This window comes from Anopheles coustani, chromosome 3 (assembly GCF_943734705.1).
Source record: "Anopheles coustani chromosome 3, idAnoCousDA_361_x.2, whole genome shotgun sequence".
In the NCBI taxonomy this organism is placed as follows: Eukaryota; Metazoa; Arthropoda; class Insecta; order Diptera; family Culicidae; genus Anopheles; species Anopheles coustani.
The window spans coordinates 65,435,020-65,576,805 of record NC_071288.1 but is presented as its reverse complement, the minus strand read 5'-3'; the positions used below and the strand labels follow the sequence as shown (position 1 = coordinate 65,576,805).

Genomic DNA, 141,786 nt, shown 5'->3' with positions numbered 1-141,786 from the left:
TACGGATATAGGTTTGTGACGCAAAACCCTTTTTAGAAAACGTGTTGGCCAGTGTTTCCCACATCGCCCTGGCAGTCTGTTTGTCCCTAACGTACTCCAGGTGGGTATCCGCGATGTACGCTACAATCAACGCCTTTGCTCTGTCGTCTTTTTCCACGAAATCACGTTTTACTTCAGCACTTGCCTTCTCCTCGGGTGGATCAGAGGTTAGAACCTCCTTCACACCATGGGCGGCGAGTTGGGTTTCCACTCGAAACTTCCATGTATCGAACCCTTCTCCTGAGAACTGCACAATACCAGCTTTTCTTGCACTGCTGGCCATTTCCGTGCTTTTTCTCTAACTTGCCGATTCTCACAATGCTTCTTGTTCTAATTTCGTGTTTCCCTGGGCTTACGCAGCACTGGGCCCATAACCTGTCGCAGAAAATGGTAGGTTCTTTCCAGGGGTTTGACTTTACAAAGAGTACACGTTGTTTCACCGTAGCGTTTATTCACACACAGAGCAAGAATTCCTGGCGCGCTCGCCATTTTATATAATCCGACATATGTCACAATGACAGCTAATGTCCCATGTAGCAAACTGCTAACATAGAGGTGGTAACATTGTTGTTACCGTAACATAATTATATATAGCTATGTTGTATTTTTGTGGAGAGCGACTTTCATTTGGTTTCATTTGTTTAATATTTTAAACCCACATAAACAAATTTCTAGTTTACGTTCGCTACAAAACCTATCACCATAGGGTAATATTTTTTTTAGATGAATTATGCAATTTAATACTATGATCATTTATTTTACCAAGTACAACTCTACCGCAATCAGTCAAAATGACGGGTATTTAATAATTATTTCTAAGAGCTGGTTTATGTTTCACAAGTTTTCTGGAGTTTGCATTACACGAGGTATCAGAAACTCATAATGGGCATTTTATTCAAATCAGTTGGTATGGTCTGGCTCGTGCTCCATTTTTGACAGTTTGACAGCATTCTATATTTCTCAAAGGGTGATTTTTGCTTCATGTAATATTAACTTTAAGCACTTGTATCGTTCTCTCTATTTGTTCATATATCCAGTCTAGATATTGATTAACCGAAACGTATGCACCGGGACGATTATATCCACCACAGCCAATGCCCCAAGATACAATTCCTGCCAGCACAAAACTCCCATTTGCGTGTTTGCAAGCTAACGGGGAACCGCCGTCTCCTTTGCACGTATCTACGTTGGATTCTCCACCGGCACACATGTATTCTTGCCGAAGGCGATAGAATGGCCCAAGGCCGGCATCCTGTAGCATCCTTTCGCATCTGGCTCGCGGAACCACGGGAAGGTTGATCTTCTTCATAATCGCCGCGTAGGTCCCTTGTACAGTTCCCCATCCGTTAGAGATGCACCGTTGGCCATCAAATGTGTCAGTTTCCTGGGGCAGGCAGATCGGCTGAATGTGTGGCTGGTACAACACTTCGTTTTCAAGAACTAGCAAAGCGATGTCGTTCTGGATAGGTATACGCTTGTATTTTGGATGCATTATAATTTCCACATCAACATCCTTTGGGGAAGACAGGAAAACATAAATGATACCTATGAATTGTAAAATTGGTGTTGCTAAAAATCACCTGGTGAGGATATGGCTCCTTATCAGTTCCGATGTCCCACTCTCCGAATCGCACAATCAAGTTGGTTTTTCCTTCTACATTATGCGCCGTTGTAAGGACATGCCAAGGGTGTATAAGTGTTCCACCGCATACAAATGCATACGTAGACGATGTTGTTCTGTTGACCGTCGCAACATATGCCACCCAAGGAAACTCTCCATATTGTGCCACCGTTTCGTTGGTGTGCAGGTTGTAGAATAGTCCATTTTCGTTCGTTTGACCACATACTTCACCATACGTTGTTGAAGGGGGAGGTTCCTAATTAAAAATATTTATTGTATATCATCCAAGGATTCAGTGTGTATGTATGTTACGTACCATAATATCATCGACTTCATGCTTACAACATATTTGTAGGTAGTTTTCACACTCATCGGTATCATCTATACGTAATGTTATTAGAGAGTTTTCTTTCGAAAGGTTGAAGTTATACGTTTCATTTGGGCACAACGCTTTGCTCACACAAATTCCGCCAGAACATTCCTGGAATTTGAGATGCTTTCATCATGCGCTCCGAAAATAGATTTCAATGCATTCTTACCAGTTTCTTACTACCATCTTCCCCATGAATAACTGCAGCTAAAAGTAAGATTGTAAAAATTGCAAATGTCCTCATCGCTCTGTAGATGAAGTGTAGCTTTCCGGGATCGAAAGCAAACTGAAACAGTGATTATGAATCCAGCTGGGTGAAGAGGTCCAATTGATAAGAGATGCTCTAAACATGCATAGCCAACATTACCAGTACATTTCAGGGGAATTCTGCCCACGAGAAGACAGTACTCTTATCAATGTGGTGATTGCGAATTTTATTTTTTTAGTGTCAAAAACCAAATCAAAACTATCAATTTAATTCAACTCAATTTGAATACTGTTTTACATTACGTTTGACACGGGACCGGCAACCTTATTACTTTTTAAATTCCTTGTTTTTTTCTAAGCTCCTATTACTAACATTCTGGATATTGGAAGCAATATTTTCACTATTGCTGTTGATTGCTATTGACAGGTAGTTGTCACACTCATCAACAACAATACGTTGTTCTAATTGTTAAACGGACGAAGTGAACATCCTGCGATCTAAGGCAATCTGAGAGTGTGATTATGTATCCATTATGTGTGATTGTGTATGGGTGAAGAGGTTCAACTGATAAGATATGCTGTAAACATGTATAGCAAATAATACCAATAAAATATCCAGATATATTGTTGAAATTTATGGATCGGATGAACGTAATACTCTCATAAAAATGTCTTTAATATTGAATTCTTTTGAATTTATTTTACAGACGTATTCTCCTCTATAACTTCATCTAAAGATAATATAAAAGTTAATGGTTTAAGTTTGAAAAAGCCCGACGATAAACATATCTTTTCATACTGTTGCCATCCATTAGCCTTCGATCATCTATTTTAACACCAAATTCCTTGTACATCTTTTCCAATACAATTGTTTCGATCATTGTACATGTTTTGTATATTTTTTAATTACATTTTAGTTTTAGATTCAATTCTATACGAAATGTGAAGCAAGCAGGGGGTCCGCGACAGTCGAGCGGTAGCGCCGGTAAGATAATCGGCCCATGAGCGCCGGGGCTCACCACCTCGACGGCGTGAGTTCGAATCCCAACCGAGACCGGACCCTCCCCTGTACGAGAGGACTGACTATCCACGTACAACAGGGAAACAAGTCCCATAAGCCCTTAAGGGGCAGGCATGACCAAGAGGCCGTTACGCCAAGAAGAAGAAGAAGAATAAGTAAGCATTTGAAAAATGTAATCCAACAGTGAAGTGGAGGTATTCCGTAAGATTAAATTGTCAGGATTTGGAATACATCCATTTCCTAAGAGCCTTACGATTAGTGTAACAAAAATGAATAGTATTTTTGTTGATTTTGCACCACATAAACAACATATTGGCATGGGCAGCGTGTCGGTTAAATATGCAAAAAAAAAAATTCATCAACTGAATTGTCGCTAATGAACGAAAGGCGGATAGGTGTTAATTTCGATACTAATAAATCACTGCCATATGAAATAGTTCTCTGGAACCATGAAACGATTGGATGTAAATGCAGTTTCCTTTAGATTCGTCAATGAATCGTGAATCACGAAGATGAGGTTTCTACTCTTTGCATTTCAATTATTCTACACGCAGTATGATTCAGCAAATCTTGAAGATTTACATCAGCTTTTGGTTCACTAACAGAAATAAAATCTTCACTGGATGCCCCGGTTTTTTAAGTTTGTCGATTTTATTATATGACGGAAATCCTTTTTTTGATCTTTATGCACATCTATTTACTGGGATCTTGTCATTGTCTATAATGGCCTTATCACACTGGTCACCAATGGTGGCATGGAAAAAGCACTGGACTGTCAAACGTGGGGGCCGCTGGTGCAATGAGCTTGCTCAATACACCAGTTTGACAGTCCAGTGCCTTCGCCAAGCCACCATTGGTGACCAGTGTGATAAGGCCATAACACATGCCAACGCTTCTTCGTGAGATATTGAAACATCACTTTTGGTTGTTATGCGCATTACACTTGAAGGATATTTCAAAAACTTCGAACTCCATTTAGGATATAAAAAGAGCAAGGTGCACATTATTTCAAGAAGCTTTGAGCATAAAAAGAGCGATTTGTGGGCTGTAGAACAAGAAATAGCAATATAATACATTCAAATCAAACCAAGCAGAATTTCATTCTTTGCCATTGAAGGAAATACATTCCCCTTTTACCGGATGTTCAACTACTATCCTGCTTCACATTTTTACGATACAATCATCGATGTATATTTCACTGAATGAGAATTTCCAATATTTCTTACCACACATGATGTTAATGCATATTGCATGATGGAGACGCCTAGTATTTGATAAATTGTAAGCTTCACATATAAAGTACGAAAAAGGGTAAAGGGCTCGCTTAGGCGCAAAAAAAATTGTTTATTGTTAAAAAACATTTTAGACTGTAAGTGGGTATGCATCATATTACAATCTTTTACGGAACGGAAAATTGATAAATTTAGATTTGCGAAGATTGCGTAATATTTTATAACATTCATCTTCAATTTACTTAAACTGTGAATGATTTAAAAGCATGCTAATATACATTTCCACGCTAATGTACAGCCAACCGGTCATATTACAGTCTGAGAAATCTCTTCCACTCACGATACCTGTCCAGACAGTCGAAGCTGGGACCATACCGAACATACCCACCGAGTATACTGGTACATAGTACCAGTGCTCACATACGCCTCCGAGACATGGACTCTGTCAAAATCTGACGAAACCCTCTTAGCCGTGTTCGAGAGGAAGATGCTCAGGAGGATTTTTGGCCCCGTATGTGATGAGGGACAATGGAGGAGCCGCTATAACGACGAGCTCTACGAGCTGTACGGTGACCTTACTGTCGTACAGCGAATTAGACTCGCCAGGCTCCGGTGGGCTGGTCATGTCATGAGAATGGCACCAGACGAAACAGCCCGTAAAGTCCTTTTAGGCTGTCCCCAAGGACAGAGGAGGCGTGGTAGGCCTAAATTGAGGTGGAAGGATGGCGTAGACGAAGCCGCCAATAAAGCCGGGATATGGAATTGGACCAGCGTGGCGAGCGACCGTGAGCGGTTTCGGATGGAGCTTCGTCAGGCCAAGACCGCTCAGCGGTTGTAGCGCCACATAAGTAAGTAAGTAATATACATTTCCAAAACGATACATGAAGTGAAATTTTGGTCAATAATATAGGACTTACAAGCTTTCAAAGTTAATGCTAATTTTTCTATTTTTCACCCAATATTTTAACAAATCTTGACTTTGACGGGCTATTCCTCTGAAACTGGAAAAACAGAGGCTCTAATTTTTGGGTCATTTCTTAGTTTCATCTTGTAGTTTGAGAAAACATTTGTCATTTTTTGTAAATCCAAAGATAAATTTTGATTTTTATCCCGGCTTCGCCCCATCGTGGAACGTCACCAATAACTACTCTTTCGCCAAGGCACTCCGGAAACAAGCCCCTCAAGGGGTTTAAATATCTATAGTCTGGACATCCAGCACAAGAGTAGACGGCGTGTACTGACTACAACACAACACCTCATTACCCTATTTTGCATTCTTTGCAACCTTTTGAGCTGTGTCCGATTGCTCTGACCAATTTTTAATGCAGTATAAAAATAATGCTTTTGTGTTGCTTGCTGCTTTATTATTCTTATGTTTCTTCTTAAGAACCATGTAAGCTCGAAAATATCTTATTTACATTTGCATTATTTAAAACATATTTTCGTGAATAATTATTAATTGAACAAGGTATCGTATCCTGATAATTAAAAAAATCTGGATTGTGTCTGTATTAACTTGTGAACTAAAAACCGCTCTTGGTGATATGGAAGATGAATTACGCCTTCGTGCTTTGAACTTCATTGAAGCATTCTTCGATTCTTAGTAGCATCGTCATTCTATCCATTTGTTCATTTATCCAACTTACATAATTGCTAACCGAGACGTAAACACCGGGACGATCTTGTCCTCCACAGCCAATGCCCCAAGATACAATTCCTGCTAGCACAAAACTTCCATTTGCGTGCTTGCAAGCTAATGGGGAACCACCATCTCCTTTGCACGTATCTACGTTGGCTTCTCCACCGGCACACATGAATCCTTGCGGAAGACGATAGAATGGTCCAAGGCCGGCAAATTGAAGCATCCTTTCGCATCTGGCTCGTGGGACCACGGGAAGACTGATCTTCTTCATAATGGTCGCGTAGGTCCCTTGTACAGTTCCCCATCCGTTTGCGATGCACCGCTGGCCATCAAAGCTATCCGTTGCTTGAGGTAGGCAGATCGGCTGAATGTGTGGTTGGTACTCCACCTTTTCTTCAAGATAGAGTATGGCAATGTCGTTTTGGATAGGTACAAGCTTGTATGCTGGATGTTTTACAATAAATGAGACCATAATATCCTTGTCAAAAAAAAAAACAGAAAAAATAGATTTTAAATTTTAAAAACCATATCATAATTTGTTAAAATCACCTGGTGAGGAATCAGCTCCTTATTGTTGGAAATGGGTGAATACCTCTGCGTATAAACCTTGGGCAGAAAAGAACTAAAGTTGGCAGCACTGCATTTGGCTGTCAACGTAACTTGAACAGTATGAAATAAATTATTGTTACTGGACTTTCAAAGAGACAACACGTGTTTTCTTGCTGCTTTCCTCTATTGGCGTTTGATCCAAGGGTGGAGTATTTCCACAGAAACCAAAAGACATTACTCAGTATTTTCAACAGGTTATGGGCCCAGCCCCAGTGCTTCGGAGCGTGTGTTAAAGTTTTTGGTTGAGGACAAGGTTTTCCAGGAAGTGCAATTGTGGTATTCCTGAAGAGAAACGGTGTGCAGAAAAAGTAACAATGGCGGACGGTTGGAAGGCAACATTTGCGAAGCTCGGGAACGGTAATTATCAAACATGGAGGTTCCGCATGCAGTCCTTGCTGGAACGCGAGGAATTGTGGGACATGATAGAATTACCGAAGCCGGAAGAAAACGATGATGATTACGCAGACTGGAAAAAGAAAGACGTCAAAGCGCGAGCGACGATTTCCCTTCTTGTTGAAGATAGTCAACTTCGCTTTATCAAGAAAAGCAAGACGGCTCGTGACATGTGGCGCAACCTGCAGGCTTACCACGAAAAAGCCACCATTGGTAATCAGGTAATGTTGCTTCAAAAGATATGTTCCAAAAACCTGTGTGAAGGCGGTAGCGTGGAGAAGCACCTCGAGGAATTTGAGGACTTGTTTGAGCGCCTCGACAACGCCGGGGTAGAGCTCAGCGAACTGCTGCGCATAATCATGATGCTACGCAGTCTCCCACCGTCTTACAGCAGTTTTGTTACGGCATTAGAGAATCGGCCGCAGGAGGATCTAACCTTAGATCTGGTAACTGCGCGGTTGCGGGACGAGTTCCAGAAACGTTCCAGTTCTAATGACCTCTCAGAAAAAGAAATGGTGTTGAAAGTGACAGAACGGAGCGAGCAAAGGAAGTGCTTCTTTTGCCAGAAACCTGGACACTTAAAGAAAAACTGCCGCAAATTTCTGGCGCAATCCGGCAGTGAAAAGAGTTTTAAGCCGAAAGCGAAACAGGTTCAAATGGAAGGCGAACGCTCGTCGGAGGAGAAGCAGGCAGCTGTTGTTGGAGCTGTGTGCTTCATAGCGGGTGACGTCATACCGGGTGCATGGACGATTGACAGTGGTTGCACATGTCACATGACTAATGACCCTGAGTTTTTCGCCGAATTTAAAAGAGGACCTTTAGGCGATGTGACTCTAGCAGATGGAACGAAAACAAAATCGACCGGAATTGGGAACGGTGTGATTGTAGGCATGAACGCCAATGGTCAACGTGTGGCCATCACACTAGAAAACGTGTTGTTAGTTCCAGCTCTAGAAGGTGGGCTTATATCTGTAAGAAAGCTCGCAGCAAAAGGTTTCTCGGTAGCATTCGGAAGAAAAGGTTGCGAAATAAAAGCACAAAATACTACCGTAGCTGTTGGTATATTAGTCGGCAACCAGTATAAGCTAAAGGTGGTAGAATCGTGTATGACAGCAACGCGTTATCATGGTGTAGACTGCCAACACACGTGGCACCGGCGAATGGGACACCGTGACATGCAGGCTGTGAACACGATGGTGAATAAAGGGCTAGTTGACGGAGTAAGAATGACAAACTGTCGAGAGCGGATGGTGTGTGAGTGTTGCATGCTGGGAAAGCTGGTGCGGAAGCCTTTTCCGCAGGTTCTAGAGCGGAAATCTAAGCGACCAATGGACATCATACACACGGATCTCTGTAGTCCTATGGAGCGTCCGACGCCAGGCGAATACGGAGACCCCTGCGGGGAACAGGCGGCAACAAAGAACCTAATGAAACAGGAGGAGCGACATGTTTTGAATGATCCTGTATTAGAGAGTGACGAAGATCTTCCGTTTGAATGTGACAACAAGAATGAAGGGACCCTGTCACAACCGAGAGCATCAGAGAAAGAAGAGGCAGACAAAAAATATGAAGAGGTGGCCAGAAAACTAGTGCTCATGGAACAGGACCTCAAGCGTTCGGAGGAGAAGGTCGAGATGAACGAAAGCAAGATCGTCGAGCTTGAGGAGGAACTCCGCGTTGTCGGTAACAACCTGAAGTTGCTGGAAATCTTGGAAGAAAAGGCAACGCAACGGGAGGAATCGTACGGTGGTCAAGTGAGAGTGTTGGATCAGCGTCTCAAGGAGGCTGAAGCTCGCGCTGAATTCGCTGAACGTTCCGTTCAGAAGTTGCAGAAGGAAGTCGACAGACTCGAAGATGAGGTGACTGTCGAACGTGCCAAGAACTCCAATAGATCCGGGGTACACAGCGGAAAATGAAGGAAGCAAACCGTTCGAAGACATAACACTGTACAGGAATTTGATAGGAGCTTTGTTGTATTTGGCCATCAATGCGAGGCCCGATTTGTCACTTAGCGTAGGTTTGTTGGGATGCAAAGCCAGTCAGCCTAACAACAGTGACTGTAGTGCGGCAAAGCGCGTGTTACAATACTTGCAAAGTAGTAAGGTTGGTACTCACCCAGGAGGAGTGTTGGAAATGGGTGAATACCTCTGCGTATAAACCTTGGGCAGAAAAGAACTAAAGTTGGCAGCACTGCATTTGGCTGTCAACGTAACTTGAACAGTATGAAATAAATTATTGTTACTGGACTTTCAAAGAGACAACACGTGTTTTCTTGCTGCTTTCCTCTATTGGCGTTTGATCCAAGGGTGGAGTATTTCCACAGAAACCAAAAGACATTACTCAGTATTTTCAACACTTATCAGTCCCAATGTCCCACTCTCCGAACCGCACAGTGTAGTTGGAGTTTTCATCAACATTGTGCGCCGCTGTTAGCACGAGAAGCGGGTGTATAAGTGTTCCACCGCATACAAATTTCGATAATGACGTAGTCTCGTTGATTATTGAAATATATGCAACCCAAGGAAACTCTCCGTATTGTGCCATCGTTTCGTTACTGTGTAGTTTGTAAATCAATCCATTCTCGTTGCTTATACCACATACATCGCCGAATGTTTTTGAAGCAGGGGGTTCTTCAAAAGCTTTCTGTAATAATTATCGCGTAAAGAATCAACATATTCACCGTATGCAGTTTTACATATTGGTTGCCATACCTCAGGGTCCTCAGCGATTTCTGGCGCTGGTGTCTTACAACAGGTCAGTAAGTAGTCTGCGCATTCATCGTAGTCATCAATATGTACTGTAATAATACTCTGGTTCTGGGCAAATTCCGGGCTACCGATGTATGTTCCATTTGGACACAAAGCCTTCGCCACGCAAATACCGCCAGCACATTTCTGTGGATAACATTTTTATCAGCATATAATGAACTATAATCACATCATATGATACGCTTACCAGTTCATTACTACCTCGTTCACCACGAATGACTAGCACTAGACCTAAGATTAAAAAATTTACGCATGCTCTCATCGCTAAGTAGCCAAAGTGTATCTTCCCGAGAACGAACGCAAACTGAACCCAGCATCCAGCTGGGTGAAGAGGCTCAATTGATAAGAAACGCTCCAAAAATTTAAATCAAAACATTTCGGGGAATTTCCGGTGGGAAAGTTAGTGCTCTTATCAATGTGACGTTTTACCGGCGGGAAAGTTCAATGTGACGTTGTACAATTTTATATTTTACATTTTTAAGTTTATGATCTGCAGATGTTGTTGAAGACTTGTTTGGTTCGTATTTTAAATAATAAAATCATCAATAGGTTATGGGCCCCGAAGAGTAAAACAACGGTCAAACATAAGTACTGGAAGTTCCGTTGATCAAAACGCTACGTAGGGAAGAGGAGCAGGATTGCTGACGGCTGGCGTAGGACGGCTTAACGGAATCGCTCTTCCCATGGTAGAAAGGTTAAGAGAACGCGGAAATTACTCAACATGTTTTTATTGTTGTTTAGGGTTTTATGACATAAAATATGAACAACTTAATCAGTTCAACTGTGATTATATTGCATTATAACACATTCAATTCTTTTTTAGCCCAAAATGGTCAGAAAAGAAACTCCTTTGCAGAAGAGGTCCGATATCATCCGGTTGTTCGAAAATGGAGTAACAAGCTAGTATGAAGTGAAATCGATCAAACAAGATTGCAAGTACGACGGCAAAAGCGATATGGCGGTTTTGGCATTGAAAGGGATGAGATAAGCAAGTATGAGGGGAGCCAATACTTTATTTGCATACCGCAGTTTATATTTTTATTTCTTCTTCTTCTTCTTGGCGTAACGACCTCTTGGTCATGCCTGCCCGTTAAGGGCTTACGAGACTTGTTTCCCTGTTGTACGTTGATAGTCAGTCCTCTCGTACAGGGGAGGGTCCGGTCTCGGTTGGGATTCGAACTCACGGCGTCGAGGTGGTGAGCCCCGGCGCTCATGGGCCGATTTTCTAACCGGCGCTACCGCTCGGCTGTCGCGGATCTTATTTTTTTCTGTTTCCAGTTTATTTGGAGAATGGTCACAAAATGTACCGAGAACTCCTGAGTCAGGAGTACAGCAAGTAAAAGAAACCACAAGTAACAAGATTTACCATTTTTCAACGAAGTCAAAACCAAAAGTTCCTTCGAAATCCTTATTTAATAAGAAATTGATACACCTTTTACCACTGTTTAGCGCGATGGCCAAGGTCTTTAGTGACACCGTCCAAAACATTAATACGATCGCCGGAGATATTAAGACAGCGCGAGCGCCGTTTAGCAACTCCATCCAAAGCATTAAGAAGATGACAGACCCTTCTAAGATAATGGGAGCACCCTTTGCGCGTTGAGCGCACCTATTTGACCGTTCGCCGCACCTTTTAGCGGCAGTCTTTTTTCCGAGCCTTTTGTGAGCGCTTTTGTTCAAAGAGTCTAAAGGCCTTGGCCATCGCGCTAAACAGTGGTAAAAGGTGTAAGTTTGAAGTGGATTTTCTTATTTTTCGTACATAAAAAAGATGTTTATGCTGTTCCACTTTACCTTAAATGGTGTTTTGCCTTCTATCATTACGATAAATTTGCACAACCCGCCCAAAACGACTACTTTCAGTTTGTTTGAGCCGTTGCGAACTGTGACGAGTATGGTGTATGCAACTTTTCGTAAAGCATGTTCAGTTACAACCCGAAAATAGAAAGAAATATTTCACACCCCGATAATAGAAAGGGAAATTTCTAATCGAGAAATAAATTATCTACAATAAAAATACCAGTATGCATATGGGATTTAATCTATTGACGTAAATTCATAACCCAGTACCGAATTGTCAACTTAGAGACGTTAATCTATCGTGAATTGTAACGTGAGCTTTTCAAATATTAAAAAATAGACTATATGCGGGTGTTCCTGCAAATCTGTCGACAGCTGTAAATTTCCATGAAATTTCCATGAAATCCACGACTTAAAGATTTTATTCATATGTACCGACATCTTCATGCACCAAATCTATGAGTTTTAATGCTTAGATATCTGGTCCGCTTTATATATCTCTTCATTGATCCAGGGAACAAAATCACTAACCGAGACGTAAGCACCGGGAAGATTTTCCCCACCACAGCCAATGCCCCAAGATACAATTCCTGCTAGCACAAAACTTCCATTTGTTTGCTTGCAAGCTAATGGGGAACCACCATCTCCTTTGCACGTATCTACGTTGGCTTCTCCACCGGCACACATGAATCCTTGCGGAAGACGATAGAATGGTCCAAGGCCGGCAAATTGAAGCATCCTTTCGCATCTGGCTCGTGGGACCACGGGAAGACTGATCTTCTTCATAATGGTCGCGTAGGTCCCTTTTACAGTTCCCCATCCGTTTGCGATGCACCGCTGGCCATCAAAGCTATCCGTTGCTTGAGGTAGGCAGATCGGCTGAATGTGTGGTTGGTACTCCACCTTTTCTTCAAGATAGAGTATGGCAATGTCGTTCTGGATAGGTATGCGCTTGTATTTTGGATGTTGTACAATAAATGAGACCATAATATCCTTGTCAAAAAAAACAGAAAAAATAGATGAAGATACAATTTTAAAAACCATATCATAATTTGTTAAAATCACCTGGTGAGGAATCAGCTCCTTATCAGTCCCAATGTCCCACTCTCCGAACCGCACAGTGTAGCTGGAGTTTTCATCAACATTGTGAGCCGCTGTTAGTACGAGAAGCGGGTGTATAAGTGTTCCACCGCATACAAATTTCGATAATGACGTAGTCTCGTTGATTATTGAAATATAGGCAACCCAAGGAAACTCTCCGTATTGTGCCACCGTTTCGTTACTGTTTAGATTGTAAATCAATCCATTCTCGTTGCTTATACCACATACATCGCCGAATGTTTTTGAGGCAGGGGGTTCTTCAAAAGCTTTCTGTAATAATTATCGCGTAAAGAATCAACATATTCACCGTATGCAGTTTTACATATTGGTTGCCATACCTCAGGGTCCTCAGCGATTTCTGGCGCTGGTGTCTTACAACAGGTCAGTAAGTAGTCTGTGCAGTCATCGTAGTCATCAATACGTACTGTAATAATATTCTGGTTCTGCGCAAATTCCGCACCACCGATGTATGTTCCATTTGGACACAAAGCCTTCGCAACGCAAATACCGCCAGCACATTTCTGTGGTCAAAATTTCTATTAGCGTATAATGGACTACAATCACACCACAGCACAGTCTTACCAGCACATTATCATCTTGCCCGCGAATAACTGCCACTAGAACTATGATTGTAAAAATTGCGAACGTTCTCATTGCTCAGTAATTGAAGTCTAGCTTTCTGAGTCCAAACTTAAACTGACTCAGTGATGCTGCATCAATCATGCAGAAGAGGTTGAATTGATAAGAGCTGTAATAAACAAATAATAATAATATAGACCGCCAGTTATTCTCCTGCACACAAATCAACTTCTCTATTAAGATGGACGTTCATTTGGTGTTTGTGCTCTGTTGTGATTCGATTGGTCTGGATTTCGAATACATGTTCGATTGCTGTACTTTAAATGTTTCTTTTTCAACAACATGATTAAGGTTAAGAATGGTTGTTACTGTATTTCTAACAAAATGTTAACCTTCTTTACGAATTACTATTTCTTATAACTAACTATGTACAGAAGCGGATCAATCCGTTCGGGGGCCCCAAGCGGTTGGATAAACGGGGCCCTCCAAACATTTCCATTGCTATAAATGTTTCTATACCTGTGGCCAAAATTGAACTTATTTTTTACAACAGCTTGCAATCCTTTATACAGATTTTCAGCATGTAATCTCCACGATTTTTGATAGGTATAAATTCTACACATCTTTTCGTTATTATCCATAACTTCGTCACATATCTTATAGTAAATATTAATTCAAAGCATCTAAAATAAATAAACAAATTCAACAATATAATGTGATAGGTAACTTACAATTCCTTTCACACAATTTGCTTGTTTCATGAAATCAGATGTTAGATCTTCATTATCTGAAAATAATTACTCTGAATTAAGCAATCTGAACAAGTTAATAAAATTCCTTTTGTTCTGTTAATTATGGCCTCCACATCCTAAATCAGACAGACCTATTGAAAACTAATCATTTTATTATTTTTCTGCGATAAATGTCATGTTTTTCTTTTTTTAAGTAAATGCAAATGTAGATTACTGTTCATAGATGTTTTTTTATGTGTGCTAAATCACAACAGGGTTTTTTAAATCCCTCTCAAATTATCAAATCATGTTATCAATTTTAAAACCGATGACGAAAACAATTTAAAAGGGTAACAATGCAGACTTTTGCTGATGGACCGTGAATTGAGAGCATTTTAAGTCAAACGGTCATTATTAGATGATTTTTTTTAGATGATAAAATCGGTTACTCTAGCGATCTGGGGGTTTCATCACGGGGCCCCCCGCGGCCGCTCAGTCCGCTTATAGGTAGATCCGCCTCTGACTATGTATAAAGCATTTGTTTGTGTCCATCGATTGAATAAAATCGTCTATTTTAGTTTTTGATTCTACCAAATTTGTGTGGATTTTTTTTTGTTAAAAATCAAATGAAAAAATTGATTGCACGGAAAGAAGTAACTGACCACGCACATTCGCGTTTGTAAGTGGCTTTAATCATTCAACTTAAACACTGCGTCCCTTATCAATACAGTCGGGAAATACCCGGACCACTGTGTTCCATTCCATTTGACCTTCTATTTTACACTGTCCAGGAAAAGCTGAAAGACAAGAGGTTATCTTAATTCAACAAATATCAGTTTTTGGTTTAGTCTTTTTGACGATAGATTTTATTTTTTATAATTATCATTTAAAGTAATAGTTCTTCCAAATATTCATCAAATTCTTCTTCGCGAGTTTTTTCTTCGAGTTCGGGTCCTGTGAAAAGAATAATGTTGTAAGGGTAGGTCGTTTTTTGCAAAATTATTGTTTAATACAGTGTTACCTTTTGCCCAATCTCCTTCTATACTTCCGGGTTGCGTTATTAATGACCCGCTACTTGTTGACAACTCTTGAACTTCATGCTGCATCAATGCAGTACTTGTTTCGGCCAAATAGGTTTCTTCAAAAGACGGGGTCGTTGGTAAACCCGTCGTCAAACTACCACAGGTTGGTTCTGAGTTAAAGGTTTTACCTTTACGATCCCGTTTCTTCAATCGCTTAACTTCTCTTTTTTTCGAGTGGTAGTTAAGCTTATCTGAGCATTTCGAGCACAAACCTTGAAGAGATTAAAAGTTTGTCAAGTACATTGATTCGGGAAAAGTGAAAAGCAGGTATAATTCATCACTTACGTAGTTTGACCAAAGCATTCTTTTTCTCGCCATGTTCAAGATAGCCAAAGTTTACTTCCCAGCTGCGAAGATTAGTCCGCTCTTCGCATATTCTATCGCCGCAAATGAATTGTCCTTTACCAGTAACCACTTCCTTCTCCACCCTCCAGCGCATGGCAACCTCAAAGGAAGAGAATGTTGTCCTTGGCAGTGTTCACACTAGCTCGGGTGGTCCATCTTACCTTATTTTCTTTGTAACGGCTGAGGTCAGCAATACAGTATTCCTTGAAAAGCTTATCATAATACTTCTTCGAAAGTTGTTTTTCCCAACTATCGACGGCTTCGTTATCCCAAAGAAACCGATGATTCTCACGAATCACATCATGATCCGTTTTATCGCGCGAACTGTCTCGTTGGAGCGATTTTGTTGCACCGGGTTGAGTTAAAATATATTCATTGATCAGGTGCTTGTGCAGCTCGTACGGATTCAAATGTGCTAAATTTCTGTGGTACATCCTTTCTTGCACTAGGAAAATACATCAATGTAAACAAAGCGTTTTGCCAGAAGCGTATACAAACCCTTCGGAAACGAATTTTAAAGTGACAATTGGTGTTTGTATACCAACAAAGATATTCGGTACAGTTAGTTCACCTCAAAATACGGGAAAACAAATAGCATAGCTGATTCTCGCACCTGAAAAGAAGAAACTTGTTTCCCGAACAAATGCATCAGGAACATTCGGAAGATGAAATCAGCGATATTTCGGCGGATAGCGTACATATAGAAGAGGAGTTGGCGTTATTGGAATCCCAACTGGACAGAGAAGTACAAATGTTCTTATTCCCGGGGCAATAGGTTCAAAATTCACTCAACTTTCTGTTTGCAGGCGGTTGAAGCAATTGAAAATGGATTGTATGAATGTTCAGATAAAGTTCTTGAGAGGTTCAGCGGATCCTCTACACTATGCGGTGATACACATGACGCTTACACGTGTAACACATGTATGAAAACATGTTTCAACATGCAGGACCTCGCCCGCCACATAGAAACACACAATCGATGGCGCTTCAAATGTAATCATTGCGGAAAATACTTTAAATCGAAAGCGGTCTTGAACACTCATCAACAAAGACACCTTCCACACAAGTCGTTTCGATGTTATATCTGCGACAAACCATTCATCACTAACAACGACTTGCAAAACCATGTTAAAGTACACAAAGAACAACATATACGACACAGATGTGAAATTTGTGGGAAAGATTTCGGGCGTATCTACACTCTTCGAAGTCATATGAAATTACACGATCCAGAACCAGAATTTAACTGTGGGCGGTGTGGGAAAATATTTCCCAAACGTAGAAACTTACTATTGCACGAAAGAACACACTTAATAGAAGATTCACTCTCGAAAGGAAAATGATGGAAGAACAATGTTTTTTCTCGAAAACAATTTCAAAAAAATAAATGTATTTTACTGCGAATAGCTCGTTTGTTTTTTATGAATAAATTTAACTTGCATGCGCTTGAATGTTAGGAATGAAACTGTAGTGGTGCACAGAGTGACATAACGGATGCCGGTTCGGACTCATTGAATTTATATCATTTCCTATGTTTTCACGGACTGGTCGTCAATTTATCTAATAAACTAAATACTAAATCCGAATGGTTTAAAAATGTTGCTCCATTGGAATCTCACAGTTCTTCATCAGTTGAATCCAAAGAATTCAAGATTTATTCACACGTGCTTCACATGTAAACCTCCGTTTAAACACGCCTGGAATTCCAGGTGGCGGGAACGGGAAAAAGTAGCCCAGATTCGACAGAATATCCAGCGGGAACGAGCTTATTCGCCCGATCTGTCAAAGTGAAGCTTTGTTTACGTTTTAGTTTGTTTACGTGATCTAAATTGGCGGCAGGTAAAAGTGGAATTGTGAGTCATTATCAAATATAAAGTTTATGAATGGTGTTGTTGAGTTCCTCCTCCAAAATTTTGCGTCGAAGACTACTCGCATTTTGGTTTCTCTCCAACAACATCGGCCGCATCCATATAGTTGCCCATACCGACCTTGTTGTAGCAAGCGAATGAAACTTTTCATGAAACGTTTCAATTAAGCAAATGCGTCCGTTCCCGCCGGGTCGTAGTTTCGCGTTTTTTAAACATAGCGGGAACGAAATCCGTTTTTTTCATATGGAGTTTCCCGTCGTCCAGCGGGATTCCCGCGGGACGGCGGGAATATTCGTGCGAATACCGCTGTGTCTAGCCGTCGCTTAAAGGAACTTGCAGTTCCTTTGCTCGTTGTGAAGGATTCATGAATCCATGGTTCGGATCAGCATCATGGTTCTTATTCCACATGCCCCCACTAAATCATATTTGTTCACTGAAGCCAAAGATTAATCGGCCATTTTCCATAGCGTCAAATTGTTTTGTAGTTTCGGTTCTGAAACGCTAGAACGCTGTTAGAAAGGATTTCTACTTATATGTGTTACAGAACCATTATTAGTGGTGTGACGCTAAGCTCAGTATTATAACAGTAAAAGGCTAGTCTAGTAAAAGGCTTAGTCCAGATCGCAGTGCTTTGAGAAATTGGTTCATATACGGAAGAAAAATGAGCGCTGTCGACGAAAGAACTATTTACGCGAAGCTGGAAGCTATGAAAGACATAAGGCATGTACAATTGTGGCATCAAATTAAATACACAACATTTGTTTACAATAAATCCACCCTCTTTTCAGATCCAAAACACTACAACTAGAAAAGCTAAAACTTAAAATAGTTCGTGAAGTAGAAAATGGGGATGCAGAGGAAAAATGTTTGTCTGAATATCGTCGCGAGCTTGAACTTCTTATGCAAGAAAAGATGAGCCATGTAGAGGAGCTTCGACAAATTCATGCTGATATTAATGCGGTATGTCAAAGAATATAGCTAGTTGAAGTTAAATTTGATAACAAAATTTGAAACACATTGCAGATGGAAACAGTTATCAAGCAAGCAGAAGAAAATAGGATACGTTCTATAAATATGGCTAATCGTATCCATGAAGAGTATGTACCCCTGAAAACTGAGGTTGATTCTATGCGTCGCGACTACTTAGGTCTTGAAAGGCTGCCGGAACTACATGAAGAGGAAGGCACAATCATTTCTTCAGAGTATGTTATACAAAACCGTACCTATAAAACTTTCTTATGATGTGTTTTTTTAAATAGCCGTTTTCAGAACTATTACGCTGCGAACAAATCATTATCCACGCCGACCGCTACATTCTCTCGTCCACCACTGTCTGCACATCATCCTTTACCACCGGATGCACCGGCCACATCGTTACCTCCATCGGCTCCCCCAGGATTTCTTCCGCCTCCTCCGGTAGCAATGCGTATAAATAAGCCTCCAGAATTGCCGACAAATCGGCTTCAACAGGCACCATCAACGATTGGGATCGGTCATCCGACATTCAGGTCTGATTTCAATGTGAATTTAAGGTGATTTTTCGTTTCGTTTTATTTTTCATTACCTTGTTTTTGAATGTATGTTGATACTGACTTTTTTTAAATTCATTTAAACTTAAATGAATTTATGTTCACTATAGCACAATATAGTAGGTCATGTTTAAATTATATTAAGAGCTACAACGTTCTCATTTTTTGCAATTTCAGCAGACAGCAGCCGCCTCCGATGAAATCGTGCCTGTCGTGCCATCAACAAATCCATCGAAACGCTCCGATCTGTCCGCTATGCAAGGCTAAGAGTCGCTCTCGCAATCCGAAAAAACCTAAAAAGAAGGATCACTAAATTGACCACGCGCTGGTAGCGTCAGGGACACATCGTTTATTAAATTATGCAGCTTTCTATATATTCTTCCGTATCAATTCATGGACGTACAATCGAGTGGTTCAGCTTGCTGATGTCGACTTAATATTAGTCATTCATAACTAGGTAATAAGAATATTTTGCATTTTCTTGCAGCAACATCATTACGATTTGAGTCGTATGTATTATTTTAAATTTAACAAAAGTATAATATATCGTGTATTGTACAATTTTAATTATTGTGCTATTTTTGAATCGTAGGTATAATAAATTACTTTCTTCTAATGGATAATATGTGTTTTAGTCAAACAAGATATTAAATGCTTAGGGGCTCCTGGGATAATATGCTCCCTTTTAAGAAAGCTTCTAACTTTTCAATGACCTACGACGACCTACGAGTATTTGAACCGTTGTGTGGACCGTTAATATTCGGTTACGCAATCAAGGGGGATCTTATTTCCCAAATATATAACAAACTTCCTTTAGCGGCACCAAGACCAAGCGCAGTCCGCTAACAGCGGGCGCGCCGCCGTTTCAAATTAATTTCTTCGGCTAAACTCATTTTCAGCATGTGTGCCTGTGTAATATAATTTTCAAGGTTAGTTACAATGTTGTTAGTTACAAAGTTTAATAACGTGCATTCAACCTCCACTTCATGCTTGTTTCCCGCTAGGCAATTTCGAGCAAATCGTCCTCAAAAACGTCCTCCATGACACAAACATCGAGCAGTTTTGTATGGTGAGGAGGACAAGGAGGACGATTGCTCGAAAAACGTCCTCCTTTTGTTTCATCCCCATACAAAAATGGAGGACGTTTGTTCGCGCGGAGGACGTTTTGAGAACGATATTTCGAGCTGCCTAGCGGGTTAAAGCGAACCGTTGGCGTTAAAATATTCAAAAAGAATGCATGTGTGTTGGGGTCCGCGACAGCCGAGCGGTAGCGCCGGTTAGAAAATCGGCCCATGAGCGCCGGGGCTCACCACCTCGACGGCGTGGATTCGAATCTCAACCGAGACCGGATCCTTCCCTGTACGAGAGGACTGATTATCCACGTACACATAGGGTAAAAAGTCTCGTAAGCCCTCAACGGGGCAGGCATGACCAACAAACAAGGTCGTTACGCCAAGAAGAAGAAGAAGCATGTGTCACGATTTGCATAGCTTCAGACGGAAATGTGAACCAGCAGGAAGACGAGGATTTGGGCTTGGGTCTCATTAACCCTTTTACCGTAATGGTACCGTTTTAACTACTTAGTCGTCGTTCTTGGGTGCTTTTATTGGCAAACAAAAATTAAGAACGATTTCTAAAAAACAATTTCGATCTGCTATACATTTCTAACGTTTTCCCTGAAAAATTCCTCAGTGTGAACAAAAAACTCAGTTTTGTATGAGCAGAGGCGGGCTGACACAAAATAAGAAATGTCTAGTGGAAATATGGCTGCCACGACGAGGCTTTTGAACTCACCTCTCCCTAGGATTCACCTTGGCCTGGTTCCACAGTTCCTTTGCCCGTTCAGAGGTAGGTCGCGATATACGTGCACATCTCTTGAACGACGAAATAAGAACTGACAGACGTCATACATCAACCGCATCGACTAAAAAAACGTCTAGTTCAATACGGAACGGTGTGCTGGTTAGTCAGGTAGATTGTGTGATCGTGCTACGCATTTGTGGTGCTGTATTATTAAAAGATTCTAGCCAGGCAAGTCGCCTAGTCACTAAGAAGCTAGATTATCGGAATATTTCAATGGTAGCGTGATTGAATCTATAAATTTAGCACTCTCGCCTACGATGCCAGCGGCCTCCGCCATTGGTAGTTAGATGCGTCGTGCAATTTTTTTTTGCTTTAATTGGTGGTATTACGATATTACGTGTTGGAGTGTAACACTTACTCGTCTTGGGGTCATTTCGGGAAAAGTAAATAACTTCTACGTATACTTTCTCTAGGATTGCGCTGTATCGGATAAGTTGAATACTAATCTGCCAAAGAAGTCCAGATAGCTCGAGACGATGGTTTCCTCGAAATACATCAAAAGCGCACTGCTGGTCGCATTGTTCGCACTGTATGCCGTGCATGCAGTACCCGCAGAGGAGAATTCTGGAAAGCCAGGTAAGCGAAATTCCACCATCGGGACGTTCCGATCAACTAAGGTTGAGCGCGTATAGGGCCTTATCGCATCAAAAGCATTCATGTTCGATTATCATGGAGCAATTTCTCAATCGAAAAGAAGGTTAATATAATTTGCCTCACAGTTTGGCTTATGATTCATATTCAGCGCGTATGAAGTCGGCCTGTGGATGCAGATTAACGCGAATACATGCTTCATACAGAGAGTATTCACGTACACAAACGCATAATCCACAGATAGATGTGCGGATTGAAGCGCGGTTTCCCACCAATATCGGGCTGCACCGGAATTGTCGCGGTGGAGGAGTATTTTTGCGATAAGCATGCAAGAGAGTGTTTACGGGGAATCTCCTTGTGGATGCGGGGAGAGTTTGCATTCATCAGCATTTAACTTTTTACTGTTACCAAGCCCATCGGAGATAGGTTACAAAGTCTTTGGTTGCACATTTGTTTGGTTCACCGATATAGTTAGCGTTTATGCTGCTGGCCATGATGTTTTTCTTTGCTTAAATAAACAATCCATTCGCTTCCTTTCTCCGCTATAATGTAACATGATGAGTGTGTTAACGGGTAGCCGATTGGATACTTCTTCAATTTTTGCTGACACGGTCACAGCACACTTGGTGCATACGAAGATCGGGAGGTATTTGCGTATTAATCTTCCATTTATGTTTATGTTTTTTTCAGTTGACGTTACCCCGACAGAGACGACTGTTCCTCCCCCCACTCCCACCACGGTGACACCACCAAGTAAGCATTAAAAAATCGATAGGCGCACGGAAATCGAACGTTTCATTTTTGCCTTCTTTTCCTTAGTCCACTGTTATCATAGCCCCTTACTATGATGGTCGTGAAATGTTGACCTTGAACAGACCACATTGCTACAGAAACTAGTGACATCATTCTTTTGTAATCTAGATGCAGATTTGCGCTATGTAGATTGTTTTCCTTTTTTAAGCAGTCATTTTAATTAAATCTGGTAATAGTTGCAAACCCATTTTCTGAATGTTTAAATTGCTATTACCTTTCATACTTTACATCGAGCTCGACTTATCATTGATTCTATTCAACAAATTCATTTCAATCTGATCAAGGTTTCAACAGTTTATACCTCTTATGGACGCTAAAAGGCTTGATTGAATCACTTTTTTGGCTTTTTAGTTTTTTGTGAAGCTTTATAACTATGTGATGTTAAATCGAAAACAAATGTTTTACCAATATTTATGCGTAATGCGGATGCTTTATGTTGTACGTTTCATCGAATTAGCATTTTTGTGTTTTATGAAATTGGATTTATCATTTAAAAGTGTTTAAAATTCTATGTGGGGTCGTAGAGAATCTTTTGTTATTTCTAACTTGAAATTAGATTGAGTGGAATATAAAATGTAAAATAGAATTTTAATAATAATAATACAAGCGTACAATTTAAAATGTTTTTATCACGCTGCCAAAATTAGTCATGAGACTGAATCCAATTTCAGCCCTTCCATAAAAAACCTATTAAAATAATTACAAATTTCAAATAAGCTGCTTCTAGATATACGTTTCTATTGTTATTCAGCTCCTTGTTCTTCCTTTGAGAAACAGTATGATTCGCTCATGTTGAGTGGCTTACTAGCCCTTTTCCTTTCCATACATCATAATTTAGTCTTATCGTACAGCGGAAGTTCCGGTAGAGCTCAGTTTGAACTGCTATCGTGGACCCCCATTCTATTGTTATCGAAGTCATGAAGAGAAAAAGAAAATGCAGCCTTAGGAAACTGACCGTAGCACTTTAATTCTGATAATTATTGTAAAAATTATTTTCAGCGGATCAAAATACTACGACGCCGGCCACCACCACCACGACGCCCGCATCTACAACACCGGATGCTAATACTACCACCTCAACGACTACCACAACGACGGAAAAACCCACAACCACCTCATCCACCACCATCGCCCCCAACACCACCACCACCTCCACCACCACGACTTCAACTACTCCAGCACCTCCGACTCCCGCCCCGAATACCACCACGACCGAGTCGCCTTCAACGACCACCCCAGCTCCGACCCCGGTACCACACTGCAAACGATTCGATGCGTTCTCCTTTATTGGTGGCATGGTTCTTGCGTATGGCTCGCTGGCCATCTCGCTGGTCCTGTACAAGTTCTACAAAACGCACTGGAATTCCCCTGCCTCCAACAATGGCAACTACCGTACGCTCTAAGGTGATAGGATAGACAGGCAGTCCCGTGCTACGAGTGGGTAGCCTTAAATAGTTCGGTTTCCGTGTATCTACTCCGCCCAGATGAACTTCTTGCCAGCCTCTGCCACGTGTCGTTCAGTTTACTGCACTGATACGTCCACTCACGTGGTGTCCTGGTTGGGAATGCATTTTTCTTTTTACCTTCGAATAACTTCATTTCATCGTAATGATCACCATTATTCAATCATTAGTATTATTGGCAGTACTGGTGCGTGAGCCATTCCTTTTTTCCCCTTTCGTTGCCATTACAACTAAGTCCAGTGGGTGATGCTATCCCCCCAAGGTTAGGCAAGAATTAGTGACAATGCTACACCTGAAGGGACACTTTTTTCAAGCGTCATAATGTCGTTCTGTCTCCAGTTAAAAAAGGATCAAACCAGCTTTTCCCCGTCATAGTACCAAAGTGCCAGCAGCTGCAATCAGAATTTCAGACATGTCGATCTGTGAAATATGTGTAGGTTGGATGAATTCAACAATGTGTGTGCGATCGGGAAAATATTATTGGTATTCTCCAACATTTTGTGAACCGGAAGAAAAGAAAGTGTTCGACCCGAGTTAGGGCGACGAGAATTTAGCTAAACTCTTAAACTGAATTTACAGTTGGTGGATTGACACAGACCGTGGACACCACGTTTAGCCTGCGTTCCAATCCAAATTTTATACCAAAACAATCTTCTATTATATTATCATAAAAATGCACTACTTTGAACTCACTTTTACAAACCATCTTGCACACAATTTCCCCCCAGCCTGTTTGCTTACTACGAACATTAAAAAAAAACCAACGAACAGGGAACTCAAACATGAAATTCAACGATAGCAAGCAAGCAAAAAAAAAAGAAGTAATTGTTCATGTCTATTACTGTTTGACCGGGCTAGGATATGATGGACAATGAATGTAAGAGCTAAATTGTTACTGTAAAAATCTTTCAATGAAAAAGTGTGAAATAAAAGGCTGAGAAATCGATATCACTCCCGAGTGGTGTCGCATAAAGGATATATATATATCGCAGTATGGTGCATTTATTATTGCGCAGAACATACGGAGATGTCTGTTGCAGGATCCTATCGAATCTGCCACTAATCGTTTTGATAGATAGGCAATTATTTTATTATTTCATTTGTTTGTTTATTAGGTGCATCTTACATTATTTGTCTATATGAACACGAACTTATGAACTATATGACAAAACTAAACAATACGCGCACACAGAGTCACGAAAAGTTTGGAACATATTAAAAGTATCAAGTAACGAGCGTACAATTGAGCAATGTAAGGATTGAATGGTAAGTGGGTCGTGAAATCCTTGATCAGGCAAAACATTGAACCTACCAGTTGGTTGCCTTTACTTAATACATTTTCCATATGCGACCTTCTGGTCGGAGAGCAACAACGCAGCATTATTGATGAATAGCAGGAGCAGAAGTGGGCCAAGGTTACTACCCTGTGGGACTTCCAAGGTACATGAGATGGTTCGGGCCAATCTTAACGACCGGCCAGTGAGAAAGGATTGAACCCTACGCACCAATTTGGCGGCCAAGCCGATTTTGGCTTATTTCGTTAGCAGGATGCTGTGGCATACAGTGTCAAAGGCAGGCTTGATGTCCAAGTTGATGGCGGTGCCGGAGCCCAGGCTACGCTTACAAAAGCTGACGATTTCAGTGAGGTTCGTTGTTGTCGATCGCCTTGGAACAGCCTTGAGCCTTGTCGATCGCCTTGAGCTGATGTAGCTAGAAGATGCTGCAGAAATTCTATCGGAAGACATGCAAATGCAAATGCAAAACAATTCTAAAAATATAATTTAATTTTTTTTAAATTCGAAAGTGCTCTTATGAAGAGTGTAGTATATTGGGTGGAAGAGTCCTTTCCAAATAGTAACAGTGAACGACTGAATGAATGACTTTGTAAAACTGAATATTTTGGATGGTAATTCAAAAGAGCTAGAGGCCCTTATTGGATGCAACCTTTTCCACAGCACTATTCAAACTTCTTGCATGCAATTTCTAACTTGCAGGTGTAGGTTCCATTTCGTCGTCGTTGGAAGCGTTTAGCTAAAACAGTTTAATGAACGACTCGCTAGATCAGGTTATTAAATGCAAGCATTGATAGAACAGGTCGAACCTTTTTAAAGTTTAAAACTCTATCATCATTAACTGAGCACAGATGTGTGCATATTCTTTGTCGGACGGGGAGTTTATTAGAACCTTTACTGTATAGCCCTTAATCTAAATAGAAGCAGAATAAAGCCTATAATCGTTCAACTGCACATCCGCACGAATACGACTGTCAGTTTTCAATCAATTTTAAGAAGTTGCAATTTCTAAAAAAATCGCATATTTTTAAATGGTAATATTTCTTTTCACCTGTACTATATCTTTCATGTTTAGGCGTAGTACAGTATAGATGTGTGAGGATTAAATAAAACGAATGCGACTTGTCGTAGACCTACAGACAAAAAACCCACACATTTGTACTAATTTTTGTTTAAACATATTTTTCATATACATTTCTGAAGGTTCAATGGAGAATCAAAAAGTTATTAAATTTTTTTTTTTTAATAGTTTATATTTACAACAAAAACTGAACGCCCTCTGGTCAAATTTTAATCACGGGGGATACAATTTGATGTCTATTTTATAATTTTATTTAGCGAAATCATGATTTGGCTGCGCAAATGAGCAAATTTAGTGAGATTACTGAACAAAGACGCATTTTTAAGCTTAATCCATGAGAAACATTTTTATTGTAAATCATCCGATAAAGCAGAAATACTGCAGTTCTTTCAAGGCAAAGAACTTCGTAGGACAGTCAGATTGGAAAACAACCATAATAAGCAACAACCATCAGAAAATGTCTTGTGTTCGCAATTCAATTTTAGTTTTGTAGGACTGTATGAATTCGGTATCTCTGAGGCTGAGTCAACACTGTAGAATCATCGCCCAATATGATAAGCCCAACGGAAGGTGGCAGCTATCTGCAGCCTCCTTGTTTTGGGGGTGACGCGGGCTGTCGGATCAAGCGAATGTACCATCGAAAACACATTCTTCTCGAAGCCGAGATCGTGCCCTAGCAGGTTGGCTTCGTGTGGTTTCGGATGGAGGACGAACGTTCATTTGCTGCCTAGACGGGCACTTGTACGGTACGGTGGTGGTACCCGCGTGTAGCAGTGGCTCTACGGTGCATCTGGGTGGATCGATTGCTACAACCGAAAACGTCTTCGTTGCACAAGTGTCTCGAGAGGTCCCTATTGCGTGCTTCCTCACTTCGAAAGTGCATTCGTTAGTACCTTGTTTGTGTGCTGCAAGACAAGCGTATGGACTAATCTTGTAAGTGTAACGACGTCACGATATAAAACAGTTTGGCGCATGCGTGTCGGTCGTGTTTTGCTTATTCAACTTGGCTCGTTGTTTCGCTGATCCCACGGTTTAATCGTTTTGTTATTTTAGTTCATTGAACTTGCGCTAGTGTCACAGTTTCTGCGTCGATCGGGATTTGGTCAGTGTCTCGCGAGATTAATTTCCCTTGTGTCATGCCCCTGTCCTAGTGGGCCACATCGGATGATAGGAATCTTCATAGCTAGTGAAATTGGGCGCAAATGACGCAAAGACAACAGTCAACCCATTGCTCTGCGGGTTGAAAGTAGTGTGCTTATGTCCTCGCTTCCATGTGTGATGTATGTATGTATGTGGAAAGTGAAAAACAAAAATCGTGTGATTGCTGCTAGTGAATAAACACAGCGTGTTGACTATTACGTTAGATAGAGCGTGGTAAGCGCCGTACGGCACGTGCGTGTAAAAGTGCGTCGTGCAAGAACCTTAAGCTAAGGTCAAGTGTCTAGTTTTCAACATGAGTACGTCACATCTCGCAATCCAACAAAACCATCAGATCGGCGATTCTGACCGCTGATCCGTGAACGACAAGTTGTTAGTAAAAACTGGAAGAAAGAACGAACGAAAGAGAGAAAGATGGGAAGCCGAAATAACGCTGATCCGTTTGCCACCAGTGCTTCTTAAACTGCGGTATAATGTGCCCCTTGGTTTTGAATTTTCCAACAATTCTGTGACTTTTACGAATTTTCCTTTTCAAGCTTGTACATGTTGGAGCTTGTAGATAAATCAATTTACTTTCAACTGAAAGAATGATTTTTGTTGATAGATTTGAAGCACGTAGTTAAAAACGATTAATTGAAAACTTATATCTACAATACACGAAATTAATCAATATACGGCGTTCATAAACACTGCCAGACTGTTATAAAAAGCGAGGAATTTGTTGTTCTGCCCTCTTGTTGAGCGATTGCTTTGGGTCCAAGCGAATCCCATTTAAATATGGAATGAAGCAAAACATCTTATAACAAAACTGGTTTTGCAAAGGCGATTCAAAACATGTTGTTTTGTATCACGAAAAAAAAATCACTTGCGTCACGATCAGTTCTTTTTATCCCATTCTTGAGCATCCATTTTGAATTTGGGAATATTAACTAGTTTGATCCCACGTGGGGCTGGCGTTTGAGAAGGTGTCCTATAGTGGCCTTCAGTTGAATGAATTGCTATTTGTGTTTCCTTTCATTGCCTTGTCCGTTCTGGTAAAGTATTCAAGGTTCGTCGATTGTCTGAGTTGTACCAAAACATCGCTCATTTGTAAGGATCCAAGATGTTGTTTTCTCAATCCCAAGAGTTGTTTTTGAAGAGAGAGAAAAACGACACTGAAATCTGGTTATAGTATCAGCTGTTCATTTGTTTGCTATTAGTCACAGCAACGGCTCTAGCCTTTTTTCAAGTACAATTGAAGAGTAGACTATCTGTTTAAAAAAACCTTTCTATAAATGTAGGTCATTTAGTTTTGACGCCTACTATTGTTTTTGTCAAGATGAAATTTTTTTGTTAAATTAATTCCCTATTTCAACCTAACTGGCAAACGTGTTTAGAGGACCATAAATCAACTAAATGTAGCGAAGAGAACGCTACAAAGAGATGCAAAGAGAACGATAAAGTAATTTATTCATGGTTATAGTTCTCTTATTGACTTAACATTTTTAGCCTATCGTGTTTGAACCCTTTCCCTTTTCACTAAAAATATCTTAAAAGGTACATTTTTTGGGACATATTATTTGTTGCTATGGTGTAGATCAGAAACTACATAAAGTCATATAAAACGATAAAAACAGAAATGAAGCTATAGCTGCATATATTTATACCTTTAACCAAAGTAATATGTGTATACAGTATTTTCGTCGAAGACATGAATGACTGGTCTGATTCTTTAAAATAAAACTCATTTCGTTAGTAACAAGTACAACAACAAACGATTACAAGCAACCAACATGAGCCGTGCCGAGACATCACCTAAAATAGCTGAAAAGTTCGGCTCAAATCTGGAACAGAAGCTGTTTATTAACATAAAGAAATGATTTACTACTGGAACAACCTGACGCTACCGGACAAAACGTTTCCTTGACGGTAATTAAAAAATGGTTTCTAATAAATCCGAACAAATAGACCGTAAACAGGTGATTCTGAAAGCAAATACACAAATAAAGTATTCGTTTTATTGCCAACCACCCGGCTAGGTAAAACAAAAACCCTAGACAACGGCGTTTGTTGCGGCCGAGAAACAGGGTGAGAGAGATAACTCCAAAAATAGCCAAACACCCCGTGGAGGCTGAAGGAATGTTTTCTGTTTACCACCCGGGAGGCAACGGGATGCAATTGCTGTCGGCGCCTTATCAGTGGTGTTTGTTTGGTGAGAAATTTCGTCATTTCCATACTGATCATGCCACCGATACCCAGTCCAGGCTGAATCTTCCACTGATAGACAAAGTCTTCATGGGGGCAGGAGGATAGAATACGAACGGGGACGGGACCCAAAGAGGGGCTGTGGGTATAGTGCCCAAACAGAACTGATATTACATGATGCGAACAGTTGCCCGATAGTAAGATTCAATGCGATCTGTTGACAGATTTTTGACAACTTCAGCTATCAGTTTTAGGTGTCTATGAGGCAGATAATGGTGTTGAACACGTGTTTGTTCCTCCAACTCCAGGTGACGCCTACTCGTCAGCAGATAGCAGCGCACTTCGTGCAATAGCAACAGCGCATTCTGCAGAAAACCAATCAAAATAATAGCTTCCGAGCTTAAATTATTTTCGTTATCAATGCGGTGCAGGTATTAAACATCTGATCTCTTGAACTAATAACATTTACATGAACTTATCAAAAGGATCAGTTGCGCGACTTGCCTTTGATTTCGGTGGGAGTTAGTGGCCTCTTCTACAGTTTATTGTTTAAGAACAGATAAACTCATACGAAAAGACTTATCCATTACCAAAGCTGTAGGTAACCCATTGTGGTTACTTTCACTCCCTGCCTGAAAGACGCCGGGTACATTTCGACGGGTTTGCATGTTTTGGCGAAGGTCTCAAGTCTTTAGGTCGAACGGTACCCGGGAACCCGTTTCGACAAGCATAAAAAATTCTGCTATATTTCTGACCCCATGATCGGCAAAGTACCTACCGGTTGTCCGTGGAAGTGGATCCAGTCAACTGGTTGATCTGTTGCCGTTCCCTTTGCCCAAACATTTCTGCCCGGTCATGCATGGGGCACGGTTAAAGCGTTATTTCAGTCTCTGATTCCCTTAGGTGCCGGTGGGGACCAAAAGCAGACGTAGCGTTAATCGCTAGAAGATTATTTTGCCGGGAGTGTGTACCGACAAACAGCCAGGAAAGCCCGGCGGTCAGCGTGGCCTCGACCGTGGACCGTTGAGCCACGGTGATAGGCGCAGTAATTCATCAGCAACAATGCTCTTCCTTGGTGCACAGAAATAGACACAGACTGAGACGAATGTCGCAGCATCAAAGTTGGATATCATAAGGCAGTGAGTGGAGGTGTGTAAAGAGTGGATAGAAGAAGTAAAGCTGCTTAGATAAAGAACCACTAGCCATCCTTCTACGGGGACAGTGATCTGTGACTGTGGGTTTCCAAGCTTTAAAGAGCGCCTAGGACCAACTAGCAACCGGTTGTTGATCAGTCGTTTGGTCAGTCTATCAAGTGTCGTTGAGCGGAAAGGATCGTGCGAACACGCTCGCGAGCACAATGAAGGGAGATCCGGAAGTGGGTGAAAGTGGTATAGTGAATCCCACCTTCTACCAGGAGCTGACCGACGAGCGGGTCGCTCCGGGTGGTGCTGGATCGAGTGAAAGTATTCTACCACAGTTGACTGTGACCCGACCGATCTACCAACAAGATCAACTGAACGATGCCTATCGCTACCGGAAACCGAAAACCAAGCTGAAGCAAGTGCTGCTCGACAGCGTGCGGCCGACTGACGCGAAAAGTTGCTGTAGTAACGTCTTCCCACTGCTCACATGGCTACCGGAGTACTCTTGGAGCCGGGATTTGGTACGGGATCTGATCAGTGGATGCACCGTGGCCGTGATGCATATTCCTCAAGGTATTGGGTACGCGTTGCTTGCCAATGTTCCTCCGGTAGTTGGCATCTACATGGCGTTCTTTCCAGTGCTGATCTACTTCCTTTTCGGTACTTCGAGACACAATTCGATGGGTAAGTGAGAATTGTTGATGTTGTACAATAAGATGTTGGTTTTTTGTTTTAGATAAATCACTTTATTACTTCCTGAAAGAGAGTTCGTGCATTCGATATCACTCCTGCCTGTAGGAATTTATACTCTTGTTACAAATGGTACATTTTTTGCTAAATAGACATAAAGTAGGAAACAAAACATTGGTTTTCGCATGCTGACGCAAATAAATTTAGAGTTTCGACGATGTGACAAAAACACATGTTTTAATTAGTTTTGTTGAGAGTATCTGACGATTTTTGCCCATACTTGCATAACGTTTTAAATCTGTTTCCCATGTAAAAGCTTAAGGGTTCGTACTAGGCGAAATAGAACATATTGTAAATGATTTCAATTTTATTGAGATTGAGATAAGCTATGCTGAATTTACTAAAACTAAAATATTAGTAACCTATTTTCGGATCTGACAAGCTGGTTCCGGTGTTTTTCGTATAATTTTGTTATCCGGCTTTTTGAATTTATTTGGCTTTGCGTTTGAATGCGTCGCCAATATAATCATTTTAGCGTAGGAAGTAGGAGTGACATAAGACTACCACTGTCTTCTTATCTTCGACTCTACTAGTGGTGTTTTCTTTGAGCATTCTATCAGCTGCTTCAGAGAACGGGCGGCGGCGATAAGTTGCTTAGTTTTTTAATCATAGGCGAAAGAATGTCCAACCAGCTGATGCTCTGGCGGTTATTAACCTGACCCAATTCTACTTGTTTTAATTACGGTCCGGTGATTAGTAACCTAACCCAATTCTGTTTTCTTGTTGATGTTTTAGATTTCAAGTCGTAGAAGTTTGCTTCGGTGAGGCTTAGCACAGAATTGATAAAAAACCTATTGCTTTTATGAATAAAGAGTGATCTATTTCTTAACTTTTACTCTATTCATGGTCCATTTTCTGAAACAAAGTTGTTTATTCTGATTATTAACTTTTAATACTTCGATTAATTCTTTTCAATTTTCGCCTCTCAATAGGAACATTTGCCGTAGTGTCCATCATGGTCGGCAAAACGGTCCTGGCGTACACGGGAACCAGCGAAGACGGAGAACCTCCTCGCACCGCACTGGAAGTGGCCACCGCCGTCGGGTTCGTCGTGGGCATCATGCAGCTCATCATGTGCGTCTGTCGGCTGGGGGTGATATCCTTCCTACTCTCCGAGACGCTCGTGTCCGGGTTCACGACCGGTGCGGCCATCCACGTGGTGACGTCACAGATTAAAGACCTCCTAGGACTGTCGCTCCCCACGGTGGGCAGCATGTTCGAAATCATCAAGGTATGACGCCGGGTGTTGGGTTGTGTGCGCGGGTTGAAACCAAAAGCCGGTCGCTACCAGTTGCGTGTGGAGCAAAACCGGTGGCACCGTTTCGGGGCTACCGGCTTACCTTCACCTGCAACTAGTTTCCATCTCATGCCACCCTATCTTTCCCTGCATTCCATTTCCGACTCTCGCAGACGTATATCGAGATCTTCAAGCAAATCACCAATGTCAACTGGGCCGCGATCATTGTCTCGGCCATCACGATCGTGGTGCTGGTGATCAACAACGAGTACCTGAAGGTAAGTCGATAGAACTGCGCGTCGTCCGATTCCCACGAGATGCGTGTGACGTGAGGTGTTGCGTTTCCGAAGGATCTCGTACCTCCCCGGATTGGAACAACGAAGGGCAGGTCCATGTGTTTCTTCCACACCGATTCGACGAACTGCGACTGATAAATCCATTTCCTATGCCTTTCATTTTGCATTTGTTCCGGTTGCAGCCAAAGGTTGCCAAGCGCAGCGTCATACCGATACCGATCGAGCTAATCGCGGTCATTGTCGGTACGCTGGTGTCGAAGTACTTGGAGCTACAGCAGAAGTATGGCATCAAAACGATTCAAAATATCCCCACTGGACTGCCTGGTAAGTGATGCTGGTGTTGGCAAACACTTCCTCTAAAATGCATTTGAAAAAGTGCAATCGCTTTGTAACAAGTACTTTTCAATATTGTACGACATTGTCAAATTAAAATACATTGTCAAATTAATATACTATCATTCATCTATTTGAAATTTTGTCAAATACAGTAGACTATATTACTCATATCACTATCTAACGATGTGTATGTAAAATTAATCATGTTAAGATTGTAGTGTTGTGTAAATATTTAATATACTGAGGTAGATATGGTTATTGCAAAATGCCAACAGCTCCACCATATCTAATAAGGCTATTTTCATTGCCAAGAGATGAGTAATTCAGATTAACATGAACAATGTAAATGGTTTTTTGTTCGTTCAATTATTGTTATTATTTGGTTGCTTATTTTTTGGTTATTCAAATCGCCGCAGTGTGAATAATCTAATGGATAGTATGAATAATCGGAGCAACTTAAATGGGCTTAGATCTAATGATATCACGCTGTGTGACCCGAAAAATTGCAATTGAAAATACATGTTAAATCGTGCCAATGTTCGTGGTTGCGGTTGATCCGTTCCAGATGAAGGGGTTTAGCCACGCTTTCGTCCGTTTGAAAAGACCTTGTTGTTCAACTTTATTACGAGTTCTCAAGTCAACGTATGGATTAACTTTCGGTTCATTCTTCAAAATTAGTTGTTAGGATATTTCTGTTCGGAATTTTCATGTCCGTTTGAGTAGATCAGGTTAGCATGTATTTTATAAGTATTACAACGCAAATGTTGGGATGAGATTATAGAATACCCCAAAAAACAAGCTACTATCTCATTAACCCTCCCATTCCCTCCTATCCTAACATTTGACATGGTTTAACAGTATAAACCTTGATCGCGGGACTACATTACAGCGTACCATACCAAAAAACTGGTACGTCAGTTGTCAAAAATCGATTTTGGTATGGTACGCTGCAACCCAGAAGTGCATTTGGTATGGTACGCTATAAATAATTGGATGATTGAACTGTGGCGTGACTTCCATGGTTCGATTAACACTAGAATCCAAACAGCGGTCATTTTGACCGCAACGCATTTTTCCATTTCAATATCTCGAAAACGGCTTAATATTTTTACAAAAAAAAGGCTTTACTTAAAATCCAAAGTTACATCTAAAACAAGACCAGTTCCGAGAACCAACTACTATACCTAGAATGCTTTTTAGTGGTCTTTTAGGCCGCTCGTTTTAAAACGCTATAAGCGCTTCGCTATTTTTGAAGACTTTTCAAATTAGTAAACGGTGGCTTTTAAGTATATTTGTTGACTATCTTTTCGCATTTTTGGTTCTTCGACGTACCTCTTCATCATTTCGCTAGCTCGGTGTAAAGCGAAAAAAAATGTGGAAGTTGAGTTTTTTCTTTTTATTAGTTGAGATTTTTATTTAATAAAAATAAAATACAAAATTAAAGTAATGCATAATGTAAATCCAGAAGTATATGTGCACTAGAAAACTAGTATGTTAACCAACATTTAAAAATTAAAATCATATTTTTGCGATTACAAATGACGCCATAAATTGGCCTCAAATCATTGGAAAATTCCAAAATCCACATCAATTTGTGGCATCATTTGTGATCATATGAAATTGTTTTTTAAATGTGGCCTGATATATAAACATTTTGGAGTAGAATGTTTTTCGAACTAGCGGAATGATGAAGTAGTTAATATCCAAAATTTAAAAAATATTATACTAGAAAACGTGTAGAAGTGGACAATTTACTAATTGCCAGACAAAAAACACAAATAACTTGTTAAGCATTTTATATTTATTCTTGTTGTTTTCTTTTTCAAGCACCCTCACTGCCCGATTTCAGCCTCATGCCGTCGATCATCATCGACAGTTTCCCGGTAGCGATGGTCGGTTACACGGTGTCCGTCTCGATGGCACTGATCTTCGCGAAGAAAGAAAACTATGAGATCGGATTCAACCAGGAACTATTCGCGATGGGCGCCGGGAACGTGTTCGGGTCGTTCTTCTCTTGTTTTCCGTTCGCGGCATCTCTGTCCCGTTCTTCGATACAGTATTCGGTAGGTGGACGCACTCAGATCGCTTCCGTCATCTCGTGCGGTTTGCTGGCGATCGTTCTGCTGTGGGTAGGACCTTTCTTCGAGCCACTGCCACGGTGTGTCCTTGCGGGAATCATCGTAGTTTCGCTTAAGGGTCTACTGATGCAGGTGACACAGGTTAAGAGCTTTTGGCAGCAGAGCTACATCGATGGGCTGGTGTGGATATTGACGTTCCTTTCGGTGGTCCTATTTGCGATCGACATCGGACTTTTAGTGGGCATTGTGTTGAGCGTATGCTGTATTCTCTTCCGCGCCCTGAAGCCGTACACGTGTTTGCTTGGAAACGTACCGTACACCGACATTTATCTGGACGTCAATCGATACGATGGGGTAAGAACGAGCATCAGATCACGATCGATTTGCCCTCAAAAATGTACAAAACGCTCCTTTCTATTCCATACAGCTCATTCAACACGCAGGGCTGAAGATATTCCATTACTGCGGTGCACTCAACTTTGCCTCCCGGGCGGCCTTCAAGGCGACACTCTGCGAAACGCTGGGCATCAATCTCACCGAGGAAATCAAACGACGAAAAGACCTAGACTGTAAACCTTCCACTGAGCATAACTTTAAGTACATTATTCTAGATTTTTCGTCGCTCAGCTCTATCGATCCTTCCGCCATCGTCACGTTTAAGGCCATGGTGCGAGAGTTTGAGGTTCTGGATATTCAAGTAATCCTAGCCGGCTGTCAACCGCCCGTTTTTGAGACGATGCACAAGTGCGGACTGCTCGGCAGTCTGGACAAACCGTTCTGCCGAGTATTCCTTACCGTGCATGACGCGGTGCAGTTTGCGCGTGAGGCCAACTGTACCGGATCCATCAGTGGCAGTGTTGTTTCGGAATCAACCGGAGTTATGTAGATCCCGAGCTCACCGGAAACACTCCTCGCTGCTGCCGTGCAGTAGCAAAGTGTACTTAAACGCTGATATAATCCGTTAGACAAGGGATTCCAAGGCACGTGCACAGTATTTCGATATGATAGAAAAACAAAGTAGTTTTATGAAGAAGTTACTCTTTGAAAAACCATGCATTTGTATAGGTTGTATCTGACGTAATATATGTTGTTTATTATACGAGTTATGTGTTCTCTTTTCTCGCTCGTCACATACTGCAATGTACAGTACCTTAGCCTCTTTTCTTTTAAGCTTTTATTACCAGTAGATTGTTTCTAAAACTAATATGTGATGGTTAGAGGTGTCAAACGTCTTCTTAAAACATATATCTACCAAGCTTAGGTGTGATAATTCCTTCGTTGTTTTAAGTAGTTACTTAATCCTTCACACTTAAGATTTGTTACGTCATCTCATATGCAGTTTTGGAACTTCAAATTTAATTTATAAATTTGCAAATTAAAAAAAAGCTTTTTTTATTGTGTCTTCTCCATTTCCATCCTTACAAACTTACTGTGGTCCAGCAGTTTACGATTCTGCTTCCCGCAAAACTGCTCGGTCCATAGAATAACATTTCTCGATACATTTGTGACGCATTCTACTATCTCTGGCTCAACTCTACTATCTCTAGTGACACAACTCTACTATCTCTGGTAAGCAAGGTTTAGGAAGGTTCGACTGTAATAAGTTTTTATCGTTGTCGGGCTAATTCGGGACACAGATCAAATATTGCGTGTACATATTTTACTCAATCGCTGTCTTGGCTAAATCCTCCAAGAAACCATTTTTTTCAAACAAGCAAGAAACAAATTACAGTACACATGCATTTTTAGTTTTAGGAAAAGCGATTAACAAAAGCAGAAAAGACACAATAAACTATGTCGAACTTTGAAATGAGATAACCTCATGGACGTCTCAAGGAAAACGTAAAATGAGATTATCTCATGGAACAATTTACATAACTGGAGGTACAGCAACATATCATCGTATTAGAATTCCCCGTACAATACCTTTTGTAATTATTTCGGCGTTAAAAAGATATACGACCAAGGTACATTTCAATGAATACTTCTAAGTGTGCCAATCAAAATTGTTACATTTTTGTATATGCTTGATTTTTGAGTGTGCCAATCAAAATTGTTACATTTTGTATATACTTAGACGAAAAAGTATTGAGCGGTAAAAAACAGCTGATATCCGGAGTTATTTCAGAGCTCTTGAAGTAGAACATTTGGTAGAACATGAGCTCACTGAACCAACTGTTCTCAACGTGCCATTCAGCTCGCCTATTCAGATGAACATTTGGCCCCACGTAAATAAACAGTAAACAAATTTAACTGTTTTTTACAGTTGATGTAAGACATTCCATCGTTGTGTTATGCAAGGATAAAAGCAATGCACGCGAATACAGTGTATGGTAACATAAAAAAGGTATTTCGTAAGAAGTACAGCGAAGGATAATTAATTACGAATCCGTTTTCTAACCGGCAACATCGGGCTTCATTTGAACGAGTAACAGCGGGTTTCATACTCAATAAAAATCATTCATACTTCAAAGAGTGATCCATTTCATGAATGTATCGAATGGTTTGTAGGATGAAAAGGCGACTTTGCTGGATGCTGGATAGGTGTTACCAATTTTTATACTTTCATTTCGCTATGTGTTATGTCAGGCAGATTATGAGGAGCCCTGGAACAGGTTTCCATTTATCCCATTTTTAGCATGACGAGGGTACGGCGGTGTTTGCCCTTTTTTCCCTGCGTTGGTTCATTTGGTTTGATTGCATGTGAATTTATAATAGATTATGACACAGCAAGTGGAGGGTTACAGATTTTTTACCACTTTTTCTAAGCAGTCTTGTTATGTTAGATTCTTTTCAAACTATTGATTAGACTTGATTAACGCCCCATGATGCGTGATAGGGAAGAGTTATTGATAAAACGTCAAAATTGATTTTTGAAAATTACATCAATGGATTGATGACCTTCAATGGACTGACAGCCTATTCAAAAGTTTAAATAAATAAAAAATATGAAGGTTTTTTTAACCTTTTCCTTAAGCTTTAAGCTCTAGGCCTCATTCGGGTTGTATTGTTAAATAGGGTTCCTCCGAGCAATCTAGCAATAATGCAAAATATACACCATTAAATTTTAAATATCCTATGAGAAAAGAAAAAAACGAAAATCGAAAATTCAGTATCCATTCTTGTACCGCAACTAGAGCTACATGTTATTGCTTAATGCCGTCACACATCATTACATCGGGCAATTGAATTACTTGCACGTCAATGACAATTCAGTCGTTAGTTCAGCGGGAGAGTGTGCATTGGTTCTTCGTTGGAATTTCGGTAATGGGTATCTTACAGGGGGGTTTATGTACTCTGACATTTCACTTTTATTGCAAGAGAATGTACAATCTGATAACAAGGATCAGAAATGCGAGAAAACAAACACGATTCTAAAACGTATATTCAAGATTTCAAACTGAAGTAATGTCAAACGAGCAAATTATGAAGAAACAAATTTAGAGAGAATACACATTCGGTCGATTGCTCCAACAAACAATACTGTTGCTCGATTGAAACAAATGGATGAAAAAGAATTTGTGAATTTCGGAAAACACCGTTTTTGCTATTCTTCGCTATGCTATACAGCAACTTTAATAGATAAAAATATACACATATGAGGTTAAATGGATGAAGCTATGTTGCTTTAAGTTGATCGATAACGTCACAACAAATCAATACCAACTGCTAGCTTACGGTATGTTAAATATGATTATTAACACGGGAAAAATTAAATTGTGTTTCCATTAAATCGGCCCAACTTATTTTGCTTTCAGTGAGCAACTGCCGATTTGTCACTCATGCAAGAAATTGCTCCATCGTGGCCGTTGAACGAGTTCGCTCGAAGAGCTAAAGCTGCTGTCTTCAGTTAAACGTTACAAAGTTTTGAGTTTTTTTAATGTTTTACCTGAACCTTTGAGGTGTTTTGCGTGTTATTAAACATTTTTGTATCTTTTCATACGAAACAATTATAACATAAATTTGAAACTTAATGAAAGTTTATTTGAATCAACAGGCAAAAAGTCTAAATATTAGTTTATATTGTCAAAGATACGGAAACAATACTTTAGTAACACTTGTGGTTAGAACTTATACAGCATTTTCCCTAAGTAATAGTAACTAATAATTCCAAGATTGCAGCGCAATATATTGGCTAACAAGTTTCGTTCTATCATGGCAACAACGCATCAACTATAGCATTGCAACATTACCGTTCTAGAAAGCCACATTTAATATCTTTGTAAGTTCATAATTTTTAATTCTGTTAATGCATAAACTAACTACCATGAATATCGAAGGCTAGCTTCGACCTGTATAACTAACAAGTGACAACTAATCGCTTCCATAACGTCTGTAAGTAGATAATGTAATTTTCAAAGAAAATTAATTAAGTAGTTATGCAACTTAACACGTTGACTGTCTCGTCATCCAAAACGCGGGTAGCAGGATCAATGCTGATCAGCCTTTTACTCAAATATAGTAGGGGATCTATGTAGTAGTAAGCTATAATAATGTGGGAAGCCTAGTTTTATTTATTTTTCGAAAACCGTTGGTTCAATAAATTTGAGAAATAAAATTTAAACAAAACTGATTGTGCTAAAATCCCGTACCAAAACAGCGTGGCAGTCAACGTGTTAAATTTTTTTTTTTTTATGTGGCACGACATCCTCTAGTGGGACAAGGCCTCTCTCCGAAGAGAGTTTGTTGTGTGACCGAAAGACGGTATATTATAGATCGGTGGTCAGCCGTTCGTAATACCGGGGGGTGTGCCAGACTCGAGATTCGATCCCACACCTGTGGTGTGGTGTTTCTTCGCGCTACCGCTGCGCCATGGGCACCCCTCAACGTGTTAAATAGATATTAAAAATAGTCTTTTCCAGTTGAAAACATGTTGGGTTATCTTCTTCTATTCTCTATATCTATAAAAATGAATGTTTGTATGTTCGTGATGCTAAAACTCAAAATCGGCTGGACCAATCTTGATGACGTCTTCGTATGATTAGTTCCTTTTTACCCAAGGAAGGTTTAGGAAAAACGAGAATTTGAAAATTCCCAAGGAAAAGCCGGAAAATGGTTCTCTAACGAAAACGGTTGGACTTATCCCAACGAAGTCTTCCGATGATTTGTTTCTTTTGGCCCAAACGCGGCATTGAAGGAGAGGGCTTAAGTGTCTATACTTAATAGAAAGATTATTTCTATGAAGCTATAAAAAGTCCCGATGATTGTGAGATACGTACAAAAATGACATCGCCGAATATATTTCACATCGCTTTTGAAAAGGAAATTTTGAACAAAAAAATGGAAAAACTGGAATTTTAAAACATTCTTTGGATTTGTCGGATATGCCGCGACTTAAAGATAGATCTGTTATTGTTATGTATTGTCGACATCTTCATGAACCGAATCTATGGGGCTTCCCTTGAGTTTCAATACTTTGTTATTCCAATATTAGCTTATTGTTAATATAGGACGAGGCGAAGTTCGTTGGGTCAGCTTGGCATGAGATAAAGATGCGACTGTAAATTCATCTTACATGTATAGTAAACTCAATGCATACAAACAGGTTAAATAGCTGGTTAATACTTTTGTTTTCATTTCTAAACGTGAATGATATGTATAATGTGTAGCATTATGTTAATAACGTTACGAAAATAACCGTCGTTAACGTTAATTCCCTTTGAGGTGATAAAGTAAACAAATATGGAAAACCAATTCTCTAACGCAGCCCTTTTACCTTATTGCACCCAGATAGTAACACTCCCATACACTATGCGTTAAACACAAAGATTGCGGGAGACCAGCCACACGGGAAGGCGGTAGGTCCGTGGAAACTAATAATTCCGCATCGGAGTCATCCGTCACAGGTACCTGAATGGCGCCTGGCAGCAGCATTTTCCCGTCACCCAGTGCTGGACAGTTTATGATCCACATAAAGCAGAATAATGAGTTTCAATGAAAACACCAGCACGACCGGAACGGTGATGCCGCTGATGAAGGCGATGCAACCGACGTCGTGGTGGGTGCCAAAGGATGGGGTTATATAAAATGAATGCCGGGTCAGCATCCGACGACGATCCGCCCGGTAGGAGCTTTTTTTACGTCTAGGTGGAACCAAATTAACTTGCGGCGTTTCGAGGCAGATTTTACGATGTGATTTGGATGCAGTTTTCCGGTTTATGAAACTAACACGCGTTTCACTATCACGGCGGGCTTTTTCTTAGTCGCCTCGGAGATGGCTGATGCAGTTCAGCATTGGACATGGTTCCAAATAGAAGTTGTTATATTTGATTTCAGTCTTCTAATGTAGTGCAAAAAGTAATGTGGTAATATGCGAAAACCATGGCTTTTGTATAATATTTATACTGCTTCGTTTTATAAGTTGAATTATTTTACAGCTTTTTTGTTTTATTTAATATTATATATTTTAAACAAATGCCAAATGAGAAGTAATTATTAGGCATTAAGCGTTATGTGGCGTTGGTTACCAAAGTAATTGCAGTTTTCAAGTACTAGTTTAAGGTATAGCAGCCTTTTTATTCAGCGAAAGTTGCTGGAACTGAAAGTGAAAGGGAATTAGACTCTTGTCCTTTGTCAAATCTTTTGCAAATCTTATATTTAAATGTTTCGTTTTTATTTCCACTCCCGGGTTTAATAAGTTTATTTTTGTTATTTAAATTTGTATGTTTGTTTGTATACAAATAAAAAAAAATAATTGTTCCTTCAACTTTTTTAAATGTAGTCTGACTTTTAAAATATATGGTAAAATGAACCCAATTAAACAATAACAAGGTAAGTATAGTAAAACAAATTAAACGGCGAATAAAAACTAAAAAATTAAATAACAAACGGAAATTCCAACTCTTGCAATATAGCGATGACTGTAATAAAATCTATAAAACACTCAACTGAAACTACACAGAAAGAACTAGTAACGTTCGGTTGTAAAAGGTGATGGTAGAAACATCTAATGAACCTGTGAACCTCTCGCTATCAGACACCTACCTAGTTAGGCAGGGTCTACCATGCATTGAACTTTCTTTGTGCTTTCTACTTTCCCGTGGCTCGGGTGATGACTAAACGCGCCGGGAGTCACAATATTTGATTGATGAGAGCTTCAACCGCCTTCCGTCCGTCCGATATGGTACGATAATGCAGTTTTAGACCGATGTCACCAGCAGAAAACGGCAGCGGCGATGCACTAATCGCATCAGCGGTGAAATAGAAGACGTTACGGATAATTTTATTTATTTATTTATTTCGCCCTGCAATCGATACTCTATTCATTGCAGGCCCTTTGTTTCACCACGTCATGGAACTGACGGTAGGAATACTCGCATATGGCCGTCTGATGGTTGATTAAACCGATTGAGAACGCTTGTTTTATGTCTTCCAACGGTTATAGTGACTAACAATCTATTTATGTGCGCATCAAACTTTTTTCTGCTGTGATATCGTTGATTTGAGTTACAATTGAATTTAGATTTGATTATTTCAAGTGACTATTTGTAAATTTTAGTCGAAATAATACGAAATAATTAAAGAATCACAATTTTTGAAAAAAACAAATAAATATGTTTATGAACGTTTATGTTGAAAGGCGATTTATGTGAAAGAAGTTTAACTTATTTAGGGAGTATGTGCATATAAGGTTTATTGCATAAATAAAATAGTAAAAAGATGCGCATAAATAAAATAGTAAAAAACTGTTTGCGGCGCTTCCATATTCTCCATTCTCAAAAAAGTATCAAAAAAGTGTGTCATGGCTTATACCGCAATCAATCACATTTTGACCGGAAAACTGGCAACAATGGGCGCCAGCGTACGCAAAGTAGTTTTACAATTATAAAAATTTCCTGTTTTGATTTGTTTTCCACTTGTCTAATTTATTAGAATGCTTTTGCACGTCTATGAGCGTTTCTGAAAAATGGGAAATCACATCTATGTCTTTTTACTATCGTTTTTAAACTTCCTCAAAATGGTATCAAGGAATTGAATTCGCTCTTGTACCGCTATCTATCTCATATCGATCGGAAAACTATCCTACACTGTGTACCATCGTAAGCACGACAAGTTCCAAGTACTTGTTGTAAGTGTGTTTGTATCTAGAAACATGCCCACTGTTGGCTGCTGTCAAATATGTGAAACTATATTATGCGAGGAGTCGGCGTAAAAGTGATCCGTCCGCTTGGAAATCAATCCCTTAACGGAGAGGCCCATCATAACTGTCCGAAAAAGGAGCTGAACTTGGGCAGAAACGGATAACCGCGTCTTAGGAAAAGTTTCCATATCTTTCTTATACCCACCGTCGTTGGCATCTTGCTCTCGTTGTAAGAAAACGTGACCTAGCCTTCTAAGATGTAAGCAATCGCCTAGTGTTCGGCAACCGGGACGACGCAGTGTCAGAGCGAGCAAGTGAGCAAACATTTCGTACCCGTTTTTCCGGCATCGGTAACGAGATCCCGAAAAACCGACTCCACAGGATGGAAACTGAATCACCCCCCCCCCCCCCCCCTTCCCCTCCTCCCGAAGGACAATGGTTTAAACCCGGGCGGCGTTATTTTTCTTTCGGTGGTTTCGAGTGCTGCGGTTCAAGTGCTACATGTTTGATGTACGTACAAACGCTCGGTTCCCCTCGCTCCTCGCAAGAAGGCCCAAACCGGCAACCGGCAGGAGGTTTTTCAACCTTTTTTTTTAATTTCGTTCCCTTGCGCTTTTTGCCCTCCAAAAACGGGCCGGCCATGGCGCTCATTTTCACGCTCGCCCAGCCGCACCCTCGGCCGAATCCCCATGGAAATGAGCCGCGCGGTGTCGAATGCGACGATATGGGTTGACAGCGCGGAAATTATGCGTGAATGGGAAAGTAAATAAGCGCAGATAAAGTACACAGGGCGGACGGAACGGCGGTCCACCGGCGAATCGATATGACCTATGCTGGTATGCCGAAATGATTTTTCTTTTTCACTAACCCACCCACTCGCTTCCCCGTTCCGGAGGGTTTTTCCCATCCCAACCATTTTCCTCGTTAGCATGGGCGCCATTTTACGCCACGCTTCGTACTGTGTATTTAATGGAAAAGAATAAATGCGTACGGTGATTGACACTGGGCCTATCCTCCGCCGGGCGCGCCTCAGTTTCGCTGGAAGTAATGCTTAAAGTAAGCTAATGTCAACATTAAGTAGCTGGAAACGGTTTTCTGTGCAATTTACTGTATGTAACCTACCGACGAGTCTTTAAGCGTCGTACTGGGAGGAAGGAATCGTTGTAATTTGGGTATGTTTTAGTTTTTGGTGGCCAACTCTCGAGAGCACAAGTAACGTTGATGTGAAACAGAGATTATTTTAACCTCTCTAAAGACACTTTCAATTCGAATCGAGAAACAACTGTTTAAACTCCAATCAGGAATTTCATTTAAATTCAAAATTTATTTATTAACCAAATAGCACATGATTTAAACTTTTAGTGATGTACGACTATGTGTTATTTGATCTTGAATTTCAATCAAAATGCAAACAGTTTAAAATAAGTTGAACTTCCTGTTTAAATTAATTAAATTAAATTAAATTAAAACTTCCTGTTTAATTTAATAAAAGTTGGAGAATATTTTATTCATTGCTTAAATAGAGCCATTGTCAATAGTAACAGAGACATAACTTCTTAATGCGTGCCCAGAAGCGGATCAATCCATTCGGGGGCCCCAAGCGGTTGGATAAACGGGGCCCTCCAGACATTTCCATTGCTCTAAGTATTTCTATACTTATGGCCAAAATAAAAGCCTTATTTTTTACATCAGCTAGCAATCCTTTATACATATTTTCAGGATGTAACCTCCATGGTTTTTGATAGGTATAATTCTACAAATCTTTTTGTTACTATGCATTTCGTCACATATCTTATAGTAAATATTAATTAAAACTATCTAAAATAAATAAATAAATTCAACAATATAATGTGATAGGTAACTCACATTTCCTTTCGAAAAATTTGCTTATTTTATGAAATCAGATATTAGATCTTCATTATCTGAAAATAATCACTCTGAATTAAGCAATCTGAACAAGTTAATAAAATTCTTTTCGTTCTGTTTCGTTTTCATCCTAAATCAAACAAACCTATTGAAAACTAATCATTTTATTATTTTTTGCGACAAATGTCATGTTTTTCTTTTTTTTTAAGTAAATGCAAATGTAGATTACTGTTCACAGATGTTTTTTATGTGTGCTAAATCACAATAGGGGTTTTTAAATCGCTCTCAAATTATCAAATCATGTTATCAATTTTGACAGCGATGACGAAAACAATTTAAAAGGGTAACAGTGCAGACTTTTGCTGATGGACCGTGAATTGAGAGCATTTTAAGTCAAACGGACATTATTAAATGAGAAAGAACATTCATGAAAACATATGTTGGCAAGGTTTAGTTGAAAATTAACAATGGTTAAGCAATATCAAAATACATCTGTACTAACTATGATCAAAGTATGCCACTGCGTAAGTACCACTGCGAGAATAAATAAAATCGGTAGTTACTTTTGAGATCTGGGGTTTTCATCACGGGGCCCCCTTAAGCTCGGGGCCCTCCGCGGCCGCTCAGTCCGCTCATAGGTAGATCCGCCTCTGTGCGTGCCAAAGTAGCTGTTTATGACGGCCATCGTCCTCATGGGAAAGAGACCAACCCTGGTCGCTTAAAATTGGATACCATTCCAACAGCACACGAGGTGTTTGAGCCATTGGAGGGCACACGAAAAAAGGATTGGCGTGATACATGTGTTCTTTTGTTTTGATCAGGTTTGGTGGTCAACCTATTCGAGAATACTTCAGGCATCATAATGCCGTGTTAAAAAACCCTTGAAGGAAAATGTGGTATAAGCTCTTCATCAGATATGCACAAAATGGTTACTGTACATAGGTACATAGTGTAAATTTCAAGTCCAAGTGACATGAAATTTGTCTAAAAGGACCTACGTGTGCCAGGTAAAATAAATGTAAGCAACAGGTGAGTATAAATGATACAAACCGTCGTATATTCTAACACCGTATGAATACATAAGCAAAACAATTAACACAATTTTGTCAATTGATTAGCTAAAATAGTACGAGCCAAATAGCCAGCAAAATCGCAGTATGCCATGCATACTCTAGATACAGCTAAGCTCGAGATTTTCGCTCATTTTCTATGACAAGCTACAAGTTCCCTTAAACATGCGTTAAGGGTTAGAATAGTCTCATCCTTTTGGCAAAACTATAAGTTGGCATGCGTGAGTTCCTCACTGTAGAAATATTTATACTTCATCGGCGAAATAGCGACAGGTCATTCGAATACACTCCACTCATAGTTCTACAACTGAAGTATTAACGAGGTGAAACAACCTGTGCTGACAGTCAGCTTGATTGAAACCGGGAGTCCAAAGCTTTTCACCTCAACCAAGATAATTTTCGGTGTCTAGAATACGATGTGGTTATATAATTCGAAGGAATTTAACCACAATGCAGATTTTTGTTGTTGTTGTTGTGATAGTATTCAAACACAAGCTGTCGTTGTCGGTGTTTTTGAGATTATATTCACCATGATCTGGTTACTACTAGCCGTTTTTGTGTCTTGTAAGGACTCGCAAATTACCAGTATTATTTCAAAGCTTGAGCTGTTTTTTCAAACTTATCTCATTTTTTACAATCTTCGATAGATGGAAGAGTAGCTTGGCTAATCTTGGGGGGTGTTTCTGCTTTTATAATGGCATCCTACTGGCTTGTGTTTTTAATGGTAAGTGCTTGACATGTTTTTAACTTCTTGCATTATTTCAATACAATGAATGTTTCTCTTTTCTTTTACAAAACAACAGAGGAAACGGATTCTCTTCGTTATTTTTCGATTGATTATAATCGTACGCGGCATAATGTGCTTCTTACTGGTTTTCACCTTTGTACCCTTAGTATTTTGGTTTGTAGCTTGGACAATGGGTAAGTGTAACAGCGCCTTGCTATAAATTTTACTGCATTAATGTAATTAAACAATTAAACAATATATTTTCATTTCATGGTGTTCCGGATAAGTGTATCATCGTTACTTGTGGCATTTGATGGCCAAACTAAGTGAATTGGTGGAGAAAGATTCATTGGCGACTCCCGGAAGTGCTGAAATTGGAGTAGCGCAACGATCCGAAGGAAACGATAACCATTCCGAAGCGTAGGGCGATCTGTAAGTGCTGCAACGAGGATATTTCAGGTTTATCGTTTAAGTTTATCACGCTGTTTGATAAACCGTCTCTTAACATAATTTGACCAGGTGAAAAGCTTTGAAGACTTCCCTTTCTCATCTGTATTTCTCATTGGTAGACAGATATGAAAAAGGCAAAGTGGATCAACAAACGTGGATCTCTTAGAACCCACCTTGTACGAAGCGTTGGTCCACTGTTACCGTATGTTATAAACAGATACTTTATTTATTTATTTATTTATTTATTCATTTATTTATTTATTTATTTATTTATTTATTTATTTATTTATTTATTGAGGTATGACGGACGTTGCCAACGTCCAACATGCCAACATGCTCTAACAGACTTTTTTGTTCTTAATGCATGTTTTAGCGCCAACATGCTCTAACAGACTTTTTTGTTCTTAATGCATGTTTTAGCGCTTTTATACCAACATCTTTTTCAAAAGGGTAAATGTCTTTGTCTAATATTGATAAAATTGTCATTTTTGCAAAATAAGGAACCGTTCAAAAACTTATAAAATAAACAATCGAAACATTATTCAAGGTGATCTTCGTGCTCTGTCCGAAAATGATCGCATGTAGAATCCGCGAATTGAAAATAACGAAGCTTTACTTTTGGTTCTATTAAGTAAATATTTTCAAAACTTTCCGTTTAAAACGGTTTAGATCTTATTTCACAGCATTTCTTTTTCGTTGAGAAACAGAACGTAATGCACAGGATTTGTTGCTATTGAATGGTTTACATCTTCTTCAAACTTCAGAGAATATTTTTTACCCACCGTCTTTCATCGAACAAGCAGGAATCAAATGGTTACGCAAACTGGCGCCGATCAATGGAATCTGGTTTACATTTCCATTTGCACTTGAGCGGTTTCATAACCGGTTTGGAGTTAACATCGAGGCATTATCGAATTCGATAGATAGATTCCTCAAACAGATGTTGACATTTTTCAAACAGAAATGTGAAATAATATTCCGAATTCTGCACACACTGCGATAGTATTTCAATGGACAGTAATTTCAAAATGGAGTATTTCTTTTTTTTTTTGGTCATACCGGTCAAAGGTACGATGAAACCATATTAAAGTGAACTGTGTGAATACCTTAAGCCATAATTATGCAGATAAAACGCGAGCGATACCACACAATGGGAAAGCGTTCAAGCAATTTAAAAGTAATTATGCAGCGCGTGGGACGACTAGGACGACGACTTTCGGGAAAGGCTGAGTTTGAAAAACAAAACGAAAAAAAAAACGAAACAACGTTTATTTCTGGTCAGTGGAGCTTTGAAGCTTCGAGCTCGGGTTGCGGACCGGAAAAGCTGGGATTGCGTGACCGACGTTTGTAATAAGCTAAACATCCCGGGGAGCCCAGGCTTGTTTTGCTTTGTTTCGTCCTTATTGCGTTTCCTCTTTCAATCCTGGGAAGGCAAATGAAAAAGAGAAAAAAAAGCAATTAATACCAATTGAATCCTATGCTAAAGGGTTAGGTTTGGAAGGATCGGTCCACTTGCTGGTTGGGTGTTGTTTTTTTTGTCTTAAAATGTTTTCTTACCGATTCTGGGACTTCAGGATAATTTAAAACCCACATAATCGTCGGCCATTGTCGGCTCATAAATGCAAATACCAGCTCAAACGACGAGTTGAGTTATGGATTACGTCCTCATCCAGAAGTCCATCGTCGGCGGGTTGGTTTTGACGGGCGAATAATTAAATTCCACGATAACGATGTGCTACCCAATGAAAAAAAGCATATGATGGTCCTTGGAAGGTACTGTACACCGAGAATGTTCAGTCACTCGAACCAAAAATGGTTTAATTAGTTGAAACCTGAAAATATGTCTCCCGGCAACCGCAAACAATAATTTATATGAAAATTAAATCCTCCATTTGTCATAGGACGCACCAGTGCACTTGTGGAGCGATATCCAGATGATGTTTTATTGAAATAAGTCCAGATTTTCCTACCTATGGAAAAAAAATACCAGCCAGTGTAATATGGAGGTTTTTGGCTGCATGTCTGCAAATCGTGGAATTTGTTTTATTAAAATTAAACGCTAGCTATTAATATATCCTGAGCTTCTGCTAAAAGTGAGCCTCACTCTTTCTCACCGCATACACCGAATAGCACAAGCATATTAATTTTGCATATTAATTCGCCGATTAAAAGGGCAAGGCAATAAATATGGTAATAAAGATTAATGGACCATTGAGGCATGGTAGGTGCCGCGTACTCGCAATCTTCCTTATTTAATTACGTTGTGTTAATTTGCAACGCACAACTAATTATCGGTCATTTGTCGGATGATTTATTGAAAAAAAAAGAGTTTGTAACATGGATACGATATGATACATTTTTTTCTGGTAATAATTCAGTCGAGTAAAGATGTTATGCGTTACAGTAAAGGAAAACTTAGTATCAGGTCATACTAGGGAAAGTTTTTGTCCCATACTTGCGAACTTATTAACATGTGGTGTATGGTAATATTTAGGGTTCTTTCTATATGTTGCGTATTGCGGACTATGATTACTTCAAGGTAGTAATGAAAGTGAAAGATGCTTCAAGGTATTTAAAATTGTCCTTACTATTGAAATATTTGCAGGGCGATCAATTGCTGGTACTGTGTCAGGGTACAACGAGAAACATTTTCGTAGCATACATGATTGTGAAAGCTTCAATTTCTTGCGCCAGTGGCCTGCTGTAGGTTCTACTTTAGAATAAAAGAATTAGAGACTTATTTAAAACCATTTTCGTAGTATCTATTACAACTTGCATCCTACTGGATCTCAGCAAAATAGAGTGTTGTTAAAAAAGCTGCCGGATGCCGGAAAAGGATCGAATCTCGAGTCTGGCACCCCCCGGTATTACGAACGGCTGACCTCCGATCTACAATATACCGTCTTTCGGTCACCAAAAACTCTCTTCGGAGAGAGGCTTTGTTCCTCTTGGGGATGTCGTGCTACATAAAAAAAAGCTGCCTTACTAATTTCATGAAGACATAACATATAAAACAAATGACAAAAATTATTCAGTTCTTCCTATTTTTTGTTTCAATGTTGACAATATTTTAATTTTTTTCCAAAATAATTATCACATTTCACGGCCATCATACTATGTTCCAATGATTTCCTAAACCATCATCGTCTTCATGTTTGCTCATTGGATAAGAACACTTTCGTATTTCAACCAGTTGGTTCCAATTGGGTTTACTTTTTTTTATTGGGATTAATCAATCCTGATATTTAATTTCCAGTTTTGTAATTTGTGTGAAAATAAAACAACTGTTTCTATTCGAGTTGCTATTTGAATCGTGACCTAGCGAAAACTTCCCAAACGTACTTTCAAAATGTCTCTATCACATACAACATACATCATTTGGCATAGAACAATATTGTCTTAAAATTCTTAGGACCTGATAAAATAAATATTCATTAAAATAAAGATTTAAATCTACATAGTTTCCAGCTAAGTCATCATGCAATTGGTTGAGAATTTCTTAATAAGTGACATGTGCAATGAATTCCAAGCATAATTAACTGCACTGCGGATTGTAGTTGGTCTGGTTTTTTTGTTGCCGTTATTTGCATTTAGGATGGAGCGTTTACATCATTTATTAAGATTTACCCACGTGGCATTCAGTTCGACAAACAGAAGTTTCCAACGGTGCCGCTTTGCATTCACGAAATCACGTTCTCACGCTACCCAAGCCCAAACCCAACCGCTACCGGTGAGCAAACAAAAAGATCATCTCGAAAAACATTGCTGCATCGTGCTGCATCTGACAGTGCAACACCAGCCCGCCGAGGGGCGCTGCCAAGTTAATTGAACAACAATAGTCACGTATTTATTCGACATATTCTCCCACACCACGACACCCACGCAGGAAAGGTGGGTTTTTCCCGATCGGGGAAAACTTCTGTGTGCCTACCGGTTGGCATGCGAGAGTATGGTTCAAGGTACCGCTTGCCTTGAACGAGGAATTCACCGCATTTCACCGCACTGTTAAATGAATGGCAAATAATCCCGCGTGCGGTTTGGTTGTGTTTTCTTCGGTGCAGTAATTTATTGTACACGATGACAATGCATTGTGTTGGGTGCTCCACCGGGGGATTTGGGCTGCCGAAATGCACAGCATATGTTTCAACACATTTTTAGAGTTCAGTTTTTCATCTAGCAACGAACATTTTATCTCTACCATAATAGGTTTCCAAACAAATTGTTGCACATGTAAATTATTTGGTTCAATTTAAACATGCTGTTTCCACCACCATGGTACTAATCAGAAAAAGGTGTTATCGGTAACAAATTTCACATATCTGTTAAATTTACACATATTAAAAACGACTGAGTATTTTTATCTCACTTCAAAATCTTTTAAGAAGTTTGAGACTGTTCAGAGATATATATTCTTCTTCAAAATTAAATCTGCTTCTACTTGAGGTTCAGGTCGAGCCTAGAACTTTTTCATCCATTTGATATAAATGAGATTTATTTTAAATTAATAAAACATAAATTTGTTACTTTTGCGCTAAATTCAAAAGAAAGACTGTTTCTTTGTAACCCGATTGTAATTGATTCAGCAGAAATGACATCATTTTGCATCAGACATTGTAAGCAATGTAATTAGGTTTGTGCTATAGTGTTTCATTCCCGTGGACCAACGGATCGCGTAATATAATTTTAAACTAAACCCTTTGCAATGAAAACCTTCGAAAAACGGTTGAAAGTGAACAAGCAGGGAAAAGCATACTTTGTAAGGCCAGAATGCGCATAGACACCCATCGGTTCAGAGGATCTGAGAACACCGGATTTGAAATTGTTTCCGCGCACGTCAGTCGGACAAGCCGGCCGGCGATCGTAAAATTTGCCGAGTGTGATAAAAATGTTGCTTCGCAAACGTTCTACTGCTACACACCGTAATGCAACAATGATGAAATGCACGAGCGCCAGGGAAATGCGCTCCGAAGCAACAACGCACACAAGTGCGAGCTCTGCCTTTCTAGGTCGTAATCGTGTTAGCATGTCAGACTGAATGCTACGATGTATGTACGAGCAGCTGAGTTCTCTGGTAGCATTCCATCCGCTTTAAAGCATGTACTTTATGCTGGCAACCGTTTGATAAAATCACGCCCGGGGCCATCAAAAGGAAATTTCAATCTTCTTGATCTTATCTAATTTACGCGAACAATGTTTATGGCCCAATCAAGCCTGTTATGTTAATTTGTTTACGGAATTTGGTCGATATTTTGCTATAAAGTTTCATGTTTGGATTGGTCGGTAAATGGTTACGTTAAAAACAATAGGATCAAATCAATCGGTGGAATGGAGCAGCGAAACATTACTGATGTGATAGAATTTGTTTGGTACAACAAATTTGCCTAGTTTCAGCACAAATGTTGGCAGTTCTATGCGTTGGCACTGTAGCAATTGAAAACATTTTCGGTTTTTTCACTTTTCAGTTATCCACCATGAAGTTCAATTTGCACGACATTTGCGATTAAAATAGTAGTTGAACAAGAAAATACCACTTTCAAATATTTTCCATAAAGCCTTTTTTAAATAGTCAAATCTGTTACTGTTGCTGTTACTGTTTATACAAGTGTGCTTGTAATGCATACAAGTTTTCGGAATAATTTATTTGTTTTTCTTCGCATGACACAAGCGCTGCACGATTGTTATTTATATCGAGATTTCACAACCTAGAATCAAGATTAATTTAACATTTCAATTGGGAATCGAAGGATTAAAAATATCAATCAGTTGATAATGAAGATTACCACATTTTTTTGACTTCAAAGTTGTGATAAAAAATTAGATAAGCAAAAAACGTGCGATAAGCGAATTAGATAAATGAAAAGCCCAAGCAAGCTAAAACAGAAACAAAAGGCATTTGCATTGTGAGAACCATTATTTAAAAAAAGTAAAAATGAGGAATTGTTTCACTACCCTCTTCATTTTGATGTAATTTGGACGCGATTCGATCTTTTCAAAAAAGTTTCATTATGTATTGTATTGTATTTTGATTTTGCTTGGATTTTTAGTAATTGTTTGGGATTTTATGACATCAAATGTGAACGATTTAATCAGTTCAACTATAGTTGATAGCAAGTTTATTTCTTTTTTGGCACAAAATGGTCAGAAAAGGAACTTTTTTGCAGAAGAGATCCGATTAAAATGAACTGTTGCAATATTCTGTTGCAAAAACTTAGATGACTCCTCGAATCAACGAAAGCAGCTTGTTTTTTTTAAATAAAATTGAGATCCTTTTGTTCGAAAGGTTTTGTTAACCATTTAAAATGAGTTGGAAAACGTATTCCAATTAGTTTCCAGTGCTGGTTACAGTTAGTTACGTCTCATTTTCTGTAATGCTTTTTAATTAAAATAGTGGCGGATCAGCGTGCAAGGAATGAAACGTAAAGCAAATCATGCATCATCTTAACTTCACTGAACAGATCGTACATGGAAAAACCGTGAAGTGTTCACAAGCAGCGAGTAGCTCTTCAAACGTACACTCGTAAAGCGAAATTCGGTACCCTTTTTGTGCTAGAAACCCACGACGGAAAGGTTGTCGTCGGTGTCATCAGTCTTCCCCAAGGGACATACATTTTGTATTTAGTTTCGCTTCAACCGCCCGAGTTTTGGCATCGCCAAACCCAGCGAGCGCTGAGCTCGAGTATGGGTAAATGCAAAACTAATTATCATTAATTCATGCAAGTGACACGTTCTCGAGAACGCTTTGGGGGCACCCAACGTCGGGAGCACGGCGGTCGATGGGGGCGCCAAGTCATTCGAAGTCGCAGTCGTGGTAGCAAATACTGGGTAAAGGCCGGAGTCGCGGAGTCTAAACCTCTAAATCGACGCTGGAGTTTTCCTCCGCACTCGGTCGAATCCGATCGTTCGTTTTCGTTTGTTCGTTTTGTTCCTGCGGGCGCCGTAATCCGTGGCGGGTTTAAGCTAACCAAAGTGAATAAAGAATGAGATTGTGGTAAACCAATGTTGTCGTTTGCCGACCCGCATGCGAACCAATTGATAAAGTACCTCGTGTTTGTTCGAGGCGCCGCTATGGGGAAATCGCAGGATGAGTTTATCTCCCGGCGAGTGGAATCTTCCGGCTTGGTAAATATGGAAAATAAAAAGGCAAACACTTTGCTTAATGCCTATGGTCGCGAGAAGCAGGGGCTAATTTAATTAAAAAGCTGCCTAAGATTTGGCTAACATGGAATGGGGTTCATAATGATCGTTACAAAATTTTGAAACAGTGTAAATACGAAATATTGGTAGGCTTGCAACAACAAAAACGTTTCCTGGTTTGATCACGTTGAACTTCATGGTTTGTAATATGGCGTATCGGATAACTTTGCAAGCAAAAATGTTGCCACGGAACATTCGAAAAAGGTTCAACATACTCCCATTTGCTTGACCCGTATCCATAACAGTAAAAACATATTTGTTTCACTTTCCATTCTTGCGTCGTAAGAGCAGATAACGACGATGTTCTCAGCTATGCCGCCATCACAGAACACGATGCTGCACACGGTCCGGAAGCGGCATGAACGACATTTCCCGGGAAAATCCGTATCTCGTCACCGATGTGCGCTGGCAGCACCGAGGCACCAGCAGGATGGTTTCGAGTGCTCCATGTCAAAAGGCTTTCGTCGGGCGAAATTAACACGTTGAAGACACACTCTGGGCGTCGACAGCCTGCAGTCTATACGTCTTTTGCTCGATCCCGAGCGTCCGCATGTTAACAACGTCATTCGTGCCAAGTGTTGACAAATAAACGGCGATTGTGCCGCCCCCCGTTCGTTTCCGTCAATTGAGATTCTCTGTACCGGCGTTAAGGCCTGCACTCCGAGCTCACGACTACAATCTGGTGCTGCGAGCTTAAAGCAGAAGCAATTTTCTTGCGAGGGCTTAGTATGGCTATCAGTTTACTGAATTAGCTTGGGAGAGTGTGTTTAAAAACCCTTCACCTTTGAGATCTCAGTTTTGCTCCGAAACGCGATGTTACTTAAGAGATTTCTAGCTACTATGCACGAGCATGCCTAGGATTCATCTGTAATTCTTATGTGCCAAAATTTATGGAATGAATTTTAATGTGTGCAGTTTCATAGGATGATCCAGTGATATGTCTCGAAAATTAACATTTTTGTAACGCAATTTTGTACCGCAGCATGCCAAAACATGCTAAACACTCAAAAATAACTCTTCAAAAGAGGCTTAGATATTACGGTTAAGCTTACATGGTAAACGTATCCTTATCATTTACGTAATTTTGCCTATATAATGTAAAGTTCTTAAAAAATGTATTTCCTCTAACATAGTTTCCATTCAAAAGCTATCAAATGATAGTTTTTCTTTACTAGTATCTTTAAAGTAGTTTGTTCAATATTACAAAATATTAATAGATAAGAAATGAGTATTTCTACGAGCATTTCAATATACGAATAATTTTAAATTGGTAATTTAGAGAATTTGAAAAATATTATTTGAGAACTTACTATTTTGAGAATTTTTTTTTATTATCTGTAATTCCATCACAAGGTATACTATATCATGAAATTTATTTAATGTGCATTCAACTCGAGATAAGCATTTATTATGTTACAAGCAAATTTACATCGTTTATTTCAATATGAAATATCTGAATTTACTAATTAGTTAGTTTTAGTGAGTTTGAATCCGTACAAATTTGAATTAATTTAGTTCGACCAATGTGATTCTGAAAAAGATTGGAAAAATTGTGCGTTTTGTCTATCATTTAAATCAGTGCGTTCGGCACAACCTGAGCTAGTGCATATTGCCCCCCTGATGATGATGTTTTCATTTCTGCATAACTAGAATGTAATAATTTTAGTATTCATCAAGTAAGATATCAAAATACTCGAAGGATTCATATTTGAATGCAATATGTTATTTTAACACTTGGTATTGCTCAAACTTTAAGGGACGAAATCTTGCATGATGTCAGGCATAGTTAGGTTTATAAGAACTTTTTTTTTCTTTTAAATATTATTGTAGAGTGAATTTCACATAAGATGTATTAAACACGCCAATGAGCATATTATATTGTTACATTTTGTCTCCAATAGCTCAATTAAGTTAAAAAAGTGCCTGTGCTTTTTACTCCAACATCTTGCCACATTTTCCCTTAAATGAAACGTAACATAGAAAGGTTACGAATTTGAAGAATTTGAATAAACATCGTAGTAAAACGGACCGACATTAAATGTAGAAATCGATAATATGATTTATCTCTTCAAAATATTACGAGTTGTACATTTCTATCTCGCATTTGTCGGATTTCTTGTGTTTGGCAGACAGCTTCAAAATTTCAGACTAATCCTTCACTTTCCCCGATTAAACAAAATTTAAACAAACAAAACAGATGGAAGAAAATGAGAAAAAATTTGGAAGAATGTGGTATAAGTTTTGCTACATTTATTTCTGTACCGTACTCCCGAAAGTTGGTATTCCTCTCCAAATCATTATTGTTATAAATTTCTTTACTTGAGCGAACTGTCAGCATACCATTTAGGATCTGATGGCTCTGATAAAGTACTTAAAACAAAAAAAAGTTGAATTGTCTTTTTGTAGTAGTAATTGAGGCCATTCATGTTCTTATTCACGTTGCGTGATGACAGCCAGTCGTGGTGTTTTCCTTTACCCCAGAATTTGTTTATTTCTTACCGCTTTTCCAAGAACTCAGCACACCGACCTGGTTCGTAGCTTCCCTGTGGTTTATTGGAAACACCTCGCCCGTTACCACTTAATTTGCACTGTCTTCTGAAACCGGCGACTGCTTTCGCAACAAACGGTTTCGCAAGACAGACGTACCAGCCTCCATGCTCCCAGTTCAATTTGTTTTGCGGTCGCGCAGTCCGCCGTCTAGACTCCGGAACTCCAGATCCGGTGTCCTTGCCGCTGGCTACACAAAATGTAGGGCGAGACAATTGGTAGGAAAGTGGGTGTAAACCATAGCAGTGCGCAACAGTTTGCGTGTGTATCCTAGGCAAAGGCATTATCGAGGCGGGCTCCCGCCGCTAGAACTGTCGGCTGCATTTTCTGTCTACGTGGCCGCAGAGAAAATTGTCTTATCGATGTCAAGACCACTTGCTCGGCGTCAGTGGAGACGTTCGTCAGTGGTGCGGTTCATCGAGAGATTTGCAACGCAAATCTTACGAGCAGACGCATGGCTACATGGCCGCTTTTTCAGTTGCCAACTGTCGGAGGAATGTTGCGGTGGGTATTCCAAACCTACCGGCGAGAGTCAGCGCTTGGTGTCTTTTTCTCGAGTAAGAACCCGACGGTAAAAAAACTGGCTCATTCCGTATTGCACGCACACAACCAGCCGGGTTCAATCGATGACTTCCCGAGAAAACCCCATCCTAAGCTGGCGTTATATTAAAGTGGCTCTTGTGCAACGGAGGGCCGAGAAAAATAAATAAAATCCTCGTGAAGTGAAGTGCGAGCGATAGTGCGACGAAAGAGTTATCCTTTTCAATCCAAATCGATCCGGTCCAATTCAAACCGAGCCAGGGCCGTACAGTGGAGCAAGCTGCGGTCGTCGAAAGGGAATATTTAAATTGGATCGTCTTCAAAACCCTTCAGTTGTCCTTTCCCTTTTTTCGGAGGCGACCTTTTCAAACCGCGCTCAACCGCAAGGCATTTGTGGAGCGTAGATGCAACATTACCTTATTTCGCCAAAACATTATACACCCAGTGTGCGCTAGAGCATCTTCGATAACAGCAAAACAACCCTGGAACGTTATCCTGGAAGTGACGGCCAATGATCGGGTGTGGATTTCGAAAAAACCTCTTTTTCCCACCTCTTTCCCGATCCTTCTTTTCGCTTGCGTCAGCAAACCTGCAAGCTGTCACGTAACGGGCGAGAGGGCTCGTGGAGAGGATGAGAAGCTTTCGTTGCGCATTTATTGGCACCTTTTGCGGTTGCATAGCGAACGGGTAGGCTACAATGTGTCTTAAGATAATGCAACCAACTCATCCGACGTCAGCTGCATTCGGTTTGGCAGGTGAAAATAGTTGAATGAAAACGACATCGACATCGAGGACAATCGGATGGAGCTAATTATCGGGAAATGTTGGAAGGAGAGTTAATACAGATAATTTTATGCAATAAACTCAGGCTTAAGCTGGACGCCAGCCTGAGTGAAGGTATTGAATAACGTGAAAACACTTTTCGTGCATTTGGCATCCATTTCATGTCGATTTAATCGCACAATGATGCAATTAAATTCTCAGAACTCTAATGGACGGAAGACAAGGATGATGCAAATGTGTTGTTATCGATGATTTTTCGGTAATCCATGCCGAATTCGAGATAAAATTTGCTGTAATGTGGGCTATTACATCAACAACACATAAAACATAAAATGAATGGTTCGTACTGAATAATTTTTCTTCTTCTTTTCTTCATTTTTTTTTGGAATTTGCAAGATCAACGAATGAAGAAATAGTTTATCTGTCGTATGGCATTGTTTTACCTTGTTGAATGATATTTTTATCAATTTAACATTATTTGAAAAATTATAGTGCTGGTTTAGCTTGGTACGTTATTTTCAAACAACTTTGTTTCAGTACGAATGAAAATGGTTAATTGTGAGATTTTATTTTATTTTCGTTACGATCTCTTAAACAATGAAGTTTAGCATAGTTTCTACGTCGAAGATGGAAGTGTACGAATAATTAATCAGAATGTCGTTCATGATGTTAAAGATTACCTTAAATTTTTTCGAATAATAATGTTTAGAGAAGAAAATTTTTAGTTTAGATTTGTTGTTCTGAAGGCAGTTTTATTTATTTTATTATACCGAAACGCGCCTTTCAGAGTTCAATCATAACAGGAAGCTCACTCTGCTGAAGGTATAAGATGATGCAAAAGATCCTTATCTGATGATGAAACTATCGAACAGATGAATCCTAGTTCATTTTTTTAGTACGAATTGCTCGAAACTCGTATTTTTATTTTTACAGTCCCTCTTTGGTATTCTGTATGGCCTACATTTATCGTAAATCCTAATGCTTCCAAAGTAATTTCATAGAAAGCTGTCAAAACCGATCGCCGGGATTGACGACGGTAAATAAACACTCTTCGTTCATCCCTTTTTTGAATCAAAATGACGTCAATTTTTGCTTTCTCAAACATAGAAATGTGATTAAAAAAGGCACTAGATATTATGCAAATCAGTGTCCTTGAAGTCGATGCGCAAAATATTGAGGGAATTTAAAGCATAACCAATGACGATGCTTCCTTCAATGCATTGTCTTATTAGAATAAATTAAATTAACTCTTTTTTTCCTTCAATGTTTTTTCAATGCTTGAAAAAAACAATGTTTACTGCAGCATAGACCATACAATTTAATGTGATTGGCAAAACTTAAAAAAGCGAAGATACTGCTTTAAACTTTTACTATTTTTTCTGATTTTTTCAAGCTGTTAGCTCCACCACTGGCTTAAGGTTGTCGTTCGACGGTGTGGAAATTGGAGCTCCTTTTTATTTCTGCTAGCACTCTACGTGATCTCGCTCCGTGTGAAGGCATTGAGTTTGGCGGCAATCCGATTGTGTAATGGAGCTAATTGCCACTTAGAATACAGAAGATTTCTCCACTACAACAATCCTAATGAAACACTTCACGGCCAATCATAATGTTGGCGGAAATCAAATTAACGTTGGCACTTGAAGTTGCCGACTACTTTCGCCGGAAATCCGAACCGCGAACGTTAAGTTGATGAGGTAATACATCATTTCCGTGCAATGGAGGCATGTTTTATGCCAGTTCCAGCGAGAGCATTTCGGGCTCAAATTTGCGCGTTTAACGTGTTGTGGAATTTTAAATGGCTTTGAAGTACTTAATTGCAAGAATATCGTATCAAACACGAAAATCAAACGACAGAAGTATCAAAGATGAAAACTGGTATAAATTATAGCTGTGTCTCTGATAAATTTGTAGGTACACATTATATTATATGTTCGTTCCAGTTTAATTTTTGCATCCAAATATCTGTCTACTTTAAAATTATTACATAGATCGAAACAAACTTATCAACAACGAGCCAATACATTTCTCAAAAACTGGTTTTAAACGTCTACAAAAAGGACGTAAGACTCTTGTTTGGTTCTGATCAAGAAAAAAAGCATATTTTATTTATTCGTTTCCGTTTCGTTTTCCAATTTGTAACTGCTCATTGAAGAACAAAAGGTCTGTTGCAGCTGATGGCAATAAAACTGGTCGGTATTTTCAGTTTTTATGTAAGGTCAACCGTACATATGGGTCCTTTTCTTGTTTAGGGATGATTTTTTTTTCTAACCCTGGTGCCTCTTTTGCGTAACCAAACAGATTGAAGAGATTACAAAAGAGTTTCACGATTTTTCTATGAATGTTTTGCCTGGTTGAATCGAGACTGCTCCTACATGATGTTTTTATGTGGTGATGCTGTGCATTTTTTCCTACAATTTTGTACCCACTAAGTAAACAAGCGGATTTAAAAAAAAGGATATCATCCATATTTAAAAGCAACATGAGGTACCTTTATTCCCGTAGTAGGGTTTCCGTGTCACTTTGTTTCTGGTAACATTTCGAAAAAAATCCACATTATCCTTTCACAAGCAGCAGTGATACCAGCAGCATTTGGGTGATGAGTTGTAGGGCGAAAAAGGAAAAAGAATTTAGTTAAAAGGCACCAGTTTTCACTTATCTAACCGCTCTGAGCGCCCACCGGGCTAATGAAATTCATTAGTATACGGGATGCTCGATGTTGGCCGGCAAATAGATAATGTCAGTGTTCATTATGTGCGCTGGACGACTCCTCTCATTTGCCGGGAAAATCGTGACAAACTTTTCCACAGCTCAAATTTTAATTTCATTTCCGCCGCCCGGCCGTAAACGACGTTCCGGAAAATTTTTACATACAGACTAAATAAAGAGGGATGAAGAGGAGAAAGGGAATGCGGTCAAATGGTAGGCTTTAGAGGTGGTTTTCCATTGGCACGCTGATTGGCATTTACCCGTGATGCCGCGTAAATGTTGTGCTTAGTCATTTGGCGGGAAAGTCGGCGGAAAATGATACGATCGAGTATCAAAAGGCCGGCTGTACTCGGGTGCCTTTGAAAATTCCCACAAATTTGTCCACATATTAAATTAGCTTCTCGTACGTCAGACGTGACGAGATTAGATACTAATGACTACTGGGAAACTGGTGAGCGTTTTCATCAAAGAAGTATTATACATGCATCCGACTTGCGTTTGGAAAAAACAGCACAGGATATACTGTGAACATTCGTTACCGAGACACAATCGGTGGGGTTCTCACCTTTGAAAAGTTTATAATTTACACCTAACGCAAAATATATTTAAAACGAATGGCACGAAGAACTTTCTTCCCGTTATGTCGCGTCTCCTTTGAGCCGGTATTGAACGGAAAACTTGCGCCTCAAGAAGCACCGAAGTATCATCGGTGAAAAGTTTTACATGCCAAAATATTTACCAAGGAAAACTGCCGCTGCTTCGGGTAGGAAAGGATTACATCAGGCAGCTGGTGGAAAGCATACTCGACAAACTTTGGCCCATGCTGTTTCCGGGAACGGCAGTCTCGGCTCGATGCACCGTGCAGCTAAAAGGCAAAGAGCACATACGGTAAAACTTTCTTAATCTACTCCGTTATTGGGCTATAAATAATGGAGTGCAAAATATTTTCGGTTGGACTAGAGCTGAAAAGGCTCAGCCCAACAAAAGCACACTTGAGGCTGGGTTATGGAGGCCACTTGGTTGCGGCGCAATGGATCTGGTATTTTCCAGTGCTAGTTTCAGGTCCAGTAAGGATCTGTAGCTATCTCTTCCTCATTAACATCAATCACATTCCAGACCAATCATCTTAAAAACCAATTTATCCACATATTCTACATAGTTTAGGTTACGCCTTTAGAGGAGGTCGATTTGTGAGCAAAACTTCACGTGCATAAACACGTCCCTTGCAGACGAAAGATGCTTACCATTAACTGAGGTTTGAGATCCTACAGCATAATGGCATCTTTTTATTTCACTTTAAGAAATAACAATCTGGGAGAAAACTTCTCTGCAAGCGGTATAGCTCAATAAGAGTATGTTTTCTAGATGCAGTAAATGATGTGCCACTCACTACTTAAAACGTCTGGTACTTCTTCAATCTGGATGGTATTTTAATTATCATTACCTCATCATCAACAGGTACAGTCGAATAATATACTCCGATTGGATAAACAACTAGACAACGTCCTAAATAAATCAATGTTTTTTGAAGTAGTTCTATTGTTTAGATTTATGTTACACTATGTTTTGTATTTGAAATTTGAAAATGAAATTTGATGTGTTTTTTTGGAATCGACAGGGCGGCATATTGCCTTAATTTTCGCATATTGCTTAGTAAACATTAGCCGCTGAAAAGGATAAGTCATACTCTTGAACATTTTTATAAATAAGAGACTTTACTAAAAACTCTTACTCTATCATGTAGTTTTTAATACTGTAGAAATCAAAATAAGAAGATATAAAAATCTTCTGGGCAATATTTTCGTAAATTATTTCCAGTTCTTCAATCCTTTGTACATTTGCTTTACAATTCCACTTCAAATTCAAACGACGCTCCAGTTAACGATGATCATGAAACCACTAAAAAGTCGTCGAATTGTCTGCTGCGATGCGAAGTTGAAGAGAAGATTGGAAAATAACCGGGCACCAAGAAGTTTCGCGACATTTCCCTTGCCAACACAATGCGAAGGGAACAATAGTAAGCAATCGAACTTCGCAACAAACCCCGTTCTCGTTGGGCGGGAGTTTCCGTTTCCCAACCTCACTCCGCGGAATCCCAGCCATCTCCGGGTGGTTCCCTTGCTGGCGAACCACACCTTTTTAGTCATCGATTGCGACGGCGCTGGGGCCTGGTTCCTTGTTTATGTGAGACGGCACCGCCGGCCAACGCCGAAAGACCTCCTGGGGCGCGCGCTTATGTGTCGGCGGTAGTGCTTTGAACTGACACGAAAACATGTTTGCCAGGGTCGGTGAAGTGAAAACTCAGCGCCCAGTGCCAAACCCCGCAAGCCGCCGGGAGGTGGGGGGTCTACCACACGCTGGGTGGTGTGTATTTACCGCCGATTTACGGGGTGCACAAACAGCATTCCTGTAAGTCACACCGCGAGACAAACATCAAACACCCCTTCGCAGCTCGCACTGGCGCATCCCTCAAGGGTAGGCAAGGTAGGGGATCTTTTCGCGCAATTAGACAAACATGTGCAACGACACGCGATTGCTCCTAGGGTTTGCCTAATGGACACTTCGTTAAGCTTCGCCTGGATACAAAGGCACAATTTCACACCATTTAGTCATGTGAATTGTGAACTGCTTACCAACAACTGGAGAACCATGATAGTTTAGTGACAGACAAATGGCAAAAGAGGAAACAAAACCATTTCGCTAATGGCTACGCTTTATTGAAACTTTTTTTGTTCGGTCATCAGTAGCTTTGGAATAGTTGTTTAGTAACAATGAGAATTTGTTATACATTCAACCAATTTTCATACGTTACCAATTTTCAATCCTCGGATTCTTAATGTTTTGCTTTCAAAGTTTACAATAACTGTTTAACATTGTTAAACCAAGTTAAGGAATTGAATAATTTATTTCAATTTTTTTGTTAAAGTCCACCATTAATCAGAAAGAATTAAAGTTTACATTTTTCAACTTTTTATTCATACCGGCTTAGCGATAAATTTTACAAAATTTGAAATCTGAATGATGTTTTTCTCGAATTTTTGAAATTTAACTTAAATTTTACTAGATAAATTAAAAAAAGTACTTTTATAAACTGGAAACAACCAAAACAACGTGAATTGTTTTAAATTTTGAGTAATTTTATCAAAAGAGTAACTATGAGTTTTATCGTTTCGTTTTAACTAATTCATTTCAACTAGTTTATACGAACCAGATCTACCTGATTTACTTATTTTACACTCTCACAAATGATAGAGTGCTAATGTTCTAATTCCAAAACAATCAAATATATGCAGAAAATACATGAAATGGAGCAACATAATAATGTCCCAAAAGGGTAAACGGATTGCATCATTTTATTAGTTTTATTCCGTTCGAGCTCACAATACGTCCGTGACGAGAGCATTGAAGTCTAGTCTCCTGCACGCCGAGCACGCTCCGATGGAATCCATATATGCAAAACCCTCGATTCCGGAGGTAAATCGTGACAAGTTGTTGCCGGAAGATAAACCCAGTTTACCACTTTTACGGCCGTCCCGTAGTCGTATCTGTGTTCGCATCCATCTTTCCTAGCCTCGAGAGTACGCACGAGTAAACCAGCAGGCCCAAACGTTTCCCTCTATGAGTTCACTAATGTTTCAGAAACCTCATCCGAAAGAACGGAAGCTGCTTCGAGGCAGCTTCGAGGCAGACCTGATAGCCACGCACTCTTGCCGACGGTAATGAATGGGTTGTTGCATTTTGAATAATACACAAACACCATATTCAGTCAGCCGCCGGTATGCTTCGACACAATGCATAGGCCGAGATGGGAGTCATATGTGACCATCAAGCTTATCCTTTTTTACTGGCAGTATACTTTTTAGATCTGACCAATTTCATTAAATCTTTAGAACGTTTCGTATTGAGATAGCAAAGCTAAACCTGCGGTAAGCCACAGCCATTATGCTATTGTGGAGACGCATGGTCAGTGGTGTGGATTACGAATCAAAGAATGTTGAGCATTAAAGCTTGGGATTCACCCGAGCAATATACGCTACATCCATCTATGGAAGCAAATCAGGTTTCACGATACAAAGTCTCCTCTTGCTCTAGCTTGCAAGCATCCTACTATCCCGTGCCAATCTTATTGTGTGTTGAGCTTTGTGAATTTATTCATTTTTGGAAACAGAACACGTACATTTTCAGTAACATAGTTTTTGCAGTGTTAGATTATTTCTCGTGTATGATAATTATTACAAGCTTGGCGATAAAACATACACCTGTTTAATTGAATTGAGAACATGAAAAGTGCAAAGCATAAATGCCTAACAGCAATAAACTGTTCGAATATTACTATAAGTGTTAGTTATTTGTGTTCGATTCGGATATATTTTAGTGGCATCAGGTTTTACACATAAACACAAAAGTGGTATTTTAATATTTTTATATTCACATTTTGGATGCATTTTTGATAGCTTTACCTTTAAAGTTAAATAAATTTGATGTGTTTTGTATAAAGATGTCGAACCAATTTAAAAAAATATATATTACTAAGTCTATATTTTTATAGCAACTCTATTCCCTACAATTTATAAATTTTAAAAACAATGATATAGTGTTACGAGAGCGCTATCGATTTTTTTTTTAATATGACAAATTTTCAATGGGAATGGGAAAGTCTGTCTGTTAAGGACTTACTAGACTTTTTTCCCTTTGTGTACGAGGATAGTCAGTCTTCTCGTAAAGAGAAGGGTTCGGTCTCAGCTGGGATTCGAACCAACGCCGTCAAGGTGGTGACCCCCAGCACTCATTGGTCGATTTTCTAACCGGCGCTAACGGTCGGCTGTCGCGAATCCCGAAAAGCGGAAAGCATCCCTTATATGAGTGAATTATGCATTGAACATTTCACCGAAAAATTGTGTTTCGTTTAGCCTAAACGAAACCAAAACCAAAAATAGGGATACCATAAATACGGCATGAAACAATTGATAGATTCGGATGCAATTAATACGTGTTATTGTGCTGGGCGAACGTGAAAATTCAATTAAGTCGTGTGGGATTTGGAAACCCAATTTCCTCGCCGGCATCCTATTGCGTTGCCGCAAACCTATTCTGCATTTATTGAATTATCGCCCACCAGCTCAGTGGCGTTAGTCAGCGAAAAGTGGAAGCCGCTGCTGAAAATCAAAAGCGATTAGTTGAAATGACATGAGATATTTGCGCTAGTAATTAATGTGCTCGCTCAAAATTAAATTAGTGATAACTCAGCAACCGAGTCCAATAATCCAGGCTTCGCTGGAACCGAGGAAGGTTACCCGAAACTAAGCCTTCATAAAATATGTTAACCACATAAATGGAAAAATAAAAGAAACAGAACAACAACGAGAACTGACAGTGTGTAATGATAGATTTAATTAATGTTTTCACCGAAATGCATATGTACTTGTGTAATTATTACTGATTTCTAAGTCTATTATACCCTGTTCATTATCACTTGCACTTTGGGAGTACTATCATGAGTTTTGATAATTAAAATTTTTTGGTTATTTAATCCTCAGAAATCAATGCAGATACATTTATTTCCTTAAAATCATCTTGAAAAATCGTTTTATTAGTATTGTTCCTTATCGAGATAACGATATTCGTTTCAGTTCGTCGATCGCTCGAACTAAACCCTCTTTCAAACCCGTTTGCCCGAATTTAGGTATGTTTGGACTATTTTTGTACTTTGTTTTCACTCGTCCTAACCGCTTGCTCAAGTAATACCTTAATTTATGTGTCTGGCGAAAGCATTAACATCAACAGCCGTTAGGAGTCCCTGTGATTGCATTGTATCCTACAAGGATCCAAGTGATTGCAACGACGGTCTGCTTCGGGGCGTGTTGATGATAATGTTACAAATAGAGGAAAGTGATTGGCATTGACATTGATTATGGCAATCAGTGTAGCAATGGGATAAAAGGAAAGTGAGCATGTAACCAAGAAATAGAGATAGCTATTGTTTTTTCTTTCCCTTTTTTCCTTTTTACATTTGATTGTAGAACAAATATTTTTATTCAATGATATAACAAACACTGTAAAATTGATGTTGGTGAAGTGTATTCATTTTTTTTACAACAACACGCCGGCAGTCATTTGTTCTGTGAAAAAAGATCTGAACGAATCCAGAGACGATTCGGAATTGCCTAATGAACAAATAGTGGTAGAGAAAAATTGTGTTGCACATCGAACAATCAGGAGTTCAAGGTTCAGCGAAAGATCGTCAGTGGATTACGTGAATGCACAGTCGGAATTTCATATGCAAATAATAGGATGTAAGTTAGAAAAAAATATATATTGAAGTATTCATGATGTACTTTGATAGGTGAAAAGGTAAAATATACGGCTTAGAGTAGCATTCTCTACTTTTATTCGGACCTTTTCCTATCGTTATTTTTAAAATATCATATAGATATTTTAGTATCCATCGTCTATTTCTTTGTATTTTCTTTTTATTTAATCGTAAGTTGAATTTATTATCAGTTTTGAAGATTTAACATTATCGAAACTTAGAGGATATGATATTTAAATCAGTACCAAATGGTTGTGAAGCTATGTTTTGAAAATATATTTTCTCTCTTTTAAATTTACGTTTCTAAGTATCCAAACTATAGTTTGTTGTATAGATTACTTATATTAGCATGTTATTTATTCCAATAAAATTCGTTTTTTGTTTGGGGCTTACATACTTCAAATACCTATTGTGCAGTGGTGGAAAAACTAATGGGAATACTCTTGACGGGGCAGGAAAGATAGTACGTTGAAGGTTGAGTAGGAGTTTTCTCGGAAAGTACACCAATCAAGCGCCGGTTCGGTAGCATCGTGTCAATGCGAACACATCTTGTGATAGTTCGAGGAAGTATAATTTCTTCGAACCGGAACAGTTGTTATGTTCTCGTTTTCCCATTTCGCACATCCGCATCGTTCGTACCTGTAACACATTCGTTCGAGCTTCTGTTCTTCCCCTGCGAGTTGGGTGTCTTTCATGTCCTTCAATGAACGTGTTCCGTTAATTGCTTTGGAGTATTAGGTCATGCTGAACGCTGAATCTAACCAAGCACGAAGCAACAGAGAGTTGATAGCGTTCGGTGAAACTTACATACGGTTCCAAGATCAATCAAGCACTAAACACACGGGAAACTTTCATGCTGGAAGCGCATAAAACCCTTAAATAATTGATATCAAAACAACATGTAAATTTGCTGGGTGTTTTGATGCAACAGTAGTCGCTTGAGTACGAATGATTAACTCTTGGTCAACTTGTTGAAGTGATTCAAGAAACTACTGTCGAATAAACCGCACCATACGGCGTTCAGGGCTTCAAATATCGTTTGTCTATCCTTTGAGAACTCCATGAACTATTTGTTTGGTGAAAAGAAATTGTCTAGATTTATGTAGGAACATATAATATAAACATTCTAAGTAGTAACGATCCAACATTACCATGACTAACATGACCATTTTTCATTTGTACAGAACATAAAAGAAAAAAGACGTAACAAATAATATTGATGAAAGCATATCGATCTGAAGGGGTCGCTTTGTTGAAGAAAAACCGCTCGTTTACTAATTACAACCTTTTTTTTTAACAATATCGACGAGCACGATGCCACACCCAATGGTGCTAAGAAACAAGTCTTCAACACAGGAAAAGAGAAGAAATTCACCGACAGGTATGGTTTCCAAGAACTTAGCGAAGAATAATTGTATTAGTTTGCTTGTTTTTTTTCTCTCTCCTTTCCCTCTCGTCGGCTAGTTCGAATTATGAAAATCAATATCAAAAAAGTCCTCGGATAATCAATTACGGGGCGTGTAAGCCCGGAGAGGTTCCCGGTAATACCACCTATAATTAAATCCTATCAATCATTCGCAGGCTTATAATTAACGCTGGGTGCGAAACAATTTCTGCAAACAAATAAAATCCTCCACCATCCCACGCCCGCAGCGAATCGGACAGGGCCATAATAGGGCGTCGATGGAGATGTGCGAAAAATAGTTTTCCACGGCGACGGTTGTCTGCCGAGGAAGCCGAAACCGACTTAAAGCCAGTGGCCGTTGGCTGCATGCCAAATTGAATACTCTTCAGCTCATCGACTCGACGGACGGTGGACGTTCGATTTTGCCAACGGTTCCAACCTCGAAGTGCCCCGCAGCTCGAACAGCGAAAGGCGTCCATCGTCGAAAGCGATACAGCGTTTGTGAAATATCTGTCATAACTTACAGTGAAATAATCTTCAGATGGAAGTTGCCTCCGTTTCGGCCAACCGGGTATCGGGCCTTTGTGTGTTACAAAACTGCAAATGTGGTTGCAATCATGGAAAAAGGGGCAACTCCTCGACATTTACGAGTGCTATCCAGAAGGTTACCGAACCGAACGCTCACATCAGAGAGCATAAACATCTAAAATACTGCCTTCCTGGACGGAGCGAATCTTGATAAGTGGCATACTTCAGTGAGTGCATTCGAAAAATTACCATTCGACTCCGAGTTCGAGTTCGAGTCCGCATGTCCTGCGAACCTATCACCGGGGATGGTAATCTGTGAAGTATCAATATGCATCGAAACAAGCGCCATTGAGAGGATCAGCGCACATCATATGTTCGCTAGTTGCTAAGGTCCTTAGTTCTGCATATTCATCCAGAGAGTTCAGAAGCTTGGTTTGTCGAATGCCCAATCGGAATTGGAGAGATTCAAAATAAAAAAAGCAACACTTTCATCGATACATCAAATGATTCCATGGTTTACTGTTTTTTGAGTGCGGTATGAGCGGAAAGTAACAGAAAAATGTGTGTGAGATCCCTTACAATTTTCAAAAGTATATTCGGCCTCGGAAATCGATAGTCTGATACGACACACAATTTTATACACATTTTAAACATTCATCTTTATACCACAATAAATCAATGTTTGGCAAAATGTTTTTGGTCGGTTCTTTGAGAGTTCGTTTTTGTACATTAGTTTAATAGCAATCAAAGTGGGTAATGATTGTGTTACGTGTAAAATTCGGTTCGTCAACTTGTCTTGAAAAAAGAAGATCCGTTAATACTATCATAATTTTAACCATTACAAGCCCAAGACGGGTCATTTGACCCAAGAAACTGGCGATGTCTGTAATGTTCAGATTGTCTAGTTGTTTGTTTAAAGAAATTTTTGAATTTGGTGGGTGGACCGTAATGAGTCACTTTGACACATCTAGATCCTCATCTATTCTTAGTATTTCCTCCGTTGTTAACAAAACTATACAGGAACTATTCTTAGGATTTGTACCATTTAATTACTCTCGTTATTTGACGCCATCCAGTATACATCTTTCCACCAAGTATTTTTATTTGATTTGTTAATGTAAAGAATAAAAAATACTAGTAACAAAACTGTGCGTTTACTAAATAATTCGATCAATAGGCAATAGAAAGGGTCACTAATAGTGTTTCAATGGGGTAAATTGTATCCATAGTATGAACTTCAAAAGAGAAAAAAGCGTTATGTATCATTAACTTTTTGAAATATTTTGTCTGCTTTCAAATGAACGTTTTATTAAACATTCTGAATCATCTACTTTTTGTCTATTTTCAAACTACATTGCCTTTTCTTCCTGACTTTTATCTCTGCTCCACCCATCCAACGTTTCACAAAGGTCCAATCCACGGTCAATTCTTTTTCCATCTTCTGTACATTCTGCATAGATCGTGCTTGAAGGAATGAGGTCCTTTAAAAGCTGGGAAATAACTATTTTGCTTTATTAAAAGGAATACAAATGGTAACAACGAACAGCGTATGAAGTATCGAAGAATACTTTTTAAAGAATCCAATAAAACATTAAATTTTCCATAGAGCCACCTAAAACAAAGTTACCCATAGACACATTGTAGCCGCTTCGCTAGTAAAATATCGCGAACGGTTGATCAAATCCGCTAGGGAAATAAAATATAAACTTTGAAGGAAATAGTTTGTGCCGAAACCAACAGAAGCTTAAGAACTGTTTATTAGATATTTTTAAAAGGCATTCCATTCGATCTTCGTCGTCGGAAATCGATACGTTGAAAGGCACGTTTGTGCTGTTTGAGCGTTTTATTCGGTGAACCGGGGAGTTTTTTTCTCTCATATTTTCCAACATATCATTTGCGCACTTGGATGGTTCTCTTTAAAAATATTTTCCTGCTACCGTGTCCTAGTCCCAGCGACCGGTCCACTTCTTTTTCTCACGAAAAACTATTTTCCTCACCGCCCATCACCGAAATTAGGTCAAACCGTGTAAGCTTCGCACAGTTGCGGAAACAATTTTACGATTATTACAACCCCCGCTGGCACCTCGCTGCCGGCGACCCTGAAAACGTCATCCTCACACGTGTATGTGTGTGCAGTTGTGTGCATGTGCACATGACATAAGTGCATCTCCACCGGGTCATCGTTTTCCGGTGCGCAATTTTCGCTCGAACCCCACCGTCCTTCCATGGCCATACCCCGTCCCATCCAATTCCCGGCGTGAAAGTGTCCCCGGTCCAAAAGGGAGGTTAAGTTTTCTGTTTAAGGTTCTTTTTCGAGCAGCTAAACGTTCGCCAGGCGGGTTGAATGGAAGAGAATGTTTACCACCCTGCTACGATTCTTTTCACCGGGGAATTCATCTCCCCCAGCAAGAAGGCATGTGGCTGTGTGTGGGAGTGCGAAAGTATGCAACATCCGCACCGACAGGGTGAGTAGAACTTAAAACACGACTTCCGTCGCAAACACGTTGGAAACTGATCCGTAAATAATGCAGCACCGCTGCATTCATTTGGACGCCACGGGTTTGCAATCGGGCAAATCGCAGACGTGCGAGAAAACATTTTCCCATTTCAGCATAACTTTTTGCTACACATTTTTTTTACTCCGCAGGTCTAACGGTGAGTCCGTGATTCCACGTGCCGCGGTGAGATATTTTCTCGACTGGCTCGGTGTGCTACACATACTAATTTCTCACCTGCCACTCGTTCGACCGGGGTACGAACGATTATGGGAATCGTTAATGTTAGCAGCGCCAGTTGGTGCTCGGAAACTCCCGCGTCGATGATGGTGGAAAGCCGTTAACCGGTGACGATTGTAGCATGGAAAATATTTTCCACCGGAAATGTGCTGCATAGCTGCATTATACCGAGAACAATAGTGGGAAAGAGTGTGGCTTGTTCCCTTTTTGCTAGTCGTCCTGGAGCGAAATCATTCGTGCGCGAGTGACGAGCAGGATGGCGTGTTGAACGTTGGACCATCGGAAATGAATAATGAAATGATGTTATTTGAAAAGTGGTGAATTTTATTATAAATAACATAAAAAAGATTGATGAGAAAAATATTTAAAATACTATACTGCCTACTTGAACTTTTCAAAAACATTAATAAGTTGATATAATCAACAAATCAATTTTTGAATAGTTCTTATCGTCACACGCGTCACTTTCAATGCAAACATTCTAAATTATCATTTTGATTCGCATAAAAATTCTCAAAAACCCGATACAAAATAACCATGTTATGTTATTTGAAATCACATTACATTCTACAAACATTTTAATTTTTCAACTTCCCGTCGATTCCAAAGCAATTCTGCATTATAATACCTTCTATTGCAAGACGAAGAAATAAATCGTATGTTTGTCCATTTTTCCTCGCTACATTTAATTTTGTATTAGATGTTTTATTTCTACAAAGTCTATGATGTTTTAAATTCTACACATGTTTTCGTTATAGCACATTAGATATCGATAGGTCTCTTACAGCAGTGAACGTCTCACGATTGATCATATGAACTATAGATCCTTTGGAAATGGATAAACTGAAAGAGCAATAAATCAAGCATTTTCTTTATCCGCATTTTAATCGCTCTGTTATTAATTCGATATTGTTGTCCCGCTGCCCATTTAAACTGTTCTCGTATGCCTATTGTTGTGAGCCATGATTGATGGTAGCCAGTGGAGGAGATGTGTTTTGGCGTAAATAAAACATTGTAAACATTCGCTCCCAGTCCCAACATTTATTTTGTATCTGCGGAATGCTTTCACATCGCGTGTAAAAGTTTAAGACGTGCGTTGTGCTTCGAATCTACAATTCCAAAGGCCATCGTTTTGCTATATAAAAGTGGCAAAAAAAAAACACTCACTTATGTTAAAATCCTATTTCAATTGTTTCAAACTTTTCCAAAAATATTCGCTCATATGACGTTTAAACAAGTTTTCTTCAGCATTTTTACGAAATGTTGTTTTCAAAAGTAATTTTCAAAAGAAATTAGCTTGGCTAATAAATATTGTATAACATTATTTCTTTTGTTCTTCCTTTTGGTAGTTTGAGTTAAAACATTTTGACTATTTTAAAACCACCACCTGTCATGAATGCCCATCACCTTGTGGCAATATGGCCAACCACGCTACACTAAAAAAAAGGGTAATGGGGCAAAATCCATCGCCAAAGTTTTCACCAAACATCAAAACTGCATTGGCAGCTCGATCGGACCCGGTACGGAAAAATTGATTCCCCGGTCGCCCCTTTGTTTGGGTCGTAAATAATATCGGGGCCCGTTAATCTCGAGACCCAACCTTTTCTATCGGGGTTGCGATCGGTCGACGCACCCAGACGCAGGACAGGATTTTCGTTACACTAAATCACATCATAAATAACCCGGGCCCCAAATGACCCGAAACCAATCTGGGTCGCCAGTCTGCTGCTGCTGCTACCCTTGGCGTATCTCACTGCAGCTTTTTCGGCACACCAGTTCGCCAGTTCGACGGCCAGCATAGTTCTTAATTCACTTTTCCCCAATGTCCATTAAATTACCATTTTTGCCACTGGTGAGGCGGATGATGGGTCAGCAAACGGAAATGGAATGCCGCCGGTTTCTGCTGCCCCTGATTGGCGATGCTTCTTGAAAACTGTTGGCAAAATGTCAACCCGAAGTCAAGGGAGTGGACGACCGCCGGGGCAAAACAAAAAAGAAGTCGAAACTATCGTTAAACTTGAGAACCTCTCGACGGATGGGCTTTTGGCGCTCTACAAGTTGGTTGCGGTTTTTACGCTGGCAAAGCTATCGAATTGATCGAGGGAGTTAAATAAGTGGGAATAGATGAAGGGGCTGTTACTATTGTTATTTTTCGAATATTGAATTGAATTTCTGTCAACAAAATATCATTGGAAAGATACAACTGTTAAGATACTGTAAGAAATAATCAGCCAAACTAAGAACACCACGATGCAATTAAAGTAACATAAAAGAGGAATGTGTTTCGTTCAAAGAAAATTGTCGATTTCCTTTAAAAGCACTGCCACAGCCAAAACGTTCAACCAATCTTCTATGTACTCTTTCTCACGGACGGGAAATAAGACCAGACAAAACTAGAGCAACGGCCTTAGATGCCCGTTTTAGCAAAATTCAATCAGTAAATTGCCAAGTGCTGAAAAGAATAAATATGGAAGTAAAACTTTAAAGGCAATAAGAAAAGGGAACATAGTTGCCAGCGAAAACAATCAAAGTTACTTTCGTATTCTTTTTTAGAAAGAACGAGTGTAGAACGAGAGTGCGAAGAGTGTTGTGAACTTTTTCGATCCAATTTTTTGCTTTCGACTTTTATATTATCACTTCCAGCTTGTCTAGTGAATGGTTCCGATTAAATAAAGATTGTTTTAGCGATGCTGTTACCGTTATAACTTTTTTAAAAATTTATTTAGCCTAAAAAATATATTTTTTAACATGACACACATTTATAGTTAACAAATACTAATTGAGAAGAGCATATGAGCACATTTCCATGTTTTATATATATTAACGTTCGTGAATTAAACTATATTAAAAAACACTTCAATATAGTTCAACATATTTTAAATTACTCAAGAGAAAGACAAATTAATTCCATCATTTTACACTTTCTTCAACCAAAAACTCAAATGTTTTCACATATTATAAACGTTCATAATGATGTGTAGATTATATTTACACAGGTTCCAATTTATTTAATTAACACTATTGCTAAATAGCTCATAGTTATATTTACTGCGATGTTGAAGACGTTAAATTATTATTGAAACACAATTCTTACCATTGAGCTAAGGAAGAAAAATCACTTAGCACTGAATTTGCCTCTTTAATTCGACCCTTATCTTCAAACAAGGCAGCGCTTGATGAAAGACGCAAACCAAAATAAGATCAAAGAGGAAATCCTATATAATAATTTTCCTTCCGAGGGTCGACCATGGCCCAACAAACACGCGCGCGAAAAGTAACCCTTATTCGATCGATGCCTGATTCAATGTCGCAACTAATTCAAAATCAGAAAAATGGGCCTGTTAAGCAAAACCGACCCTTCTGTGCGTTGTTGTTGGAATTTGTTGCTGTTAGTGTGTGTAAGAGTGAGAGAAAGAAATAGGGAGAGGTATAACGAGAAAATGAGAGAGAAAGAGAGAGACATACAGTAAAGATAGAGGCAGACATAGTGGGGAACAGAGAGACAACAATGGAAAGTATGACAAGGCGAGGCATAGGGATAGGGATAGATATAGCCAGAGAGAGAGAGAGAGATAAATAGAAAGAGAGAGATAATGAGAAAGAGACAGTGTGAATGCGATGGGAGATGTGGTAGGCAAATTAAGAAAGAGTACGATGGAGCGAAGAGAGATTGTTGATGGAAGATGGAAGATGGGAGATGGGAGATGGGACATGGGAGACGGGAAAGTTGGGGACAAAGAGTGGTAAACAAATAAAGAGCGGGATGAGAGGTGCGAGTGAGATAGAGATAGAGCGAAAGAGAGAAAGATAGATAGAGAGAGAGAGAGAGAGAGAGAAAGAGAGGAAGAGAGACGAGATAAGAAAGAGAGAAAGAGAAAAAGATAAAGAGAGCAAAATTTAGAGAGCGAGAGAGAGAATGAGAGAGAGCTAGGGCAAAGAAAGAAAGAGACTGAAAATTAGCGGCATAGGACGGTATGTCTGAGCTGACTTAGCGATTATGTGAGAAGGAGTGAGAACAATTGCGCTCGCATACAGGATTAGCTTACAACGCATCCAGTTGATTCGAACTCGCATCTCTATGCATGTGTTAACGGATCTACCACTACAACAAAACAAAACAAGAACGTGAGAAGTGGGGATCGCTATCCGCGGCAGAGCATACGGTGGACCGATCCGAGACTGCAGTTGTGCGAGCAGGTAACTTTACCTTCCGCGAAACGAACAAGGCAAGAAAAGGGAGATAGTTCCTTCCGCGAAACACAGAAGGTGGTGGATAGCAAGCGGCAGAGTGTGCAGGCCGTCGAGCTGCTACTTCGCGCCTTTTATGAATCATCACACACATGGAAGGATTCTCCATTAGAAACAAAAGAAAGAAAAAATCGATGGGGGCAATAGTGAGCCACAGAACGTGCAGCGTATGCGGCACAGGGAGAGAAGGATGTGCCTCGCATCGCATCGCAATAATATGGATTATCATGCGTAGCAGGAGTGTTTTGCTCAGTTTACACGGGACGCAAAAGCCTGATAAAACACGAGCAAATGTCAGTTTTGCTGTCATTTTTTTTTCGTTTCGTGTCGCCGCTACTATTCGTGAGCCGATCCAAATGAAAGCGCATTCAGTGATGATTTGAGTGCCTCCTCCTTTTTTTAGCTTTTTAGCAACGACCGAGAAACAAATTTGCGCAGATTTTGACAACCGTAGTTAGTCAGTTAGTGTCAGACTGACATCATTTTATTGTTTGCAAAGGTTGCTTTGTGCTCCATGTCCGACCCACACTTTAAAAAGTGGCGTAACCACAGGACATGCGTAGGCTTGCATGTACTGCGTAGCACAGAAACTGGTACAATATGCTGTAACTCGGTTTAAGTACATGTCTTTGAAAAACCTCCTACTAACCGGGCTGTTTGATAAACACGTTTGATTTGGTATTTGGTAACATTTTTCGATATAACTGTAATTTTACATTTATATCGATGGGGGCTACAGTCAAAGGGAGATATCCTGTGCGCCAAGATCTGGCTCTGGTCGAACAGGGAGATGGTCAACTTACTTCGTATCTTATCGATGGTCCCGTAATACGTATTTTAAACCCCCTTACCGTTCTGCAATTGCCGATACAATTGAAACCATAACGGGACGACATGGAACCATCAAAAGTGAGGTAGGGGAACCAGAGACTGCCGACGGGCCAGGTACCTGGCCTAAAAAACCTAGTCCGTTAATAATATGCATGCTTGCTATGTGGTTGAGTAATTGATATAGTTATTCACTAGCAGTCGATTTGCCCGGTGTAATAATAGAATCATTTGCCAAGTGGCAAATGGGGCCATTTTTTCGGCGCGGCTTTTGCACTGACTCTTGTGGTTGTATTTGCATTTTTTTTGTTGGATTCTTTTGTGCTAATCAAGCAGCTCGTAATCGCCTTAAAGGCACGATTTATTTTTAAACGCTTCCCGCATCGCTCTGTGTGCTGCTGGAATGTTTTACCAGCCCGGACAAGATGGTAGATTAATGTTAACCGAAACCATCACTGTCAGCTAGCCGAGCCAAATGAAATCCATCATCATCCCCCAGCATAAGCACGCCGTTCCCTGCTAATGTGCTCCCCGGCCAGTGGATCCGCCTTCACTAGGTTCTGGTTGCAAAGAAGCACACATACGCACACAGGCTCACAAACACTTGAAGTGAGACCCCTCGGCTACAGTAACATTTCCCTGATCGATTTGTTCAGCTCTTCTCGGGTGGCGTTGACAGTGACGAATGATGAAGATGGCCGGGGAGATCTTCACACACTGCACTCGGTACACTTGGAAGCAAACACAGTGCCGTTTGTAGTACGTGGCCGAAGGACGGCGAGGGCCTTGCGAAGAGCGGTGACCGTTATTTCCTAATACCTTTTTTCTTTTTCTCCCAACAAGGCAGCCTACAGCGTACTGGGTGTCATTTGTTTTGCGGCTGCAATGCACGGTTATCGATGAGATTATTTAATGATGTACCGTAACCAATCAGTAAATTGACCGAATCGATATTTAACCACGATTGATACACAATACTGTTGGCCTCTGACTTGGGTTTCAGGAGGCAAAGCTCTTTACCGTTTAATTCTGACGTTTTGAATTGATGTTTCGTAATACTTCAAGTAGAAAATGTATCCAAATCAAGGGATCGAGGTTATAACTGTATAAATTGATCGGTCGCCAAAAAGTAGACTCACATTTAGTTGATAAGGTAATGTTATTGCAAGACACCCCTCATTTTCACTGATCAATTTTCTATCTCCTCTTCTACAACAAAAAATAATCAAACAACGTTTATCTCTCAGATTCATTTGAAGAGAGTTGAAGAGTTTGGAGAGTGGGCAAAAGGATCCCAACATATAAAAAAAAAATCAGAGCTGTTTATCGACGCTTGATAGTTTTTTGAGTATTTAGTTTAGTTAAATATGCTTCGAACTTCTAATCAAAATTTGTTTTATTGCAATGAGTTTCACAACGCTTATTTCAATACGAAAAATCAAAATTACTCATTAATTAGTCTAATCTAAGAATAAGTAAGTAGACTGTTTTGTAGAACATTCAGCTTATATACATGTAACATATTGCCACCCGATGAGGATGTTTTGTTTTTCACCAAAACCAGAATGCAAAGATTATGAATCCAATTCTGTTCAGTATTCGTTAAGTAACACATTGAGGTACTTGATGAATATGTACTTTATTTTAACACCTCTCACACATTTTGAAGTATTTGCTTGACAACCTCTGCTCAGATTATATATTTGCAGATCTGATTTTTTATAAATGAATAAGATTAATCTTAAATTCAGTACGAAATATTGAAGGTAAGCCAAGTAATCATCGTTGCATGAGAACTAATCACTTTTCATGGTTCGGTCTTCCCGCAGTTTGCAGCACTAAGCACTAAGACCTTCCGGAGCACCGCAAGAAGCTGCCAGCTACGGTGAGGCGTTAATCAGTCTCGCTTGTTTATCCAGGTGCTTACCCGGGAGTTTGGCACCATTTGGCGGCTGCTAATTAGTTTTGCCTTGCTTGCAAAACAAGGAAACATGATCAAACATGAATATTTCCAACTAATCTACATACCGCACAATTTGTGGAAACGTCTGCAGATGCACTTGCTTCAGGGCGATTTGATGTTCCAATTCAATAGATGTAATTGAATCCTGAAGCTACCCAACACGATTTCAGAATGCAGGAGGGTTGGCAAAAACTTGTTTTGTTTATTAAGTTTATTCAAGTGAGTGGTTTTGAATACATTGAATTCAACTGCATACTTTAAATATTTGTTGAATGCCAGCCCTTTTCTGGATCAAGTTTCTCGAACAAATTCAAACTTGTAATCATTTTTGAATTCGTATCAATATTTCCTAAAAATATGTTTGATATAAATTTATTCTCAAACGTCGCATTACTTCAATCAGAAACGAAATACAACACTTCTAGTCAATCGATAACGTTTACATCCTAAATCACCCTTCAATACCACCACTACAGTTAGAGCAACGCTTTCAAATAATCAACTTGAAGAGCTTTACGGCAGATCCCCTGGTTTATGCAAAACGGGCGGGAAGGCATTGCGAAATGTCATATTGCTCGTCATCATCGGCCCCAGGATACTTGAATGAGCGTTATTATTTATCTTCGCCCAAGGACAAAAACTCATCCCTGGTATTGGGGCGTTTACGAGAATCTGAAACGCGTTCGGCCGTTCAATGAAACCGATGGTAAAAGGTTTTGCTCGGAAAATCACCACGATCAGCGACCGGTGACCTTTGTCAGCGTGACAAATCGTAATGGTACGCCTGCTTAAGCTAGAAAAATGGATTCGAATGTCATCATTTTTCACTCCAGGTGCTCGACACCTGGCCGATGGTGAGGAGAGGGCAGGAAACAAAACTCTGCATTCATTCAGGTGGAACATCCTCTAACGTCTGTAGGACTGATTCCCAAATCAAACCTTCCATTTGTCACCATATCGTTGTTAATCTGATGGAAGTGGGAACGGATCGAATCTTAACACATCTTTTGGGTTTTAAAAATAAAATGAATGTTTCAAATCTATTTCTGGTTTTCAAGTTCTCAAGTGAAATATCTTTGATTTTTATATTATATGAAAGCAAATTTAAGAAATACAAAACGAAAAGAAAAATTACCTGTACAGCAGTAGTACATAAATCAGTATAAGCAATCAGAAACTTTTGTTTGATTCAAATGATGTGATTCAATCCACTTTCGGAATATAATAATGGTAACAATTTAAACAGATTTGAAAATACTACACTTTTTCCACTTTATGAGATAAAGGGAAGGTAAAAACAATAAAAAGTTTAATTAAAATAAAATTCAAATAAAAAAAAAATAAAATTCAAAATACACAAGTAAATCTATTCAATAATGCAATATTATTCAAACAATACTGTTTTACGTTTATTGTTATGATATGTTATGTTATAACAGGTTTCTTCATTGTATTTTTTAAGTCTTGAGTATGATTAATTTCTCCTACCAGTTCTGTGTTTTGGTAACAAAATCTGAGTAATACTGATGACCAAATACTACGCTGAAGGAAAAATTATTTTTCAATAATGGTCAGAAGAAATTAACCTTACAAGAAGATATGCATCGTCTTACATAACTTTACAGAAAGACAAGTAGCAAGTATAGAAAAATAAAAAATTTCAAGTTGAAGTAAACATAATGTATAACCATGCTGAAATATATTTCACAGCTTTCAAAACAACACAGGGATATGATGCTATTTGTCCTTGAGAGCCTTTTCCCACTAGGAGATGTCGTGCCACATTAAAAAAGTCCTTTAGTTTATGTTCTATAATGCTTTGGCAAGAGTTGTTATTAAATTTCAAGGTCTACACAAAATTATTAAAAAACCAAAATAATCTAAAAAGTAGTATAGACTATAAGAAGTGATTCCACTCTATAGTAACTTTTTACCCGGCATTTCATCGAAAATTGCTTGTTGTCAGTTTCAGTCACAACATTAACCAACCACCAATTCCTTTCACCACATCATCGATGCCAAGAACATTTCTTTCCCCTAGTGGGATGAATGGCGAGCAAATGAGTTTTACACACCGTCTCCTTCAATTATTAATGAATAGCGAGTTTCTTTTTCCTAATAATGAGATTTTAGAACATGTTTGTCTCCGATTCCTGTTCTACAATTCACTTGTTCGACACATAAATGGTAAAAAGGTATAGCAAATATATTTACAAAATTTTAAAGATAATCAAAATAACACATTAACTGTTGTTTACGAAACATCAACTAGGGCTGTCCACGTCAAATTTTGAATAACAATATTATGGCAGAATTGGACAACAATATTATATTCGAATCCCAACAGAGACCGGACCCTCCCCTGTACGGGAGTAAAATAGTCTCGTAAGCCCTTAACGGGGTAGGTATGACCAACAAGGTCGTTACGCCAAGAAGAAGAAGAAGAAGATTATGGCAGCAAAAATTAAAATTACACATAGTTCAACAAAACCAATTGTCCTATTTTTATGAAAAATATGATTATATCTACATAATAAACAGTTGATTAAAATATCAATCCTTCTTTCTGCTAAATTTTCGGTGTTACACAACATCACATAGGTCCTTCTCCATCTTCTCTCGAAACCATCCATACCATTTGTTGTTTCCTCAGTTACGAAGAGTTTCCGTTTAACTAGAGCCCAGTTCTTCTCTATTGGACGAATTTCTCTATAGTTTGGTCGATTGGCTGTTTTTCGTACGCAATTGACCTCTTGTGCCAACCTTCAAGATGGTTTTCGCATAGTGACAAGAGGCCAAATCAGACCAAAACAGAGCTGGAGAGCCATGGCTACTTGTAAACGGTAGCATCCAATTTTGGGGACATTCTTTCATTTACACATTCTTATTGATGGTGCTAGTAGAGAGTAAACTTTAAAATTTTCAACAACTGCATATGGTTTACCAAATCAAATACTTCGGGAATTTGGATGCCTTTTTTGTCCGAAAATACTCAGCAACAGCGTTCCTCCTTTCTAATATAGTATAAATAACCAACCCCGGAAGTTGTTTGAAATCTGCAACAACGTATGTTTCGTCGGTCATTATGATTTTTGTAAACTTGTAGTGAAAAGCTAGGTATTTTTTTTACTTTTTACGTTTTCAATCCTTGCATCTGATTAACTTTTTGAACGTATGAATTTAACTTCCCAACATTGTGAGCCATATTTCGGGCAGAAACACTGGAACCGTTCTCAATAATAATCCAATCGTGGGCAGACCTTATAATAAAACCACCAAATTGACGAAATCGAACAAACACTCATCTTTGTTATTCGCTCGTCAAAGTGAAATGAAAAATAAAAGACTCTTTGGTCGGTCTTTTACAATGAAACTTGACAAAACAGCGTTACACGTCGTGTACACACATGTTCCTCCTTAGTCAACTATCTTTGATACCCTCACATGCGCTGTTGACGGATGGTCAAACTATATATTTTCTTTTCTTTTTTTTGTGTTTGATTGCCGTACTTTCTAGTGGCGTTTCTAGGGCGCTCTCTCCCTGGATCGTGTGGCACATAAAGCTGCGCAAGCACTGCATGAGAAATATGCTAAACGAAATACGACACCGACATGATGATACCACTTAAATTACGTGCATCAAATCCAATATATATGTACCTTGCAATACACTCCCGACCGCTTCCGGCCATCGTAACTCCTTTTGCTCGCCACTGAAGGGTGTCTTACAACGGTGGTAATAGTAAAAAATATAACCGCCAACAACTTGTCACGCATAGAAGAAACTTCGTGAAATAATGGCCGCCGGTGAAGGGAAAAGAAAAATTCACCTTTCCGCCTGCGAAACTCGGGTTCCTTTATTTTCCCATCGCCGTCGTTGCGTCTCCCGGTCGTACCAACCCGGTAGCGGCCTCCCGTACTTAAATCAGCATATTCCGTGTCGCAAAAATCATTACAATGCATAACATCTCGTTAAGGTGCTGGTACACAGTGTCGTACCTGGCGCATGCATACGCAAGTACCAAACGTACGAAGGGAGCGATAAAAAATCACAAGATGTTTCCGCCTTTCAACTGCTTGCCAGGAGGTCCCTTTTTTACTACCTTTCTTGTCCCGTTTTCAGCGCAAGTCTTTGTATCTGTGTGTGTGTCTGTGTATGTGATACTTTTTATTCAATTTCCACGCCCGGTCCTTGTTTCATGGCACAGTCCGGGTGGGCTTTTCCTTTTTGAAAGTACTACCGCGTGTGGGGTTTTGCAAATTACGAGCATAACTTCCCTCGCTTACCACTCGATCCCTGAATGCACGTGATAGCCATTGGATGGTCCGAACAAAACAAGTGATGGAACGCGGGCCTGCCAGTCTTCGTGAGGTTTCACCACCGCAGTCCTGACGGAAAACCGAAAGCGGGTTTTCCACCTTTCTGTCTGTTGTGCTACAAAATGGTTCCTTGCACAGGTCCACCGACAAACACCACAGGTTGACCTCCCTTTCTTCTTTTGTCATGCACATACACACACCCACCGACACATACATGCACATGCCCACGTGCGCACACAGAGGGATCAACTTAGCTGCATTGATATGCATCCGTGACCGCGATAATGAGAGCAGGTTGTGCTACCTTAATAATGCAAAACGGGCCCCCATTCATCAGGCTTCCGAGCGATGCAAGGAAGCGATCTGAAATGTAGATGAATTTCCGTTTTCTGCGCCCGTCGGAAAACTGGTTGGCAGCTACTCGCTAAGCGAAGGCGTTGAACCGAGCCCAACCAGTGGCCTGATTTCTGGCTAACCTTGTTGCGTTCACTTTCGCGTTGGAAATCAAGGGCTTAAAGTACGACGTTTGTAGTGAAATATAAAACTAATACCGTTAAACGAAATGTACAGAAGAGGGGTATTTGTGAAAGGGTATTTATATAAAGCATTATAATGTTAAGTTTGATAATATATTACAAAATATGCCTTCTAGAGCAAATTTAACACAGTCAAAGTTTCATTAATTTTAAACTTTATGATGAATGGTTACAAAAACCAAACAGTGTACAAAATGCATCTAACCTTAGCTTCAGAAGCGAACGGTGAAATATTTTAAATTGAAGTTTTCAAACACATTCCCTTTTATGTTATGCGTACCTTTAGCTAGATGGTGTTGGTAGAAATCGATCCTCTCCTCCAAGGCCTACAGTTTTCGACGTGTTGTCTTTCGCTTGACGACAAGTCACACCTTACATTTACTTGATTAGAATTGTATGCCGTATTTTAAACAAATTTGTCATCCTTTGTCTAGCTGAATGGAAAAGCTGATAGCGCAGGAAAAACGATTGAATAAATCAGTTCAAAATGGGCTGTTTTGAAATCCAATCGCAATTCGTTCGTGGAAGTACCGAAAGCACACCTTTCGTGTTTTAAAACGTAACCGTTCTGAAGCAAAAACACACACACATCCAATCAAAATGATCTTCAACAAACCGTCAATCGGGAATCTATGAATACATATTGGGAATTTGATCCGTTTTTTTATGTACTGATTTAACGAGGTGATAGCCATTTGAGTAGAACGGGGAAGTTTCTAAATTTCGTGTCACTTTGCGTTTTCCAATCAAGATTCCATCAAATTTCTACAAAGAAACTCAACATGATGGAATTAAGTGGTAGATGACTAAAAATGACCATGAAACTCCCCCAACAAAGCCTTTGAGGCACGATAGTGTAATGAAAATTACTTCCACTCATTTTTATAGCGCAAAGACACATTTGTTATTTGATAGCAATCATTTTGATCGTCATACATTTTGTATTCCACAAATAAATTAATAAATGAAACCAATCGCGGGATGTTTGAAGCAAATTCATTCCACCGCACACATTTTATGAAACATTTCCATCCAGTTTTCATTTGAATTTTGTTTTTGAATTATTTGCAATTTGAAATTAGATCATAATAAATAAAGTTTTTTTCCCCTTTCAGCGAAGTCCCTTCCGAATTATAACTGATGTTTATTGGGTTTGGATGTTCAACACAAACGAATGTTTGGAACGAATTTTATTGGGTTTGTATGTTCAACACAAATAGTCATCCTTTATTAACTTTTAACGATGATTTTTTTTCAATATCATCATCATTTAATTTTTATTAGTTTAACGAATAGAGTTTTTATAAATCAGATTGATGTTTAAATTACGTTGTTTAAGGAATTTGCAATTATTTCCTCAAGCCATCCAAACTAATTTCGAGCACAAATTGTGACAAACATGTACTCCTACGGAGTCTCAACAACGACAGTTATCAACTGTCCCAACACTCTTATTTGATGGTAAATATGAACATTTGTAATTTGCAGCTTTAACATTCCAATTACATCGAATTAACCCGTCTCATTGTGTGGCTATAGGTGTGTGGTGGCTTGTGCGGATGGCAAATAAGAACCAGCGCCATGACGATTTGATTTATCTGCTGTCCTAACACAGCTGTCATCGAGTCTTTAACACATGTGAGCTTCAATAACACACGTCTCCCGTCTTCCTAAACAAACGACGATGAAACACAGATCCTCGAAAGTCGCTAAGACTCACGTACCAAAGTCAGACGAACAATTATGGCTTAATGCTGTTTCGTCCCGCTCTTGTCATTAGACAATACCTCTTGCGATTGGAAAAAAAGGCGAACAGAGATTGCGAGTTGTGCATCCCAAAGATGGATGCTTGAGTGCGTCGACAAACAGAATGGCTCGATGCAGCGGGTACATCAGGTTGCGAACGGGAAGCAATCGTGTGAAGGATTTTTTCTATTTTTGTCAACCCACTATGCTTGGATAAACATACCGACCAAGGCAATTCCTGCAAAGACAATCGGAGACTGGATATTTTCCTTTTTTTCGCACTCCCACACGGTGAGCTGCTCAGCTGTACACGCACAACCGTGTCTATGGCCCATTCCAGCATCGGCGGTAAAATCTTGCCGCACGGAAAAGTCAACGAAATAAAAGTATTGATCCTAGCCAATTGGATGAATCAATATTGCTGGCAATCCCGAGCGCTGGCAATATCGGATGGTCATCGTCGACGCAGATCACCCGGGCGACCGCAATCGGCCATGGCTGGCGAAGATGACACCGAGCAAGGGAGAGGGCACTGACGCCACTGCACCGCCCCAACCGCTGAACGACGCAACCGAGCACCAGGCACCAGGCGCCTCCACCGCGCCTCGGATTAATCCAATCAATTCGGTGTCGGTAGCGTCCGTGTCGTGTCGGGAAGATAAACACGTAAAGTTTGCGGAGGGGCAATTATTTCCAGCTGGCAAGGTTATTATGACTTTATTGACACACACTTGACACTTTCGGAACGCCCCGACAGCGGTGCGCGAATCCTGCACTCCAGCCATCGCACGAAGCCTCGAACCGACCGAAACCGGCACCGGTTTTTGGCACCAGAATTAATTGGAGCCTCGCAGCCCTTACGGGCGTATCGAACTGGACGGGCTGGACGGTTGGTGCCAATCGCGCAATCCGCCGCCTCTGCTCTGGCGGCCGAAGCGAAACTTTGCAGACTAATGGGGGAGGACGCGCCGATGTGACCTCCGTTTCTTTCGGTTTGGCGTCGGTTGAAGAAAAATACATCCACCCTGCCACGCTCGGTGCACTGAGCTGCAACGGATTGCAGAAGTAAATAGCTGGTGATTGGTTTCTGAGGCAGTGGGGTGTAATGTCCTAGCGCACTTAAAAACTGCATTGATTGATGTTCGAAAAATCGCAGCTACTCTCGATGAGTTGGCAACTTTCTGACAATAATGCCATTAGCGCATAATCGTTCGCCAGACTGTCGCGCTCCCCGCTTGGCAAAGTTACAAACTGACTTACTGTTGAAAAGGGTTGTTTAAAACAATCGTTTTCAGCTTCTTACTCAAAATCTTCTAGTTATCATGAATAATGGCATCCAATAACGTAAACTTCATGTTTTTTAGCCAATATTTTTGAAATACTGATCCGTCATTGTAGATAATTGAGATGATTATCAGGATAATGTAAGATGAAGAGAAGAATAAGGATGATTGTTTGCACCTACACTACAAAATCTTATTAATGTAAGAAAAATATTGGTCAGCAAAATATAAAAAAAATCATTTTTAATTGGCTATGAACAGTTATTGTAAAAATACACAAGTTTAGATTATTTCTTTCTTTCAGGTGCGTAATAGCTGTCAAATGCTATTTTATTTATATTAGGTAGAATTGCAAATGAAATCGATTGATTTTAATGATGTTTAAAAATAGGGGATCGTCAAATTCCGTTGAACTGGGTTTTTATATCGATCTGGGTACTTAACGACTGTCTGTTCTGATATTAACGATCGTTTATTTTGACGCAAACAATTGACAAATGCATTTGATTCACCATCTATCGTCCTAGTAGTACCTATAATATTCATCATGTACATGGTAATGATAAAACTAATAATAATAGTAGTGATCATAATTGCACAGACTATAAAATAATATGTAATATAGTAAGAACCCGATTGATTAATTTAAATTTCAGCCAGTCAGTTTTCTATGGTTTCACTATTTTGTGCTGTTTGCGGAAAATAGTATGTAATTTTAGTTACAACATGCTGCTGTAGGGCCTCACGAAAATTAAACAGACCGATTCAAAATCTAAATTCAAAGAATAATTTTAGTCCAAGAATGAGTGTAAAACATTTCATTTCAATGTTCTATGATGACTAATATATATGCAATACCTTTGTTCATAAACATAATTACGTATCAAAAACATGACACATTCTTTCGGAACCATATCGGATGTGTTGTACTATGAAAGGACACGAAATAAGACCCAGCACGAAAACAATGCCTCCCAACCGTTGTTCCACTCCCAAGGTATCGTGCTGTGGGTTCTGGCACGTCGTTTGGCACGCATTGTATGCACGGTGCGCTGTTGCGTGACATTTTCTGAGTGATGCACATTAGGCACGCTCTCGCGCGGTAGGCAGGAAAAGGCCACGGAGCTTGTTTTCCCAGGAAACCCATTGGCTGGAAACGAAACGAACGTTAATCGGCTAAGTGTGGCGCACGACTCGGATGCTAATGAATGTGTTGATCATTTTCCAACCGGTGTTATTCATTATTCACCAAGAGGCCTTGTAATGAGCAATTGTTTTCCACTGCTTTTTTTCTGCTCAATATTTGGTATTTGTTGGTTGATTTACTGATTTGTTGCATGAACAATCATGCACGCCGTTCAATTCGGTATTATTTTTTGGAATTGTTTGCTGGAAGTAATTCAACCTCTATTTCAGCGCAACGCAGTGAACCATGTTCTAATAGAATTAAAACTTTGTGTACAGCATACTTGGCACGGCATTCCACTTTTTGGTAAGTTTACGCTGTTGACAAATAGTTTGGAAATCGAAAAGACAGACCATCCAAGTTCAACCGATATCAAACAAGGAAACGAAGCTTATGTCCTTTCTTGTACCCTTAAATTCCATGCATTGTAGAAATAATTAATAACACCATGCAATGCGGAATTAATCTCCAACTTTGCCTTCCCATGACTTTGCCTCAAACTGTCGTCTCTAACAGTACGATTTCCGTTGACGTTATAAAACGATCAATCTAGAAACTATGCCCCAAGCGAGCGCCAAAGATCATAGTTTCGTTTTAGTTTCTATCCCGTACACTCGACGACACGTCCGCCGTCGGCGGCTGGCCTCCAGGTCTGGCTCGGCAGCTTAATGTGACCCAGTAATTTACGTACGTAAAGATAAATCGCCGCCCGACGGCTGCGAGCTAGGCCGGGGAAGCAGTCGAGCAGAAACGGCGGAAATCGGAAGGGATTTTGCTGCCATCCAATTTGTTCCATCCCGTCCACTGCTCGCCGGCAAATGGAATGCTTCCGGCCGGGCGATAGTGCTAGTAATTAGTTAATTTCATGCCTTAATGAGTTCGTTTTGATCCCTTTCCCTGGAAGCCAAACTATGAGCCGCCCGGAGCCCCGAGCCTCAATTGCCCGAGTGAATTCGAGGAGAAATAAATTTAGATCCAATCGAAAAGTTGTTTCGCAGTAAGTGAAGAAACGCAAGCACTCTACGAAGTCTTTAGGCAATGTGATGTTACCAGCAGTTTGATAGCAATAATTTACGTTCGTGCCTTAAAAGACAGAGACCGATAGAGTTCCTTTGAGGCAATGCTTTTTGTTTTACAGTTTCTTCTATTGAAACGATCTCGTGGCAAATTTTTCAGTAACCTAAAACTTACCTGCTTTAAATGATTAATACGAGCATCAACTGGAACCCTCATTAACCAAACGGTTTGGAAATAAAACAAAAAGAGGGAAATAAGAGAGGTTTCCTCCGCGCGGCAGAACCATTTCTTTCAACCTTCCGGCGGAGAATAAAAACACGAACACGAAGCAAACTGGGTTCATTTTGGAGCCGAAGGTCTTTTGGAAAGTCTTACGTCTTTATTTCTGTTCCATTGTTCTTTAATTTATTCCATTTAATAAAGTATTAAATTCGGTAGAGACGTTTGATATTGGTATTGGTTGTGCACGAGTTTATCACGTCACTAGGAAACGAACTCGCCTACTCGATGCCATGCGTATTAGGTCGATTTGTTACTATACAATGCTTCCGCCTGATGGCATTCCTCAAGGATTAATGGTTAGTTTCTTCGGGCTGCCTAGCAGCACTGTTCTGCGTGAAAACTATATTTTTATATCTACCTTACAATTGTTTGTCACCTTTATTTCTATCAAATTTTACTCGCTCACGATAAAACTTGATCACAATGCGTACGAAAGAACATTCTTATAGATTTTTGATCCATAAACGTCCGAAGACCTTACTAACATTTTCTGCGCTTGGCTGCATGGATGACACACACACACACACACGTTTGTATGCAACATTGTAAAACCATTTCGTTGGGCTTAGAAGTACATTTTGTGGTAATGCTGGTTCAGCTTACGTTACGCGACTAAATTACCTAAGACGATTTTCAAACCTATTCACCAATTTCTCGCAAACATTTCGACTAGTATAAAAAAGGAGCTTGTATAATGCCGATGCTAAAAATAAAATCTCCCAAAATCTCTCCGAATGCCGCCCAGAAATTTATACCGAACGCTTTTTGTTGTTCTGCTTTAGAGTGCATGCATATTTTTCACGTCAGAAACCAATCATGGTTCGGAAGAATAATGACGGTCCAGCTTGGATTGGATTGCATTTCCCTTTTCGACCGAGCAGCCGGTAATAAACATACAGATCGAAATATTTCAGCTGTCCGGCTGAAGTGTACACCAACCATCGCTCCAATTCCCTCGAGATCAGAAGTATATTTTCCGAAAGGTTGCAAAATGCGAATGTCCTTTTTTTGTAACTCTGTTGCCGTACAAACAAACATCCATTAACTAGATCATCGCTCTTGATGCATTTGATCATCCGACCATCACAACTCAATCAACCCTCACACTCACTTACACACGGGCTGCCGATCGACAACACGTTGAGGCGGTTTAGCATTCGATTGCAAAACCCGGCATGCTTTCAAACCGCCATTTCAAACTATCTGTTCCCGAATTCAATCGGTAACCTAAACAAATCGGAAATCATTCCGAGCAGGCCATTAGGGAAGGCGATAAATTTGTTTACCTCCACGACCCCACCCCCGCCTGTTGTGTTTCCCGGGAGGCGGAGCTCAATTTATGTTAACGCCATCATCGTCAGCATCATAATCATCATCGGTCATCTCGGGAACGCGATGCGGTCGTAATTCGTACGTTCGGAGGATCGAACGTGCATTTGAAAAATGGGTGTATTTTATTGAACACCGGCTCTAAGGCTTGTTTCACGCCACACTGCATGCACGCTCTGTCGCGTGGTCCGGAATTCGTGAGCTCAAATTTGTATAACCAAATTCCGGACCACTTTCCCGAGCGGCAAATGGCGGTAGCTTCACAATCGGGCAAAACGTACATCCGACTGGAACAGCCGGAACCAGTGGGTTGTGGTTGTGCTGCTATGCGTGCCAATTCGATGGCTTTTAGATACAGTTTCTCCCTAAAGTGATGGTACAGTGTTATTTTCCACTTTTGATCCCAAATATATAAGTCAGTTCTCCTCTCGGCCAAAAAATTTCAAAATGCTGCTAAGAATGATGTTGGCATGTTGTAGAGGTACAGTGTACGTATTAAATAATTCCAAAACGAGGTTTAAGTTGTTCAATTACAGTTTGTCCTTATTCAATTCAATCTTGCATACAATTTTGTTTTAATCTACATGGTGGTAGAGATAATAAAATACGTTCAAGATTAATACATGATCGTAATATTCAATTAAGATTCAATTCAACATCATCATAGTATAATCAAAAAAGTTGATTCAGTTTGTACGTTTGAAGTACGCACTTCTCAGGCATTCAGACCACGTTCATAGGATCCTTATTACAAATAATGGTGTTCTGCAGCTGATAGTAAATGAAGTAACTGGTGCAGAACATTTTGATCTGTGAATTTCTAGAATTTATTGCTCTCATATTCGACAATTTAGACAAATATCCTGCTTTTTAAATTTTATTTTGCTTTAGGTATAGCTCCAGGCATCCATAAAGGAATATTTTTTAGTTAAAAAGGTCACATCTGCAAATACAATAAGTTTTTGCATTGTTTTTCCTTGGACAACTCTAGAGTTGAATGGAGAAGTGGAGTTAAGCAGAAAACTAGTATTGAAATGTAATTTATAGAAAACATCAGGATCGACTTAACAGTTGACAGTTTAACTGATGGTGTTTATGATTTTTTTTTTTCAATCAAGGGCTAAAAACTAAAGCCAGTAGGTTATTAAATAGATTTTATGTTCCTCTACAACTTGCGTTAGAAATTGTGGAGCTAAGAATAGAATTGTTCTAGATATTTTGAGGCAAACGTGGATACTATCACTGTACCTTCACTTATGAGACTAACTGCAGATCTGTGTCACTTACAACCAGTGGAATACTAAACACTGAATCTGGGTCGTTCCTTCGGCATCATTATACAGTCGAATTTTCCGCCATTTGCAAACGCACGAGCGAGCAATTGTTGAACGCATCCGGAGAGATTATGACGCGGCCTACTTTTCTGTGCTAGCGAACAACAGTATCCACTCATTAACCTTCGAATTACGCACCTTGGCCAAAGCGAGGTATCTCATCTAAAAAAGTAAAACTAACAAAAAGCAGGAAACACATACGTTCATTTCGTTTCGTCCCGTACAGTGACCGGGTTGTTGTCGTTAACACTAATGTATCACATAAATAAGTTTTGCTCTCCGCCCTCCACGCTGTACCGTGCACCACGAGCAGGATCAGGTTAGCAATGTTTATACAAGCCCGTTTATTTGCCGTTTCGAGTCGAGTTTCTAGCTTTTCTGTAAATCTTTGCCAACCTCGAACGCCTACACCACAATTTAATAACGTCGTAACGTATGGAGGATAGCATCCCCGGGCAAACGTTTCTTCCCAGATGGCACCTACTACTAAAACATTGTTATTACTAGGGCTTTTTCCTACCGGTACTAGTACTACTACCACTATTACTATTAATGCTGCTAGTACGTCACACATGTAGCACCGATGACGCAAGTGTCAACTGTCAACCGCGGAAGTTACGTCAGTCTGACAAGCTCCTCGGCACCGCTGTTGATGGCACTCTCTTCGGTGGGTGCACCAGGGACACTCTTCCCGCTCACGGGACTACCGTTGGCTACCACGGTGGTGCTGTCCATGGCAGGACCGACGTTGTTATTGTTGTGACTATAGTGGTTGTTGTGGCCCCCAGTGGGACTCTGGATGGGCATGGGAGCGGTGCCAGGTACGGTGAGAAGATGGTTTCGCTGTGCCGGCCGTGCAGGGTCGGGCGGGGGACTAGGGTTGCGCGAGGACACGCAGGAAGCGGCCGTGGTGGTCGTCGTAGCCGTGGTCGTCGGTTCCCCGACCAGCAGCCGGTGCTGCACCTTCGAGCCCTGGGTCGTCAGCTGCGTCGTGTCGGAGTTGGTCCGCGTGCGAGACCGTTTCGGCATGACGCTGTTCTCCAGCTTCAGCTGGGCGTTGACCTCGGCCCGGGCCGCGCACGTGCACGCCTTCAGGAAGCTCTTCTTGAAGTTCTCGCTCAGGTAGGCGTACAGGATCGGATTGATGGCGGAGTTGATGTACCCGAGGCAGCCGACCAGCAGGAACAGGATCAGGTCGAGCCGGGTGCTACACGTCTCGAAGTCGGAAGTGATCAGCGCCACCTGCGAGATCCAGTACGGCAGCCAGCAGAGGATGTACACCGTGATGACGGTGAGGACAAGCTTCGTTACCTTTCGATGGGAGCGCCGCTTGCCTCGCGACTTCCCCGTCGTCTTGGGGCCAACGTTGCGCAGTTTCCGGATTACCAGGCAGTAGAACGTCATGATGAAGCAGAGCGGTATGACGAAGCCCAGTATCAGCGAGTACAATGTGAACGTGTAACCCGGCAGATGACCGTGCGTCTCGGGCCACAGGATTTGGCAGGAGTAAGTGTTTGGCTTCTGCTCGATCACGTCGGCGTAGATCATGATCGGTAGCATGATCAGGGCGGATGCCAACCACGCCAACACCGATACGATGCGTGACACCAGCGGCGTCCGGTACTTCGGGGACGAGATGTGATGACAGATAGCAATGTACCGGTCCGCCGACATAATGAACAGGAAGATGGACGACGTGAACTGCGTCACCGAGGTGCTAACCATGTACGCCTTGCACATGGCACCCCCGAACGTCCACCGCTTCATGTGCATCGTCGCTATCAGGAACGGGATCCCGATCAGGAAGCACTCATCCGCGATGGCCAGATTGAGTATGTACATGTTCGTGACGGTCTGCATGTTAGAGAAACGCAGCACGACGTAGATCACCAGAGTGTTTCCCAGCACTCCGACCAGACACACGACCGCGTACAGTAGCATGAACAGGTAGTACGTGGTAGGCATATCCGTCGGTGGACACATCAGCATCGTCTCGTTGCCCGTCCCGTTAGACCCCGATTGCTCCTGGTAGTTGGCGTACATGGAGGTTTGATTCGGTTCCAGGAGCGACTCGAATCCCTCCAGCAGGGCGAACGATGAGTCGTTTCCGACCTCCATCGTGGTCGGTTGGTTTGGGTAGTTAATCAAAGGCTTTCCGAAGATCCGCAAACTTTCAGCAAAATTTCAACACTTACATCCATTCGTTTCGTTTGTTTTTCTTTTTCGCAGCGCCTCTAAATTGAGCTCCGATATGCTTGTCCTATAATGAAAATAGATAAAAGAAAAAACAAAACTTCCATTAATGACGCTATACCAAGCTTCCAGCATTCCAAGGTAACCATTTTGTGCTGTTTTGGTAACAAAAAATAACAACTCAATTGAAAACTTCACAAAAAGTAATGTTTTCTTATCAGAATTTATTTTATATTATATAAATAGTACTATGTAGAAGCACAAGTAAAAGCATTTCCGATTGAAAACAGAGAGTTTTTTTAAACCGCATTGTTTGAGCTGCAATTATCGAAGACGTGATTATTTAGCTATTTAACGAGTTCAACCGTTTATTATCCGCCTTTCGTTTGATTAGCGAAGGCCTTAAAAACCAATTAAATGTACGAATTCTTTACAAATATTGAATGAAATTTCAATCTTCCGATGTTTGCAATTGAAAAAGTTGTTTACTTGCTTTTCTTCGTTCCATGGGTAATTTTCGCGGTGAGTGAAGAGAGAGCTAAAATTAAAAGATGAAACGAGGTAACTCGTTTGATTGCCTACATGAGCCTCAATGATAGCCTATTTTGTAGTATTATCTGATATCTTAACTTCCTACAAAATCTTTTTACATCTTTAACATTTCGGTTCTGCAATTGGTTTTTCAAGAATCCTTCAAGGCTTTTCAAACATTTAAATGGTTCAATTATAATAGCATTTTACTACCGACATTGAACAAGATGTGCAGAATATCTTCATCAAAATCAAAAGTCACTTTACTATTGTATTATTATCTTGTTATTGTGTCTGTAACTTCTGCTTCTTCTTGGCGTAACGATCGTTTTTGGTCATGCCTGCAACCGTTAAGGGCTTACAAGACTACTTCCAAGAAGATTCTGTTTTGTTATTCGGGTAAAAGAGGGCTATTTTTAAGTTCCACAATCGAGTATATCGCCTAGTAATGTTTTGATGAATTACACTTACACATCTGACGAACGACTTACACATCTGTCGGAAGACTTTTTATGGCAAACGTATTCGTTATTGTAGAATCTAATTTTTACAACAGTGATGTTTTAACTTTTTTAGTGGAATATTTTTCGAAATGTGCTTTTAGTTTCTAAAAATGTTGCAAGTAATGTATAAAAACTACGCACTATTTAAAATGTTTGAAACAAAATCAAATTCTAGGGAAATATGGCCAAAACTAAGTTCACCCAAGGTTGAAGACCTCGTCTGGGCCATGAGATGGAAAGGATTAATGACCTTTTATGATTTTATGCTACCAAACGATGGTTCCACTTTAGTTCAACAAATGTCACCTAATCTGTACCATCAAAAACTTTGTCTTTCTTTTCGAGCCCTTCAATTGCTGCCATTTTTCATCTAACGAGTTACAATCGAAATTAATTAGTCCCCCGCCGACGTCGATGTTTCCGTTGCCGGAATATCGTCCCATTCGACCGACCGGACGCCCGCGTTCCCTTCGAGAACTTGCGGTTAATTGGACCCGGTTCACCGGAAATCAATACGCCACCGGATGGGCTGGGAGCGTACCTTTCGCCGCTGTGTACCTTCCGTTGGGCTCCGGGGCTTCGGGTTCTTTTTTGCTACTCGTTCGTGTCATTTCCCATTTCAACCAAGCGGAAGCAATTTGTTAAAAGGTGCTAAGTGTAAACATTTCCGACACACGACGTCCTCTGGACGAACCTTCAACTAGCTTCAACAACCTTCTTTTTGGACGACGCCAGTCTCAGAGCACTTTTTTCCGATCACTTTAATCGTTATGCTGTAACACGAGAAAGCTCCCACTTTAAGGACTTTATCTCGATAAATCAAAGTAACGCCACGGGGAGTCGAATTGCAAACTGTTAGCGCTCGTATTAATAAACTCCCGGCATCTGTTTACGAACTCTGCTTCGATGGTGGGCATTAAAAAGCGGCACTGCCGACGGAATTAAACGAATGCCTCTGTCAGGCGTAATATTATCCTTCGCCAAAAGCCGACCACCGGCTTTCTTTCCGGTTTCTCTTTGTGCACAGAAATAGAATTACTGTTTGGCTGGCCCGGCACGGGCCAGACTGGTGCGTAAACAATCCACCGTGCACTGTGATAAACCTGACACGCTGTTTAACTTTGATTTTCTGAGCACCGACGAGGCTTCGATTGCCAGAAGAAAAGGAACGCCATCGGTCAAACAAACAATGGCAAATGGAAGCGCGGTCCATGGCAGTGGGATTTTCACTGCATTCGCCATTGCACACGATGAGTTGGCCCCAAAAATAACGCTCATTTCCTGCCCGGAATGACACAACACCCGCGCCAGCTTTGGGCGTAAATCGGAACAGCGTGCGAATTTACATGCAATGCCACCCAAGCGAGAACCAGCTCTCCGCATGCAGAAGTGTGGCTTTTGAGCCACGCGCGTATAATCAATCATAAATGGGTAAATAATAGGTTAGGGTTCGCTGCAATGGCCGACGGGCAATCGAGAATGCCCAAAGCCCAACTGAAGACCGTTGGCAAATACAGCTGCATGGAGACACGATTACACACTTTAATGGTACGGTCCTTTGCCAGCCAGCGTGGAGGGAAACGGGTGCCACTCAGGCTCGGCCCTGGAGACCATATGGCGTGAGATAGCGGAAATGTCCGTCCGGGTCGTATGACAAACTGTTTCTGTATGTGTGTCTGTGTGTGTTGTTTTCCGCTCGCCACCATTTCGAGTGCACCGTTTGTCTTTCATTTCGCCAACATTTCCGTTTGGTTGTTTTACTTTGGGTCATACAAAGCACACTGTCCAGCACCGTAATTTGTTTCTGCTTTTTCCAGCACTTGCACGAAGGCTTCTGGGTGAGATAAAAGTTGTTATTGCTCTCCTTTAAATATGGCTGGATTAAATTAAAAAGATTAAAACAACTTGACTGTAGTGCTGATCTATAACAGTATCTTTCTTTAGTCATAAAATGCAAACATTATTGCACGATTGAAATATGAGTGCTGCAAGTTTTTTCTTGGTTTTCGTGACCCACACAGTTTGGTCATCCATTTTTTAAAACAATCCATTTGGCGCACTAGAAAAAAATTCATGTTTTGACAAGCACAAGAACATCATAATATTTTTACTCATAGGTCGGCTACATCATCAAAGTAAAGTCAAAGTCGGCTAATTTATCAAAGTATCAAAAACCCCCAATCCCGGAATTGATAGTATGATCATTGTTTTTTGTAATAGGTATGGAAAAATAGGTAAAAGAGTAAATGAGGCCCCGAGGTAGATTCTCCTCTTCATTTGCGCAACAAAAATAACGGTTTTATGATTTTTTACGATGTGCTGTTTATTTTTCAACTAGTTTGCATTTTTTTTGTGTTTATACAATTTAGTTTCAAATGTAAAATGTACATGATTTAGTTAGAATAATTATTCAACAACATCTGCAGTGCTTAAACTGAATGTGCGAAAAGTAAAATTTAGATGATTTTGTTAGAAAAATTCTTCCACAACATCTGCAGTTTATTTATTATTTATTATTTGTGATTCAATGGTCTACAACTGAAACCATTACATAGCATACTTTAAATTTATATTACGGGGTTCACCAATTGTTTTCCTCTGTGATTCTGATGGTTTCTTTTACCGTTAAGGTTAGTTATCATACGCTTTGCCGACATTGATTGATTCCAAGGAAAACTTTTCAAAAACCTCACGCTTAATACAACATCTGCAGTGCTTAAACTGAATATGTGAAAAGCTTCAAACGGGAAAAAGCTTTGATGTTTTATGCTTTCTAAATACAAAACCTCCCAGCAGTGTGTATTTATATTGGTGCTATGCATGTCTTATGGTCTCTTGCGTCGTACTACTTCACTGAATTGAATTATTTAATGCTAGTTGTGCAGATTCTCTTATTACATACAATACTAATTTTCATAGTCCCATTGGTGCATTCACTTCATACAAATTCATACAATTTGTCCAAGTATGTGTAAAGCAGCGTTCATAGTGCCAGCAATCACTAGAAATTTGGGTCTGTTTCCCCACTCTGTGTTTGTTTACGTTTTTTTTTAGCTTGTATTAAGTTCTATCCTCTACGGTTTTGTAGCTTTTTCTTCAAACGTGATTGTAGAAATAGTCGTGGACCGTTGTTCCGAATATTTCACAGTCGTTTCAAATTATTATCATTATGAACGATTTCATTGCATTCCATCGAACTCGTTGTGATTCGAATTGAAACTTGATGCAAACATTCACCGCAATCGCTTGATGTCCTTTGAAACCAAAAATAATAAAAAGAACTGGTCAAACAGTTCGCCGAATCAGACAATCGAATGCCGATAAGTTGCCCCCCTCACCCCCCTAGAATAGGTTCCGATTCGGCAGACCGGGTGGGGGTAGAAAAATAGTCCTCCAAACTCTTCAAGTGCCGCACATTCCATCATCGTTTTGAGGGGGCAAAAATTCGAAAAGTAATAAAACGAGATGGCTCCCATCCGTAGGTTGGCCGTCCGGGACGGCGCGCAACTAAGCAGAGATCAACTGTGACCGAGCTTTTCGGATGGCACTCTGGCCGTTTATTGCCTTTTGCCGGGGTAAAGTGGTTATGAAATATTTATGATATTTATGAGAATGTACACCGGTCGAAGGTCGTTACAAAGTAGGAATAAAAAGCCGTGCTTTTTTGGCAAAACTTTTATCACCACCAAAACCCCTGCACGAGTAAAATGGAGTTAGGATCGGTGGGCGTGTATGTTTGTGTGTCGTAAAGGAAAAAAAAGCCTCGGTCAAAGATGTAAACTTACTCTACGCTAGTTCATGGAGGACACTAATTGAGCAGTTCCATTTCCAGCATTTTGGACGGTCGCTAGAGTATTACTCACGGTCTCCCTTTAGGGTACAATGGAGTTTAATGGTCCGCTTTCTTACGCCACTTTAACATTCGCTCACACACTGTCACACACATACACACACACACATAAGGCGAGTGCAAACAACATACTGCCAGCTATTGTTCCGGCCGCGCTCGCAGCAGTGGACAAAGCGTGATGGCCGCCAAACGCGAGCAAACCAACAAACATAAAAAAAGCAACGCAAGTTTTCGCAAAACGCCCGTTACGCCCCGAACTAGGTCACGTGCAATCGATCCATCGCCGAGCGCCCGGTGACCTACAGTGCCGCTCCGGATGGTCCGGAATTGGCTTCCGGTGTGGCATGATTGTGCAACAGTCGCCTTATGTCACCCCGGGGCAAGATTTATGACACCCCGGCACCACGCTAAGCCCGAGAAAATCCATCGTCCGCCCGCCATTCGGGAACATCCTTCCAATCATCATCGCCCGAGTCCACCTCCGGATTCCGTGGCCCCCTAGGGCCCTCTGGCCCCGTTGCCGTCATCCGGTAGGTTGGCGTTCCGGAAACCCGAAGGGAAATTGAATGCTTCGGATACGGGCCGCGGGGTACTTTAATTAAATTAAAATCATAAAACCACCTGTTGGGGACCAACTACCCAAGGGGGTCGGTCGGGGTACGAGGGGCGCAGGGAGGCAGCGTTATCTCTCGGTCGGGCGCGGACGGAAAGATAATTTCAGCACGTCGGAATTCGCGGCCGCACGCTGATGTTTACCCGTTGTTGTTTTTAAGGCCCATGCCCGGCGCCCCAAACCTAATAAGTTTACCCCGGACAAACAATCTGCAGCCCAGGGATGCCGATTAGTTCAAACCCCCTCTCCCTCCACCCCTCCTTTATCTTCCATCTTCTCCCCTTTAACAAACCTTTCGGATCGGATCAGTTAATTAAAGTTGTCCATGTCCACGTTCTGGCGCCATCCCGCAGGAGCGCAGGGCTAGGGGATAGGAGGGCCTGCAATCTCGCGTGTTTACGCTGTGCGACTCACGTTTATGGCGTCGTTAAAGGAGGGGATTAGAAAAAATGATCCACAAGCACTTCATAAGCCGAGTTTCACTTATTCTTTTTATTATCATTATTTTGAAGAAAGATCATGAGTACGTTGGGTTTGCACATTTATTAAACCCTTAACTTTAAAGTGTTCTTTAAGTCTGTTTTATGTTGCACTAGCCGCGCGCATAAAACGTGAAATAATGAACCAGAAAGGGAAAGCCACAGTCGGGCGAATCCGGTGAAAGTATAATTTTTAAGTTCCATTCCAATTTAAATCCATTCCCGAATCGAAACGGCAAAGGTCCCCCCACGCACCATAAACCTTACTTTTTACGTTTATCTACCCCGGTCGACTTCGCCTGATACCAACTGTCGAGCCAAGAGTGAGCAACGAAACAACGAAAAAATAGACTAGATAAGGGACCATCCTTAGGGCGGTTGGACGAAACTATTTCAATCCTACAACGTTTCCTGCCATTTGCTGGTTCATTGAAACATTAGTCAACCGAAAAGTATTCATGTCAAACTGAAATCATCCCCCACCTACCTACGGTCGCCTTCGGGCCGTACAAGTGAGTGCGCCCCAAAAACTCACTCCCAAAAGTGTCCGTGCTGTCAAATTTCGCCGTTAAAATCGCCCACCCGCCCCGTGCCCGTACCGGCCGGTAAAAGAAAACGGTAACCGCCCGGTGAGGCGGTGCGTGGGGGTCTTGTCTTATCGCTTTTTGTTGGTGGATTGGAAAATGGGAAAATCTATTCCCTGGACTCCCACACCATCAGCATCCCGGCGGCGACCGGGAGACGAAAGCCATCTCATTAGCATACAGAAAATACACATTACAATAACTGTCCCGTGCCCGCCAGCCTGTCACCGTTTGACAACTGTCTGCTCTTGATTTTTTGTTTGTTTTTGTTTCAACCACTATGCTCAGCGCCACTCACGGCGTGGGACGTGTGTTTTTGGTAGGTAGGGGTGGCAGGGGTACTATGCACCCCCGAGGCAAAGCGCACCTTTTTCGATTTCTGATGGAGTTGTAGTCGCCCTGCAAGAGTGAACTAAAATATGATCTGCGTGGTTGAAAATTATGCAACAGGAATAATATTGCTAAAAAAATAAAATAATATAAAAAAATAACACAAAACCATCACCGGTTCGCATGTGGTTCTGTTCTATTTTTTTTTTAACCACACCACTAAGGAATAAACAGTGCAAAAATCGTGGTTTTTATATATGGCATACATAGTTCAATTAATTATAATTACAACAGTCAAAAACCAGGTAAGTATGAACATTTAATCGTATTTTTATTAAACATGAGTTTAACTATGAGCTTAGCAAAATGTATTAGTTTGTAAGTAAACTAGAGTGAATTCTTATCATTTAAAATAAAAATATCTATTAAAGCATTGATTCCATGGATTTCATTTACTTCTGGTGAAAACGTAAGAAATGTTTTAATTTTTAATTGATCAAAATTCGGTTATTTATACCCCCCCCCCCCCCCCATTAGAAGTGGACATTTACTGTTATCCGCACCTAGAAATTTACCGTCAAAGAAATTCGACAGCAAATTTTTTTTCCTGAAAAGCAGAACCTTGCATGTCTGACTTCTTCCTGCTGTGGTCTGATATATTAGTTGAAATGTGTTTACTTGCGGTTGGCTTTATGGTTAAAATACCCTACCAGATTACTTGGTTGATTTTTAGTGAACTAAATAATTTGATAAAATCAACAATCACTAGCAAATTTAATTCAAAATTCATCAGCTCTCCTTACGCGGTGCATATTACCCCTGGAACCCCTAGCTGCATTTCACGCACACACATCAGGAACCGGCGCCAGATCCACGCGGACGCCGAACGACAGGTTAAATCTTAAAGTAAAAGATCGCGTAGCAAATAACCGATGAGAAGCGAATGGGAAAAAGATGCGAGGGCAACTGAATTTGGCATCGCAAAATAGTTTAGGTATTGTTTAGCTTCATTTCAGTAACATTTTGTAGGACATTTTCCGATTAACTTCCCTAACCCCGAACCACATCGAGCAAAAGCATTTCCTGGATGACACAATCCGTGTACTCCGTCGGTGTGGTTGTTTGTTTTTCCATTAAACCGGCCACCGCTGTTACCTGTGTCGTGTTTAATTACTGTCAAAATGGTAGGAAGTCAATCAATTTCGTCCACGGACCAAATACGCGGACGAGAAACATGGGTCGATAGTCACATGTATGCAAATCGTCAGTCACTGCTAGAGCGAACAAATAAACGAACAACACTAAAGCTTGCATATGACTTCACCGCAGGCGAAGATCAACAAGTTTGGCGCCAGAGAAACGAAAACAGAGATATAAGAAGAGACACAAAAACAAAAAAATACACGACCGTTCATCATGATTAGATAATGAAAGTCTAATTTATTCCTATCGCCTAATGTGAAATAATGTTTGTGGATGAAACAAGCACCCAAAAATATGCTAATGCGAGTGTGAGGATTATAGCACCTCGAAGTAAAATCCTAACATGGTGTTTTCCTTTTTAAGGAAGCAGCAAATACAGTTATTACTTTTCCTAGACCTTGTCAAAGTTTTCGTTTTTGATTAAAATAAATTGTTTGTTTTTTTATTTAGATCACTTGCTACAGCCCGAATTTGTGGAAAGGCAATATTCTGAAATGCAACTTTACTTCAACAAGCATTAATTAATCCCGACAAGCAATCGAACACCGCTCGCCGGGACTAATCAGCGAAATGAACCGAGCAAATTTAAACACAACTTTGCTCAACAAGGCTATAAAATATGCAACATTTACTGACGGCAATCATAAACCATCCCCATCCATTAATAACTAATAAAAAAGATATCTATTTCGATTCGGGTTCCACCGTAAAATTGCTGGTCCTTGTTTTGCTAGTCCGCCTGCCGCCTGCCTACAGCCCGTCGCGACGACGAGGGTGCGGCGATTATTTGGGTGCGTCCTTCGGGTCGTAAAACACAATGATTAGGATTTATGTTTGAGGCTAGGCGGTGTATTTGACTTGCGCTAGTGTTGTTTTCCTAGCTCCACTCCGGGCTGGGTTGGGTGGGAATGGTGGCAACAAAAGTGGGAGAGTAAATATTATTAAAATGCCACTATAAATTTTGCTGAATGGATTTCTCCATCATGCCACCGTCGGAGAATGTTTGACAATGTTGTGAAAAAAATGGTCATTCATTTCGAAACATTCTCCCCGTTGTTCGCGATGGCAACGAAAACAAAACACTTGCTATTTTCTTTCTACTTAGCCAACATGTTATCCGCGTGGTCAAAATACAAGCCGTTATAGGGTGGAAACATAAAACAGACGTTTCGAGCATCCCAAGAACAACAGAAGCCACTGTTTTGATTATTGTTCTTCGTATCTCAAGAGTCATGTAACGCGCCCGATACTGGGCATTATCTTGAGCGCAAGCGATAAAAATTGAAGTAGCCAAGTAGCGAACCACCTCGCCGAAGAATGTTTAACAAACAAACACCAAAATCTCATTTGGAAGCCGAGCCCCGTTCGGGTGGCGAGCGCACCTCACGTTTCGCTCGCTGGCTTTCAATTATTCCATCCATAAACGGCTACAAAAACACGTTCTGGCTGTTACGGTGCGTTACCGAGGCCGGACTAAATAGGTCGTTTGGGACGGGAACCGGCTCGAACAAACAAACACACGAGATTCGGCCGGCTGTATGCATTATATACGGGGAGGCAGCGGTGCAGTTCGCTCACGAATAACACCGGGAGTTTATTTTTTATTCCAACCAAAGTACCCGAAGAGGGCATGAACAAGTGGAAAACTAAAAACACAAACGAAACAAAGCAAATAGATCAAGTTTTCGTACCGTTCATAAATTTCCGTTGCCTCCGAGCGGCCCCACGTGCTCATTTCCCACCAGTTGGAAAATCTTTGCAAGTTAAAAAAAATTGTATTGCACATTCTCTTTATTATCTTTGCACAGCAAGTGCGCATCGTAATTTCGATCAATATACGGCGAGAAACAATTTTTGCCTGCTTGTTTTGCTTGGCCCCTTCAACATAAATTCTTTGTGCGAAAAGTCTGCTAAAAATTTGTTGGTTCAACCCTTCGAGCCTCCCAGCCCAACATATAATCGATTTTTCCAAGTCACATTTGTATTTTAAGTAGCAACTTCTTACGTCCTTGCAAAAGTTTTAAACAAGTTCAAATCATTCAATCAATTTTTTTGGTACCAGAATAAAATTTAATACATTTTCCACCCTTTTTTGTTGATTTGCATGTTTGAAAAACGTGTGTTTTTTCCTTCTTCAATGTTTCCTTTTCCTCGAAAATTCAATTTGATGATCACAGTTTGCTACTGTTTATTATGCTATGAAGAATGATCACAGTTTTTTTCGTTTTTTGACTTGTGTCGAAAGATCATGTTTGGTTTTTTTTAAATAAATTAATAGCATGAGTGCCTTTTGTAGTAATCTTCGTCCACTTTTCAAATTCGATTACTCACAAGCTCCCCGATTCAAAGTTTACCATTATACGCTGAAGCTCAAGGGCGCCGGCACCCTCGAAAACGAACGTGCAAAAGTTCTCACAAGTTCTGCAATAACTCCCGGCGTTAAAGGAACCCCGCTCGGTAGCGCGTGTGCCAGAGGACACATTTTCCCCAAAAGTGCTGCCGACCCGTCAAGCGGTGCGAGTTTCTGACGAAACTTCTCGCAAAGCCGACGGGAGGCCACGGGCGGCCTTTTCAGTGGAAAGGCAAAAGTTCAACTTCAGCCACCCCGCTTCAAGTGACCTGAAGAGCACGCGACGCTCCCGACGTCCCGATCGAGGACGATTGCGGCGGCATTGCTCTTCGTGCCGTTGTCAAGAGCAGCTACAAAACATCACCACAGAACGTGGTGCTACACTATCTTACGAATTGTTCCGTGCGCTCTGGTGTGCATTCCGCCGAGCAACGGAAGAGGCGTGAGCAAACCAGAGTGAATGTAGGCGTTCGCCTTGGCAGCCTATCGGTCTTTAGTGTTTGAGAAGATTTGTCCCGCCAGCTACAAACTATGTCAGACACAATACCCATAAACTTGATGTACCAGTGCGCTCAGTCAGTTGATGGCAAATATGTTTTCGCTGGTTGTAATATCTCATTCTTTTGTCGGTCGGACCGCCTCAACCGTTTTCCCGGCACTTTTCGCTACTTTTATGCCTCACGTACAAGCAATAACATTATGCAATGGATGCAGATAAACAACTTTCTGAGGATTTTCATTTTTCAAATTGCAATAAGAGTCTTGAGCGAATGCTTCACTAACCGGCAACAGAAACTTTGGAAAATCTTTCCTAGTAACGATGTGCATGATGTCGACATAGTTCAACTGAAACGCCGGGAAGCAATAGATATTCAAGCAAATAACTGTAGACTCATAAATGACAGAGAAAATTGAGCTGGCTTGAAAATTATTTAAGTAGTAATTACATCGTAATCTGTTCGTACTTTCTGTAATCGAAATGTTTATTAAGCATCCTGTCCTTTCCTGACCAAATCCTGTTCCCTAATTGTTTTCTAGCCCTTAGAAAACATGCGTTTAAAAACTATTTTAAATTAACATGTTATTAACTGATAAATATCGGTAAATCACACATACGGTTTGTTTATTGTAGATTTTCGACATGACAGGACTAGAACCTTCTTTGAAAGGAAGCTATTATTTATTTCTATCAAAATGTTCATCGATTTGAAGTGTGTGATATTCGCTTGATGTTGATGAGATTACATCGAAAACAATCCTATTCTCGAAGTATAGCAAAAGGCACTGTTTGACGATCCCGAACACCCATATAAAGTTTTCGCTCAAACAGTCACAACCAACAACGAGTTGCAAACATCGTTCAACGTAATAACGTTGTGATACGAATAGATCTCGTTCTGCCATATGTATTACAGGCCATCGAACTCGGAATTTCTAAACAAAACAAAAGGATAATTGTTCTGCTCATGGCTTGCACGCTTTCTCGTATCGTGCATGAGATCTGTGCAAAATGAATTACTTTCGTATAGTCTCTCGTGAGACTATTACGGTGTGTAGTTTTCAGTTGATTTATTGTTATTCTTCTATTAAAAGAAGGGTATGTAAATGTAGTATTCCATTTTGTTTATCTATTTTTCCTTAAACGTAAAATGTTGTTCCTTAGGCATCGTAACAATAAGAAACAATAGTTGGCGATAGCAATGGCTTGTTTCACGTATGGCATTACTGTCCGAGAATTCTTGCTGGAAATTGCACCATTTGACACGCCCAAACACCCATATATAGTAATCGCTTAGATGGATTTGACAGTGAACAAGTCGACATACATTTTACTTTTTAGAATGATCTATGAACGGACTATAATACTTTAGATCCTTATTGAAAAACGTTGCAACCATGTTATTTTGCCTTTATTTATCCTTAAAATGGTTTTCAGTGATTAATTCAAGATGAAGTGCAGTTTTTTAACAGTGCATCAGTAACGTATCAGGATTAAAAACCCCAAACACATACAAAGTGGCTAATTTGACTAGCGTCTGCTTGCAAACTTCCACCCAGACATACACTCCCAAATTGTGCTTTCTCAAGGATTTGACGCAGTGACCCTAAAAGGAGAAAAACCGGGTGCCAACGAAAACGGTGCTCTCCCTAAAGCAGCGCGAAGCAAACTTTAAATTTACCATATGTTACGGAACGCCAAGAACTAACTTCTGACCGGACCGGCTGCTGCAGGGGCACCACAGGGGTGGGAAGCGAGTGTCAGGAAACGTGCTAAAAGCTTTCGTCAGTGGTGGTAACGTTTCGTAAGACAGTGCCCAGAAAGTCGGCCAGCATCTTCAGACCAAGTGTCGCTCGGGATGCACTTACGCCAGTCGACGCTACTGTACTGCTGCACACTAGCTGCACACAACGACAGTGACGCACTCACACATACGAGCGAAACTCGCAGCCATTCCGACCAACGAGCTTTCTATCCGGTACCATTTTCCGCCCCAAAAACTATCCCCACGAGAAACAACTGGTGAAGAAATTGGGTCACGCTATGTTTACATTGGGAAGCTACGGAAACAATTTTACGATTATTACCGTAGTGCGCTGCGCGTCCCACAGACGAAAGGGAGTGTGCACATTTCAAGTGCATTCATCCCACCACCCTGGCGGCATCCTTCCCATCCCTGCCCGCGTGTAAAACGATCCGGCTATCACTGGCAGCATGACCTGCTCCGACTCCGGCACGCCCAATCGAGTTGATGTGGGAGAAGAATTCGGATTAAAGCGAGGAAATTTTTCCCACTACACAGGTGTAAATCGTTTCAGCATGGCCATGCGCTGCACGTCGGAGAAAGATGGTAGGCGGTGGCTACGCGAAACTGAGCTCGGTCCGGAATTTGCCGTTGGAATCTCACAGAAAACATTGCTAAATGGTATGCTACATTCGTCAGCGCACCTTTCCCTCGAATGGACGAGCACCAAAACCATGGCTGTCATTCTTCAGTTTCCTCCTTTCTTGGTTAACTTTTTTTTTCTTTTCAACCCCCATGGTTTAGCCTTTCAACAGCGTCTTGCTTGAGCTCTTGCTGACGGGCTCGTCGACATTGACGTCAGGGTACGATTGTTGGTGAAACCACGGGAACACAGAGAGGAAGCCAGGTGAATGGCAGACACAAACAAGATGAGATACGAAATATTTGCAAAATCTAAACAATTCCGTTCGCGTGGCACCTTTGTGTGACGTTAGTAAGACTTTCAATAGCGTCGAGTTGGCGGAAAATTGTTTAGAAACCTTTAATGCTCAATCGATGGAGGCGCCTGGTGGTTGTTGCGAACGACGGCCAAGGCAACGCTGAGACTTAGGAAGTTCCAGAAACGTTAACGACTTGGACCTGTTACGGGCACCCTTGGATGCAAGTGTAATTCTTTATGAAAATATTTAAATATTTGCCATGCATGCATAACATACATGCATTAATTTTGTAAAATTTGTTCGTTATAGTTCATTTTGCATTTATTTATTATTTTAAAGTTGTTCTTCCAATGTTCCTTTTTTGGTTTTTACCGACAACTTGGATAATATTTCATAAAATCATATGGCTTGTACAGCCATTTTTATCCTACAATAAATTTAACTGTCTGCTAAATTATTCAACATACTATGGTAATGGAGCCGCCTGGTGGTTTGTTGACATTTTTATTATTATGATGATCGAATATATATTTAGAGTTGGTAGCTTGATATATAAAAACAATTAGAGCAATTACTTCTTCTTCTTTATGGCATAACCACTAGAATTGTTCTCAGTCCTCTGGGTCCCGTCGCAGTTGGGATTCGAACACACGGCGTTGAGAGCGTTCATGAGGCCATTTTCTCACCGGCGCTACCGCTCGGCTGTCGTGGATCCCAACTACTACAATTAAAGCAATTATTACATCATTATTTGCGTATGGTCCACTTACTATAAACACATTTCTAAAACCATTGTAATGGAGCCGCCCAGTGTTTTGTTTATAAAATGTTCATGGAAAATGTGAAGAAATGGACTATTACGACTTCACAGCAAAGCATTCAACATGTATTTACAAACAGTTTTGAAGGTTTTCAAAGTTATTTTTCTTCTCAGTTGTAATTTTTAACATAACAGAATAATGATATGGTATGGTATCTTCTTCTTCTTCTTCTTCTTGGCGTAACGACCTCTTGGTCATGCCTGCCCGTTAAGGGCTTACGAGACTTGTTTCCCTGTTGTACGTGGATAGTCAGTTCTTTCGTACAGGGGAGGGTCCGGTTATGAAGCTATTGATGATCTAGTTAAATTCCATAAATTATTCACAAAAATATTATTACGTTGTTTTAGCAAGCAAGTTTGACGGTGTAAAGGTAAGAAAACTAAGTTGATTAACTTGCCTTAAGAAGCACCAAGTATTTAGGTAAATTTTTATTCTTGATTTAAATACTCTCCATGGTCATACCGTCTCGAAATAATTCGAATTAATTTACGAAAATAATTCGAATGAATTTTAAGTTAAGTATACCAAGCAGTACAAAAATAAGATCAAACTAGATCGTTATATAATTCGTACATTTCGATGTATCACTTTAGCGTGATAACAAAAAATTAATTGTTCGAAGATTTTGTAAAGAAAATTACTTTGACAAAAATATGCTTTTAACAAAATATATTTTCCATCCTTTTGAAGACTTTTTCCCAAGCGAATAGACATTAAGAACTCCTGTTCAGGGTTGCTCAGTGTGCATAATCTTATACTGCTTACCTCATGACAATACGGTTCATGGGATTTTTATAAGAACTCAGGGTAATTTCAACAAGCCAGTTGATTGCCTTACGACAAAAAAAAAAGCTCCACCATAATCCGCAATCATCAATTCTAAGTCACCACGTAAAAAAGGCGAGACATAAATCTTCGTACCTGTGCTATTGGCCATATCCGGAGTGCTCAATCAACTCAGCATAATGCACGGAGATTATCACTCGCAAGCCTTCCAAGATCCGCCTCCTGTGCGATTGGTACATTACGCTTCTTTTCTTCGTTATCTTCTGCTTTTTATTCTCTTTGTACACTGTGAAATAGCTCACTTATTTTTTAAGCCTCGTTCCTCACACGGAATGACACCAAACACATCCGGAGCAACATCACACACCTGTAGCAATCCCGTAGCCTCGCAACCGCGCACACGTGTTTGTGTGTGTGAACGGTTGTGCTTGAGTCCGTTAGCGAACGGATTTCGCCGATTTATACGGCTGCTTAATGGTGACGCCAACCGGCATCCGGTGTCGAGTGTCCTCCTCCCGCCACACCCATTTGCCAGTCAACTTTTACAACTTTGCTCACCGGCACAAGCCCGTCCGCCAAATCGATCACAAATTGGAAACCTCGGATGGCTCGGTTGGAATGTGTTGCGACACGTAGGACATTAGCCAACTGACGGGAACGACAGCATGGCCCGGGGGCGTGTGCTTACGAGGCGAAAATGTCGCCGGCCGCGGCCGGTTTTTCGTACGACTGCTGAGAAAACACTACTCTGCCTGTTTGCTTTATTGTTCTGCCAGCCTGTGGGACACGGGAAACAGACGCCCTAGCAGCGATTTCCAATAAACAGTATCCTTCCGATCCGTATCCCCCGACGCCCCCACGCACGTGTGCTTGTGTGGGCCTGTGTGCGTGTGTATGTAATTCCGATTTAATTTCGCCCTTCGACTCCGGCAGGCAACGACTTGCAAATTGGAATTTCTCTCGATCACAAGAGGGAGTCACAACTCTCGCCCCTCCCCCGCCTTCTGTTCCCGCGCTGGCATTCTGCCACGCTCTGACAAACCGTCACACATACACACACAAACACGCAAGCGATTAGGCAGCGCAGTTGGCAGGAAAATATGCTGCTATCGTTAAAAACTCATAAATATCCCATCGCCGGCACACATCGTAAATATTTTGCAAGAAGACTCCCGCGAGATGGCTATTTATGTGTGTTATATTGCACGGCGGTTGCTGTTGTTGTTGTTGTTTTCTCGTTCGCTTCTCTGCGCTTTCTTCTTCTTCTGTTTTTTTTTATTCTTCTACTGTTGCTTTTACTTTTCCTACCATCGCTGGCCGCACTCAATCCCGTCCGCTGGTAGCATCGGTTTGTTTCTTCATTTCGCCGGCGTGTGGTTATTTCGTTGTTATTTTATTTGTCTGCACCGTTTCCTTTTGTTGCTCTTGGCCAACGCCGGGACTGGCCCTTCCAAACCATCCATCTAACCATCCACCATCACGGCATCAAAACGGCGTCAAACGGCCCCAACGGGTGACCCCACGAGGAGGGGATCGCTCGTTTCGGTAGCGTTTAGTGTTTATTTTTATTCCCGCCGTGTTCGCCGGGACAAACCGCGAAGGAAATGAAATGGCCGCAACGGATGGCCGGAGAAATAATATAAAAAAAAAAAAACACCCGTTGCAGTCCGCCCGGTGCAACACCCGCACATACACGCACGCACACCCACACGAACACACACACACACTCACGGGGACACAGATGGGCGTGCAGAGGGTAGTTGAATGCAACTGGTTCACTTCTGTTGCACTTTGGCTACCGTTGCAGCGCCACTGGTACTAATTATCGCTTCATTTCTTCCGCTCACACGTACATAACACAAGCACACACACACAGGCACACGTATGTTCCACCGCCGTGGGTGGCCCTGGGTCCTTCGATAACGGTCAATTACCGTTTATTGCGTTACTGGTGCAAAAGGGAACATTTGCGCTCGATGTGGAACAAATAGATGGACCGAACTTCGTTTGCTCTGTTTATTTCCTTTCCGTTTCGTAACTCTGTTTTAGCATCCGCGGTTAGCCGATGGGGTAAGGGGCAACTGCATTCGTGGCATTGGTGCTGGCACGCGGAACACATTACGGGGCACCGACATCTACCGCATCTTTCGTTAATCGAAAATTCCGCCAATTCCAATCCGCTGGTTTCGCACAAACCTTCACCACCACCGGAAGGAATGCAACCGGCCCACCAGCGATCGGTCGGGTCGCGGTGCGCACCAAGTTCAACCACACGCAACCGGAAAACTCGCCCGGTGTCCGACATGCACTGGTACGAACACTCGAGCGACCAACGCACCCGGGAGGAGCCGCAGTGGGGAAGGGGCAGGCCTTAGCGAACACCACACACGCGGACAACGAACTTCGAAACGCACCTTGCGCTCGGTGATTGCATCAGCCACCGTCTGGAAACCGGCTCGATCGACGGTTGGGAAGCGACTGCACGCTCATGGCCTTCCGGCGCGCGGTTGTAGTAAACACGCGCGTGTGTTAAGAATTTTCCGACCTCGGCACGACGACGGCACGAGCATGCACGCCCAGCGCTTCGCGTGTTCAAGCGGCCGGAAAAGTTCACCCCGAAAGCAAGGAAAACGGCACGAACCAGCCTGTCCATTCATTCTTTTGACTTTCGATGGTTTTGGAAAATTCATCTTCTTTCTTTTTTTTGGTTTTTAGTGAAAGTTTTTCGTTTTATCAAACGAAAAACCAGGTACGGTGAAGTTTCGCCGTACCCACTATTCGTATTCGATGCACCACGTGTTTCGTTCCGAATGTCTAACAAAGAAAACATCAGTCAAAACGGAATATTTTCAATGTCCATGGTAGGGGACAGTGGGGCAATATGAAATGTGTATTATTTTTGTTTACGATAAAGAAACTATTCGATTGTATACCCGCGTATTTAATATATTTTGTATGAAAATCGATCGATTTTTGTGTATCTTCGATTCTACAAGCCAGGGTTCGGCACACATTTCTTGAAATGGGCAAAATGATGAAACAAACCCGGATACCGCGGGACAGTTACTTCAAACGATGTATTATTTTTTTGAAAGTGATACTGAACCATTTTCTAATGGAGCATCAACTATCTAATCCGTAAAGTAACATAAAGATGAGATAACATATTTTAAGAAGTTACATTTAACCATTTATCTTGCTATTCATTTTCATTGAATTATTTGAGGATATCAAATTTTGCTAACATGCTTAACAACATTTAAATTACTCAACTACGGTATGTTAAACATACTAAGGCTTGGTTCATTTAGAAATGAGGCAGTTTGTTTGAATGATAGCTTAGCCCCCCGTCACAGAGGTTCAGAGTCCGGTCATCTGGTTTGACATTTCATGACACCAATTTTCAAAATTTCTTTTGCATATGAAAAAATGACAGTGTAATAAGAAATTTCCAGAATTATACTCATTTTAAAGCACAATTGCCGGAGATATCGTCCTTGAAAGTTGGGCAAAGAGTAAAAAATTATGTTTGCTTTCGTATATAATAGTTGCTTCGTTTTGCATATTTAATTTTTAATATTTATAAAATATTTTCTCACACATGTTGTACATTGTTGGATAGGAAATTTTGTTAGCTATCTTCTAAAAGTATAAAAAATGCCAACTTTACCAAAATATACAAACTTTTTTAAAAAATAAATGAAAAAACGCACACAACATTTTCGCTTTATAATGTTTCATAAGGCAGTATTTTTTTGGAACTAAGCGGAACTCTTTGAGACCATATCAGGGCAAAAATATAACATCTTAAGAAGATATCCTGAAAAAATTGGATGTGACTATTTGCGACTCTGGGAGTTATAGGTCTTCAAAGTTGTAGGTATTTAAATCTCCCACTTCAACTGTGTTCTTGCATACAAAGCATTACTGTTTCTTATTGAATGTTGTACGGGTGCAGAATTGATGCAGAAAGGTAAATGAAATAATATTGGGAGGTAGATGTAGTAATAAGGTTGTCTGGCGTAAAATTCTTGCCAAAATCATAGTTAAGTTGACGGTAGCCGTGGGCTTGGTGTTTGCACAAGGTAGTGGCAAATAGCAACGTTGGATCGAGATTAGAAAAACCTAATTCACTTTCTTGGTTAATTATTGTCTTGAAAACAACGAAAAACTGTATACAAAATTTAGACTACCGGACCGTCGCTCTAGCTGAACCACTGTGCCCGAGGACAAAAATGGACAATTTTGACAGCATTTGGTGACAAAAGTATATACTTTATTTGGTCAAATTTTCACGCCATTTAGTTATTCCTGCTCCAAGATGTTCGACATGCAAGAGGAGAAGCGAAAATTAATTGTGCACAACTATCTGCAGAATCCATCAGTGTCATCTCGGGAGCTGGCAGAACGGTTAAATTTGCTAAATCGACCGTTGCGTGTGTGATTAAAAAGTACAAGAAAACACAGACGAGTGTCCGTAAGGTGCAAACTAAGCGATGAAGTGGAATCGTGAATCGTCAATTGCGATTGAGAGTCATTCGGAAAATCAAAGCTAACCCAAATATCTCGGACTATAATTTGGCCAAAAATCGTAACGCCGATCGCTCTTGTGAACGGCTAATCCAACTCCAAGAAGGCTTTAAGTGTTTTCGAGTCAGTAAAGTAGTTGGTTTAGGACGAGATGCACGAGAGTCAATCATTTCAGACAGATCAATAGGGCATACTGAAATGGGATCGAAAAAGTTTAATAAAGTTGCATGGGTTTTGACTATATCGTTCAATAGTTTAAACGTATCAAAAAAACAAAAATCAGGGCCATACCGTGAACAATTCGGTAACAAACTTTTTTTTTTTGTATGAATCAGCTGGTGGATCGAATTTGCCCCGCGGGTTGGACTTTACCGACCTCTGCTATGAGCCATAGACGCGAAAAACCTGAAACTATGGATCGTTAACACTTAAACACAGCCAATACTGATCTTGCAGTGCAACATTGCATTGTATATATAAGTGTATATTTATACACGTTTTACAAATCAACATCAAAAACTTATTTGAAATGCACATTTCAAAATATGTAACTGTCACTACTGTAAAGTGTTCGGATCGAGATACTTGATAGGACTGTATTCAGGAGAGTATACCGATTGGACATCCATGTCATTTACATGTCCATATTGTGTGGAAGATGTCTTAGGACGTTTAGTATCAAAATTCGGCCTCATTCGATTGCAACGAATGAACTTTCATTAGCCTCACGGCCACGAGAGGCGAAACACTTTTTCGGCACTCACTTTTTCGCGTCTATGAGTGCCGAAAAAGTGTTTCGCAATCTGTAGATGGACCACGTAAATGGTAGCGAAAACAGGGTGAGAAAGATTTGACAGCTCAAATGTAAAGAAACTGTTCTGCCGTGGCGCGTATTATCACCGACTCTACCAACTATAGAACGTTTATTTCATATAGTAATTCAAGAATTCTTAATTTAATCTAAAATTTTTAGCCGGTGATTTACATAGAAGACATTGTTGTGAGTGCTCTACCATAAAGAACCCGGCCATGGTAAACGCCCTAAAAACGGTGTTGAAGCGAAAAAAAACGGTTTTTTCGGGTGAAAAATAATTTTCGCCTGTCGTGGCCGTGAGGTTATTGGGATTGAACAATCGTTTCGATAACGGACATTTGCAACGCCCCGGATAACGATTAAAATGGGCTCATGGAACGACAACGATTAAAATGACCACATTGTATAGAACCGGAGCCTTGAAACAACTAGATGACGAACTAGCCAAGCTACACAAGGAGCTCGTCGCACTACAAGAGATACGTTGGATAGGTAGTGGCGTGCATAAAAGGCGTGGCAGCAGCTACGACATCTACTATAGCTGTCACAACCGCCACCACATTCACGGCACGGGCTTCGCCGTAAATCAACGCGCTGTAATTGATTTCTAGGCTATAAACAATAGGCTATGCTACCTGCGCATGCGAGGCAAATTTTATAACATAAGCCTCATTAACGTTCATGCCCCTACCGAAGACAAAGATGAAGAGGAGAAGGACTTGTTCTATGGCCGCCTCGCGAAACTCTATGAAAGTTACCCCAGATACCTCAAAATCATCCTGGCGGTCTTCAATGCCAAAGTCGGCAGGAAGTCGATTTACTGAGTACCAGGCCTCGTAAGGTACCTGTAATTCTGAGAGCAGGTATCTAGCCCTCTGGTTTGTTTAGCCTCTCCGGCGGTTAGGATGAATCTTATGTCAATGGACAGGAGCGTGAAGACGTAGGACGTGTTTCGGAAGGGACTCACCCTCCTTGATGGTTCACAAAGAGTGGGAGAAGTCAAGATCTACATTAGGTCGGATACTCGGCGAACTGTAGCATTCTTGATCAAGACTGATGGGCACGGTGAAAGTGGCTCCAAGGATTCAAGACACGGTGTGGGGCCCGTTCTCGTTTCCTGGGGTTACCTGTTGAGAGACAAGCAAGCGTCCTGCCTCGTGCAGAAAGTTGCCCGACCAATAGCAGAACGGGACAAGCACGCTGGTGCAGAACATTGTACGGAAACCACCGTAGACCATACCGGAGTGTGATTTTGCGGTAGGTTTCAGAAGAGAAGGAAAGGACAAGGCCGGCTATGGGTTGTTTTTGTGTGTTGCCGGTGAGGGATGCACCAAGGTGGTACCTATCTGGCGATGCACATATGAACCCAGACACCGGTCATGTCCAGGACCTGGCAGAAAAGCGGTCAGATCGCAGTACTGTACTTTTGGTGCAGTAAGCGGAAAAATTCCACACGTAGACCATGCAGGACCGTGGTTTTGCGGGTTGGAGTCGGACCACCAACGCTTTGCCTACCAACATTAAAAGGGAGGTGGTCCAGGAAGCCAGATTGTGCTATAGACAGAACAGCAGCCAGAGGCTCAGTACTGAACCGCAGGAACTTCCGCTCACGGGGTTTTTAAGTGGCAGTGGTGTCAGCTAAATCATCTGTCAGTTTATTTAAACTGCTTAAGTTCGCATTGCACCGAGTCCATTGCTTTGGGCGGGGAAAACATGACCTTGGTAGGCAGGGCGTACCCAATAAGTCCCTTAGCAACACGCGCTTTCACCCTTCAGGAGGTAGTTGCGTGCAGCGTCTGTGAACTGTGATTTTTGCCTAGGAAAGATGGCTCTCCCATCGTACAAGGCTCGAAGAAGGAGTAGGCCACAGCCGAACCCTCACCTAAAAAATACTACATCGGAAATCACAGTCTACACGAGCACAGTCATGAAAACGGTAGTAGATTGGTCCAGCTCGCAGCAGCGAGCAATCTGGTCGTCGGAAGTACCAAGTTTGCGCAACGGGACATCCACAACGCTGCAGATAGAGCCACTTCCAACCGTCGATCTGGTTGGAAGTGGCTGGTTGGACGTGTTGATAAATCACCACTACCAATCGAGTCTGCTAAAGGTCAGAACTTATAGAGCGGCTAACATCGATTCTGATCATTACCTGGTTGGCTTAATGTTAACATGCAGGATCACCTGCCCACGAGCCAATGTGGGTAGAAGCAACATACAGACCCGGCTAAATTAATCAGACTTGTAAGAAAGACGGAGGATCCGCGACAACCGAGCGGTAGCGCCGGTTAGAAAATCGGCCAAGGCTCACACCACCTCGACGGCGTAGGTTCGAATCCCAACCGAGACCGGACCGGACCATCCCCAGTACGAGAGGATTGACTATCCACGTACACATAGGGCAAAGTTCTCGTAAGCCTTGAACCGGGAGACATGACCAACAAGGCCATTACGCCAAGAAGAAGAAGAAGAAGAAGAGAAAAAAGAAGGAGAAGAAGAAGAAGAAGAAGAAGCAGAAGAAGAAGAAGAAGAAGAAGAAGAAGAAGAAGAAGAAGAAGAATGACCATGACCAACGTCACTTGCCATGTAAAGTTGGAGGGAAAACTCTCGAGTTCCTTTGTTACCAATTTGACCATTTGTCGAATTGATTCATGCATGGCTCAACCTGTGGTCACAGCTTTGCGCTTTGCGTTTTTGATCTGTCAAACGAGCACAGCTTTTTGCCAAAAAAAAATACTTTAATGTTTGAATATACCACGTATATGAGCATACAATCTCATTAAAGTCCACTAGGAACAATATTTACTGTTGACATATAAAAACGCAAGAGTCTGCCGCAAGAATCAAACTCATTTGATTTTTTAGTACAGAAACCACAAGATCTTGCGTCTGCGGTGACAGCCCATGACAGCCCCTATCTCTCCCATGGGTAAAAACGCAACCGCATGCGGTTGCGCAAAGCTGTGACCACAGGTTCACGCATACAGTCGCAGCTCGGTGCCGCGGTTGAAAGTGGTTGCATACCCCTGTGCGAGTGGAAGCAAGAGGGAAAGTCCAGATCCACATAAACCAACCTTGGGAGTAATCTTGAACCTGTGGTCACAGCTTTACGCAAGGTCTTGCGTTTGCGTTTTTCATCTGTCAAACGTACACAGTTTTCTGCCCCAAAAAATACTTTAATTTTTGAAAATACCTCTTATCTGAGTATAAAATCTCATTAAAATCTACAAGGAACAATATTTACTGTTGACATATAAAAACGCAAGAGTCTGTGGCAAGAATCAAACATGTTGGATTTTTAGAACAGAAAACGCAAGGTCTTGCGTCATCGGTGAACCTGTGGTCACAGCTTTGCGCAACCGTATGCGATTGCGTTTTTGATCTGTCAGACGAGCACAGCTTTTTGCTAAAAAAAATACTTTAATGTTTGAATATACCACGTATATGAACATACAATCTCATTAAAATCTACTAGGAACAATATTTACTGTTGACATATAAAAACGCAAGAGTCTGAGGCAAGATTCAAACTCGTTTGATTTTTTAGTACAGAAACCGCAAGGTCTTGCGTCTGCGATGACAGCCCCTATCTCTCCCATAGGAAAAAATGCAACCGCATGCGGTTGCGCAAAGCTATGACCACAGGTTGACAGCCCCTATCTCTCCCATGGGAAGACCTTGCGTAAAGCTTTGACCAGCGGTTAAAGGGATTCTAGCTTATCCATCGACCCGTGGATAGCTTGTCAATTCGTTCGGCAATGTTGCTTAGCACACACATACAGTCAACAAAATCGTGTACGAATACGGTAAACGTCAACATTGCCGAGAAACATTGCTGTCGTCTGGATGAACCTATAGACATTTTTCAACAACAAATAGTTTCCAAGCTTCCTAAGATTGATATGAAGTCGGACAGTACCGATTTCAATGGTTCAAAAAGTGGCCCAATTGGACTTGGAATAAAATGTTGAAAGAATGCAATGTGTAACTAAAATTCTATATTTCACCTCCTAGATAGCTTTCACATAAAAACATGCATAGTGCAGCCAGTGTAACCGTGCAAATGAGCCAGTCGTTAAAAAAGGCGTCTTGATGGATGAGTTGCGGTTGGAATCGACGGATTGGCTAATCTACGCTAGGATGGATGAAAGTACTTATTTAATGCGGCTGCAGCGGGTTACACCATTAATCCGAAAACAAAACACACAGCTTAGAGAAGCGGTTTCTGCACATGAAAGGCTAAGCAACACAATTTGTGACAAACGGTATCGCTTATCAAATTTTATCATCAAATCAAATCAACCGAGCGGTAGCGCCGGTTAGAAAATCGGCCCATGAGCGCCGGGGCTCACTACCTCGACGGCGTGGGTTCGAATCCCAACCGAGCCCGGACACTCCCCTGTACGAGAGGACTGACTATCCACGTACAACAAGGAAACAAGTCTCGTAAGCCCTTAACGGGCAGGCATGACCGAGAGGTCGTTACGCCAAGAAGAAGAAGTATTAATTTGTCATACCATTTTAGGTTTCACAGAACATGTCATGAGAGCAATTTCATCGTAGTTTTCAGAGCAATGTCAGTTTCCACATTGGTTGGGCCACATTTATATGCAGAAACATATGAACAAATGAAACGAAAGGCCCCATTTGAAAAACCCTACCTTAATTGTTGAATAAAAATTTAAAAAAATCGCGCACCAAACGACGGGCCGTAATAGACTTGCGAGAAAACGAAAGCAATTTGCACCGATCTAGTATACGGTGCGAGAAAGCATGCAAGTCGTAAACAGAACTCTCATTATTCTGTTCTGTTCTGGAGCGTATAAGCAGAGCCCCGAGAGAAGCTCTGGCGCATCAATGCGATGGTCCAGTATACCAGAAACGAACAACCTCTGCTGACTCAGCAAGTCGAGGCCAAGTAACGCGAGTTATAGAATTCTACCTGTACACTACCCACACACGGGGGTCCGCGACAGCCGAGCGGTAGCGCCGGTTAGAAAATCGGCCCACGAGCGCCGGGGCTCACCACCTCGACGGCGTAGGTTCGAATCCCAGCCGAGACCGGACCCCCTCCCCTGTACTAGAGGACTGACTATCCACGTACACATAGGATAAAAGTCTCGTAAGCCCTTAACGGGCAGGCATGACCAAGAGGTCGTTACGCCAAGAAGAAGAAGAACACTACCCGGCACCATATAAGCATTGTGAATATTTCAGCGTTATATACCTGATATTACCTGATTGGTAATTAAGCAAAGTATATGTCCGCTTACCCACATGTTGAAGAAGATGATGATGATGATGAGTCCCACCTCTGAACCTGTGGTCATAGCTTTGCGTAACCGCATGCGGTTGCGTTTTTTCCCATGGGAGAGATAGGGGCTGTCACCACAGACGCAAGACCTTGCGGTTTCTGTACTAAAAAAATCAAACGAGTTTGAATCTTGCCGCAGACTCTTGCGTTTTTATATGTCAACAGTAAATATTGTTCTTAGTAGATTTTAATGAGATTGTATGCTCATATAAGTGGTATATTCAAACAATAAAGTATTAGTTTTGGCAAAAAGCTGTGCTCTTTTGACAGATCAAAAACGCAACCGCATGCGGTTGCGCAAAGCTGTGACCACAGGTTGACCCCAACATACGTTTGAGGATGACGGAATTCGACTAAGATATTTGTAACAAATTTGTAAGTAAATCACGAAATGGTGATATAAAAGTTACCTTTCACGAAAAATATCAGTCAACTCTCGCCAAAGTGTTTGTAATGCCCTTATTAGACGAGGATTTTATCTTTCATCTTTGCCGAGACTTTTACTATCAAAGTAAGCTCTGGTAGGGCGTTTGACATAAAAATGATGTGCGCTCGTGTAATAACGAAAAGTTCCACAATATGGGTTTTGCAGTTATTTGATCATTTTCATGTTTGAATTTAGCGTATTGTTCATCCTAGAGCAATGAACAAAATCTGTTGCAAACAACAGAGCAAAACGTAAACAATTAAACACTTTGACATAAACATTTCAGTCGAAAGAAAATCGGAACCGATCGTGCCCAATTCCGACTTTGAGGAAGGAAAGTATCTGTCAAACGCGTTTGGCAGAAAATTTCTGGGGAAATATGACAGATAAAATCCTCGTCTAAAACGGGTATAAGAGAGGTGAGCTCAAAAGCCTGGTCGTGGCAGCCATATTCCCGCTAGGCGATTTCGAGCAAATCGGCCTAAAAAACGTCCTACGCGCGAACAAACGTCCTACTTTTTTGTATGGGTATAAACAAATGTAAGACGTTTTTCGAGCTATTTAAATAGCGCTCTAAAGAGTGCTACAGAGCGGTACCTATAGAAGTGAGGTGAAGCTTCGATACATTTAGCCGAAAAATCGATGACGCAATGCGGCCGACGTTTTCTTAAACATTTTCCATGTGAATAAAATGAAGCCTATTGAAGAATCGGTTTGTTTGGCTCTCAAGCGTTATTGTTTGTTTATCTTCTGAGCACGATTTCCGCCAAATTTGAGTATCAGCATATTGTCAAACCCTTTATTTCCCCCTTGGAAACCCACCCCCTTGGGCAGATGTGCGGCAAGGCTGATTTGTGAGGAGGAATGGACTGCTACCTGCTAGTAGTTCATCGTCGAGCGTCTGTTCTTCATGTTAGGAGCAACTCGAACCAGCGTCTGTTCCCCAGGTTAGGGGTGGCTGTAAACTCTGTCCTAGCATCCTACGGGACGTAAAACAGCTAGGATGCGTTGTTCCACCGACGAGATAGGAGGCAGGGGGAAAGGCCTTGCAAGCCACCCTCTGTATTCTATCAACGAATAGTCACCAAAAAGAAGAACCAATTTGGACTAATTATGCCAGGCCTACGCGACGGAAAAAGGACTACGATTGGAAGCTCGGTGCATAGAATTGCAGATCTCTTACCTCACCCGGGAGTACCAGAATACTCGCAGAGGAAGTGTGATCCCGCGGCTTCGAGATAGTACCACTTCAAGAAGTTCCACAGCGATTGCATGATCTGCCAGAGCAATGGACGTTCCTTATTATGGTTGCTATGAGGAAACGCGTGATCGAATGGTGGCCGGTCAACGACAGGATGTGCAGGTTGAGGATACGTGGACGCTGCTTAAACCTGAGCATTATTAATGTGCACATCCCGCACCTTGGGAGCAGTGATGACGACAAAGACGCCTTCTATACGCAGCTCGAGAGGGAGTACGACCGCTGCCCACAACACGATGTGAAGATTGTCATCGGAGACCTAAATGCTCAAGTCGGGCGAGAGGAGGCCTATAAACCTACGATTGGAAGCTTTAGTGCACACCAGCTAACCAACGACAGAAATTTCGCATCCTCGAGGCGCTTGAACATCCGTAGCATATTCTTCCAGGACAAACTTCGTTTCAGCTACACCTGGAGATCACCACAACAGACATATCATCGAGAAATCATCGACGTACGAACATACAGAGGGCAAACGTGGACTAGGACCATTTCCTGGTCATGATGAAGCTACGGCTGAAGCTCTGCGCTGTCAACACACTGTGTCACCGGCCTACCCCTAAAGATCCCCAGTCTAAACACGGATCGGCTGAGGTTCTGTTGCCGAGGACGACAGCGCTTTGGGAAGCGCTACTGGACAACAACGCGACCGCCACAATGTCCCTCGATGACCACTGGCGTATGGTGAAGCGAGTCATTAGCAGCACAGCCGAGCAGACACCAGGGCATAAGCCACGAAATCACAATAAGGAGTGATTCGATGACAAGAGTGTACAAGAAGGGTAACTGAATGGACTGTGCCAACTTTCAAGCCATCACAGTGCTCATGGAAGACGCCAGGGCGTGTGGAGGAGAAGGATGAACCACGACTTAGCTGAGCGGTATGGCGAGCTGAACATCCTGAGGGTGCCGAAGGCCGGCAGGATTCGTTGGTTGAAGCATGTCATGAGGATGCCGGTCTCATGCCCCACCAAGAAAGCTGGTGCTCACCAGCGACCCATCCGCACAAGACGACGAGGAGCTCAGTGGAGGGACCAAGTAGAGCAGAACCAGCTCCACTGGACCCTGGACCGAGCTACCTTGAGAATGATTGGCCATGCCAGCACGACGTGCTCAACTATGAGCGGGTCAGTAAAGAAGAGAAGAAGAGAAGATACATCTTGGTCTACACGAAACGAAAAAAAATTTCAGCAAAACTGATAACTTCGCGAGTATATTCAGTCTTTAGAGCCTCGTGTAAACTAAGCATTATTTTTGTATTCTTCTTTGAGAGGATGGCCTGAACAGCCGAAACAATGCGCAATTCATATCACAGATGCTAATGTGTACCACGCTTCAAAAACCCGAAGCTTCAAAAAGTGGCGCAATCGCAGTTCACCGGATTTAGGGCTTACGTGTACTGTGGAGCACAGAAACTGATACAATATGCAGTAACTCGGGACAGGTTGTTCTATCTGCCTTTGAAAAACCTTCTGCTGCACTATTCCAGATATTTAATAGATGTGGTTTTCTGAGTAACATTCGGCGATATAACTGTGTAACATACGGCGATATATCCTGTACGCCAGGATCATGCACAAGGAAGTGTTCTTGGGCCAATTTTGTTTACCATGTATATAAATGACATGAAGCAGGTCTTACGTTCCTGCGAGATAAATCTTTTTTGCTGCTGACACAGTAATATTTATATCGCGAAAGGACGTGAAACAGGCAGAGTCCCTTTTGAATGAAGACTTGGTGGCTCTGGATGGCTGGTTGAAATATAAAAAACTCGCATTAAACGTTAGTAAAACACACTATATGGTAATGTCGAGGAGGGAGTGGATCGGCCAGCTTTCCATTGCCATCAATACGGAACCAATTGACCAAGTCTCCTAGGTTAAATATCTGGGAGTCATTCTGGACGACGGGCTCCAGTGCACACATTGATGGGGTCATCGCTAAGGTGACAAAGAAGTGTAGGGTGATGAGTAGACTGGGGAACAACCTAAACTTTTTTGGGAAAGTTCCCCTCTACAAATCAATTATCTCACCGCATTTTGATTTTTGTCCATAAATATTGTTCCTCGGTAATCGGACACAGCTCAAAAGGTTGCAAAAAGTGCAAAATAGGGTAATGAGGTTAGTGTTGTGTTGTAGTCGGTACACGCCGTCTGCTGTTATGCTGGATGTCCTGCAATGGATGTCGGAAGAGCAGTGGATAGTGTACCAGACTTCTTCTTCTTCTTCAATGGCCCGCTCGCAGTTGAGCACGTCGTGCTGACATGGCCTGGTCACCAATCGTTCTCCAGGTAGCTCGGTCCATGGCTGCAGCCCTCCAACCCCGGTCGCATCCGATGTCTCGCAGGTTCTGCTCCACTTGGTCCATCCACCGAGCTCGCTGAGCTCCTCGTCGTCTCGTGCCGGGCGGGTCGCTGGTGAGCACCTTCTTGGTGGGGCATGAGTCCGGCATCCTCATGACATGCCCCAACCAACGAATCCTGCCGGCCTTCGCCACCGTCAGGATGTCCGGCTCGCCATACAGCTCAGCTAACTCGTGGTTCATTCTTCTCCTCCACACGCCCTGCTCGTACACACCGCCAAAGATAGACCGGAGCACGCGCCTCTCGAAGACTGCGAGGGCGTTGGCGTCCTCCGTGAGCAGAGTCCAGGATTCATGCCCATAGAGAACGACCGGTCTTATCAGCGTGCGGTATATGACACATTTCGAGTGTGGGAGAAGCCATCTGGACCGCAGGAGTTTGTGGAGTCCATAGTAGGCACGATTCCCCTGAACAATGCGCCTCCGGATTTCACAGCTCACGTTGTTGTCCGGAGTTACGACAGTGCCGAGGTAGCAAAACTCCTCTACTACCTCAAGTTCGTCGCCGTCCACTGATACACTGCTCCCCAGCCTGGCTCTGTCACTGTCAGAGCCTCCGACGAGCAGGTACTTTGTTTTCGTCGCATTGATCATTAGTCCAATCCTTGCGGCCTCGCGTTTCAGTCGGGTGTACGCCTCGCACACCGTCCTAGTGTTCCGCCCGATGATGTCGATGTCATCCGCGAAGCCGAGGAATTGGAGAGAGCGGGTGAAAATCGTGCCACGGATGTCGAAGCCCGCGCTTCTCATGACACCTTCCAGAGAGATGTTGAATAGAAGGCAGGAGAGTCCATCACCTTGCCTCAGACCCCGGTGAGATTCGAACGGATCCGACAGCATGTTCGAAATCCTCACCTTACACAGCACCCCCTCCATTGTGGCCTCTAAGGGCTCGCAGTCAATGTGGGGTCATTCCGGTCAAACGGTGTGACGGCGTGAACGCCTGGAATACTGGCCTCCTCGTGGCGCCACTGGACCCCCTGGAAACAGGGGTGACGAACAGAGATCTGGGTGGGAGGGATATCCGCCCTCTCGTGCACTATCAGAGTGAAACTCTCGAAGGTGTATTTCTATGTCTGCTCGGTGGCCCAACACTGTAGCATTGTTGATCATGACTGGACGGGGTATGGTAGTGTGCCGCAGACGGAACGGGCCTTGTAAGGTATCTTTAATCCTGCTTTTTGATATCTAGCCCTCTGGTCTGTTGAGCCTGTAGGATTGACCCTATGTCAGCGGACTGGACCGCGAAGACGTAGGGAGTGTTTCGGAAGGGACTCACTCTCCTTGAAGATTCACGCCGCAGAAGTCGCCAGAGCCTACGTGTGGGGGCCCCGACTGATGCGTTCGCCATCGAGCGATCCACCGGACACGAAGGAGCTGCCTTGCGCTTTTCCTGGGGTTGCTGGTCTCGGCCAGCAGCAGAACGGTGGATCAATCGTGGCACATACAGGCACGAAAGTGCAAGGAGGGCACGTCAAGTGCAGAAGTGAAGGAGGCCACGCAAGTGCAGAAATAGGGCGCAAAAGCGCAGAAAGAGTCAAGCACGCCAAGTGCAGTAAGTGAGGAGAGGCCATACCTCAGGACCAAAAGCAAGTCCTCATTTCGGGTTTTTAGGAGGTAGTGGTGTCAGATAAGCCAGCTGTCGGATCAACCTCCTGAGCCGCTTAAGTTGCACTGCACCGAGTCCGTCGATGAAGGCTTGGGAAACCTGTTAGTCCTTCAGAGACATGCGCTTTCACCCTTCAGGTGTTAGTTGCGTGCCACAGCGTCCGTAAACTGAGATTTTAGCCTAAGGACAGATGCCTTTTCCATCCATGCCTCTACCGTGCAGGTGCATGGCGGGATGGAAAGCAAAAAGGCAAGAGGAGGGATTAGTGTTGGTTGTGGTCCTACGGGGCCACGCCAATGTGAACCCTCGTCAAAAAAAAAAAAAAAAATTGTGGCCTCTAACAGCCGAACCAGCTTCTCGGGGAAGCTGTACTGCCGCATGGTCTTTCATAGCTCCTTCCTGTCTATGGTATCGTAGGCCGCCTTGAAGTCGATGAAGAGGTGGTGCGTCGGGATCTGGTGCTCCCGGCACTTCTGGAGGATCTGCCGTAGAGTGAAGATCTGGTCGGTGGTGGATTTGCCTCCAACAAACCCAGCTTGGTAGCTTCCGACGAAATCTGTAGCAAGGGGCGCGAGTCTGCAGAAGAGTATCTGGGATAGGATTTTGTAGGCGGCATTGAGGACTGTGATGGCTCGAAAGTTGGCACAGTCCATTCTGTCACCCTTCTTGTACACTGGGTGGATGACACCCAGCTTCCAGTCCTCCGGTATCCTTTCCTGCTCCCAGATTTTCACAATTAGCTGGTGCATACTGACGGCAAGCTCTACCGAACCCATCTTGAATAGTTCTGCCACCAACCCATCGCTGCCAGCTGCTTTGTTCTGTTTCAGCTGCTTGATGGCACTAGTGACTTCGTCCAAGGATCGTGGGAGCACCTCGTCATCTACCTCCTGGCTAATGTGCTGCTCAATTCTGCCGGCGCCGCTGCTGGACTCCCCCAATTCCGCTCCGTTAAGGTGTCCGTTGAAGTAGCACTTCCACCTTTCGATCACCTCTCGCTCGTCCGTAAGAATGTTGCCCTCCTCGTCACGACACATTGCGACATTTGGCGTGAAGCCGCCTTGTGTCTTCTTCAACATCCTGTGGAACTGGCGAGTTTCCCCCGACTGAGTTAGCTGCTGCATCAGTTGTTCATCCGACTCCTCGAGGCGGCGCTTCTTGCTCTCGAAGAGCCGGGTTTGCTGTGTCCTCAGTCGTTTGTAGTGTTCCACGTTCTGCCGGGTTTCGCGCTGCAGCATTCGGGCGCGCGCTGCGTTCTTCTCGGATAGTGCCCGCCTGCACTCGTCATCGAACCACTCTTTCCTCTGGTTACGTGGCTTATGGCCCAGTGTCTGCTCGGCTGTGCTGCTGATGACTCGCTCCACCATACGCCAGTGGTCATCGAGGGACATCGTGGCGGTCGCGTTGTTGTCCGGTAGCGCTTCCCCAAGCGCTGACGCGTATCCCTCGGCAACAGCAGGTATTCGCAGCCGATCCGTGTTTAGGCGTGGGGTAGGCCGGTGACGCAGTGCATTGACAGCGCAGAGCTTCTGCCGTAGCTTCACCATAACCAGGAAGTGGTCCGAGTCGACGTTTGCGCCCCTGTACGTACGTACGTCGATGATGTCCGAGAAGTGCCTTCCGTCTATGAGAACGTGGTCTATTTGGGAATATGTCTGCTGTGGTGATCTCCAGGTGTAGCTGAAACGAGGTTTGTGCTGGAAGAAGGTGCTACGGATGTTCATGTGTCTCGAGGATGCGAAATTTATGAGCCGGAGGCCGTTGTCGTTGGTTAGCTGGTGGACACTAAAGCTACCAATCGTAGGTTTATAGGCCTCCTCTCGCCCGACCTGAGCATTTAGATCTCCGATGACTATCTTCACATCATGTTGTGGGCAGCGGTCGTACTCCCTTTCCAGCTGCGTATAAAACGCGTCTTTGTCGTCATCGCTGCTCCCAAGGTGCGGGCTGTGCACATTTATAATGCTCAGGTTGAAGAAGCGTCCACGTATCCTCAACCTGCACATCCTGTCGTTGATCGGCCACCATCCGATCACACGCTTCCTCATAGCACCCATAACAAGGAACGCCGTACCGAGCTCGTGCTTATCTCCACCACTCTGGTAGATCATGCAATCGCTGCGGTAGCGGCGCTCCGAGACTCCTTTCCAGCGAACCTCCTGAAGTGCTACTATTTCAAAGCCGCGGGCTCTCACTTCGTCTGCGAGTATTCTGGTACTCCCGGGTGAGGTAAGAGACCTGCAGTTCCATGTACCGAGTTTCCAATCGTAGTCCTTTTTTCGTCGCGTAGGTCTGGCATGATTGGTCCAAATCGGGTTTTCTTTTTGATGACTGTTGGTTGCAAATGTACAGGGGGTGGCTTGCAAGGCCTCTCCCCCCGCCTCCTATCTCGTCGGTGGAACAACGCATCCTAGCTGTTTTACGTCCCGTAGGATGCCAGGACAGGGTGTACAGCCGCCCCTAACATGGGGAACAGACGCTGGTTCGAGCCGCTCCTAACATGGAGAACAGACGCTCGGGGATGAACTACTAGCAAGTAGCAGTCCATTCCCCCTCTCAATTCAGCCTTGCCGCCTATCCGCCCAAGGGGGTGGGTTTCCCCGTGTACCCAAGCTTGGATATTTAGGCGACAAGTTACCGTTCTGTACGTCGCGGACGTATTGAGTAGGAGTTGGGGAGGAGAGCCTATAGTAGCCTTCAGGAGGCGTCGGATCCAACCCTTTACAGAACCAGTGTACCAGACTATGATACTGATATTTAAACTCCTGAGGAGCTTGTTGCCGGGGTACCTTAGAGAAAGAGTAGTTAGGGGTTCTGACGTTCACCGGTACAACATTCGAAAGGCTCATGATCCTTGAACGTCGAATTTTGCGACAGTATTTGCTAGAAATCCATTTCGTATCCAAGCCACACATTGTCATAGGATCGGTTAACTACAGTGTCCTGTCGATTGCTGTACTTTTACGACGGGCAGCAGGAGCAAGCCTATTTTAATGGCAGAGCTCAGGCACGAATCAATGTGTTTCCGCAGATGAAACTCAAACTTCGGTATGTTTCAACCATTGCTCACTTTCTGATCCAGTACGATCCACTCGCCAGAAGTTTTCGTCATGCCTACGAGAGTCTCCATATCCGCCAAAAGTGAACTCACATACTGGTACTTGACCATCGCAGATGCAATACTCGTAGGCCGTCAGCAGATTTGGCAGCGGATGTCCAAATTGTTCCATCAGGTGGATTGCTTGAGCGCGACCGTATGCCATCTATTCAATTGAAGCAGTTATTTGTCCGTGGGACGGAACATGGACCATGAACAATGGACAGTGGATCGAAGAATGTGAACGGCATAACGCCTTTAATAGGACGGAAGGGCAGCCAGGTATTTCTGCCGGGCCAGGTATCTGGCCTCAATAAACCTAATTTAACCTGAAAGTACAAGTGGTTAGTGAGGACACTTTTTCATTTGAGTTGTAGGTTTATACTGGTTTATTGAAGTAATTTGGGCTCTTATATGCTAGCTTAGACTCGAAGATTATGATCATCGCCTACCATGATTATGACTATGTTTTCGCATTTTACTCAAAGTGTTGTGTGCTTTATCTATCTTCTTCTTCTTGGCGTAACGACCTCTTGGTCATGCCTGCCCGCGTTAAGGGTTTACGAGACTTGTTTCCCTGTTGTACGTGGATAGTCAGAAAGGCCCTAGAAAGGCATGATCGAACGGTCATTACGCCAAGAAGATGAAGACGTTATCTCATGATAACCTCAAATAATCCACTTATCATTTGACTTACCGGGATTTGATTTTTTGATACCGGGTCGCCTCGTTTTTTTAATTTGCGCTCAATATTTTTTCCTTAATTCAACTAAATGCACCGCACACATGTTTTGTACCTAGCTATACATATTCTTTATATGAGATTCACTTATGAATTAGCGAAAATACATTTTAATTTTGAGAAAATAATAATAAACATATTTTTTAAATAAGCAGTGACAAGATAAAGTGCCTACATTAGTTATTCGTTAGTGTACATAAAAATAGATAATAATAAATGTATCTTAATATTTAATACTAGCTTGACGCCCCGGCTTTGCTCGGTCACGAAGGGATTGAGAAAATTATTATGGTTTTGACTAATACTTGAAAGATATGTTTGAATTTAATAGTTACAATAACGACATATTTAAAATGTTTGATATTTCATCAATTTCCCCTTGATGTATAAAGCTTAGGGTAACTATGTTGGATATGCCTTGACATTTGTTTACAAGCTTGTTTTGTCTGTGTTAGTAAAACTGAGTTTAAATTGTAAAATATAGATGATTTTATCAAAAAACTAGTGATCAAACAAACCTTCAACAACATCTGCAGTACTTAAACTAAATGTGTGAAGAGTTTCAGAAGCGACGGTTCAGTATTGGTTGAGTTTTTAAGGTACATAGAACTCCATACATAAAAAAATGCTAAAATATGTAGTAGATGAGGTCCTTTAGATTCAAGGACTGGCTAAAGGCGCTTTGGCATGCTCTCCACTAGGTTTTTTAGGTGTTGGGAATCTTATTTCTTCCTTCTTCTTCTTCTTCTTTTTCTTCTTCTTCTTCTTCTTCTTCTTCTTCTTCTTCTTCTTTCGGTATGCGAGTCGGGATATATCCTCCTTAGCGTCGAACAATTAGTTCCCTTACTCGTAATCAGAGGCGTACCGATTCTGTTCGAACTCCTATGAAGGGGCTCGTCCTTTAGGATCGGCTATAATAGCCATATGTCCACCCACCGTCCACGGGAGGGATAATTCCTTCCGTTAGTCAGGACACAAAAACTCGTGGTCCGCTTGATTGACTCAAACAGCATGAGATGTCAAGATGCGGCCGTGACGTAAGATAACCTTACTTTCCGCTAACTATTTCAGGAACCTCGTGCCTTGCTAACGATCCGCTCTGATGCACTGCCGAACTGGAACTGTCTTATTCCTACCAAGAGCGCACTAGAGCTCGGTAATCGGTAATTGCCCACAAATTCTCAATAGCCTCACGGCCACGAGAGGAGACCCAACCAGCCTGGGATGGGTTCTTTTTGAAAATTGAGCATGCCAGAGAAAACTCCATACAAAAAAAAACCAGCTCTCTCGGACTTAGCCGATTTTTGCGATGCCACCCTCGATGATTGCCGTGCGCAGATGCCGCGATAGTGGCGAAGACCCGTCGCTCGCGAACTTAGCCAAATTTTTCGATCCCGTTCTCGTATTTTTCGATGGAGAGATCTTTTTTGGGTGATCGAACGCGCGCACCCTGCATCGCGCTCTCTCCCGTACACGAGGAGCGCACCGAGCTCAAAATTTTCCATTGCGGAACATCGCGATGTGCGTTTGTCTCAGTCACTGCGTGTATCCGTCGCTGCGTGCATCGGTCGCTGCGTGCTCCGTCGCTTCAAGCATGAGCTTGCATTTCTCCATTAGAACGATGGAGACGTGAATATTTTTTACTCCTTCGCTGCGTTCATCACATGCGTAGAGCGATTTTGCCAGATCGACGTAAACAAGCAACACGGTAAGTTCGCTAAAGTTTTTCGGCGATAATTACATATAATTTTTACATTTCATCTGTTGCAGGGTAGTATATCTGGTATTCAATCAGCTATCAACTATTCAATCTACGATCCTAGCTAGTTGGAGACATCTTTTTACGCAGAATGATAAGTTCCGGAGCAACGCACCTGACCGATAGAAGCTGAGCAAAAAACTTCCTCAACTAGCAGGTAAGCTCTGCAGTGAAGTGTGTGTATTTCATACGAAATAGTTTATTGTATAGTGTGTATGCTGTTCTTGATGGATCATCGATGTTAACTTAGTTTTCGGTGTTATTGGATTCACAAGAAATCGAGAAATAAAAAGATGAAAACGCAACAACAAACTTCGTCCAGTGTAGTCATTCGCGCAAGGGTTGTGACGTCACAGCCGCGCGTAGAAGCGAAAGAAAAATCTCTCGGAAGTAACTCTCGGGTCTGGGGCTCTCGCGCGCTCACCTCTCAAAAATTGCACGGATGCCGCTGCTATTGTCACAACTATCCGTTGAACGGATAACCCTCGGTTTTTGAACGGATATCAACTCATCGCGAGGTTAAAGCACGCAAATGGTTATTTGGGGAACAACATATTCGGCACTCATTTTTTCGCGTCTATGAGTGCCGAAAATATTTTTCGCAATCTGTAGATGGACCTCGTAAATGGTAGCGAAAACAGGATGAATATGTTTTGACAGCTCAACTGTTCTGCCGTGGTGCGTATTATCACGGACTCTACCATATAATGAATGTTTATTTCATATATTAATTGAAGAATTATTAGTTTATTCTAATTGTTGTAGATAGAAGACAGTGTTGTGAGTGCTCTACCATAAAAAGCCCGGCCATGGTGAACGTCCTGAAAACGGTGTTGATGCGAAAAAAAACCGGTTTTTTGGATGAAAAATAATTTTCACCCCTCGTGGCCGTGAGGCTAATGGGGTTTAGATCTGGGCTCTAAGAGGGCCATTTGAACAGTTTTATCTGACAAGACGGGAAGAAAGATTTCGTCTTCTTGGCACTATGTTTCGTGTCGTTGTCCTGCTGAAAACCGAACTGCTCTCCCAGGTCCATCTGGATCAACAAAATCTCAAGATTATCCTGTATGATGTTTATGCAGGAATCTACAGTCATAATACCGTCAATTTTCACAATGCTTCCCATTCCATTCCACGAAAAATAAGTCCAGACTATCACATTTCCTTATGCATGTTTTACTGTGCCCTGGATACGACGATCGTAAAGTGCCTCGTCTGATCTGCACCATACACGATCATGCCGGTTCCGATTAAAAGCTTAAATTTTGATTCGTCATACCACAGTACCGTTGCCCAGTCATCTAGAGGCTTAGCAACAGCAGCTCCTGAACGAAATAACGCTTGGCCTTATTGGCCTGGCTGTTATAAGGGCGCCTCCTAGCAAATCTGCCATGCAACCCGTTTGTAACAAGCCGGCGACGGATAGTTCTTCCGGAAACTGATGGCTGAAGTATTTCCATGAACTCTCTGACAGTTACTTCCGAATTTGTGTGACCTCACGAATGATCTTGACGTCCATTCGCGCAACTGCTTTGTGCTTAGCTCCTCTGCCAGGACGATCCACCATCAATACATCCGTACTTTTTAAATTTCTTTATAATTTTTCCTACTTCACCCTAGCGAATTTCGTTCTTTGCATGAATTTATTTAATGTAGATGAGTGCCATTAAACATATTTTATTTCTTGTAACACTCAAATTAATGAGCTAAACTTTAATTTAACAAATAAAGCATTATAATATTAACAAATTGTGTATTTACGGCCAAACATGGATTAACCTCGTGCTCATACATGTATGAATATCCCATTTGTCAAAAAGAGTATTAACAAACCTATAAATATTAAAACGCAATTAAATGGTTAGCTTTCAATGGAAACTTCTTGCAAAACTCGAAATTTCAAAGCGGATACTTGTCTATCTTGTCACTGTTTTTTTTAAATACATATTTTTCTTCAAATGCATATTGTGTTAACCACGCTCTAACATCTAGTCGTATGAATTTCATAAATACAAATAACGTATGAAGATGTTTTTTACCAAAGAATGTAAACTTGCCGGCTAACAAAATTGATCTGATCAGAGCTCTGGTCATGGTATGAACCTTCAACGATGCGTTTTACTTAGCTTCCAACACAGAGCGAATCCATCACGATCATCAGAGATCAGCATCAATTCTTATCATACTTTCTTGAACTTTTCCTGCAAGGTTGCCACATCTTCATTGCTTAGACATTTTAGTTTCACCACCGGATGCGCCATCTGTTTTTGAATAAATGTCTTACACGTATCCGTAGTACTAGATTCTTCATCGATCGTAGCAATCGGCAACATCAAATTTATTTTGTATTCATCCAGAATCTTCAGCTGCTCAATGCGATAGCTTTTCAATCCTAACCTTAGCTCATGTAACGATGCAACACTGGTACATCGTGCTTCATGTTTCGATACGATGAGACCGTTCTGGAACATCATTAACACGTTACGCAAAAGTTCGTCGTACTCATCCCCGACTGTCGGTGATACAACCAACTCTTCACTTAGATGCATTGCCAAGAAATGATAGTACAATACTTTCAATAGCTTGAATTCCTTCGGACAACGAGGACACGCAAATTTTAAAAAGTGCTGTGCTACGTGCATGCCCATTGCAATTGCACTCGTATTCTCCTCATTGCATATGTTACAAATATATAGCAGATGATTGATTTCGGCGAGAATCCCGTTCGAAGGTGTGGATCCCCCAAGGCACAATGCCCACTCTAGGTAAATATCATCTGAATATTCGTAGTAGTTCAATTTGTCCTCACTTACTTCATGGTACAATTTGAAATGGCTCTTTAATTTAACTTCATCACTCGACTCGTTGTAGAAGGAACACAAACCGCATTTACGCGAATCGGTATAGTCAACGCAGACGAACGAATGATTCGGATGTTTCACCACACAGTGCAACAATAGCGCAGAACTTGTGTCTTGTTCATTGCAATAATAGCAGCGTACCAGGGGAAGCAAACGAAAACGCTTTGCATTCCCAACACTAGAACAAGATTTATCATTGCTACTATTTTTAGTATGTCCGTGAGTTTCCAAATCAGTCAACGAACGAAAGGAAGTATCGCAAGTCTGGCAATGAAATTTAACACTTTCGAGCCATCGACTATGTTCCGATTTAGCTGCCACTCTCTTAGAAGCTCGTCGTTGGGACGACGAAGACGAAGTTGACCACACTAGTGATGTGTCCAAATCACTGCCTTGCTCCATGCTTGACCAAAGTTGCTCGAAGTTTTTGACTGAATTATCCGCACAATCCTTTTCTTCCTTGACTAAACGCATTTGTTTCGCATGCTGTTGATCCTGCGTGTCGGGCCCTGATTTTCCGCTTTCCGTGTTGTCATCCACGATTAAAGGATCTCTTTCATTGTTATTATTTAAACATTCAGCTTTGCGTTTGCGCAAATTTGATACGGTCTTCCCTTCATTAATTTCACTCGCTTCACATTCGACATTGTTTTGTTTTGCTGGAGGGCTCTCGTCATGAGTGTTGCAACTATTATCATCTAAAGATTCTACCTTGAGTACGTTTAGCGACGATATCGAGTCATTTCTCTTCAAGCTACTAACTTTTACGAATGTGATGTTTCTCATATGCAACCCTTCCATTTTATCCTCTATCATTTCGCTACACTTCTCTCCATCGAACGAAGATATTGCGTTGTACATCTCAAGCATCGTCACTTTCTCTCCTAGATGGTAATGCATGTAATGTCTAACGGATTGTATGCCGGTGAGCATAAGTTCATCGCACAAGGAGCATATGTATCGCTGCCCCGGTAAATTATGTGCGTTCTGCATGTGGTTCATAATGGCTTGCTGGAAGACCGATCTAAACGGACAGACGTGGCAACTCCACAGTTGGTTTGACTCTCGTATGACATTCACATCGGATTTAATGGGGTTAAGATGCTTTTTTGCATGTTCCATTACAACACTTTTACGAAAATGCTTATATTCGCACGTCGAGCACTGATATAAATTTTCCCCGTGGAAGAAAAGGTGTCGACATATTCCGTTCAAAATCTTCGTCCAATTAAGGAAACGCATTTCGCAATGTCCGCATGGGTAAGAATCTGTATTTCGCTGATCGCATAACAGCAAATGATTTTGAAAAGAAAGTTCACTCGGTAGTATAATCTTACAAAATCCGCATTTATACAGATCCCCTATAGCCACCTGCACAGGAGACCAATTAGCTTTACATATGACGTGAGCTAATGCTTTTTCGGTAGGTACCTTTACTGTAGCTTCTCCCTTCGAGGAATCCTGTTCCGTTGTTATCATTGCAATGGATTTTGCGATCTCTGTTTTACCAAAACCAGACGGTATAACCACAATAATATCTTCTAACGGGTTACTGTAACAAGGATGACCCAAAGATAACGTGAAACCTTCACATTTATGCACGAATTTTATATGTTCAGCTACATTACTAAGTAAACAGTGATGGTACCGACACAGACATACAAACTTATTGCTCAAGTGAATTAGCATGTGCCTAACATAGTCCTCATGGCCATACAGTAAACAATCACAAAGTTTGCATGGGATAACCGAACTTGGGAAAAGCAGATGGTGCCGACTCATATGCATTGACAAATTGTGCTTCGACACGAAATGTTCTTGACAACCTTTTGCTCCACAGATTAAAATTTCATTACGGTTCAATGGGTTCCTTGAAACCAAGTCCAACAGAGATTTATAAAAAGAGTCATAATTAATGCGATATCCTATAAAACGAAATGGAATCTTCACTTCGGCAGAGGATAGGTCGACACCGTACCCATCCCATACAGGCAACAATGATGACAACGGGTGAGGACTGCTTTCATTTAGTTCCTTTTCTACCACGTGTAGTGACGATGGGGGAGCGGACTCTGGAACCACCTTGTTTGAAGTGTTAACCACAGTCGCAACTGTAGTGGAAGCCTCCGCCGCAGGAACACGCATATTTGTTGTAATGTTCTTGTATGGATTGCTGTTTAGTTTATCAATTGTTCTCGACTGTACCTGATTGACTGCTGTAGAGCTGGATCGTGCTCTTGCTTTGTTAACTCCCGATGAATTGGGCTTTGTTGCATTCGAATTTGGTCGTTGTTCCATCGACGTAACCACGACATTTTTTGACAGCGATGTAGAGATACTATTGATACCGGTTTCCATCACGCGTACAACACCAGTGGGCGCTTTTCTTTTGTTCGCATCCGTTGACTTGGCTGTATTCGCATTTAGAACATTAACATTTTGTGGCGGATTTAAGGTTAGAATATGTTCCTTCTCGGTTGCTGGAGCTACAGAGGTATGAATGATTCCGGAATTCACAACGCGCACAATTCCTGCAGATATTTTTGCATTGGTCACTTCTATCACGCTAGGCTTAGCTGCATTCGTATTTGGTCTGCTTTGTTCCATCGACCTACCCACAACGGTTTTACCGGATTTCACCTCGCGCATAAATCCAGTAGGTGTTTTTGTTTTACTTATTCCCGTTTCAGTGGGCTTGGTTGTATTTGAATTTGGAACACTTCTTTCTATCCCCGAGCCCACGATTTTTGACGATGAAACGCACGAAGAGGTATTAATGATTCCACTTTTCACGAGACGCACAACTTCAGTAGGTGCTTTTGATTTGATCACTTTCGCTTCGCTAGACTTGGCTGCATTGGAATTTAAAACACTTTGTTCTACCGGAGTAACCAAAACGGCCTGTAATGGTTTGACGGGGAGGATCTGTTTCTTAGTAGCAAGTGTTTGTTGAGACACACTAGCGTTAATGATTCCGGACTGTGCCGCTCGCACAACTCCAGGGGGTGCGTTTATTTTGTTCCCTTCAGTTAATTCAGTCTTGGCTGCGTCCATATGCGCTGAAGCACAACGTTCCACCGGCGCACCCACGACGGATTGTGATTCTGGTTTTGAAGGAGATGGTAGTTTTATCACCAGCGTGCCATCGCCTAATCGTGTTAATTTTACAATATTACGCGAACTGCATGGATGCGATGTATTGGTCATTTTAGATTCAGCAACGGATGTTTTTATGAATCCAAAGTCTTTTACCTTTACAATGTTCTGCGGTGGTTTTATCGGTCCTAAAGGTTTAAAACCATGTCCCACTTCCTGTGCTGCGTCATGATGTACAAGGGGAACTGTTCTATTCGCTGATACGCTTGCAGTAGAAGTCTCCGTAACAGCTGTATTGATTGCTGTTGTCGATTCACCAGCAATTGTCAACTTGGCCGTAGATAACGGATCAGTCTTAGACATTTGAGACAGATTCGTCTGCTCTGGTGTTATAGAAACCAAGCCTGAATTGCCGCTTGTTGCAGAAGGTGGCTCATTTCCTAGTTTTATGATTTTTCTAACAGAGGTGGCAAATGCTCTATTCACTTGCTTCGGTACAAGCTTCCTGCCTTCACTTAAACAGGGTGAGTTACTAGTTCCCGTACTTGTTGCATGAGAACTCGATGGTACTGTTCTATCCCGTGAAGCATTAACTGTGTTGTTTATCGAAGCAGTAGCTATTCCTCCGGCTTCAGTAGGTCCTGAAATAGCATTCTTGGTTGAACTGCGATCACCAGTAAATATACTGCTTGCTGAAGTACGTTTTGGAGAAATCGTATCTGTTGCTTTTAAAATTGTTCCATCCTCAGCCATCTTAATTCCTCCTTGCACTTTCACAATTTTTGGTAAACTAGTATCTTTGACCCGTTTTACTATCAGCAGCTGACTGTCGCCCATTTTTGATTGAAGAAGAATATCTCCGTTAACGTAAGTTGCTACCATCAGTCGACTATCAGGAACGTCAAAACCAAGATTCTCCAAAACGTAGATGTACGATCTAGTGGGACACTGTGAATTGGAATGAAACAACAAATGAGCTTTTTTAAAGAATACACATTCAAACTGACAGAACAAACCTCCAATTTCAGAGCGCAATACATTGCCTTTAGGGGATGATCATCGCTGAGGTGACGATACATCAACGATTTTGTATTGAACGACAACGCGCAGTATAGACACCTGTGGAAACTACTACGGTGTAAGTTTAAATGTGCACGAACTTCATGTTTTGCCAATGATTCCGTACAAACGGGACACTCAATTACATTTCCGCGATGCAGTGAAAGATGCGCATCAAATAAAGCAACTGAAGCATGTGTTGAATGACAAACTGGAATAAGAACAGAGAAAGAGTATTAATATTTTCTCTATAATACAATTGTTTATAAACTTACAGAAACAGCTCAAAAGCGTGTGGTTGTTTTGAAATGATGTACAAATTTCTATCAAGTAGTCGGCTTTCGTTTGCATAGCTTGACTAGGCAGAGCTACAATCGTGGAGTCTGTATTTGCTGCATCGCCATGATAAGTATGCTGATGGTAAACCACATTAGCGGCTTCGAATGCTCGATAGAAGCAGAACATACACTGGTACCCGCATTCTCCATGCATTTCTTCGACATGGTTTACCAGCGACCGGGGTCCTTCTTCTTTCGTCGAACAATATGCGCAGAAAAAACCTTTCATTCTCGGAGTGTGTGACTGCAGATGTTGTTCCATCTCGGATCTGACGTTTGTGGTGTAGGCACATGTTGAGCCCATACATTTGTAAAGATCGATAAGCGCTTTTTTCCGTAACATATTTCGCTGGCATATTTCGGATTTTGGAGATTTGATGAGTGTCCATGGTTGCAAAATGTTTCTTGATTCCAGCAAAATGTCTGTTGATTCCAGCATTATGTTCGATTTTTTCTGAAAAATAGAAGGCAATTGGGTATTGGATATTGTATTTTGCAAGCCAATTTTGCAAGCTTCTTCTTCTTCTTCTTCTTCTTCTTCTTCTTCTTCTTCTTCTTCTTCTTCTTCTTCTTCTTCTTCTTCTTCTTCTTCTTCAGCGAGGATTTACTCCAGTACGTATTCCAGCTTCTTGGGCCGTCGCAAGCCAACCTGGAGACAGACCTCTATAGAAAACATTGTAAAAGCATAAGGAATATTTTCAACCTGTTGAGAGAACTTTGCAATCATATAAAGGAATATTTCAGACAGCTAAGGGAATAGAGCAAACCTATCAGGGAGCTTTGCAACCGGTTAGGGGAGCAAGTTGTCAGCCTCACAAAAGACCTAATTTATTTTAATTGTTAGTTTACTTTGATAGACCCCTGTATGCTCACGCAAGAAAAGTAAATCAACTTTATTTTTACTCGTCAAATAATTTAATTTTAGTTTGTGTCTTCGATTTTTGCATCCACTACTTTACACTCGCGATCCGCGACAGCCGAGCGAACGCGCCGGTTAGAAAATCGGCCCATGAGCGCCGGGGCTCACCACCTTGACGGCGTGGGTTCGAATCCCAACCGAGACCGGACCCTCCCCTGTACGAGAGGACTGACTATCCACGTACAACAGGGAAACAAGTCTCGTAAGCCCTTAACGGGCAGGCATGACCAAAGAGGTCGTTACGCCAAGAAGAAGACTTTACACTCGTAGGTCAAGCAACGAATTTGGTTCGATAAACGTGGAGAACCTCACGTCGAATCACGTCGGCACACAATGACTTGTCACTTTGCGTTTACCTCAGCGGATCGATTATTTGACAGAACCGTTCGTAACAAGGCGAAAACAAGCTGCAAAATCGGAGCATATTTTTGTATTGTAGTTGAAAAAACATATACGATTTGCAAATACATACTCTCGATAATTCGAAGTTGAAGGGACCCAGAAAAAAGTTTGATTTATCGAGAGTTCGAATTATCAAGAGTGCTAGGAAATAAGCAGCTACGGTTGTTGAGTTATGAACTGGAAATAAGTATGCGTGTATTGATTTACCCACCGTTTTCGCTGTTTTTTCTTCACTTTTCTTTGTGCACCTTCCTTCAAAGCAGTTGTGGCCCAAATAAGTCCGTCCGCCCGTCTACACCATGCAGTCTTATTCGGACGAAAATCTTCGTCCCCGGTCAAAAGAGTGTTACAGGGCACCCGTAATGTGACGCGTTCTATTACGTTTCAACTTGCTCAGAACTTCGAATTGTTGCGAGTTGAGTGGATACAGCTTCGAATTATCGCGTGAAGAGAGCAACCTAGCTTCGAATTTTACTTCGCTTTATCGAGTGTACCAAATCGTATTGTTTTTATTCGAAATAGTGAGAGTTTTCCAAGGGACTACTGATATACTTCGAATTATCGAGAGTTTCGAATTATCGGACGTTAGAATTATCGAGAGTCGACTGTATTTGATTATCCAAAGTTATATCATTCCTTGGCATAACAAAAGATGAGTTTTGTGAAGTTAGCAGCTCGCTCCACCAGCCGGTTGAAAAGCTTCCCGGTGGATTTCCACGATTCCTTTACCTGTCTGAAACTTACCCCTATATGATTGCAAAGTTCTCTGAACCGATTGAGAATATCCCCTATGCTTTTGAAATGTTCTATCTACCTATCGAAACATTCCATTATATGGCTCGAAACCCTGTATGTCCTTATTATTTTTATTTTTTTTTTTTTATGTGGCACGACAGCCCCTAGTGGGACAAGGCCTCTCTCCGAAGAGAGTTTGTGTGACCGAAAGACGGTATATTATAAATCGGTGGTCAGCCGTTCGTAATACCTTACTCGGGGTCCACACTACAGCGCGACGTCGCCTGACAGGCGCTGAACTCCATGCAAAAAAAAACCTAGCGCGATTCACGCGACATCGCTCAAGATTTTTTTAATATGGATTTCAGCTCCTGTCAGGCGATGTCGCGGTGTAGTGTGGACCCCGAGTTATGTATGTCCTTATTATCTGTGATTATTCTGATTTTCTGTGTGAGTCACAGTTTGACTGCGACCATGTGGCCAGGTTGACCCAACTTGTCGCTAACCTATTTCAGAAAACCCGTGCACTACTAACCACACTGGTGCGTTGTCAAACTGTAACTCTACGGAAAATTTACATGTTCGTTTTCGGCAATGATCAGTTACACCCTCCCGGTCTAGTTATAGCGTGATGCTGACTAATACAGGGATTTTCAGATGATATCATAACATTAGCAGTATTTATTCCAAATGCAGCACATGATATTCTAATAGTATCAATAGATTTGATAACGCGATCATGTTTATTATAACTTTGTCAGTTGAAATCAGAACCGTAGCAGTTGATATTATAAAGTTGGTAT

The 141,786-nt window shown here is 41.3% G+C and overlaps 9 protein-coding genes across 11 annotated transcripts; 3 read left to right on the top strand and 6 right to left on the bottom strand.

Annotated features, from left to right (window-relative positions):
* Nucleotides 1-947: 947 nt before the first annotated feature.
* LOC131265420 (inactive CLIP domain-containing serine protease A28-like) lies at nt 948-2,216 on the bottom strand. Its single transcript, XM_058267683.1, has 4 exons — nt 2,211-2,216; nt 1,977-2,141; nt 1,620-1,916; nt 948-1,552 (listed from the first exon to the last, which is right to left on the bottom strand). The coding sequence occupies exons 1-4, from the start codon at nt 2,214-2,216 to the stop codon at nt 1,019-1,021; spliced, it is 1,002 nt and encodes a 333-aa protein (XP_058123666.1). The 3' UTR covers nt 948-1,018.
* Nucleotides 2,217-6,046: 3,830 nt separating this feature from the next.
* LOC131265409 (inactive CLIP domain-containing serine protease A28-like) lies at nt 6,047-6,698 on the bottom strand. Its single transcript, XM_058267672.1, has 2 exons — nt 6,682-6,698; nt 6,047-6,610 (listed from the first exon to the last, which is right to left on the bottom strand). The coding sequence occupies exon 2, from the start codon at nt 6,602-6,604 to the stop codon at nt 6,047-6,049; it is 558 nt and encodes a 185-aa protein (XP_058123655.1). The 5' UTR covers nt 6,605-6,610; nt 6,682-6,698.
* Nucleotides 6,699-12,075: 5,377 nt separating this feature from the next.
* Nucleotides 12,076-16,963, bottom strand: LOC131260910 (inactive CLIP domain-containing serine protease A28-like). Its single transcript, XM_058262765.1, has 5 exons — nt 16,828-16,963; nt 13,383-13,548; nt 13,139-13,321; nt 12,765-13,070; nt 12,076-12,692 (listed from the first exon to the last, which is right to left on the bottom strand). Exons 2-5 carry the CDS (start codon nt 13,452-13,454, stop codon nt 12,165-12,167), a joined length of 1,089 nt encoding a protein of 362 aa, XP_058118748.1. The 5' UTR covers nt 13,455-13,548; nt 16,828-16,963; the 3' UTR covers nt 12,076-12,164.
* On the bottom strand, nt 14,946-15,972 carry LOC131260911 (protein FRA10AC1 homolog). The gene is made up of 4 exons (XM_058262766.1): nt 15,699-15,972; nt 15,478-15,637; nt 15,132-15,404; nt 14,946-15,064 (listed from the first exon to the last, which is right to left on the bottom strand). The coding sequence occupies exons 1-4, from the start codon at nt 15,969-15,971 to the stop codon at nt 14,997-14,999; spliced, it is 774 nt and encodes a 257-aa protein (XP_058118749.1). The 5' UTR covers nt 15,972; the 3' UTR covers nt 14,946-14,996.
* Nucleotides 16,964-17,868: 905 nt separating the features above from the next.
* Nucleotides 17,869-19,521, top strand: LOC131258433 (zinc finger C4H2 domain-containing protein). 3 transcript variants are annotated; one of them, XM_058259753.1, is made up of 5 exons: nt 17,869-18,125; nt 18,194-18,365; nt 18,429-18,607; nt 18,665-18,913; nt 19,115-19,521. In XM_058259753.1, the coding sequence occupies exons 1-5, from the start codon at nt 18,067-18,069 to the stop codon at nt 19,245-19,247; spliced, it is 792 nt and encodes a 263-aa protein (XP_058115736.1). In that variant the 5' UTR covers nt 17,869-18,066; the 3' UTR covers nt 19,248-19,521. The 3 variants fall into 3 exon arrangements, with proteins under 3 accessions (XP_058115736.1, XP_058115735.1, XP_058115734.1); XM_058259752.1 differs by having other exon boundaries at nt 19,112-19,521; XM_058259751.1 differs by having other exon boundaries at nt 18,665-18,937; nt 19,112-19,521.
* Nucleotides 19,522-21,216: 1,695 nt separating this feature from the next.
* On the top strand, nt 21,217-24,560 carry LOC131261431 (integumentary mucin C.1-like). The gene is made up of 3 exons (XM_058263463.1): nt 21,217-21,373; nt 22,079-22,141; nt 23,201-24,560. The coding sequence occupies exons 1-3, from the start codon at nt 21,274-21,276 to the stop codon at nt 23,602-23,604; spliced, it is 567 nt and encodes a 188-aa protein (XP_058119446.1). The 5' UTR covers nt 21,217-21,273; the 3' UTR covers nt 23,605-24,560.
* Nucleotides 24,561-30,606: 6,046 nt separating this feature from the next.
* LOC131272863 (solute carrier family 26 member 10-like) lies at nt 30,607-36,312 on the top strand. Its single transcript, XM_058274733.1, has 6 exons — nt 30,607-31,205; nt 32,204-32,502; nt 32,682-32,786; nt 32,987-33,128; nt 34,968-35,572; nt 35,646-36,312. Exons 1-6 carry the CDS (start codon nt 30,737-30,739, stop codon nt 36,102-36,104), a joined length of 2,079 nt encoding a protein of 692 aa, XP_058130716.1. The 5' UTR covers nt 30,607-30,736; the 3' UTR covers nt 36,105-36,312.
* A 56,534-nt stretch (nt 36,313-92,846) lies between these two features.
* Nucleotides 92,847-94,349, bottom strand: LOC131265399 (somatostatin receptor type 2-like). The gene has a single exon (XM_058267661.1). It carries the CDS (start codon nt 94,347-94,349, stop codon nt 92,847-92,849), a length of 1,503 nt encoding a protein of 500 aa, XP_058123644.1.
* A 27-nt stretch (nt 94,350-94,376) lies between these two features.
* Nucleotides 94,377-138,628, bottom strand: LOC131259825 (mucin-5AC-like). Its single transcript, XM_058261417.1, has 3 exons — nt 138,547-138,628; nt 136,640-138,478; nt 94,377-94,491 (listed from the first exon to the last, which is right to left on the bottom strand). The coding sequence occupies exons 1-3, from the start codon at nt 138,607-138,609 to the stop codon at nt 94,423-94,425; spliced, it is 1,971 nt and encodes a 656-aa protein (XP_058117400.1). The 5' UTR covers nt 138,610-138,628; the 3' UTR covers nt 94,377-94,422.
* Nucleotides 138,629-141,786: the final 3,158 nt, after the last annotated feature.

What these genes read in the sequence shown, in the direction of transcription:
- LOC131265420 (XM_058267683.1), bottom strand. An exon ending in ATGAAGTCGATGATATTATG is followed by an intron (nt 1,917 to 1,976) that starts GTACGTAACATA and finishes ATTTTTAATTAG; the next exon opens with GAACCTCCCCCTTCAACAAC. An exon ending in AGGAGCCATATCCTCACCAG is followed by an intron (nt 1,553 to 1,619) that starts GTGATTTTTAGC and finishes TCTTCCCCAAAG; the next exon opens with GATGTTGATGTGGAAATTAT.
- LOC131265409 (XM_058267672.1), bottom strand. Translation starts at nt 6,604, where the DNA reads ATGGTCTCATTTATTGTAAAACATCCAGCATACAAGCTTGTACCTATC.
- LOC131260910 (XM_058262765.1), bottom strand. Translation starts at nt 13,454, where the DNA reads ATGAGAACGTTCGCAATTTTTACAATCATAGTTCTAGTGGCAGTTATT. An exon ending in GGCAAGATGATAATGTGCTG is followed by an intron (nt 13,322 to 13,382) that starts GTAAGACTGTGC and finishes TTTTGACCACAG; the next exon opens with AAATGTGCTGGCGGTATTTG. An exon ending in AAATCGCTGAGGACCCTGAG is followed by an intron (nt 13,071 to 13,138) that starts GTATGGCAACCA and finishes TAATTATTACAG; the next exon opens with AAAGCTTTTGAAGAACCCCC.
- LOC131260911 (XM_058262766.1), bottom strand. Translation starts at nt 15,971, where the DNA reads ATGTACCACAGAAATTTAGCACATTTGAATCCGTACGAGCTGCACAAG. An exon ending in GCCGTTACAAAGAAAATAAG is followed by an intron (nt 15,638 to 15,698) that starts GTAAGATGGACC and finishes TCTTCCTTTGAG; the next exon opens with GTTGCCATGCGCTGGAGGGT. An exon ending in AGAAGGAGATTGGGCAAAAG is followed by an intron (nt 15,065 to 15,131) that starts GTAACACTGTAT and finishes TTCTTTTCACAG; the next exon opens with GACCCGAACTCGAAGAAAAA.
- LOC131258433 (XM_058259751.1), top strand. Translation starts at nt 18,067, where the DNA reads ATGAGCGCTGTCGACGAAAGAACTATTTACGCGAAGCTGGAAGCTATG. An exon ending in TTCATGCTGATATTAATGCG is followed by an intron (nt 18,366 to 18,428) that starts GTATGTCAAAGA and finishes AACACATTGCAG; the next exon opens with ATGGAAACAGTTATCAAGCA. An exon ending in GGCACAATCATTTCTTCAGA is followed by an intron (nt 18,608 to 18,664) that starts GTATGTTATACA and finishes TTTTTTAAATAG; the next exon opens with CCGTTTTCAGAACTATTACG.
- LOC131261431 (XM_058263463.1), top strand. Translation starts at nt 21,274, where the DNA reads ATGGTTTCCTCGAAATACATCAAAAGCGCACTGCTGGTCGCATTGTTC. An exon ending in GGAGAATTCTGGAAAGCCAG is followed by an intron (nt 21,374 to 22,078) that starts GTAAGCGAAATT and finishes TGTTTTTTTCAG; the next exon opens with TTGACGTTACCCCGACAGAG. An exon ending in CACCACGGTGACACCACCAA is followed by an intron (nt 22,142 to 23,200) that starts GTAAGCATTAAA and finishes AATTATTTTCAG; the next exon opens with CGGATCAAAATACTACGACG.
- LOC131272863 (XM_058274733.1), top strand. Translation starts at nt 30,737, where the DNA reads ATGAAGGGAGATCCGGAAGTGGGTGAAAGTGGTATAGTGAATCCCACC. An exon ending in TCAACAACGAGTACCTGAAG is followed by an intron (nt 32,787 to 32,986) that starts GTAAGTCGATAG and finishes TTCCGGTTGCAG; the next exon opens with CCAAAGGTTGCCAAGCGCAG. An exon ending in ACGTCAATCGATACGATGGG is followed by an intron (nt 35,573 to 35,645) that starts GTAAGAACGAGC and finishes TATTCCATACAG; the next exon opens with CTCATTCAACACGCAGGGCT.
- LOC131265399 (XM_058267661.1), bottom strand. Translation starts at nt 94,349, where the DNA reads ATGGAGGTCGGAAACGACTCATCGTTCGCCCTGCTGGAGGGATTCGAG.
- LOC131259825 (XM_058261417.1), bottom strand. Translation starts at nt 138,609, where the DNA reads ATGTATCGTCACCTCAGCGATGATCATCCCCTAAAGGCAATGTATTGC. An exon ending in ATTGCGCTCTGAAATTGGAG is followed by an intron (nt 138,479 to 138,546) that starts GTTTGTTCTGTC and finishes TCCAATTCACAG; the next exon opens with TGTCCCACTAGATCGTACAT. An exon ending in GCTCTACAGCAGTCAATCAG is followed by an intron (nt 94,492 to 136,639) that starts GTACAGTCGAGA and finishes TTTTCATTATAG; the next exon opens with GACAAGCATATCGGAGCTCA.